This window comes from Ursus arctos, unplaced genomic scaffold (genome assembly GCF_023065955.2).
Source record: "Ursus arctos isolate Adak ecotype North America unplaced genomic scaffold, UrsArc2.0 scaffold_23, whole genome shotgun sequence".
Classification (NCBI taxonomy): Eukaryota; Metazoa; Chordata; class Mammalia; order Carnivora; family Ursidae; genus Ursus; species Ursus arctos.
Genome location: NW_026622908.1, coordinates 39,676,001 through 39,809,374, shown reverse-complemented (window position 1 = coordinate 39,809,374; position 133,374 = coordinate 39,676,001). Strand labels below are relative to the sequence as shown.

Below are 133,374 nucleotides of genomic sequence, written 5' to 3'. Positions count from 1 at the left end.
GGTTCTACCTCGGGTTCCCTGCTCAGGGGGGAGCCTGCTTCCCCCTCTCCTCCTCGCTGTTGCTCTCTCTCGCTATCTCTGTCTCTCAAATAAATAAATAAAATCTTTAAAAAATAATAAATAAAAATAAATATAAAATAAGATATTGCATATCTTGATTACTTTTTTGGCACCCCCTTAAATTTTGCACCTGAGACAAATGCTTCACTCACTTCCCCCTCATTCCAACCCCACCCTGCACGCACACCTTTCTTGGCTGCTCACTGCTCAAAGGACCTTCAGGGACTTTGATCTGGCTCTGCCATGATCTCTTGGCCCCTCTCTCTGTGCCCACTGCCCCAAGCCCCAGACCTCTGTACAATCATCACCTTTATCTTGTAGAAACCTGATGGTGTGTTTATTACTACCTAGGCAAAGGTGACAATAGTGCCAAGTCCTTGAGGCAGGAAAGCATTTGGCATGTTCCAGGAACAGCAAGTGTGGCTGGAGCTGAGTATGGTAGAAAGTGAGGTGGAGCGGGGAGCAGAAGCTGACCAGTGTGGAGGCAGTCATCCAGGTAAGAGATGGCACTGGCCAAGACCACAGTGGCCGCACGCTGGATGTACGTAAGGAAGAGACAACAGGATTGTCTAATCAATTTGGTTTGGGATGTGAGAGAAAGAATGCAATCAAGGACGACTACAAGATTTGGGGCCTGAGCTACTAGAAGGACAGAGTTGCCATCAACTGAGATCAGGTTTGGGGTTTGAGATGAGTCATGTCTGAGATGATTCTAGATTTCCAAATGGAGCTGGCAGGCAGCAGTAATGACAGTGACAACAATAATCATAGCTCCAGCCATCATGTTCAAGCTGAGCCCAGCGCCCAAACTGTCTCCTTGTATTATGATCTCAGTTTACAGTTTTCAGAGTGCTTTCTCTTCATTACTTCATCCTTCTAGAAATTCTTCCTTTCTTTCTTTCTTTCTTTCTTTCTTTCTTTCTTTCTTTCTTTCTTTCTTTCTTTCTTAGAGAGATGGGAGTGGGGAGGGGAGGGGCGGCGAGTAAGGGGGAGAAGCAGACTCCCTGCTGAGCAGGGAGCTGGATGTGGGACTCAATCCCAGGAATCCCGGGCTGAAGGCAGATGCTTCACCGACTGAGCCACCCAGGAGTTCCTAGAAATACTTTCTGGACTTAGTCTCTGGGGACACGCCCTCTTGGTTCTCCTCCTCCCTCCCTGGCTGTTGTTCCTCGGTTCCCACTCTCTAAACTTTGAAGTGTCTGGTTTCAGTCCTTGGACCTTCACACCCACTTCCAGGTGAACGAATGCCACCCACACACTGCTGAGTCCTGAATTTATGTCTCCAGCCCAGCCTCTCTTCTGAACACCCAGTATTTTCTCATCTGTAAAATGGGGATGATAATAGCTCGACCTCATCGGGCTCCCATGCAGATTAAATGAGTTCAGCTCTGTGAACTCTCAGAATCTCAGAAACAGCTTTGGCAAGGGAGGCTGAGAGCCATGGTGGGAAGTGGGACCAGGGCTTGGAGATGGGGTTCAAGGTGCAGGGTCTAGAGCTGGGAGCCAGGATACTTAGGGCCAGAGGCCTCCTAGTAGGCTAGGGAATGAGGTCTCTTGACTGTGGACTGGAGGCTGGGCCAGGGAAGCCTGGAGCTGGGACCTGGGATTGGGAACCAGAAAACCACATCCAGGGCTACAGGTGGCCATCACACTGACCCCCAAAGAGAGCCCAGACGGCACCCTTCAAATCCTCTGGCAACCAGATCTGGGAAGGGGCAGGCAATGGACTGAGTTTGAGCCTTCTAGGGCTGAGTCAGGGAAATTCATGGGAAGCTAGACCCAAAGAAGGAAAGTAAAGCAAGGGGGCCCGGGATGAGAAATGTTCAGAAAAGGTTGGAGCCAGGGAAAGGAGCCCTTGATGGGGACAGGAGTCCAGGCCTGAAGGGTAGAGGGAAGGCCAAGAATTCTCACATGTGGGAGCTGGAGGGTTTCTACATAAGCTAGTGCACTGTAACTCAAGAATATTCCTCAGATGCCAGTCCTAAGAGATGCTCATGGGGGGGAAAAGTCTGTCAGGACACCTGGGTGGCTCAGTTGGTTAAGCGTCCAACGTTTGGTTTCAGCTCTGGTCAGGATCTCACAGTCATGGGATCAAGCCCGCACTCTGCACTCAGTTTGGAGTCCGCTTCAAATCCTTTCTCTTTGCCCCTCCCCACTTGCACACTCGCTCTCTAGCTCTCGCAAATAATAAATAAAACCTTTTTTTAAAATGTAGTGAAATAAGTTTGGGAATCTGTGTGTTTTCTCTGCCTCTCAGAGATTCTTAGTGCAGGGGCACTTGGGTGGCTGTCGGCTAAGCATCTGCCTTCTGCTTACGTCATGATCCCAGGGTCCTGGGATCGAGCTCCACGTCAGGCTCTGTGTTCAGCGGAAGCCTGCTTCTCCCTCTCCCTTCTGCTCTCTGCTTGTACTCTCTCTCTCAAATAAATAAATAAAATCTTTAAAAAAAAAAGATTCTTAGTGCATATTTGTCATTTAAAGATTCCGATAGGTTCCTGCAGTAAAGAAAGCCTAATTAATTCCCCGTTTTCTCGTGAAGGCTTTTTTTCTTATCATTTACACCTACTAATGTCTTGCAAAATAGGCTTTGAGGAATATTAGGCTAGCCTAACCTCCTATTTTAGTTCTGGGAAACCGAAGCTCAGAGAAGGGGAGTGATCTGCCAAAGGGCTCAGGGCCAGGAAAAGTGGAACTGAGTCAAACCCCAGGTGACCCATCTGCAAAGAACATCAGAGCTGGGAGAGTCCTTTGAGACCATCTAGTCCATCTTCACCTTTATCCCCATCCAATTTATACATGGGTAAACTGAGGCTGGGAGAGAGGTCATGACTCCTTCCCTCCCACAAGATTCTAGACTGGGCCTCCAACTGGACTCTAGCGGTCCAGTGCCCTGACATGCGACAGAAGATTTCCAGAACCCGATCATCCTCCCCAGCCTGTCCTACACCGTCCCCAATGCAGCCAGCTCCCACTGACCATCCCTGTATTTTTCTTTACCTTTCTTCCTATTCCCAGGAAGTTCGTGGGCTCTGGTCTGCCCTGGTACCTTCCCCAAGGTTACCTTATCTCCTCAGCCAGCCCATCAACCCCACAGCTACTGGGCTTTGATGACTCCTGTTCCCTTCCTCATGTTTAGCACAGTGCGTGGCATAGACTCCAGACTGTTCCCTTCGGCTGGGGTTGCATTATCAACCTGGAGGAAGTAGGACATACTATAGGCCGCACTATGTCGTTTTTACACAGTGACTACTGGTTTAAAACTCTGGAAACCAGGAACACCTGGGTGGCTTAGTCAGTTAATCACCTGCCTTAGGCTCAGGTCATGATCCCAGATTCCTGGGATGGAGTCCCACATTGGGCTTCCTGAGCAGGGAGCCTGATTCTCCCTCTGTCTGCCCCTCCCTCAGCTTGTGCTCTCTCTCTCTCTCTTTCTCTGATAAATAAATAAATAAATAAATAAATAAATAAATAAATAAATAAATAAAATCTTAAAAAAAAAAAACACCCACAAACTCTGGAAGCCTATCCCTGGAATGTAGGGCAAGGGAGCAAAGGATCCCCATGAGAAGGGCTGCCCGGGGCCTGAGTTTTTATCCCTGTCTTCCCTCACCCCAGGTGGCTTGCAGACTCACCCCCTTGGGTGGTGATGGCAGGAAAGCTAGAGCAGGCTAGATGTATGCTCAAGGAAGAGGACCACAGGCCTAGGAGGAAAACATACCCACCGCAGAACTAAGCAACTTGAGGCCCAGGGAGGGCTGCTTCCCACCTTCCACAACGCGAGCCAGCCTGGCTCCCTCCCTCCCTCCGAGTATTGCCGCCATGTTGCTAGAAAGGTTTTCCTTCCCCTACTAGGCACCCAGCCCCTCCCCTCTGAGCCTCCCGCTCTCTGTGGCTAAGGCAAGGACAATAAAGGCAGTGAAGGTTTGTTCCCAGCCCCTGGGAGCCACATGCTCCCTAGCCCCGCTGGCCGGGCACAGCACCCTCTCGGTCTTCTCGGGGGCTCCAGCTCTACGCACACCCCTGACGCGCCCCAGGGAGAGGCGGCTCTAGCCGGGAGGCCCCTCCCCCTCCCCCAAGCCTCCGCCGTGGAGCTCCGGCCCTAACTCGATTGTGCACTGTTAATCACAGCGTGTGCCGACGGGCGGAGTAAACTGGCGGCCTCCGACGTCGCCCAAAGTCATCAGTCCCTGCCCGGGTCAGGCCTTCAGCGGCTGAGGCTGGCAGGAGGCGCCAAGAGGGCGAGGAAGGGGGGGCCCTAGACCCTGGCAGAAGGACTGATTGCCCAGAGTCAGGGATTGGGTGGGGGGTGGGGGTGGGGGGGAGAAGGGGAAGGCGACGTGGATACATGGATATTGACATTTGGGGGGCCTTTAGGATAGAGGCAAAGGCAATGATCGGGAGTCTACTGGCCGAGCGACCTTAAACAGATTACTGAACCTCTCAGTACCTCAGTTTCCTTATCTACGAAATGGGTAAATCATTCTACCTACTTGGTTGGTTACTAAAACAAATTGGTTAAAACATGTAAAACAGGGGCGCCTGGGTGGCACAGCGGTTAAGCGTCTGCCTTCGGCTCAGGGCGTTATCCCTGCGTTCTGGGATCGAGCCCCACATCAGGCTCCTCTGCTATAAGCCTGCTTCTTCCCCTCCCATTCCCCCTGCTTGTGTTCCCTCTCTCGCTGGCTGTCTCTATCTCTGTCAAATAAATAAATAAAATCTTTAAAAAAAAAAAAAAACATGTAAAACATTGAGGGGGTCCTGGGGACTCAGTCGCTTAAGCGTCTGCTTTCGGCTCAGGTCACGATCTCAGGGTCCTAGGATTGAGCCCCCGCTTATGGCTTCCTGCTCAGCGGGGAGCCCGCTTCTCCCTCTCCCTCTGCCACTCCCGCCTGCTCATGCGCTCTCTCTCTCTCCCAAATAAATAAATAAAACCTAAAAAAAAAAAAAGTAAAACATTGAGAACAAAGTTATGTGTTTGTTAAATAAATGGGGCTGCAGAATGAAGAATTGGGAGAGACACAGGCTTAGCAAATTCCCGGGATACCCCTCCTTATAAACGGCCCAGAGTTCTCAACTAGTAAGAAGCTGGAGCCAAGATCTACAAACTGGGAGGGAGTCCAGAGTGCAGACTAAGTTAACCTAACCTCTCTGAGCCTCAGTTTTCTACCTGTAAAATGGAAATCATCACAGCACCGACACCGTGGGGATGTTATGAGGCTTACATAAGACAAGCGCACGTAAAGCGCTCATGAATGCATTAGCCAGGGTAAGTGCGACGGTGAAGGGTACTTCTGAAAGTCGGATCTTCACCATCCCTTAACCCTCCCCTGCCAAAGAAGGGCCCCCGCTGCAGGGCAAGAAAGAGGCCTCTGTACTCTCATTCCTCCTCCTGCGCAGGCACAACCCCGCCCCGCCCGGCCTCTTGTCCCGCCCCTCCCGGGCCGGGAGCCCGGCCGCTAGAGGGCGCGGCGGGAACCGCAGCTCCGGGGTCACCACGCCGCAGGCCGGGATAGCGGGCAGCGCTCTGCCCACCGACGTACTTGCTGCGCCCGGAGCGAGGGTCTCAGAGAGGTGGGCAGGCGAGGGAGTGGGCTTGGGCCGCACTCGCCCTGCTCGGGCCCACTCTTCCACTCCTCGCCACCTTGGGCTTCGAGCTTGGGTCTCCGTCTGCGTGGGGACTCGAGGACAAGGCATACACGCTCACGGGGGTCGGGGGGAGGGTGCTACGAGGCAACGAAGCCAATTTAGCCCGGCCGGGGACAGGGGGCCACGGCTTCGGTCCTGCCTCTCCCGGGTCACTCGCTGGCCGCGTGGACTCAGCTATGGAGGGCTGGAGAGAAGCCTTGGGGATCCGGCCCGAAGCGCCCGCCCAAAGCTCTCCACCACTTCTCTCCAGCAGTCTCACATCGGGTCAAGTCCAGGGTCAGGGAGCATATACCAGATGGCGGAAAATTTGGGGACCCGGTGTCCACTGACCAAGCGAAGCAAAATCGACGCCTTAGTTAATCAGATTTTTCAAGCCGTTTTTGAGATTTGAGTGGAAAGCACGGGCCTTCCCTCCGTCTGGGCTACACGTCCACAGTGCGTCCCACTCCTAGGCGGCAGCAAGTGACCTGGACACCGAGGTCCTGTCCTTATAGGCGGGACAGAGAGCGCTTAGGGACGCCCAACGGGAAAGCTGCTTCACCCCGGAGCCCCGTGCAACCGAGATTCACAGACTCGCCCAGGATGCGTCGCCTCGGTTCCCAGCATTGAACACCCCGGTGCGACCCCTGACGCTGCATCCGCCAGAAGGACGGGGTGGAGGGGGGCGCTCTGCTCAAGTCCAGGCCGGGCAAGGAACGAGGGTCTGGGCCGCCCGGAACCCATCCATTCTCGGGAAGCCGACCTCGAAGCTTCGGAGCGGGTAGAACTGGGCTGCCCGGGGCCCTGCCCCTGCCCCTGCCCCTGCCCCTGCCCCTGCCCCGAGGGTACCTGCGCCGAGCCCCGGCCCGGAGGTGAAGCGCCGGGTACGTGGAGGGAGATTGTTTCTCCGAGGCCTTAACCGCGGAACGCGATCGGAAAACCTCGATTTCCTGTCCCAAGATGATGCTTTTTGTTGTGGCCACTTTCTCCCCGGCCCCGAGTGTCAGCGACTCTGGAGGCCCGTTACTAGCCCTGATTTATCCTCAGCTCCGCCCTGGATTTTAGTTTCTTCTTTTATCTGGGAATTGGTGTCTCCCGGAGTCCCCATCGTTGGGGAGGTGAGGGAAGGGGTGTAAAGAGGCTGAGGGCCTAAAGCAGCGGTGGGGGTGAGCAAGGAGGGGTGCCGGCAGGACAACCAGCTGCCTTCCCCACCCACCCCCCTGGGCTCGGAATCGAGGTCACCTCCCACAGCGGGCGAGACCTCCAACCTAGGCCCATTCCTCAGGGCACTGAGGCCCAACCCGTTCGACTTCATAGGTCCGGTGGGAATGAAAAGGATCGCCCACTCCGGCCTCTTCCCAGGACAGAGGAAGCAACACTGACAAGTGGTAAATGTATCTGGGTTTGAGCTTCTGACGTGGGTCCAAGCCCGGGGGGGGGGGGGGGTTAAACCGAGGGGCTGCCCGCGCGGAGCACGAGCGCACGCCCAGAGCACGCTCCCTTCCTGTCCCCACCCCCTCGCAGCCCTCAGCCAGGAGCCCCTGCCTTGAAAACATGCGGTCCCACAGCAGGTCCCGGTCACTCCTGGAGCCGCAGCCGGCACGCTCCCACCCCGACCGCAGCCCCACGATGGCCCCGGCCACACTGACCGCACCCTCCGCGGAGCCCTGGGGTTGCGCGCCACTTGTAAACCTACTCGTCTGTAAAATGGGAATAATAATAGAAACTCCCTCAGGGAGCTGTTGTGAGAAACAAACCAGTTCCTGAATGTAGAGCGTTTAGCCGCTCCGGGCACGTAGTGAGTGCTCAGTACGGGTTATAAATAACTACGATGATGGTTTTCACCCGCAGCGAAGGACTGGGCCACGTTTAACCTGCAGCTATGGGTCAAACTGCTCTGTCGGGGAGGTATCTCTAACTCCCACGACGGGGATAAAGAAACAGACCTAGAGAGGGGCACGAACGTGCTCAGAGCCGTTCAGCTGGGAAGCGGCAGAACTGGATTCGCACCCAGGGCAGCTTCTCGCCTCCTCCCCGCGAGGAGGCTGAGAGCGGGGCCCAGCCACGCGCGGACAGCCCCGCGTTCCCTCGGTGGCCCGGAGGAGTGACTCCTCAGCCAAGGGACCAAAAATAGCAACCCGCAGGAGCCGAGACCCAGGTGTCCTGCGCCCGCCGGCGACCCAACCGGCCCGAGAGAAGCGAGAAGTGCCTGAGGGCGGCGGGGGGTCGAGCGGGGGTGGGGCTGGACCCCCACGTGCGCCGCCTGCCGCTGCTTAGCCAAGCCCTTTGTCGCGAGCAGCAGCGTTCGTGCCTCACTCGGCGGCTTAAAATAAAGACAATGTTCCCAGCCTCCCTGCGGCTAAATCCGGCGCGGGTGCGGGGGCGGTGAGAGAGCCGGGTGGGAGAGCTTCTCCTGGCCCTCCCTCCCTTCCTGCCTCAGTTTCCCCATCTGGTAAGGGGACCGAGCCAAGTCCGGGGGGAGAAGAGTCATAGAGGCGGGGGTGGGGGGGCATCCTCCCCCTGCCTCCGCGGCTTCACGGACTTAAGGAGGAAACCGCCTGGGACGGAGAGGGGCACTCAAGAAGAGGCAAGGGATAGCTGGACACCCTCCCCTCCCGCCTACAAAATAAGTGTTTTTATTTCTAAAGGGACGTGTGCAGAGGCGGTGGGAGAAGAGAAAAGGGAGACCAAGGAGATTGGGGGGAGGGGGCAAGGAGAGAGCCTGATTCAGACTCGGAAATGAATGTTGAGCGTGGAGCCCTAACACCCCCACACTCAGCCACGTGTACGCGCACAAGTACACGCAGCCTCCCCCCCTGCGCGCACCAGCCGCAGCCGCAACCCCAGGACCGCCCAGCAGGGGGCAGCCCGAGGCTGCGCCCACGGACACCAACTGGTGGAGCTCTGACCCCACCCCTGACCCGCCGGCCGGCCCTGCGGTGGGAGGGCGTTGCTCGGATTCCTCTCCAAGCTGCGGTGTCTCCTCAACTTCAGAAGGCAGGTGGCCTGGATGCTTGCTCTACCCTCAGCTGGCTTTCAGAAGCAGAGATCCCCCCCGCGTACTTGCCACGTGCGCCCACCACTGGCATCCCGTGGCTGCTGGCCAAGCCCCAGGGACTCCAGTTTCTGTTCCACCTGGCTCCACTGGCAACTGGGCTCCAGCCTGAGGACGCCCTGGATTACCCTCAGGCATCCGGATTGAGAGGGGGAGCATGGCGGGGAAATGGGCAGGGGGAGAGTTGTGGGGCAGGTCCCAACCCCCTGGCTTAGACCCAAGGGACCTGAGTCCCAATACTTGTGCCCCACGTATTAATCACGCCTCTGCTCTTCAGTTTTCCCATCTGCATAATGGGACTACCAGATCATCCCTGTCCTTCCTGTCTCCCACCCCAGAGCTCCAGCATGGCCCAGGGGGGCAGAGGACACAGCAGCTCTGCAGACGTCTCCCCAGCTCCCCTCCGTGGTCAGCTCCCCGGGAGGTCTCTAGGGCCAGGTGAGGGCAATGCAGAACCCAGGTCTCTGTGGCAAAGGGCCCCCAGGGGGTTCTATCTCTGAGGAAACAACACAGAAATCCAAAAGGGGGAGGGGGGTACTGACCAAGCGGCAGGGCTAAGAGAGGCGGGGAGAAAGGGCAAGGTTGTCACTTCCCAGGTACACACCTGTGAGCCCTGAGTGGGAGTCAGGGGAGACAGAGTTTGACAAGCTGGGAGGAGAGCTGTCTGTCTGCCTGTCTGTCTGTCTTCCAAGTGGAAGCTGGGGGTGGAGCAGGCAGGGAGGCAGAGGCTGCCTCACTTGTCGGAATTAGCAAGTTCCACAGTCGGGCAACACTCAGACACACACCGAATACAGATACACGTGTACGCACACGTCCTGTTTCCCGACCAACAGGGTGACACCCGCATTTACACAGGTTGCATGGCATTTAGGGACCTTCACGTTGAGGAGGTGGGCACTCGGCAGCACGTGTCGTTCACACACGCCCCCCCCCCCCGCACTCATCCCTTCCAACCAGACCCCCATATAGCCTCGCACCCGGGCTCTGCAGCCTGGACAGACGCAAGAGCACGCAGCCCCGCACGCGGGCACGTCTGCCCAGCCCCTGGGGCGGGTGCGCCAGCCCTCTGGGTCTGTTCCAAGTTGGAGCCTCTCACGTGAGGCCCAATGTGTCATTTCCAAACAGAAGGAATCGAGCTCCTTCGCAGCAGGGAGGAAGAGCAGGGTGTGGGGCTGGGCGGGTGGGTGGGCGCGTGGGCATGTGCAGGGGGCAGGGCGCGTATGAGGGAAACAGGCATGTGAATGCCAGGGTTTGTGTGTCGGGGCATGGTGCACACGGGTTGGGGGCTCTAAGGTTGGGTGGGGGGAAGGAGCCCCGGGAAGCAGTGTGCCTTTGTGAGGGTGTGTGTGTGTGTGCCGCTGAGTCTGTGTGCCGTGGGTGTGGGTGTTTGTCTCCCTGTATCCGCCTTCTCTCCCGTTCTGGACTTTTAGCCTTCCTGGGCTCGTTTTCCCCATGTCCTACCTCCTCCCTCTCAGGGCTCGAGTTAGGTGCCCTAGTGGAGGAGGGGGGCACGCTCCAGGACCTAGTCCAACCCAAGACGCTGCCTGAGGCTTCCCTCCAGCTCCCCCTCCCTTCCTTTTCTCCCTTTCCTCCCTCCCTCTCTTTCCTCTCCTCCCTCCCCCCCCCCCAGGCTGGCGTGCCAGGGGGTGGGACATGCCAATCACTGGCTGTGCCTCTCCGGCTGCCAGCACAGGGCGCAGCTCCCCCCGGGAGCCAGGTGTTTGGGTCCCTGGAGACGCCGCCGGCCCCCGGGGAGGCAGTGGGGCTGAGGACCCTACAGACCCTTCTCCAGTCCCATGGTGAGTACATTTGGGAGGGTTTGGGAGGGGCTCCACCGAGGTGGGGGCAGGAAAATCAGGGTCCTGGGAGCGAAGCAGAGACCAAGACTAGCAGGAAATGGGGATGAACTCCAGAGAGAGGAGGGGGCCGAGGAGGGGTCCAGAGGCCAAGGGGGCTCTGTAGCATTGGACAGTGGCTGCTCCAAACACCCGGTCTCATGGCTTTGAGCAGACACACCTGATGTTTTTCTGGGGTTCAGCTGGCAGAGGAGATGGAGATCCCCCCTTTAGGAAACTGGACCTGGAGCCCAGAGGGATTAAGCTGCCACGTAGCAGGCAGAGGACCCAGAATCCCAGGGACAGAGTTGAAAGGGCAGGGGGCCAGAGGGCAGCCCTTGCCACCAGCATCCTGTGGGAGGTTGATCCCCCCCCCCCCCGCTGACGTTGGGGTGTCAGTCCCAGAACCTCCTCCTCTTCTCCCTCAGGGAACACTGACTCCCACCACCCCCATCCACCTTCAGCCCCCCCAAGATGGACTGAACCAGGTTGCCGGCCAGACGGACAAGCTGGATGCCAAGGTGGGTGTTAGGCCAGAAGCCAGCAGGAGACCAGGCCAAGAGCCCCAGGGCTCTCCGGGAACAAATGGGCACATGGAAGGCCACACCAGCCAGGGAACATGGCCCTGACGTGTGCAAGGGCCCAGAGGGCCCTCCCTATGTCCACAGTATCTTGGGCTCCCACAGAGCAGGTCTCAGTCCTGTGTTCTGGTAATGCATGGGTACTAATGGGCATCCATCCCAGTACCCCCAGACTCCACAATGTAGGTAGGGTGGGCTGGATTCTTGCAGTCGCCAGCTCCCGGGCTGGCAGCTGGGAAGCGAGCGGGTGGTCAGCTCTCCTTGGGTCATTCAGACAAGTGGTGCTTAGGGGTTATCTGTGCTAGCAAGAGGGGTTCACCTCTTGCCACAAAACATACCTACAGCTCCACCCAGGCTGACCCAACCACCACCACCACCCCACCCCCCCAACTGGCCGGAAGGAGTCAGATTGTCTCCTGCAGCCGGACAGTCTCCTATCCCTGGGTAATCAGCTGCTCACTGAGCTGTCAGATAAGAGTTAGTTCTCTGCCCCCTGACCTCAGCCACTGGGCAAGCCATGATCGCTGCTGTGATACAGACGACAGGGGAGGGGATGGCGAAACGGGGCTGCGGAAGATGTGACTCTTGTCTCCCGGGCGGGGGCCTGGAGGTCTGAGAACTAGATCTCCGAGTGCAAAGAGGAGTCCAGAGTACCAAGAAGGGGTTAGGCACAGGTCACGTCAGCCCTAAAAAGGAACCTCCCCATCAAACAGATGGAGAGACTGAGGCTGAGAAAGGAGAAGGGACGTGCTCATGGTCCCAGAAGGGACACTGAGGGGTCCTCCTGGGCTGGGACCCCATTCCCCTCACCCTCGGGCAGCACTGCACTCCCACCTCCCTGAGCAAGATGACGGGGTAGGGAGGCAGCAAGCGCTGGGAGGCAGGAGCTTGGGCTCTGGAGGGGAGGGCGGGCGGGGAGAGGTGGGTGAATATCTCGCTGGGTTTCTGCTCTGCTGTGATGCCATGGTGATGCCTCGAAGGATGGGGGAGGGAGGGAGAGAGAAGAAAGGAAACGGGGAGGAGAACTCAAGGATGGAAGAACAGGGGCAAGTGGAGATGTGGATGAGGGGCGGAGCACTGCTGATGCCACCTGGCAGAGTGAGGTCTAGGGCCCGGCTTGCTGACTGCCTGGCTCTCGCATGGTTTGGCTGAAGTCGGGCAACTGGTTAAAGTCCATCAGCCGTGAGTGTATTTGGCAGTGGTTCTAGGGCTGACACTCGTCTTCCGGCTCCGCGGCACATTTATGAGCATTTAACTGATGGCTGCTGCTCCCCCCAGGGCTAGTTGGCTGTCCCAGTGGTGACTGTTGAGCCTGAAAATGTGGTAAATTGCATGTGTTTACGCCCTCATTCCCCGGGCCAGGCATCAGAGGTAGGGGTTTTGTGCACCTTTAATGGGTCAGGAGCTACTTTTAGAGAAAAATTAACCCAGGGGGAGAGAGCCCCCTCTGACAGGCTGGCTTCTGGATTAAGGCTCCAGCAGAAGCAACTGGTCAGACGACCTGGCCAGAGGAGCGCCATCCTCTATGCACATGTGAAGTCCCAGGAGCCCAGCCCCACAGACCCTATCTCGTATCTCCCTCTCCAGTCAGGGCTCTGCCAGCTCCCAGGCCCGGAATGGCAAGATGGCTTCGCTCCTCCCTCCTGAATCTCTTCCCCAGCACCCCCTCGTTCTCTGTCTCCCCTTCTCCACAACTTGGCCAGTGGTAGGATTCAGGAAGCCCAAGTGTTCAGGAATCCCTCTCCCCAGCAATCGCTGCCGGCCTCCCCTTTCCTCTTGCCGGCCAGATCCCCAGCCCCTGGGGACTGATCCAGGGCTCTGGCAGTCAACAGTCTGGCCTGCTGTTCTAGAGGCTCTGACCTCATCCCTTAACTCTTTAAGCCCAGGCTGACTTTTTCCTCCCCCAGCACCGACAGGCCCCATCCCACACCCGTGCCTGTCCTGTCACCTCACTCAGTTTCCCCGCAGCAGGTGAGTCAGGGGCTCCCTGGTCCATGTAACAGGTGAGGATGCCCTCGGCCATTTCTCTCCTGTGCCCTCAAGCCAGACAGGGCCTCCCCCAGGGGACGGGGACCTGGCAAGTGAGGGGATGCAGAACCGGAAGGAGCAGGCGTGGGGGCTGGGGGGCATGCTCCGGATCCTGACCCCTGTGGAGTCTTCCTCATGACCCTGAGCCTGAAGTCAAACAGGAGGACCCCACGTACATACGCCCTTATTTATTCCACAGAATTCTTACTGAGCAACTACGTGGGCCAAGCCCTGGGATAAAGCAGCGAATGAGGCACAGCGCCTACCCTGCTTCTCAGAGCTATGGCTAGAGCTCCCCCTCCCACAGCGCTGTCATCATACATCACGCAGATCGACAACAGACACTGTCACACACACACATGCACGCACGCACACGCGCGCGCACACACATACACAGGCCTGTTTCTGAAGGAAGGACTGATTCCTCACTGACTCAGACCTCAAACTATGGGTTGGCCACGTCAGCCAAGGTGGGCGAGGAGGCTGTGGAGCCCACCATTGCCACAAGAGCAGGGTAGAGTAGGCAGGGGTCCCAGAGGTCTAAATGCTGGTTGCAGTAAGGATTTAAGGTCCTCAAGGTCTCAAAACCTCAGTTGCCCCTTTTGCAAATTGAGAATAATAAAACCTGCTTCATAAGGAGCTGTCACAGGTCAATTGAATCATGGAGAGAATGCTTAGAGCCGTGTCTGGTGTATGGGAAGCAGTCAGTAAATGCCAGTTGCTATGATAATATTAGTAATATTATTAAAAGCTCCCAACAACCTTCATCAGGAGGCCGCAGTCCTGAGCAGGAAAGCACCTCCCTGCACCCTCACGCACAATCATCCTACAGAAGGATTACCAGGTTGGGACAGTGACTTGCCCAAGGTCACATGGCAGGGACCAGCACAGGCCCCCAGGAACGTTCTCCTGAGCAAATCACTGTCCAGGAGAGGTTTGGGGGAAGACCCCTGCTTCTGACTGGGGAAGAAAGACAGAGTTCTTGACAACTCTGTTGTTGGGTCGCACCCCAAGAGCTCGGAAGGTCCGGAGGTGGCAAGAATCAGGGTCCAGTTCCCCAGAACCACTGCCCTCCTCTTTCCCCCAGTTGTTCCGGATGGGAGCCCTCAGCCCCTAGAGCTCATAGGTGGGGTATAGAGGAGTCTGCCAAGTGGAAAGCATGCGGCCTCGGAGCGCACAGGCCCCGGGGCAGAATCCCAGCTCCGCCACTTCCTGTGAGACCACCAACAAGATGAACTTCAGTATCTTCATCTGTGAAATAGCGATAGGAACCCCCATGGCGTGCCCTGCGGACTAAAGGAAATGATACAATGATACCGCACATCAAGTGTCTGGCATGCAGGAAGTGATTAATTACGGTGGCTATCAGTGTGGCTATTAAAATGAGTGAGTGGGAGGGATTTCTAGCCATTAAGGAGCGGGACTGTCAGCCTCCTCACCTCCAAGGATCACTTCTCATAGGGTCCCCCATTCTAAAAGCTGGGGCGCCCAGGTGGTTCAATCGGTTAAGCATCTGTATTTGGCTCAGGTCATGATCTCGGGGTCCTGGGATGAGCCCCACATCAGGCTCCTGGCTCAGCGGGGAGTCTGCTTCTCCTTCTTCCTCAGCACCTCCCCCTACTTGTTCTCCCTCTTTCTCTCTCTCAAATAAATAATCTTTAAATATAAATATAAATAAATAAATATATATATATATAATAAAAACACATTTTTAAAAAGAAAAGAAAAAGAAAAAAACAAATGAGGACTCTGGGACCCAGAGAGGGGCTGTGTCAGGGTATGGACAGCAAGAGGGGGCTGGGCTGTGGATGGGACTGAGGAGCCAGAAATAAGTACAGACAGGCACTTGGGATGCCATGAGCCCCATCGGCTGTCGGATACAGGGTGGCCAGGGAAGGACGGGTTAAATGATTGCTGATGACCACACCGCTAGGAAGAGACAGTTTTGAGGGAGGACACACAAAAATTCACTAATCAAGATAAATCATATTGTAATGTAACATTTTAAAAAATCAACTAGCCAAAAAAAAAAAAAAAATTAGCCCACAGGCGGGCCGTCTGTTTTTGTAAATAAAGTTTCATTGGAACCAGGGCCAGGATCAGGGTGAGTCATGGGTGATAGGATTGTTTGTGCAAGTGCAGGGTTGGACCCTGCCTTTGTTTAAAATTTTGTTCATCGTGGATGGCTGTGCATCAATTTCCTCTTTTTTTTTTTTTAAGTCATCTCTACACCCAACGTGGGGCTCGGACTCACAACCCCGAGATCAAGAGTCACGTGCTCTTCGACTGAGCCAGCCGACCGTCCCATCCATTTCCAGTTTTTTAAATATTGCATTAAACTATCCATTTTCTTGAACGCTGAGTTTGGGGGCACCTCAGATTTTACACCCAAGGCAAAACTGTCTCCCTCACCCCCCCCAGGCCAACCCCGGCTGTGATGTGGGACCAGATTCGATAGTGGAGGCCTTGGCGCAGTGTTGACAGCTGCACCGCGCCCAGGCAGCCAGGACGCCCCAGCAGCTGCCGCGGGCGTGGCCTCTGAGGTCAGCAAGCTCCTCTGGTCTGACTCTGACTCTGACTCAGTCTTTTCACAGTCTTGGCCCAGGGAACCACTGGGGCTACAGAGCTGCCCCAAAGCACCAGAGGTCGAGGGGTCGGGAAAGGAAGACAGCACCTGAGCTAGGCTCCAGGAGACTTTGGGGGTACACCATGCCTTCTTCCCTCTTTTCTCTGGGCCTCAGTTGCTCCATCTGTACAATGGGTACTAAACAGCACTGAGTTCAGACCAGAGGGACGGGAGTTGTGCAGGGCAACCCTGTCGCTGTGGTGGCATCCACCCGTGCCTCCCCAGGGAAGGCCCAGCGGACGCAGTCCGATGCCAGCCTCCAGCCCGGCACCTGACCTTGGTTATGGGAAGAGGACACAACAAAACTCAGTAAGCAAGACAAATAATTTTTCAGCATCATATTTTAAAAATTCAGATTGGCGGGGTGCCTGGCTGGCTCCGTCAGAAGAGCACGTGCGACTCTTGATCTCGGGGTCGTGAGTTCAAGCCCCATGTTGGGTGTAGAGATTACTAAAAAAAAATAAATAAGTACGATTAAAAAAAATAAAATTCAAATTGGCTAACTATGGCCTCCAGGCCAGCCATCGGTTTTTATAAATAAAGTTTCATTGGAACAGACTTCTCAGGCTCAGATCTTGGTTCCTACGTTACCTGTGTGATCTTGTGCCAATTCTCTTGCTTTTCTCAGCCTCAGTTTTTCACCTGTGAAATGGAGAGAAGAGCGACCCCTAGGTCACGGGTTTCCCTGTTAAGATTAAATGCGGTAATGCACATAAGGACTTTGAGCAGTGACTGCCACTCAGAGAGCACTGAATGACAATGGTCATTATCATTAGTAGTTGCTATTGTCAGCGTATTCCAAATTTCTTTCAAGGTTATTCATCAGAGTAATCTCTACACCCAACGTGGGGCTTGAACTCGTGACCCCAAGATGAAGAGTCACATGGTCCACCAATTGACTGAACCAGCCAGACACCCCAAGAAATTTCTAATCGAAGGAGCAGACACTTGGGGCACCTGCGTGGCTCAGTCGGTTAAGCGCCTGACTCTTGATTTCAACTCAGGTCGTGATCTCAGGGTCCTGGGATCGAACCCCATGTTGGGCTCTGTGCTCAGCGGGGGGTCTGCTGGGGATTCTCTCTCTTTCCCTCTCCCTCTGCCCTTCCTCCCCCTCCTTCCCTCTCTCTCTCTGTCTCAAATAAATCTTAAAAAAAAAAGAAAAAGAAAAAGGAGCAGACCCTCGTAGGAGAGAGCCCTCACTGGCACATGCTAAGAATCAGTGGGAACCCAGCACTCACTGTGTGGTGTCAGGCCTGTGCCGGGCACTCGACATCCATGGACCCATTTAGGCCTCGCAACAATGCCTTGATTTATTCACCAGGGACTAGTGTCATTCTGGTGTCCAGCTGAGGAAAACGAGGCGCATGGCAATTATGCCACCAGCAGGGATCACATACCCAGTAAATGGTACAGCCCGGATTCAAATGGAGACAGTCTGGCTCAGGCTGTCCTGGCCCTTCCACCGTGATGTTCCCTGTCCCCCTGAGGTGCATAGTGCCCGAGACACACAAGCACACGCTCACAGCCACGGTCCTTCTTGCTCTTTCTGTCACACTCCAGACTGCCCTCCTGAGAGTCCCTCTCACACACTGACACCATGACCAGTGGAGATGACCTCAGCCACACACCCTCGGTCACACGTGTCACAGCCACGCACCCCGAGGCCCCCTGTCATGCAACGACCTCCTCACAGGCACACGGTACGCTAGTCTCTCTGTCACAGACGGGGTCCTGAGGAACACAGAGCTACTGGGCCCTTGTCCGCTGTCTCTCCCTTGGAATTTTTCCAAAGATACGGCCCCTGAAACCGTAGCAGCAGGTGGGAGCAGACCCCAACTCTTCCAGGGACAGATGGATGCCTGAGGCCCAGAACAGGAAGGGACCTGCCGAAACATACAATAGCAAAGCCATGGCTGAGCGGTGGGGTCTCTGCTAACAGACTCGGTTTCTCCCTTTACCCACCTTCAGTGCCTGCACTGGACTCCAGTTTCAAGAAACATGGGGGGATCTTTCCTTTCCCCTTGCTGCCCACCACTCAGCTTGGACCCAGGAACAGAATGGGGAGACAGAAGGGGGATCTCGCACCTCACCTGGGGCCAGACCCCTGCTGGGAGCTGAGGCCCTCAGCCTCCACTGCCAGCTTTCACTCCAGACTTCCTTTCTTTTTTTTTGTTTTTTAAGATTTTATTTATGTATTTGTGAGAGAGAGAGAGAGAGAGAGAGAGAGCACAAGCAGGGGGAGTGGCAGGCAGAGGGAGAAACAGACTCCCTGCTGAGTAGGGAGCCCAACGCGGGACTCGATCCCAGGACCCTGGGATCATGACCTGAGCTGAAGGCGGACACTTAACCGACTGAGCCACCCAGGCGCCCCCCACTCCAGACTTTCTACCACCAAGCAAGCGTTCAGGCCCAGAACAACTTAGCCTCTGCCCTCCTAGAGGGTCTGATCCAGCTCCAAACACTGCCCTCCTCCTCTCTCATTCTCTCTCTCTTTCCATCTCTCTCTCTCTGTGTCACACACAGACACACGCACACACGTGCGCGCACACACACAGGGAAACGTGCAAACACACCAACATATGCCTCCCCCTTATCTTCTCTAGAGCTCTCCCCCGGCCTTCCCATCTCTCCTTATTTGATGGAAGAATCCCGCTCCACAGGCTCAAAGGAAAAGAGAGACATGCGTTCTAATCGTACTCACCTCCTCTGTCCCTGTGGCCGGGTCTTGTGGCTGCTTGGAGCCACGGCTGCCTCAGGGGAATGGGGAGCATAAGAGACCTTCCTCCCAGAGATGTACGACAGTTCAATTAGATAATTCAATTAAGTGCTTAGTGCTGCGTCTGGCTGGCATGTAGTAACTACCTAGTAAATGAGAGCTTTAATAAAATTGAGTGAAGTGCTTTGAAAATTTGGCAGTCCTGTATACAAAGCAAGCCTCCCAACTCCTGCCACATGAGTTAAGCAAGACAGGAATTAGTAGCAATTTCCCAATGAGAAAATTGAGGCTCAGAGTCTGAATGGTGAAGCTGGAAGGAGGACTTCATCTCTGGATTCCAAACCCCCCTCCCCCCGGTGCTGCCGGCACAGCCATTCGTGGCTGGGAAAGTGCCTCCTAAATGACTGTGTGTGGCCCCTGGTGAGAAGGGGTGACGTCTGGCCCAAAGCCCGGAGATGGCAGAGGCCGTGTCCCCAGCCCCTCCCACCGCAAGCTATCAGAGACGACCAGCAGCCCAACCAAAGCCCGCGTCCTCTCTTTTCAGGTGATGCCCTTCCCCTGAGGAAGCCCTGTAGTGCGACTAGAGGAAGGGGCTGCCCCCCCCAATCCCACGCCAGCACCATGAACACCTCAGCCCCACCCGCCGTCAGCCCCAACATCACCGTCCTGGCACCGGGAAAGGGGCCCTGGCAAGTGGCTTTCATTGGGATCACCACGGGCCTCCTGTCCCTGGCCACGGTGACAGGCAACCTGCTGGTCCTCATCTCCTTCAAGGTCAACACTGAGCTCAAGACGGTCAACAACTACTTCCTGCTCAGCCTGGCCTGCGCCGACCTCATCATCGGCACCTTCTCCATGAACCTCTATACCACGTACCTGCTCATGGGCCACTGGGCTCTGGGCACACTGGCCTGCGACCTGTGGCTGGCCCTAGACTACGTGGCGAGCAACGCCTCCGTCATGAATCTGCTGCTCATCAGCTTCGACCGCTACTTCTCGGTGACCCGGCCCCTGAGCTACCGGGCCAAGCGCACGCCGCGCCGGGCCGCCCTGATGATCGGCCTGGCCTGGCTGGTGTCCTTCATCCTGTGGGCGCCCGCCATCCTCTTCTGGCAGTACCTGGTAGGGGAGCGGACGGTGCTGGCCGGGCAGTGCTACATCCAGTTCCTCTCCCAGCCCATCATCACCTTTGGCACGGCCATGGCCGCCTTCTACCTCCCGGTCACGGTCATGTGCACGCTCTACTGGCGCATCTACCGGGAGACGGAGAACCGCGCCCGGGAGCTGGCGGCCCTGCAGGGCTCCGAGACGCCCGGGAAGGGGGGCGGCAGCAGCAGCAGCTCCGAGCGGTCCCAGCGGGGGACTGAGGGCTCCCCGGAGACCCCTCCGGGCCGCTGCTGCCGCTGCTGCCGGGCCCCCAGGCTGCTGCAGGCCTACAGCTGGAAGGAGGAAGAGGAAGAGGACGAAGGCTCCATGGAGTCCCTCACATCCTCGGAGGGTGAGGAGCCTGGCTCCGAGGTGGTGATCAAGATGCCCATGGTGGACCCCGAGGCGCAGGCCCCTGCCAAGCAGCCCCCCCGGAGCTCCCCCAACACGGTCAAGAGGCCAACCCGGAAAGGGCGAGAGCGAGCCGGCAAGGGCCAGAAGCCCCGAGGGAAGGAGCAGCTGGCCAAGCGGAAGACCTTCTCGTTGGTCAAGGAGAAGAAGGCGGCTCGGACCCTGAGTGCCATTCTGCTGGCCTTCATCCTCACCTGGACGCCGTACAACATCATGGTGCTGGTGTCCACTTTCTGCAAGAACTGTGTTCCCGAGACCCTGTGGGAGCTGGGCTACTGGCTGTGCTACGTCAACAGCACCATCAACCCCATGTGCTACGCGCTCTGCAACAAAGCCTTCCGGGACACCTTCCGCCTGCTGCTGCTCTGCCGCTGGGACAAGCGTCGCTGGCGCAAGATCCCCAAGCGCCCCGGCTCTGTGCACCGCACGCCCTCCCGCCAGTGCTGACGGCCCCTCACCTGCATCCCGCCGCCCCAGTCCCCGGGGGAGCCGGGGAGGAAGCGGGCGGGGGCTGTGACCTCAGACCCCGGGCCCTGCTCTGTCCTCACCAGGCTTCCGGGGGGAGAGGGGGAGGACCCTAGGTCACCTTCCTGGACAGCCCAGAGAAGCCCTGCCAGCTTTTCAAACTTTGCTATTCCCGGGCAGGGAATGAACCTGGGGAACTGGTTTTTCTGTTCCCTGCTGGGTGGGAATGGGCTCTTCACCAGGAAGAAGGCTGGGGGAGGAGGATCCAAGCTTTGGATCCCTTGTTTGCCTTCAGGCAGGAAATCTGTGGGGAGCCAGCAGGGCAGGGCCAGGAGAAGGAACGTTAACATCTCAGTCGTCCCTGGCCCAGGGGCTGGCCCCGAGGACTACGGTGGGAGATGGTACCCCCTGGGGCAACAGCAGGGAGCTGACACCAACCACGGAGGGGAAAGCTTGGCTCCAAGGGAGCACCCCCTGGCTGGGCACTCCCTCCCTCCGCAGGCACAGCCCCCACTGCCGGGCCCCAGGCACACTCTCCAGGGTTGTCCAGCCTCCCTACAAATGTCCCCAGAGTGTTCCCAAGGCAAATGTCCAAGCATCAGCAGGACAATGACACCAGAAGAGACCAGCTTGGCTAGTCACACACCAAGTCCCGAGGCAGCAGCAGGGCCAGGCGCCAGGTGTTCTGACTGTCCCACTATGTAGTTTCCCTGGGAATGAGGGGCATGGGTGCCTGCTGTCCGGCCCCACACCTACACCCTCTGCCCCAGAGAAACCCTCAGTCCCTCCCTCCCTCCCTGGCTCACAACCACCACCTGGACAGATCTGCTCTGTGCAGGCCTAGCCAGGCCTCCCGCATGCTGCCTGCCTCCAGCCTGCCCCGCACAGGCCTGGCCCAGCCCGCAGGTCCTCTCCTGTGAGCTCCCAGTCCAACCCATGCATGGCCTCCCAGCCGCCCTTATCTCCAGGCCCAGCCTGGCCCCAAATGTTCCTTCCTTCTATCCTCAGCAAGTGCTGAGTCTGTGAATAAAGCCACGTAACTGGCGGGCACTCTGGGGCCTTCTTCCCTGTGTCGGATCGCGGGCCTGGTCTGAGGCCAGGGCAGAATGGGACAGGGAGGGCCCAGATACTGTGGAAAGTGGGCCACTGCCCCGAGGGTGGTCCCGGGAGGGGCAGCACTGAGTGGCTGGATCTCCCGAATCCTGTGGGCCCCAGCACTCCAGGGTCCCCGGCTCAGGGGAGTAGGGCTCTGATGGGCCGTAGGGAGGCCAGGTGAAGTGAATTGCCCTTGCCCATAGCCCAGCATATTCTCTATCAGCTTTGTCCTATGTGGCCGCTCTGGGGCCCTGTTAGACCCAGGGAGAGCAGAACTGCTCCAAGGCCCCATTTACAGATGGGGAGACAAAGACCCAGTGACCCCAGAGGACAGCCTCCTGACCCCTGGACTACGGAAAGGGGACACCTGGCGTCCAGGCCAAAAGCGCTCCATAAAGGGGACTCTCAGGCCAGGTTCCAAGGCATTTCATCAGTGAGGGGGCACCAAAGCCTACGGCAAAGGAATTTTAGGTTAGTCCCACAGCAGAGTAGTAGCTCTCATTGGGGGTCCTCAAGACCACCCTTAGGTTCAGTGATTCGCTAGAAAGACACACACAACTCAGCAAAGCTGTTACATTCATGGTTAAAATGTATTACAGTAAAAGAATATAAATTGAAATCAGCAAAGGAGGGGCGCCTGGGTGGCTTAGTCATTAAGCACCAACTCTTGATTTCATGATCTCAGGTCATGATCTCAGGGTTGAGGAACTGAGCCCTGTGTCAGGCTCCTCACTGGGTGTGAAGCCTGCTTAGGATTCTCTCTCTCCCTCTGTCCCTCCCGTCCTCCCTCCCTGCGCTCTCTCTCTCCCTCTCTAGGAAAAAAAAAAAAAAATCAGAAGCTAATAGCACAGAGGGCAGAGTCCAGGAGAGACCAGGTGCAAGCTTCCAGTACCCTCTCCCAGTGGAGTCATGGGGACAACATTTAATTTTTCCATGTGTGACCACATACATGAAGGATTGCCAACCACAAAGCTTACCTGAGTCTTGGTGTCCAATGTTCTACTGGAAACTGCTCATGTAAGCCTGGCTGACCCACTTGGCTGGCCTTAGTTACTTAGTCTCCAGCCCCTCCAGAGGCTAACCTGATACCATAGGGCCCAAGGCCCCCAGGTAAGCAAAGACACTCTTGTCAGGCCTGATATTCCAAGGGTTTAGGGGTAATCTCCCAGGAGCCGGGTGAGGACCAAAACTTTCTCTGGAATGTGCCCCGCTTTTGACAACCCAGACCTCCTGAGTTAATCCTTGAAGGCACTGCCATCCTGACCAGTGGCACTAGTATCACCCAGGAACTTGTTAGATCTCTAAGTTCTCAGGGTCACCCCAGAAGGACGGAAGCAGAAACTCTAGGGGTCGAGCTCAGCCATGTGCTTTGACAAGCCGTCCAGGTGTGCTGATGCAGGCTGAAGTTTGAGAAATGCTGGCCAGAGGAGTGAGGTCCTGGGTGGGGCTGAACTTTTACAGAGAGGGCATGGAAGGTCACCCCACATGGCAGTTAGGACTCCAGGAAACCTTCGAAAGGGAAGCTTCCCACACTATGTCAGGTCTAGACCCTGGGAGTGCCCCTTCCTCGCCCCTGCTCCCTCCTAGCCCTGAGCCCCGTTTAGGGGTAAATGCCGGGCCCTGCAAAGGCACTGGAACGGAAGTCTTGGTGGCAGAGAGTCCGAGGAAGCCGAGCAGCCTTGGGAGAGCAGGAGCGCCGGAATCAGATCAGCGGGAGCTCCACCGGAGGCCGGGAGACAGAGGTCAGAGCTGGCGTTCGCATCAGGAAAGGGGCTAGCGGTTCACACTTGTCCCTTGTCGCAGGCGCGGGTCCTACCTGCCCATGGCCCCTCACCACGCAACCCTAGGCAGGTCTCTTATTTTCACTATCCTCAAGGGGAATGAGTTCCTGGCAGAAGAGGGAAGAGACGGGGACAGATGAGAAAGAAAGCCCCTCCGTGGCTCTGCGACCAGTGTTAACCACAGGACAAGGCTGCTCTCAGGTAAAGGCCAGAAACCAGCGTTTGCAGACCCGCACCTTTCCCTACACCCCCAGCAGCGGCTTTACGGAGCCCAGAGTCCCATCCCCCCAGCCCCGCCCGGGGGGAAGAAACGGGGCTCACAAAAGGGAGTATCCGGGGACAAGCCCGGGTGGGGAGGGCGTGCCGTCCACGAAGGCAGCATCCCAGAAATGGGGCCTGTGCCCTGCAAGCCTCTGAAACAAGATTCCTTCAAAGCCAGCTGCCAGAAGGTGGAGGAAATGGCTTGAGGCTGACAGGAGAGGGTGGCTGGATGTGGCATCAGTCCACCCCAAACACCGCGCCCCCTCCCGCCCTGAGGGAGTCCTTCTTGGCCCCAGAAACAAGGGCTGTCTCGAACGTGAACAGGAAGTGGGGGAAAGAATGAGGTGGCTGTGTGAATGCCACCTCCTCCCCCTACCAAGCTGGAACAGGCCTGGAGAAGGGGCGCCCGGTAGGACTCTGGCGTCCGGGCTGCCCGCTCCCCGCCAGCCCGCCGTTCCCACCGCATCACTTGAGCGCCATCTGCGGGCAGCCAAGGGAATTGCCCTGCCAAGACGGCGCTTAGATAAACCTGCTGGGGCTGCTTCCCAGAGAGCAGGACCCCAGGGCAAAAGATGGAGTAGATGGTCTTGGCCACCTCAGCAACTGCCCCCACATCTCAGCAGGAACCCAAGGCCCCGGAAGGACCCGTTCACTTGGCTACTACGTTAAACCCGCCGAGGCAAGCCCGACCTCCCTCCTGTGTGCCAGCTTCACCAGACAAGTAGGAGATGGATGGAGGGGCGGGACACTTGGCCTCCAGGGACAGCCCCTGAGTTCTCCCAGTGCCCCCAGGGCCTCCCCCAGGCTTTTGGAACCCTCAGTTTCATTTCTTGGAGCCTGGCTCTGATTGTACACAATAGAGGCTGAGACAATGGGACGTTCAGACAGGTACCCCGCTTACCTTTAAGCACAAAAGCCTTTGGAATGCCAGGTGTCCCACACCAGCCTCGAGCTCCAAAGACTTTGCAGTGATGTCATTATTCTTAGCATCTTTGTAACACACACAAACTGCGTAAGTCCAGGAATCAGACTATCACATGAACCAGGACTGAAATGACCATCACTCTCCCAGCGGGTCCCTGTACCTCCTCCACCCCCCCAGTTCTACTCCCCCTCCTGGTGTTCCTGGCCTGGCTAGCACTGCCATCCACGCAGCGCTCCATCCAGAAATCTGTGAGTCATCTTGGACTCCTCCTTTTCACTCCCCATACCATTTGGTCAGGCCACCTCCCGAACAGTTCCTAAATTCATCCAGCGCTCTCCATCTGCCCCGTCATCATCCTAGCGCAAGAGTGCCTGAAATGCTAAAATTATCCCTTAATTCAGGGGTTAACAAACCTTTTCTATAAAGGGCCAGATAACTAAATATTTTAGGCTCTGCGGACCAAGAGGCAAAATTAAGGATATTATGTAGGTCCTTATGTATTATAGTCTCTGTCAAAACTGTTCAGTACTGCCATTGTAGGCAAAAGCAGCCATCAACAATACATAAGTGAATGCACATGGCTGTGTTCCAATAAAACTTTATTTAAATTCCACTGAGCTTTGAATTGCATATAATGTTCATGTGCCACAAAACGTTATTTTTCTTTTGAGTTTTTTTCTGGCCATTTAAAAATGCAAAACCCATTCTTAACTTACAATGGGTATAAAAACAGGCCGACCAGCTGTAGTTTGCCAACCCCCGACTTAATTGATCCCATTCCCATTCATTCTCCGTGCTTCAGCCAAAGGGATTTTGCCAAAACAGAGACCCGATGCTGCCAATCGTTTGCTAACAACTAGCCAATAGCTTGAGATAAAAGTACAAGCTCCTCAGCCCCCAACAGCCTTCCGTCCAGGCTCTTCTGTGACCCCTCACCCCATTGACCCTAGACAGCCCCAGAAATTCTCCTGGTCCTTACACAGGCCCCAAGCCCCCTCATTCATGCTTTTCACTCCTTCCAGCTCCTCTGCCTCGAATTTTCTTACCCCATTAAAAATTCTGTTTCCTTTACAGTCTACTCACAAAATTTCTGACCCCAAATAGTGGGTTGTTGTTGTGTTCCCCCCCCACACACACACACACCAGCTAGTTCTCCAACAACAGCCAGGTGATTCTGACACTATCCATCTGGAGTTAACATCAGATCCCACAGGCTAAGGGCTCAGGGCCACAAGACATCCCCCTCTTTCCCACCAATCTCAAGTAGTGGGTCCTGAGGGTACCCGTACTTCTGTCTGATGTGGCTACAAATTGGGAATTCCCACAATGCCCTCCTCAGGTTCAATAATTTGCTCACAGAACTCAGATAAACACATTTACTGGTTAGATGCTAGAGGAGGTGATAAAGGAGAATGGACACATGAACAGCGAGGTCCGGAAGGGTCCCGAGCTCAGGAGCTTCTGTTCCCGCGGACTTGGGGTGCACCACCCTCCCAGCACATGAATGTGCTCCCTGGCTGGGAGGCCCTCTGAACCCCATACTGTAGGGATCTTTATGGAGCCGTCATCATGTAGGTATGATGGATGATCCACTCAATCTCTATCCCCTCTCTCCTGCCTGGCGGACGAAATGGGCACGCCAAGTTCCAAGCTTCTAAGCCCCCACTCGGAAGCTATCCAGGAGCCTAGGAAGAGTCATCATGTTCAAAAAAAGGCACTCCTATCGCCCAGGAAATTCCAAGGGACTTAGCTCTGTGTCAGGAGCCAGGATACTAAGAACGAAAGATGCTCCTAACGTCCCTATCACTCGGGAAACCACAGGGGAAGTTTGGGAGTATGGCCAAGAGTTTGGGAGCCAGAGCTGGTGAACTGGAACAAATTGCTTTGCTATTTCAAGCCTCAGTTTCCTCCTCTGTAAGGAGATGATTGTGCAGGGCCTGTCATGTATCAAGCACTCGGTAAACACGGGTTTCCTTCTCCCCCGCCATGGTCTTCGCTTTCCCTTTCACCGGCTCCTCTGCCTCTTCAAAGCCAAGTCCGGGGGGTGGGAGCGTGAGACCGTGGCCCCTCAGGAGCAGAAAAGTCTGGGACACATGGTGATACAGTGGACAAGAAACGATTGGTATTATATTTTTGCTGCCTTAGACACCGGGAAGCAGGCAGAAAGCCCATGGGCTTCTCTGAGTCCTGTCATCGTTCTCCCTGCTCTGACATGCAGACAGCACTCTCTTTGGGTCCTGAAAAATCCCTCCAGCTGGACGTCATTGTCCCTATCTATAATTTAATAAGAAATAGATATTTGGTCTTTGTCCCCCATTCCCAACACAGAACTTCTAAACGCTTTGGAATTTCTTGAGGGAGAGGTGTGAGAGGAGAACTTTAATGACTCAGAACAAGCCCCTTTCAGGCCACACCTGAGTTTATGGAAATGATGTAACCCTTGGGGTGGAGGGACCCTACATTGCTGGGGAGGGGGGGAGTGCTGGTTGCTGGAGGAACCAACCCCTGAATAGAGGGTTGGAACTTTCAGCCCCACCGCTGACCTCAGGGAAGGGAGAAGAGCTGGACATTTCATTACAATCACTAACGGCCGAGGACTTGATCTGTCATGCCTACATGATGGCACCTCCATAAAAACCCTTCAATGACAGAGAACGGAGAGCTTCCAGGTCCGTGAGCACATCAAGGTGCTGGGAGGGCGGTGCGCCCAGAGGGCATGGACGCTCTGTGGGCACCTTCCCTCCCCCAAACCTTGCCCCATATAGCTCTTCCCTGTAGCCGTTCCTGAGTTGTATCCTTTATAATAAACTGTTAATAGTAAGGAAAACACTTTCCTGAGTTCAGTCAGAAGTTCCAGTGACAACATGACACTTGCAACTGGCATCTCAAATGAGGCCAGTCTTGGGGGAATGAGCCCTTAACCTGTGAGATCTGATATGGACTCTGGTAGACAGTGCCAGCGTTGAATTGAATTGAATTGAACTGAATTGTAGGAGAAGTGGTTGGTGTGAGAAAATACACACATTTGGTGTCATAAGTGTTGTGAATGAAGAGTTCAGATCATCTCCCACATGAGGAAATTGAAACTACTAAGGTTTAGACAGGGGAGACCAAAGCGTCCACCCCCAAGTGATCTCTGAGCCCATGCTCTCCTCCCCTTCACCCTGGCTGCCACCCTGGCTGGGCGACTCATTCAACTGAGCAGTGCCAGTGTCGTGATCTCCTGTGCCCCAGGGACGTCGCCTCTATCCCAGCGGCTTCAACCGCTGCCCCATGAGAGCTTACACTCCCTAGCTGCTCCTTCCTCCTCCCCTGCCACTGACCTTCCTTCCCTGAGAAGCCTGAATCATGCAGTCTTTCACTGACACCACAACTATCCACGGCCCCCTGGCCCCTGGTGTAGACGGCAAATACACCACCCCCATCAACCCCACCATCCAGCTTCCCTGATCTACACGCGGGCGGCCCAGCACGGCTGGGGAGAAGTCCCGCGAATTTGTCGACTGGCACCAGCCCACAGGGCTGCTGACCTTAGCCGGTGGCCACATCGCCTTGCCCTGGTCCCCAGTCAGTTCCCTGGCCTTCTCCCCAAAGGGGTGCTCGACTTTGACCTCTCCTCGTGCCCCCTGCCCTCCACACTCACAGCGCGTGCCCTTGCCGCCTGTGTGTTCATTTGAATGAGACCAGACTCTCAAACTCTTTGTGGAAGAAACCTCGCAGTCACGGGGATTAGTTTACATTCCTGCACGTGGGAGAAGAGGGAGGTGCCAATGCTCCCCTCCGGCTTAACAAAAAAAAACTCACAGGTATTTATACCTTCGAGAAAACAGAGATGTGAATTTAAATACTATTGCCAGGGCAACCCATTATTAAGGAAGACAAGCGATCAGAATCACAAGCTTTGTAAAAGTTAAAGGTTACTTTCGAGGGACAAAGCAACTACCTCTTAAATGTGATTGTCTGACAAGATTCTCTTGCTGGAAATAACGTTTGCAAGGATGGTTTCAGGCTGCAGGAAAGAAGCTGCTTTCATTCCGTGGCTTCAGAGAAAGAGGGAGCATTTTCTCCTTATGCTGAGGTGGGGTGTTTTCATCACCACCAGTTAGAGGGACCTGGAATTTTTTTTTTTTTTAAGATTTTTATTTATTTGTGTGAGAGAGAGCACAAGCAGGGGGAGGGGGAGAGGCTGGGGGAGAAGCAGGCTCCCCGCAGAGCAGGGAGTCCGATGTGGGGCTTGATTCCAGGACCCTGGGATCACGACCTGAGCTGAAGGGAGCCACTTAACCGACGGAGCCCCCCAGGTGCCCGGGACCTGGGACATTTAAGGCCAGGTGCTGACATTCCATTTGTTAGCACTAAGAGGAACAAAGGCGGGTCCAAAGCAGATGGTCTACACTGCCTGGCAGCCCATCTACATTTCCCCCACTGCCTGGTCTCCAGGGCGCCCCCTCCCACCCACCTCACTGCCCGTCACTCCCAGTGTCTGTCGCTGGCTCCTCGTCTCTAACCTGGGAAGGGCCTGCTTCTCTTCTCTGCCCCTCTCTACACTCACCCTGCTGGTCGCCTCCTGCCCTGCTGGTCCCCTCCTGTCATTTTATGACTCTCGTGCCAGCTGCACCCCTGACTCCCAGATTCGAATCTCCAGCCCAGGTCACTGCGCCAACGCTGGACCCTGCTAACTTCCTGACATTCCACCTAGGTGTCTGTCGGATCTCAGAAGCAGCACGGCCCAAATGGAGCTGCTCATTTTCCCTTTCAAGCCTGTTCCTCTGGCAGCCTTCCCCAGCTCGGTAAAGGCATAGCCAGTCTTCCAGTGGCTCCAGCCAAAGCCTTATAATCATCCTGACTCTTCTATATCCAGGGCCCCCCCTAGGCTACTCCGCACCCCGGTATGAACTGGGAAGGGTGCCCCTCAGTGCAGGCACGGGACCTGGGGATCTGAATTTCAGTGTCCCCCACACCCCATCCGCACAGCCGGCGGCTCTGGGTCCAACCGCACACGCATCGGCAGCGTGTCCCCCAGTGGCAGCCTTCCAGGCTGTTCCAGTTAAAAGACAGTTGTCCTTCCTGCTGCTTGGCCCTTGCTTCCTGCCCATTTTCCAAGTCTGGTCTTGCCTCGTCCTGGCAGTTCCTGAGGGCCTTTCAATAAATTCTTTTGCCGCTGAAAAAACAGGAACACCCACTGATACTATCTAGAAACTTGTGCAAAGCCCTCCTACCCTTAGGATTAGAAAACTTCATTTCTCCATCGTCCCCTGGAAGTGCTCTGGAGGAGGCTGCCAGAAGACCAATGACATCACCAAACTGAAGACCACCTGGAACAGCTCTGCTCTAGCTGACACCAGCCTGGTCTCCTCGTCCTGCCTTCCCATCCCCTCCCCCAAGGGCTCTGTTCTCTTCTGGGGGTCCCTCTTCCATGTCTGTCCTGTAACTGGTGCCAGTCCTCAGGGCTCCAACCTCTCCCTTCCGCCCCTTCCACCCCACATGCTCCGCAGGACATCCTTCACACTCACCGTATGCAACCCCACCTCTCCCCCTCTGCTGAGCAGCAGACCCTCCCCTGCTGGAAGCCTCCACCTGCAAGTCCAAGGGCACCTACGCCCAGCACATCTACACAGAGCTGATCCCCTTCCAGCCCACAGCTGCTTCTCCTCCTGCCTTCCCCACCCAGCTTGAGGGCCCCAGCCTGCTCCCCAACCACCTGAGCTAGAAACTCGGGAGTCACCACACAGCTCCCTTCCCCCTTCACAGCAAGTCCATCCCTCCTAGGCACGCATGAAATCCTGGAGCTTCTTCTCTGAAAACATCTCTCCAAACCATCCCCTCCTCTCCAACCCCACAGCCTCCGCCCCCCTCACTTCCGAATCTTCCCTAGCTGTTCCAGCAGCCTCCTATAGGGCTCCCAGCCACCCTCCGCTTCTTCCCCAACAGCAGAGCCAGAGTGAGCTTCCTGGAACTCAAACCTGACCATGTCACCCCCTACCCCATGCTTCCCTACCAGTGAGAGCAGTGTTCCTTTCTCGTTCTTACCGTAGCTTCTTACAAAGATTCTGGTGTCCTCTCCCAGACCTGCTGAAATAGGAGAAAAACCGGGACTTCTTTGCCCTAATCTGTGTCCTCAGATATAATTCGGCCAAGTTCGCAAAGCGTTGATCTATGATTCCCAAACTGCTGTAGGAATCATTTCAGAAAGCTGGTTAAAAATCAACTCCCAGGCTCACCCCCCGGAGATTCCAATTCAGTAGATGTTGAATAGAGATTTTTCCAGAGGATTCTGCATTCTGGCTACCTGCCTGGACGCCTGGACTGTGATAACGGGGGGGTGGGGGGGGATTCCTCCGTCACAAGGTAATCGGGGGCTGAGACAGCCTCTATGTCTACACCTGCCTCTCCGCTTCCTTCCTCCTTTGCCGCGGGCAGTAACGTGAGGCCCTCCGTGGCACAGCTCTCACAGACTCAGAGGCCCTTTTGTTCATCTTCTCATCTGTTCCCCACAGCACAGAGGTCCGGCAGGACCAGGACTTCCCCCGGTATCTTTGGGAGTTTCCATGTCTTCATGTAATTTTTGGTTTCTTCATTTTCTATTTTAAAAATAAATATGGGGGGGGGCACCTGGGTGGTTCAGTCGGTTAAGGGTCTGCCTTCGGCTCAGGTCAGGATCCCAGGGTCCTGGGATCGAGCCCCATATTGGGCTCCCTGCTCAGCAGGCAGCTTGCTTCTCCCTCTCTCTCTCCCTCTCCCCCTGCTTGTGCTTTTGCTCGCTCTCTCTCCCAAATAAATAAAATCTCTAAAAATAAAAAATAAAAATTTAATATGGAGGGACGGTGTTATGTTTAATGGGCACAGTCTCAGTTCGGCACGATGGCTGGAGGTGAACAGTGCCCCGGTCGGACCACAATGGGAATATTCTTAATGCCACTGAACTGCACACCTAAAAACAGTTAACATGGTAAATTTTATGATATTGGTAAAAACTAAACCTGTTCCTCCGGCCGTCCTCCCCACCTCAGCAAACGCACGTCCTGTCTTCCAGTGGCTCCAGCCCAAACCTTACAATCAGCCTGACTCATCTATATCCAGGGCCCCCCTAGGCTACTCAGCCACTTGATGTGAAATGGGAAAGGGCTTTTTAAAAAGTGAGTCTGCAGTAAATTGCAAAGCACAAAATGAGGATGAGTCTCGATCTGTAGTGACACCATGACACCAACCAACCAGGTCGGAGGGGAGGCCGGAGGCAGAGCGAGAGAGAAACGGGGAGGGCTGGAGCCGGCGCCCCGGGAGAGAACCCGAGGGTGCGGAGCAGCAGGAAAAGGAGAGGCGTGGATCTGACAAGGGCCAGAACCCAGAGGCACTAGTAGGAGGGAGAAGGGCCATGGAAGGCAGAGAGTGGAGGCCCACCCGGCTGGCTACCAAGTGTGTCTTCACGGGACCTGCGCCTTGGCGTCAGAGCACATGCCCTCGCAGCCCCTGGAACAGGTGCAGGGCAAGGGAAACCAAAGTGAGCAAACGGGGACTGGGCCTTCATGTGGGGCAGCTAGTCCCTTGACCTGTCCCCTGTTACCAGGACCCCCTTAGAGGCCCAGGCCCCTAGTTCCATCTTGCAGGAATCAAGTGTTCTTTTTCCTAAGAAACCTGGGAGGGCCCGAATTAACCCCAAGGGCTATGAGGCCAACCTGAGGATCAAGATTGCAATAGAAAGATCCAACAGAAAATCCATGGGTCTATCTGCAAAGCCAGCACACGTCCTCCTCCACTGCTGTTATCCCGGTAAGTCTACTGAGCTGTAGCCCTAACAAGCCCCCTAACTGGCCTCCCTGCGGGCGGGACAGCCAGTGAGTCAGCGAAAATCAGAGTCGGACCACCCTCGATGCTCAAAACCCTCCAACTCCCATCCCACTCCCTCAGACCCTGCATGGGGTGAAGTCTACTTTAACCAGCATCTGGCCTTTGCCCTCAGGTCCTGGGAGGTGACCTCTAAGCCCCCGGAATGTCCTGACAGCAGTGTTTGTCTGGGGCCTTCAGACACCCATCAGTGTAACAATGTGATTTACAAGGAGTGCTTTGGGACACACGACCTCTGGGGGAAGTGGAGACTCGAGGTCAGCCATGTGGGCCCCAAGGAGAACCCTGGACACCAAGGCTCAGGTGAGCTTCCCTGCTTGGCCACACTGCGCATTATAAACCAGGAGTAGGTCTCAGGTCCAGGGCTCCACTGGGAGACGACAATCCACTGGGAGCTTCACGCCTGGAGCTCCCCACATTCCACCCTATGCAACCTGTCCTCTGGTGAATGTGTACCCGTCTGCTATTAAAACACCATCATCTCGGGACTTTCCTGAGTTCTGTAAGTCTTTCTGCCAACTTACCCACTGACAATGGTTTGAGCCTGGAACTTGCAGCTGGAATCTGAAAATGAGGGCAGTCTTGTGGGGACCATGCCCTCAAACAGTGCCACTGGCCAAATTCTTTGCACCCTATGTAACCACCTGACTTGGACCTTCCTGATCTGCCCGACCCCTGCCAACCAGACCTCATTCCCCCCCCACCCTTGAGTAAAGCCCGCCCCCGCCCAAGGGCACCAGAGAGCCCCCTTCCCCACGTATCTGGCAAGGGAACCCCCTCCTTCAGGCCTTTCGTTCAGACGTCACCTCCTGGGAGAGGACGCCTCTAGCCCCTCCTCAAACTCCCTCCACCCCAAACCCCTCCCTCTCTTCCCACTTTACTCTTTTCCCTTGGCATACTATCACTATATCCATGGCACTCAAACTGTATTCACCCTCTTTCTTCTCCATCTCCTCACTACACTGTAAGCCCCAAGGAGAGAGGGATTTTGTCCTTTGTTCCCTCCTGTAACCCCAGGACTGAACAATTCCTGGCACGTGCTGAGTACACAGGAGATTCCTGGTGAATGAATGCCCTCTAGTACCCTTTAGAAGCACCTCTTGGGGGGCGCCTGGGTGGCTCAGTCGTTGGGCGTCTGCCTTCGGCTCAGGGCGTGATCCTGGAGTTCTGGGATCGAGCCCCACGTCAGGCTCTTCCACTGGGAGCCTGCTTCTTCCTCTCCCACTCCTCCTGCTTGTGTTCCCTCTCTTACTGGCTGTCTCTCTCTCTGTCAAATGAATAAATAAGATCTTTAAAAAAAGAAGCACCTCTTGGGGCACCTGGGTGGCACAGCGGTTGGGCGTCTGCCTTCAGCTCAGGGCATGATCCCGGCATTCTGGGATCGAGCCCCACATCAGGCTCTTCCACTATGAGCCTGCTTCTTCCTCTCCCACTCCCCCTGCTTGTGTTCCCTCTCTCGCTGGCTGTCTCTATCTCTGTCGAATAAATAAATAAAATCTTTAAAAAAAAAAAAAAAAGAAGCAGCAGCACCTCTTGGGAAACAGGCCACCCGACTCCAACTCTCTCTCCCTGAAATGCCAAGTCTGCAAAAACAGGAAACCTGACCACACTTGGCTGGAGACCATTGCTGAGGAGGATAAGGAAAGAACTGGTTAAGACCCAAAACCTCCAGGACGGGCCCCTGGCCCAGATGCTAGTCCTAGCCCTGACACCACATTGTTGTGAGCTTGAAAGGCCCCTCCACCTCGGGCTAGAGCGGGTGCACGGAACTCTCTGGCCCTGCTCACTGCGATGCAGGTCTCAGGAGAGGGGGGAGGGGTGCCCCTGCCCTGACAGAGAGATGGAGGGAAGACAAGACCTCACCAGGTGGGAGTGACTTTTATTTGAAGCCAGAACACACCTTATCTGGGATTTCATCTGTAATCTGTGACAGTAAAAAAAAAAAAAAAGGAAAAGAAACCAGGACCTAAAGGGCCTGGGGAGGAGAGGGACGGTGGGTCCTGTCAGGCCACATAGGGGTAGCGGAGCAACAGCCCCTCGTAGGGCTCCAGGTTGAGGTGCTCCAGCTCCAGAGAGGCACCCTCCTCACGGTCTAGCCTGGTGCTGAGTAGCACGTCGACGCTGGCTGGCAGGCTGGCGGTGGCCGGCAGACCAGAGGCCCCCAACCTGGCAGGCTGGCCCACCTCCCCGAAGTTGAGCACTACCAGGAAACGCTCGTTCTGGTCCCACTGGCGGATATAGGCAAAGAGGTCCGGCCCCGACGAGAGCACGTGGAAGTCTCCGTGCAGTAGAGAGCGCTCCTTTCCTCGCTGATCACTCAGCCTCCGGAATAGGGAGAGGAGGGAACCAGTGTCTTCATTCTGGCTCTGCAAAGGAGGGAGACAGCAGGAAAAGATAAAGGGCGCGAACTCCTACAAGCCACCTGCCCACCCGCTGAGCGGGCCTGGCCCACCCAAAACCCTTACCTTCACGGTCATGTTGCTACTTCCAGGTCCTGAGGTGTTGGGAAAGCTGGATTCATCCCAGAGCATAAACGGAGCCTTCGCAGGCTGAAAAGCAGAGAAAACAGGACTCGGAAAAGGCCTGGGCCTGCTCTCGCTTCTCCTCCCGTTCCCAGCCCTATCCATGCAGAGCCTCCCCCGACTGTGGCCTAACTGCTACCGGACAGGCAAGGCAGGCTCCTGCCCCGGGGCCCTGCCCACACTGTGCCCTCCGCCCAGGGGGCTCTTCTCCCAGCCAGCCACAAGCCAGCTCCCTCACAGCCCTCCAGCCTCTGCTCAGCTGTCTCACCAGATCTTCTGTGGCCCCTGGATGGAGAACGTCTCCCGTCCCTGTCCTCTAGGCCGCTGGCCCTGCTCTCTTTTGCACAGCACTGAGCAGCACTGGGCACCTTTATTCTATTTTATTATCTAACTTGGCCACCTGCAGCTCTCTTGTGTACTGCTGTATCCTCTGTGCGTGGCATAGAGCAATTACTCCGTGAACGACCAGTTCTAGCAATATCAGCTGGGGTGTCAACCTCCAGCCCTCTGGCTAAACTAAGTGAGAGCCTTCGTGGTCTTACCCGATCACAGAGGGGCTACTGCACATTTCTCGTACTCATCTGGGTCCTCCACTAAACTATGAGTTGCTGGAGGACATAAAAGAGTCCCCCGATCGTACGAATGAATGAATGGACAGGTGAGTGACGGCTCCCATACTGAATACCTGCCAGGGGTCAGCCATCACCTTTTAAAATAGGCTCTCATTGAATCCCTACAAGAAATGCAATATCCCAGAAGAGATGGTCAAGGCCATGGCGGGAAATGACTTGCCGAGGCCACACAGTGACCGATGAGGGGACTGACCAGGAATCAAACGCACTTCCACCCAAGGCTCATGTCTGCCTGTTGCCATGCACACAACCGTCGTGCTAGATGAACACAACCGCCTCCCAGCGCGGGGAGGAGGCAGCAAGCCATACCTGGCCAGGAAGGGCGGCTGCCTCCAGGCCAATCTCGTCTCCATAGCTGAAAACTGGGGTGCCGGGCAGGGTGAAGAGCAGCAGCTGGTAGAGGCGGAGGAGATGAGCCGGCACGAGGGAAGTCAGGAACCCCGCCTGAGACAGCTGCAGGAATGGATGCACGGAGGTGAACCCCAAAGCCCGCCTTTGCCTCCATCTGCCAGCACCCCTTCCTCCGCCAGGCCTCTTCCGGCACCCTCGCCCCCCACGACGGCACTCACACTCCAGCTGCACCAGCGATTGTCAGTGGCGTTCAAAAACTGGGTGACAAGGAATTCGATGCGCTTCCCACTGAAACCAGGGCTTGACAGGTATGAGCTCGTCAACAACAGGTCCTTTGTGGATCCAAGCAGGCTCAGAATCTGCTGAAGGTCAGAGGACTCGGTCCCTGCAATCAAGAGCCTGCACAGAGCAGGGTGGGGAACAAGGTTGGTAAAGAACAACAAAAAAATGAAGATGAAGAATTTGGACTAGGAATTCCCCCATTCCTGGGGCCTAGCGCTCAACTGAGGGGATCCCACAAGGAAGCAGATCTGGCAGGGGAGGCCTAGCACCTACCTATCTTCACTAAAGCTCTTGGTCACGTTCTGCCACTCAGCCAAGAACAAAGACGCATCCTAGAAGAGAAAAAAGCAAAGTCGAGGAGCAGGAACACTACCAAGCCCTGGAGAGTCCCTCTGCTCTCATCCAGGCTCTCTGCCTTCCCCATGGAAAGGGACTTACTGTCAGATGCTCCACATTCCGAACCTGGAACCCATCCACACCAGCCTGCAGCCAAAAACTCAGAGCACCCTACAGGGAAGGGGGCAAAAGAACAGGGGAAAGGTATCAATACTCTGACGCAAAATCCAGCCCATGCCAAACCTTGCCCATGACGCACTTCTCCATGACCCTGGGAGAGTCACTTGTCTTGACCGGCCTCACTTAACCACCTCTATCAGAGAGGGTTAGCCTTTGGTTCCCTCCCCTTCTGAACTATCACTGATTCTTAACTACAGCATTTCACTTCTGTTCCTCCCCAGGGCAAATCACACAGCTTCACCTTTGGACACCGATAGGAAAGGCCCAAGAGAAAAAGTATGTTCGTAAACGTAATTTCTTTTAACCCTTAGCATGTGTGGAATGCTTGTACACTCATGTCAGAAATGAGGAAACACTCTCAAAGAAGCAAGAAGTATGCCCAAGACCACAGTCAGAGAGCAGCAGACAGGGGACCAAAATGCTAGCCAAGATCCCAGGACCAGTATCCTTTACTCCTCTTCCAGTGTCCTGAGGCCTGGGAAGGGTAGGAGGAAGAGGGCAAGTCAGAGCAAGGCCAATGATGAAAGAGTGAAATTCAAAGCACAGCCCCACGGCAGTGTAGACGAAGATTTGAAAAGAGGAGTCAGCTCTGCAGCACAGGCCCAGGCCTGAATTCCAAGAACTGGGTGAACACAGAACACGGGGCCCCACCCCCACAGCCCCACGCCCTGTGCTCTCTACTCCGGTTTCCATTTTCATCTGAAGCTACTAGTCCTCATGCCACACCATCTGAAAACATGCCTTCATCAATACCTATTAAGAGATTTTTTTTTTTTTTAAGTAAGCACTACCGCCAATGTGGGGCTCAAACTCACCACCCTGAGATCAAGAGTCACATGCTCTATGGACTGAGCCAGCCAGGCGCTCCCCTCCCCCAATCAGTAACTCTTAAAGGGTCTTCTGGCAATTAGTAAGGGCGAACTGGATGACCCCAAGGGGCCTATGGAAATGCTGGGAGTAAAGAATTCTACCTCAGAATCACAGGGGCCAGCAAAGGGTCAGGGTGTTCTCCATTTTTATTCTACCCCCTGCTGCTCAGTGCCCAGAACCCAGGCATCAGGAGCTCGGAGGACAGGAGGACAAAGTCCCATTCCCAGCCTGCGGGATATAGTCTTTGCACCTACACCTTCATTCAGGTAAGGCAGATTACAGAAATGAGACTACTTGAGACCTCAAATCCTAAGCACGGCAAAGCCCTTTGAACCTTAGCTTCTTCATTTACAGATGAAAGATGACAGGGACCTTGTGTGGTCATGGAGAAATTCGGAACACATACAAAATACCTGGCATGGTCCCAGACACATAAGACCACAACACTTACAATTTCAGACTGGGCTCCACTCCAAAACACATCAAACAAGAGCTGGGAAACCAGACGGAACAGGAGTCCCACAGAGAAACGGTTTCCTCTCCCAAAAGGAAGAAAAATCAAACCCAGATTGACATCTGAGAAATTCCTTTCCTGGCACTGTTACCATCAGAGTCAAGGAAACAAGAAAAATCACTGGCCAGAAAAGGAACGAGCAAAAAGGGGGAGGGGGTGCACTGTTGGCCTCCCCTCCTGCCCATGGTAGCAGTGCGCCAGTTTGGCTCCAAGGAGCAAGGGGCCCCTCAGCTGGAGCCAGGCTAGGTTTACAGGGCTTGCCAGGAGGATCGACACAGCCCCACATCCAGCTCCCACCTGCCGTCAGCACCAACACACTCACCTGCATCTTGGCGGCCACAGTATTAATCTCCGTGGGGAGGAACCACGAATTCTCGCCCCTGTAGTTGGGAGTGAGGTCCAGAATGACCCGGATGCCTGGAACAATGGAGGAAGAGGTAGTCGTGAGAAAGACTTTGGGGTCAGGGAAAAGGAAGAAATCAACAAATACAAGCCGGTAGACTATTCCCTATGTATTATGTGGCACAAACGCTTAGATTTGAACTCGGTTTAAGATGTTCTAAGGCAGAAGGTACATAGTACAGTAGAGAAGGCTGAGCTATGGGGTCCTGGGCTCCCCACACCCAAAGTGAACCCTGTGATTTTATTTGGATATTTTTCTCAAAAGGATCCGCTCCTTTACAAGTTTAAAAACCACTGAATTAGGGCGCCTGGGTGGCTCAGTCAGTAAAGCATGCTGAGTCTTGGTCTCAGAGTCATGAGTTCAAGTCCCACATTGGGCAGTGGAACCTACTTTAAAAAAAATAAATAAACCACTGAATCAGGAAAAGCCTACATTTTACAAATAAGGGCACTGAAGCCCAGATGTTAAATGGCTGAACACACAGCAAGCAGAAAGTCTCTAAACGACTTGACAAATTCCTTTTAGGCTGAAGCCTAAGAAATCTTCCCTGTACCTGCCTTAGGAAAACTCAGAGCCAGTCAGGAGTAAACCGAACAAAAATCCTATCCTGTCTTTCCTAAGTGGCCAGAAGGCCAAGTCCTTCTCAGCGGCTTCCAAGACAACTCCAGGACACCCACTCTTTTTCTTGGCGGACTGCAAGAGATTGTCAAAGTCTTCCTTGGAGCCAAAAGTGGGGTCGATCTGTTCCAAGTTGGTCCCCGCGAGGTCATCCTTCTGGTTCTTGTGAATTGGGCCCAGCACAAAGCCCTTCACCTTCAGGGTGCTCAAGTAATCGAGATGCTGCTTTAGGCCTGAAACGGGGAAGCAGGGTTAAAGTGAAGTCCCTCTGAGAGGCCCCTGATCTGCCCTAGTCTCCCCTCTCCCCGGAACTAAGTGTGGGGCCGGGGGGTGAGCTTGGATCATGAGACTCAGAGTTGCTGATGTAAGGTGCCCGGCACATTACTTCAGAAACGTCAGCCACCGGATCAGGACCGGCTTCCGGCGCCGGAAGACGCTGAGTCAGCTACCCTCGCACAAGAGGGAGTGGGAGCGGTTTTCTCCAAAGAAAGGAAGGAGAAGCTACGTCCCAGGGTGCGGGGACGATCCGGGGCGGGGTGGGGTGAGGACCGGAGCCCGCGGCCCGTTAAACCGGGGGCGCGCACAGAGCTCACCCGCTAGGTCGCCCCCCTCGGGGCCCTGGAAGGCCTGAAGGTCGCCGATGCGGTAGAGGGCGCCCTTGTGCCACCAACTCTGCGCCGGCAGCTCGCGGCAGCGCGGGGCCCGCACGATGATGACCACGGCGCCCGCTAGCATGCCGAGCCAGCCGAGCCAGAAGAGCACCAGCAGCGCCCAGCGGGTGCGCACCCAGCCGGGACTGCCCGCCACCTTCAGCAGCTCCTCCTTGGACAGGCCGGTGAACTTGGCCGCGGCCGCTGCCTCCGCCTCGTCGTCGGCCACCTTGATCTTCACCAGCCCGTTCTTCTCGGCACCGCCCACCACGACCGCGGCCATGGCCGCCCCGGACGGCGCGTTCATCGGCTGCTTCTCGGGCTCCAGCTCGTTCAGCTCCACCTCCTTCAGGTCCACCTCGGTGTCCTGGCTCATGGTGCCTGCGGAACCGGCGACACGATGCAGCCGGCGGTCAAGTGGTGGCTGGACTCCTGCCCTACCTCCCGGCCTCACCACGGCCTCAGCACCTTCTCCCGAGGTCAGGAAAGCCCGCGCAGCTTCGGCGACTGCGTCTGCGTCTGTGGGGAGGGGGACGGGCGCAGCCTCCGGGTAGAGGCAGGGGAGCCCCGCCCCTGCCCGCCCCTTAAAGAGGAACGGCCCGGATTGCTAATTCTGAGACCGCTCGGGAGGGCGGCGTGCTCTAGCTCCTCCTCTCCAACCTGTTTGCCCCTAACGTTCCTTCCAGTGGGACGCTAAGAGAGCTGAGCCCCGAGCCACCTTTGGGTGGGGGGAGTCTGACTTGTCCCGCCCCCTGAAGGGGACGGGGAGGGGCAGTCCAGCACCGCGGGGGTCCCGGGGGCCCCCTCTTCGCCCACTCCTAAGGCGGGTGACTACCCCGACGCCATCCTCCGTCTGCCCCTGGTCCTGGGCTCAGGGCATCGCGTGGTCCTTCCAACTTCGCACGGCCACTGGCGCTCTCAGAGCCAGCCAAACTCAGTTCCCCCTCTTTCCCCGACCTAGCCTTGCCCCCCAGGCCTCTGGGACTTGGCGCTAGACCTCCCCTTCCCCGCAGGGCTTACTCGTCCTTCAAGACTCATCCTGAGTCCAGTTCAAATAACTCATCATGCAGCATCGAGCACCCACTACAATACTTTGCTTTATTAACTTGACTGAACGAACTCTAACCCGCTCTTCTCCGTGAGGTTTTAAGGTGAATCTGTTTGAACAGGAGAGTTGAAGGTGTCACTCCCCATCTTACCCCACCCCACCCCCAGTTTCTGGCTCCAGGATGTCGGGCAGCGAGGCTTCCGACATCCAGAAGAGCCTTAAGCGCCTGCCGGGCAACCTCAGGCCTGTAGCAAACATTCCAAGGTTGGGCTCAGTTAGAGGCATCCACCATTTTCCTACAACAGACCAGACTTTTCCCCACTTTGGAGGGCCTCCCACAGATCAGCCCAATCTCCCCAGGGTGCCAGGGTTCCTTTACCCACCCACCCCGGCCCCCCATCACTTCACTATGCTAAGCCATGGAGGCCGCTGCAGAGGCTTTAAAGACCACCTAACTTCCCTCCACAGAGATCCTGGGATGGAGGGTAAGTGGGGCAGAGACAAGGTTCATAGCAAGAAAAAACCATCGTCATCATCATAAAGGTTCATAGCAGGGACTGCCGGACATCAACAGCATGGGGTGCAGACACTCAGGAACTTCTTGTTCCTGACTGGTGCCAGCCCGATTATTTTCAGAGAGGAGCTGAAGGAAACAAGTTCTTTCTCCCTCTCCCACCTGGGCTGGAAGCCAAGTATTTGGAAGAAAGCAGAGGCCAAGATCTGAAGAAATAGCAGACAGAAAGGGGGGCCAGAGGAGAGCCAAGGGTGTGAAAAGGCTTGTCTTCTGCCATGTCCTTTCTGCATGCCACAGCCCGCCCCACCGCCACCCGAGGAAAGCCAGAACCAACTCTAGAGGGAGGCAGGCCAGGGGGTAAAGGGTGGAGGTCAGACCAGTGAGCAAAGATGATATAGTAAGTCCAGGTTGCCCTGGGCATGGCAGATAAGTGCCAACCAGAGGCTCTGAACACACTTTATTCCCAGGGTGTAAGCTCAAGGTTGAGAGCGGGGGTCAGAAGCTCTCCAAGATGGTCCAACCTAACACCTCTGGGAACATACTATCTCACTCACAGCCCCCCATGGTTCTAGACAGATGAAGCCACTTCCTTCGGCGTGCAGTAAAGAAGCTAGCAACTGACCTCCCCAAGTTTATCACCTCGGTGCACACACCTTCCACGGGGACTACCCGCCCAGCGACATCAACCTTTGGACACCTGCCAGTCTCAGCACACCCAGCAGGGCTCTGCATCTTTGTACCTGCCATTCTGTGTGCTTCCCTTCCTGTTCTGCCACTCGACCTCAGAAGCTCCTGTTCATTCAAGACCTAGCTCAGAGGATGGTTTTTCTCAACTTCTCCAAAACAATTCTTTGCCATACACCTCTGCTACAACACACACCCTGTTTGTTTATTACATTTCCTTTTCTGAGTGTCTGCACTTCCAGACAAGTGGCAGGGGCCTTGTGCTATTTGTCGAGGGGCCTGCCTACTTACAGAAGTAGCATAAGTAGGCACTTCATGGGTGTTTGGAAAATGAGTGGATGAACTACACCAGTCAAACCCAAATATTTCCCTTCTTAGAAACAACAAAAGTAGCGTACGAAGATAAACAGAGAAAAGTGAAAGGAAACATGAACAGCGCTGTATGATATCATAAATAAACAAAACGGGGTGCCTGGCTGGCTCAGTCCATGGAGCAAGTGACTGTTGATCTCGGGGTTGTGATTTCGAGCCCCAGGTTGGGTGTAGTGATTATTTAAAAATAAAATCTTTTAAAAAAAGAAAAGGAAAACAAACCATGGCTTCTAACTGTTCAACCAAAATGAAAGTAATAAATCTAAGGGAAGGAGGGGAGAGGTGGCTAAGTCAGTTAAGCGTCTGCCTTCAGCTCAGGTCATGATCACAGGGTCCTGGGATAGAGCCTCAGGTCTCCCGGCTCCCTGCTGGGTGGGGAGTCTGAGTCTCTCTCTCCTTCTGCCCCTCCCCTCTGCTCATTTTCTCTCTCTCTCTCAAATAAATAAATAAAATATTTTAAAAAAAGAAGGAGACAGGGAAAGACTGTAGAGAAAGAGGGCAGAAGGTGGCTAGGGATCCTCAGATCCTTCAGTGTCTTTTAATACATATAAAACGCAAAATTTACTGCAGGAATGCAGAGTATATCATTTGTCAAGAATAATTTTTTTAAAGATTTTTATTTATTTATTTCACAGAGAGAGAGAGAGTACAAGTAGGGGAAGCTGCAGAGGGAGAGGGAAAAGCAGGCTGAGGAGGGCAGCCTGATGCGGGGCTCAGTCTCAGGACCCTGGGATCATGACCTGAGCCAAAGGCAGATGCTTAACAGACTGAGTCACCCAGGCGCCCCTTTCAAGAAGAATTAAGCCTTCAAGAGAAGGCTGGGATAAAGCAAAGATAAAAGGCAGTTGGAAGGTCCAGAGACCACAGGAGGCCACATGTCTTCAGTCTTCAGTACTTTACACGCTGGGGGCGGGGGGGGGGACGCCTGAAATACAGAGGGCTAAGTATACAGAGAAAATTCCTTTCTAACCCCCTGTTGCAAAAATTCATGTCACATGCTTCCCAACAAAAGAGATTACAGTTGACTCTTGAACAATGCAGGGATTAGTGGCACAGCCAAAAATCTGTATGTAACTTTTGACTCCCCAGAAACTCAACTACTAATAGCCTACTGTTGCCTGGAGGCCTTACTGATGACATGAACAGCTGATTAACACAGATTTTGTAGGGTGTATGTATTATATCCTGTATTCTTACAATAACACTAGAGAAAAGAAAATGTGATTCAGAAAATTAAAAAAAGGAAACTACATTGACAGTACTGTATTTGTCAAAAGAATTTAAAAATCTGCATATAAGCGGACCTGTGTGGTGCAGGCCCATGTTGTTCGAGGGCCAACTATACTTGATCTTAGCCAAAAGATAGGGAAGTTATTTTCCCCTGTACAAAAAGGATTTCCAAAGACAGACAAAGTTGGGAGGATAGTTCGAAACTCTCCAGGAAACTGTCTGTCCAACAGACTCTACATCTTGGCCAAAGCCCAAGGCATTATTCCGAAGACCCGAAACAAAGCATCCAGGCTCTGCTTCTAAAATTAGGTGCCTGGGTGGCTCAGTAGGTTAAGTGTCTGCCCTTGGCTCAGGTCATGATTCCAGGGTCCTGGGATGGAGTCCCACATCAGGGAGCCTGATTCTCCCTCTCCCCCTCCCACTGCTTGTTCTCTCTTTCTCTCTCTCAAATAAATAAATAAAATATTTTTTAAAAATCAGTTAAATAAAATATCTATCCATTAGCCTTGGGCAGTTCAGACATTTGAAAACTGGGTGATGGCTGAACTGAGCGTTTGGTAAGTCAAGAGCTGTGCAGATGAACACAGAGAAAGAGTGGGGATAAAAGCCGGAAAGAGTAAAGGAAATACAACCAAAGCCATCTCTTAGAAGACAAGTAAGTACACCATCTGAAAAGTACCTGGCACTCAAGTGAATTAGACAAATGAACAACACTGCTGCCAGCCTTTCTTTCTAATGCAACCAAGTATCAAAAGAGAGAAACATCAGAGATCTAGCAGATCAATTTGTGGAAGAGACAAAGAAGCATTTTAAACATATTATTCTTGGATCGATGACATCAGATATTTATCTGATCAGAGACAGAATACTGATCTCATGCCAGAGGCTAAACAGCAATAAGAGATTCAATTACCCTTAAAACGATGACTGAAGTCCTCCAACATCATCTCCTTCTACCATCGTGGTCACACAATACTGGTGGGTAGCATTATTTTCTCAACCTCTGTGACATTCAGAACTTTCTATCATTAGGCACCTGGGTGGCTCAGTAGGTTAAGCGCCTGCCTTTGGCTCAGGTCATGATCTCCAGGTCCTGGGATGGAGCCCCCCATCAGGCTTCCTGCTGAGCAGGGAGTCTGCTTCTGGCTCTCTCTCCCCCTCTGCCCCTCCCCACCACTTGTTCTCTCTCTCTCAAATAAATAAAATCTTAAAAAAAAAAAAAAACACTTTCTATCATATTTTTGGGAAGAAAATTACAAAGTGCAGCCACACTCGAGGTGTGGAGTTAAGCTCTCCCTCTGGGGGGGGGGGGGCGGGGGGGGACTATCTACATGAATTACTCGGGACTTTCTGTGCGGGAGATTTGTCGCTTCTCCCTCATGTATTTATCTATTCATCTATTTATGTCAGTATGGACTCGTGGATATTTATTTTATACTTTGCTTTAGAATTCAACACTATATTATTGGGGTTTTCCCTCAAATTGTTCCAGCTTTGGCCACTGTGAGCTCTTTCAGGTTTGCTCCTTTTTTAAAAAATTAATTAATTTATTTATTTTTAAAGATTTCATGTATTTATTTATTTGAGAGAGAGAGAATGAGCAGGAAGAGGGAGAAACAGACTCCCCGCTGAGCAGGGAGCCTGATGCAGGGCTCCATGCAGGGCTCGATGCAGGGCTCGATGCAGGGCTCGATGCAGGGCTCGATGCAGGGCTCGATCCCAGGACCTTGGGATCATGACCGGAGCCAAAGATAGATGTTTAACCGACTGAGCCACCCAGGCACCCCTCAGGTTGGCTCCTTTAATACCCTTCTCTTTCCCGTCTCCCTGTCTATCCCCCACCACACACACACACACACACACACACACACACACACACACACTTTTTTTGAGTACTTCCTTATGTCCTGGCACTGTGAAATGGTCCAGGCTCATCTTGTTTGCACACTAGAGCCCCAGTCCTAGAATCAGCCACTTCTCCAAGGAGCCCTAGTTCCTTTTATTGGAGAATGGTATGAGAAACCAAGATCTGGGCACTCAGGTACCTTTTGATAAGCAAAAGTTACCCATCAAAAATATTGTCAGTCTTGGTGGGATATCTGGGCTTGGAAAAAATAAAAACATACCGATGTTTTCTTTTATAATCCACGTTTTTATTTTTGGTGACTTATTTAAAAAAATCCTTCTCGGGGGGCCCCTGGCTGGCTTAGTTGGGAGAGCATGTGACTCTTGGTCTTAGGGTTGTGAGTTAGATCCCCAGGCTGGGTGTAGAGATTACTAAAAAATAAACTAAAAATTCTCTTAAAAAATCTTTCTTTACTTTAAGGCCTGGAAGATATTCATCAACATTTTCTGTGCAAAAATGTAAGGCTTTGTATTTGACATTTAAGTCTTTATTTTTTTTTAAAGATTTTATTTATTTATTCGAGGGAGAGAGAAAGCCAAGCAGGGGGAGCAGCAGGCAGAGGGAGAGGGAGAAGCAGGCTCCCCACTGAGCAGGGGGCCCAATGTGATGCGTTGGAGGTAGACGCTTACCAACTGAGCCACCAGGGCGCCCCTTTAATCCATCTAATTGATTTTTATTTATGGTATAAGGTAGAAAGCCAATCTTGTCTTTTTTATAAATGGCTGCGATATGATAAAAGTAGAGAGAAAGAGAGAGAGACAGAGAGCACTCAACAGCCTTTGTGCCTAGTTCCTGACACTGAGCTCCTAAATCCTTTGGAATTCTTAGGTGATAAGAAAGTCCTTTCTTCCAAGGAGGCCTTGGTGGTAGCTTTGGGGTGGGGACTGGCCATCAGAAAAAACAAGGCATGACTAGGGAGTTGTAACTTCCAGTCCCATCCCCCAAATTCCAGCAAAGGGAGAGGAGGTAGAGATTGAGTTAATCGCCAATGGCCAATGATCATGCCTGCATAATGGAACCTCTGTAAAAACCCTCATCAATGGGGTTTGGAGAACTTCCAGGTTAATGAACAAGTACCAGGAAGGTGACACACCTCAAGTCCACAGGGTCAGAAGATCCTGTGCTTGGAACCCTTCCAGACATCGTCCTAGATACCTCTTCATCCGGCTGTTCATTTGTATCCTTTATAACATCCTTTACAATAAACTGGTAATCGTAAATCAAGTATTTCCCTGAGTTCTATGAGCTGTTATAGCAAATTCAGACCTGAGGAGAGGATTTCGAGAACCCCGATTTCTAGCCAACTCAATCGTGGGTAACCTGGGACCCACAACTTGAGATTGGTGTCTGAGGTGGTGGGCAGTCCTGTAGGACTGAGCCCTTAACCTGTGGGGTCTGTGCGAACCCAGGATAGTTAGTGTCAAGTCAAATTAAGTGGTAAGCCTTCCAGTTTGTTGCACGGAATTAGAAATTTGCTTGGTGTGGAAACCCACACCGGTGGTGTCAGTATTCTGAACAGAAAACAGACCATAGTGGTGTCAAGCCAGAAAAGGAGGTGGAACTGGGGTCTCAGAATTGCAACTTGGGGAGCACAGATTCCAGAGTAACCAGAAAAAGGGTCCCACTCGTGGGGAAAGCAAGAGGTTTTAATGAGAAAGTAGAAGGGGGTAATAACATAATTTAGATAAAGAAGAAAAAAAACCTGTTAATTTGGTGTTGACTGGTTGCACCACTTTTAATTACTATCTCACTGATTAATCTATCAGTGCTATCAAATGAAACTATTCCCGGCGTGCAGCAGTTAACTTTTCTCTCTTCATAAAATACCAACAGTTTTATGGTTCGAATATCAGTTGTTCTGTTGGGATTTTACGACCAACTGCTTGCAAAACAGTTACTGCTTCTGGCCCAGTTAAAGAGTGCATTAGTTAGAAAGGAAAACGGAGGGGCGCCTGCGTGGCTCAGATGGTTAAGTGTCTGCCTTTGGCTCAGGTCATGATCCTGGGGTCCTGGGATCCAGTCCCACATCGGGCTCCCTGCTTAGCGGGGAGCCTGCTTCTCCCTCTGTCTGCTGCTGCCCCTGCTTGTGTTCTCTCTCTCTCTGTCAAATAAATAAATAAAATCTTTAAAAAAGAAAAAGGAAAAAGGGGGCACCTGGGTGGCTCAGTCGTTAAGTGTCTGCCTTCAGCTCAGGGTGTGATCCCAGCGTTCTGGAATCGAGCCCCACATCAGGCTCCTCCGCTGGGAGCCTGCTTCTTCCTCTCCCACTCCCCCTGCTCGTGTTCCCTCTCTCGCTGGCTGTCTCTCTCTCTGTGAAATAAATAAATAAAATCTTAAAGAAAAAGAAAAGAAAAGAAAAGAAAATTTCTAAACAGAATATATAAATGACTAAATCTTAAAGAACCAGGACATGAAAGACAAAATACGCATCAAAAATATAGCATGAAAGAAAGAGGGGAAACAGCAGATTCATCTTAATTTTTTTTTTCAAAAACCAAAAGACACAGTGGAATACCAACAGTCTGCATTTTAACTGAGAACTATCCCGAAAGGGAGACCCATACCATTCATGAAGGTACTGTGATACCAGACTGGTCTGTGGAATGGACGGAGCCTGCCTCTATTCAACCTCCCTGTTCCAAAAATCCACTTCATAAAGTATCCTCAGGTGGAGGAATTACGAAACATTAAATGACAAGAACACATACTATTCATGATCTTGGACCAAAAATCAAAAAACAACCTACAATTAAGTTTCCCATCAGAACTTGCTTCCCAAACTTTGACTCAAGGCTATAACAACAGGCTTAAAGCTGTCCCTTATAAAATTCCACATCTCAGCTCTTCCAAAACCCAGTCTAATCCTTCCCTGGGAGAACTTCCCAATGGCATATTCCTCCACATTTCAGGAAATAAGGAAATCCTGATCTCGAGTTGAATCTTGCCCAGAGGTGAGTGCCCTCCTCCCAGCTCCCAGCAGAGAACTGTGCCTTTGCTATCCCTTCTCCTCCACTAATGGATGCAGTGCCTCTTGATGCCAGGAGGGGGCAGACGCTGCTTCCATCCTCCAAGAGCTTCCCTTGGCGAGGAAGCTGTCTACAGTTCCAAGTATTTCTCCTAACAACCTCTCCAGGAGCTTACTTTATAGCACAGGGCAGGCAATCAATGCATTACAGTGTCATGCCTTGTTCTACACGATGGGGATAAAATAAATTATACAGACACGATTTCTGCCCTTGGGGAGTTTGTATGGGTAAGGGGGTCAAGTAGCCCAAGGGAAGGAACGCAGCAGTGACACTAAAACTAAAAAAACGGAAGTGGGCCTTATTGACTCTGTCGGTAGGTACAGACTTGAACCTAAGAGCAAAGGAGGAACACTGAGATTTTGAGTTGGGATCTAATCTTTCTTTCTTTCCTTCTTTCTTTCTTTCTTTCTTTCTTTCTTTCTTTCTTTCTCTTTTTAAGATTTTATTTATTTATTTGACAGAGAGAGAGGCAGCGAGAGAGAGAACACAAGCAGGGGGAGTGGGAGAGGGAGAAGCAGGCTTCCCACTGAGCAGGGAGCCTGATGTGGGGCTCTATTCCAGGACCCAAGCCGAAGGCAGATGCTTACAACTGAGCCACCCAGGCGCCCCTGAGATCAGATTTTTCATTTAGAAAGATCACTCTGGGTACTTGGGTGGCTCAGTGGGTTGAGTGTCTGCTTTCAACTGAGGTCGTGATCCCGGGATCCTGGGATGGAGCCCTGGGTGAGGATCCTCGCTCAGCGGGAAGTCTGCTTCTCCCTCTCCCCCTGCCCCTCTCCCCTGCTCATGCTCCCTCTCTCTCTCTCTCTCTCAAACAAATAAATAACATAAGAAAGAAAGAAAGAAAGAAAGAAAGAAAGAAAGAAAGAAAGAAAGAAAGAAAGAAAGAAAGAGAAAGAAAGAAAGAAAAAGAAAGAGAGAAAGAGAGAGAGAAAGGAAGGTAGGTAGGTCACTCTGGGGCACCTGGGTGGGTGGCTCAGTCAGTTAAGCGTTTGCCTCTGGCTCTGGTCATGATCTCTAGGTCCTGGGATCGAGCCCCAGGTCAGACTCCCAGCTCAGTGGGAAGTCTGCTTCTCCCTCTCCCTCTGCCTCTCCCCCTGCTTGTGCTCTGTCTCTCTCTGTCTCAAAGGAATAAATAAAATATTTTTTAAAATAAATACTTAAAAAAAATCCAGGGGAGAATGGCTTAAGCTCAAGAAGGAGAAAAGCAGCTGCTGATATCTAGAAGCTGGCCTAGCACTTCCACCGAGGCCTTGGTATTCTCCTGCTCAACATAATTTCAGAACATCAACATAAGACAAGGCCACTCTGTGATCATGATGGGTCAAGTCAAAACAAGCCCATTCTATAATCATGTCTGAACACAGAAAAAAACATGAACATTGTCCAAATCACAGAAGTCCAAACAGCTCCCTACCCTGCCTCATATGAGTGACTGTTGCTTCTTTACCAATCATAGGTTAGCCTCATTCGACTATAGTCTTCCCTCCTTCTAGATAAGATAGTATTAAGATACCCAATAATAAAACGACGCCACTTCCTGAAAACATCAAATCCAGAGTAAAGCCTCACTTGTTTAAACCCTCCCCAGAATCACCTAACACAAGCCCAGATCCTATAATAAGTTCTTCCTAACACCCTCTTACTGAGACACCCTGTGGTTTCCCAAGGTGTGTGTTCTTCGCTGTAACAAGTAATAAACTTAAGTTGCTCCAATACAAATATGTTCCCAGCAGTCTTTGGCTGGAGAGCATTTACAGTGCATCAGCACTGGAGAAAAGGACCACACTCTGGCTCAGACAATGGAGCAAGAGAGGGCACATTGGAGAAGGAACAGATTGTAGGAAAAGTCAATGAATTCAGTTTGGGACAAGTTGAGCTGTTTATGGGCCATCGCAGTGAAGAAGTCTGGCAGACAGTTAGATACAACAGTGTGCCGTTCCGGAGATCCTGGGTTGAGATGATGCTGGGGACAGGGCAGCATATATATGGTAAATGAGGCCAAGGTGATGGGTAAGTTGGTCTAGGCAGAGCATAGTGAGTGAGAGAACAAGTGGACCTGGGGCAGAACCCTGAAGAATGTGTAGGGACAGATAGTGAAAATGGTCAAGAAGCAAGAGGAGACCCAGGAGAGTGCAGGGTCCCAGAAAGCAAGGGTCAAGAACACTTCAGAAAGAAGGGTAGGTCAACAGTGTCAAAATGCTATTGAGAGGTCAAGAAAGATGGAAATATTGGGGCACCTGGCTGCTTCAGTGGTGGACCATGCAACTCTTGATCTTGGGGTCAGGAGTTCCAGCCCCACGTTGGGTGTGGAGATTACTTTAAAAGGGGGTGTGTGTGGCTCAGTCAGCTAAGTGTCTTGCCTTGGGCTCAGGTCATGATCCCAGGGTCCTGGGATTGAGCTCCCCAGCAGGAAGTCTGCTTCTCCCTCTCTCTCTGCCCCTCCCCTCTGCTCATGCTCTCTCATTTTCTCTGTCAAATAAATCAATAAAATCTTTTTAAAAAATGGAAGTGACTTCTGGGATTAAGTGAATGAGGTCAGTAGTGGCCTCGGTGCAGGGGTGGGTACGGGAGCTGGAGTGCAATGGTTAAGGAGAGAATGGGAAGAAAGGACATCCCTGGAATGGGGACACGGCAGTTTCAGAGACTTCTACTTTGTCCTTCCCACTGTGATAGCTCTTTTTCCCAGGCCAAAGACCTGATGTGGGATTACTCCAATTCCAAGTGTATCAACCCTGTTCAACACCCAGGGACCAGGGAAACAATGCATGGAGTACACAAAGCAAGCTTCTATTCCAGCTCCCACTCCAAAAATTGATGGAATACATTGTCCTCGGATAGAGGACGTATCCGATGTTAAACTGATAAGAACAGATACCGAGAATCAATACTACCTGTATCAACTCCCCATCATCCCTCCTGTCCCAAACCTTCCTCCCTCAGGTCTACAAATACAGCACATAAATCCATCCCTATACTCGTCAACATCCTCATCTCCCCTGAGACCAGGCTAATCCTTCCCAATGTCACGCTTCACCACAATCCAGATAATTCTGTTATCAAATTGGGACTGTTTCTCCACTGAGGTTACTGGCCAGTCTCCCTTTCCGGGCAAAGCGGTAATTTGCATATCCTCCTCCTCCCTAAAGGGAGGCAGTGCCTCTTGCAGCCACGTGGGGGCAGGGTTGCTCCCTGATCAAACTCGCTAGACCTCTAAGCCAGGAGCTCCTTTGGTATGTAGGGCAATGAATTGGGGCTGGAAAAAGGTCATTCGAAATTTACGGAGATAAACTAATATATATTGAGTCCTTCTTAGTGTCTTGCATTCTGTCAGGCAACAAGGATACAATGATGATTTACTCAGGCATGATCTTGAACCTAAAAGAGTTACAGTGGGAGGCAGGGTGGATCAGGCATGGGGAGGGAGCAGTGGTCAAAAAAAAAAAAAAAAAAGTGGCAAGGAAAGCAGGGGTCTTAACGGCTATACTGATGGTCTGGTCTTTAGCCTAAAGACTATGGAAGGGCACTTAAGGATTATGAACATATGACCACAAATGTTTTATTTGGAAAGATCTCTCTGCTGCAAAGTGGAGAATGGTTTGATTAGAAGGGAGGAAAACATAGCCAGGGACCCGGAGTAAATGTGTTTGTAAAAACCACAGGAGGGGCAGCTGGGTGGCTCAGTCATTAAGTGTCTGCTTTCAGCTCAGGTCATGATCTCAGGGTCCTGGGACTGAGCCCTTGGTCAGGCTCCCTGCTCAGCTGGGAGTCTGTTCCTCCCTCTCCCTCTGCCCCTCTCCTCCACTCCCACTCGTGCTCTCCCTCTAATAAATAAACTCCAAAAAAACACACAAAAAAACACACAAGATGAATGGCCTGAATTAGGGTAGTGGAAGTTGGGGGCCTGGACAACTGGGTGGAATGAAGAGTGGGTTGAATTCCAATTTGGAAAACTTGATAAGTTTGTGGACCAACCAAGTGATAACACTCATCTAGAAAGCAACTGGATGTACAGCCATGAAGCTCAGGAAAAAGATCCTGGGCTGGAGTTATAGGCACAATGGTGGTCATTAAAATCATGGGAGGGGGATGGTTGGGTGGCTCAGTCCGTTATGAGTCTCCTTTTGGGCTCAGGTCATGATCCCGGGGTCCTGGGATCAAGTCCCACATTGGGCTCCCTGTTTAGCAGAGAGCTTGCTTCTCCCTCTCCCTCTGCTGCTCCCCTTGCATGTGCTCACTCGCTTGCTCTCTCTGTCAAATGAACGAATAAAACCCTAAAAAAACCCACAAATATTTTATGCAACCTACTAATGAGAGAACAAATAAAATTTAAGCCTGGTTCAAAAGAGAAATCTAGGAAAGGAATATTTTAGAGTCCATCAGTCAAGTACACTGATACGAATTTGTTCATGGGTAGATATAAAACTGGCTAATGTCACACAAGGCAATCACAGAATTATAAAATAGCCAAATCAAGAGCAAATAGGATGTCCAACAAAAGCGCACACCCCCTAGAAAATCAGAAAAACCCCAGGCTGTGTTGGCCCACTTTACAACATCAAAAGGACACCAAGCAATCACTTTTGCCTCTTTCCAGCTTTCGGAAAGAGGCAATTTTTTTTTTTTTATAGGGTCAAAAGTAGAGACCAGGTTTGAATCACAGATCTCCCATAGTACCTAAGTGTCCCTGGGTGAGTAACTTGATCTAATACTCAGTTTTCTTATCTGTAAACTGGAAATGGGACTTTTGTGGTTTTCAAGTAGCTTCCACACCCAACGTGGGGCTTGAACTCACGACCCCAAGTCACACCTCTATTGACTGAACCAGCCAAGCACCCAAAAACTATTTTCCAACTGCGGTAATACTTTATATAAAACACTTAGTATATTACCGTCCCAGGTGCCATGGGACGCAGTTAATGGGTATTAATATTTTTTTAAGGTTTATTTATTTATTTATTTGAGAGAGAGAATGAGCACACAGTGAGGAGGGATAGGAGAGAGAGAATCGGAGAATCTCAAGCAGACACCCAGCTGAGCAGGGAGCTGGATTCGGGACTCCGTCTCCTGACCCTGAGATCATGACTGGAGCCGAAGAGTCCGAGGCTTAACCAACTGAGCCACCCACACGCCCTGGATGTTAGTATATTAACATTAAACAACATCCACTAATTGTTCCATCTCGTCGTTCTCATTTCTCATTACTTGACAGACACCCCAGCCTTTTTGTCCTGGTCAAGCAAATGTTTTACACGTGCGTGCGCACACACACACACACACACACGTTTCATTTAATTTGACTACTATATTCTTCACTCGCGGAACAATCCCCTTTCTTATTCAAAGGAAAAAATGTTCAATGTTCATTTATTCCACAGATAATGAAACTTGCGTTATTTCCACCAAACTTCAGTCTACCTTTGACATACACAAAATCCCCCCGGTTCTGTTTTAAAAATCGTACTCACAACCTGTCATGTTACCTACAACTCAATGAGCACAGCCCAGCGCTCCCATGCTTCTACCCGCAACACTCTACCCCAGGTGCCTCTGCCCTCCATTTCCTTCAGAGTGCTGCACAAATGTCACCCTCATCAGGACATCAGGAAGGCCCTCTTCGAGTGACATGACAATCTCTCCCTTTGACCCCAGCACTCCCTCTCTCCTTCCCTGCTTAACGTTTACCATAGCATTTAACTCTACTTGAGGTATTGTTTCTCTGTGTCTATCCCCAGAATATAAGCTCCAAGGGAGCATAAGGGGACTGTCTGCTTTGTTCCTTGCTGTATTTTCTGTGCTAGCAGGTGCTCAACAAATAAATATTAGTAGAATAAATATTAACTGAATATCACCTATGATCTTCAACGGCCAAGAACACTGCCTTGTTTGGTGCTTATTCCCCTGAACCCCTTTGGAGCTTCCAAAAAGAGAATCCCCAGCCTTCTAGTCACTACACAAGAGGTTGCAAACTCACGCTTTGACCCACAGACATACTTCGATCAGCTTCTTCGACTGAGTCAGTCAGGTACCCTCACATCTTCTATATATTTTGTTACAACTTTTCAATCATGTATTTGAACAAGCAATTAATATTTGCTGAATAAATTTATTCCAGTCCCTAAATGTATTCAAACTGGAATTCTCTCAGTTGTGCATACTTATTATGTTACCCTGGGACACACACAGGGAAAACGTTGTCCCGGAAGGAGCAACAATTGGTTTGGCAGGGGAAGGGGCAGAAAAATCTCAAGATATTAAAGAGGTTTCTGGCCCTCCAAAGGGCCATTGTACATAAGCAAATACACAGTATATCAGTGGTATTAAAATGTCATGAGTGGGATTGGAGGGAGAAATGTCTTTTTAAGGCTCCTGGGGAGGGGGAGACGATAATGACAAAAAGACTGAGAAACAGTACCCAGGGGTCATTCCATTTGTTTCCTGTGCATTTTTGCCTGCTCCCTGATTACCTCGAGCAGGAACTGTGAGATGAGACCAGTAGCGCCGTGGTCAGAAGTGCGGGCATAGAATCAAACTGCCTGGATTTGCAGACTGCTTAAATGTTTAACACCCAGAAAGTTACTTAACCTCCTTAGACCTCACGTTCCTCATTTGTAACATCACCTTAATACCTTCCTCCCCGGGTTGTAATATTAGGTGAGGTCATACGTAGGAGCACATAGTCAGAGCTTAGTCAGTGTTTCCAAAACCTGCAAGTACACTAGGTGCTTACCACAAATTACCGATGAACCACGCTAGGGGGGAGTGCAAGCATCTCCGTAAAAAGTCTTCACACCTAGGGTTCCTTCTCTATAAAATGGGGCTAGTTATGGGCTATCTTGGGATTGGGAGAACTAAAGTAATCAATTCGTGTAGTGTACTTAAACCAGTGCTTCCAATGATAGCGAATATTAGCCCAACTACAAGCCAAGCTCCTAGCGACAGTGGACCAGACAGCAGATCATAGGTGGGCGCCCAGGAAAAATCAGACCCTGTCGGAAGACTCAAGCAAAGCACTTACGGCCTGATTCACTCTCTCGAAATGGCTTCATGCAAAGGACCTCCCCCCAGTCGCCCGCTACTAAGGGACCCTGCGCACCAGTCCTGGAAGGCGCGCTGGGCGGCAGGCGTGCGACCGAGACGACAGCGGTCGAGGCTTCAGGAGGTTCGGGATCCGTGGAGGCGGAACCTGCACACCGCTTTAGGGTGTGTGTGGGTAAGGGGGGTGCTCAGGGAAGGGGGGGGTAGACAGCCATGACTGAGGCATAGCATCGCCCACCACAGGTGTGCGAAGCCGAGGCGTCGGCGTTCGCGTCCCAGAGACAGCCGGCGGTACAGACCCCCAGCAGACAGGACCGCCCGCGCGCTTCCCTAAAGCGCATGCGCGTCTTTTTCGCGCCCCCCCCCCCCCCCCCCAGCTCCTGAGGGTGCGCATCGCACTCCCGCCTTCCCTACTATTCTCTACCCACAACTCTCCGTGCTCGCGCGCCCTCTCCTCATGCGCCTGCGCCCGCCATAGTCCCGCCCCCAAGTCCCGTGGGCCTCTGCGAGGTGGTATTTAAGCATCTCGCGGCGGCCTTTCGGTCTCATTTTTCTATGGCGTTTGGTAAGTAGCTTATCCCCCCTTCCCTTTTTCTTTATTTTCTTAAATCAAATGAACGTAGCACGCCTGAGCGATTTAGGTTGCGTTTATTGGTTGGCGGGACAGGGGTAAGATCTCGGCCATGGGCCTGAATCCGCAAAGCAGCAGTGGGGTTTTGTGAAGGACAAAATGGCGATGGCGGGCCGCGGCGACGGCGGCGGCCCTCTTTGTGATGAGAACCTTTTCACAGACCTGTACTGAGCTCCGTGAGGATAAGACTCTCTGAAGAGACGGGCCTTGCACAGCCGAAGTCCAACACAGTCGTAGCCCCGGAAAACAAAGCGATTGTGAAATCACGGGTGTTGATTTAATGTCCTCTTGTCTGTAGGGTTCGGGCGCACATTCGAACGCTAAAGAATGGAAAAGAGCCTGCTTCTTAGGGTAAGTGTTTATGGCCATCCTTTACCACTCTTTCTCCATTGTGGAGTTTACGCAAGTCCCGTGGGATGTGCTACGGGGATGATACTTAAATTGAACTCTCTCTTTCTGATGGATCAGTGGAGAAAACATAAAAATTCTGAGTAGCACCATCCCGCTGCAGACGTTTGGGTTTTTAGCGCGGAGGTGTTAGAGCACGAACGTGAGACAGACTGCAAGGTATGGAACTAAGGGGTGCTCCTCCTTTTTTTTAGATGTGGTTCAGCTCAAAAGACCTTACAGGTTGGAGGATGGGACAAGACCTATCACTGCAAGCTAGGCATTACAGTGATGCTCCAGGTGGGTATGTAGTGATTTCCGAAGGGGTGGGCGGGCATGGTGTCTAGGTGGGGTTTGTTCTTGTTCAAAGTGTGCTGACCACTCAGTGATGAACATAAAAAAAGACAAGCATATGGCTGAACTTGGTGATGTCATCTTCCTACTGAGAAGTGGGCCAGGAGTACTCAAGGGTCTATGAGTGACTGTTCTTAGGTACATATAATGCCTGCCTTTTCTGTTTTAGCATCTCATCACCAGGCTTGGAATCCAACAGCCTCCCAAAGTGAATACAGGTAATTAATTGTTCAAATGGGGGATTGGAGTGTTCTCTCCAGTTTTGCCTACACCCAGGAGGACAGATGGCCAGTGGAGCAGTGTTGCCTTTTTGCTCCTTCCAGCTTGTTCCTCTTGGAATGACTTCGCTGTGAAGGGGGAGAGCAGCCCAACAGTACAGTTCTTGTGAGGGTGTGCTCTCCCTCACCCATATGTCACTGTCAGATGATTTGAATAGATATGCTGATCCTCTGTGAGGTGCAACAATTAATAGCATGTTAGAGTTCTGATGGCAGTTTCTGTTAACAAAGAAACTTTTTTCCATTTTCTATTTTTAGATAACCATCTGTTCCCCCTTTTGCAGGTTGTCCTGATGGTGATACATGCATCTATCTTACAGTAAGTAGCTTCTTCCAGTACTGTGATTAATATATATGTGAATTCATCGTCCAAAGGACGATTTTATCATTGTGGGTGTTTTTGTTGTGACCGGAGACTTGATTGACCCCGTATAGATTTCTGGTTCTTTACTTGTAGTGATGTCTCTTGATCTGTTTCTTCTGAGCAATTTTATTTTTTTTATTTTATGTAGGCTCAATGCCTAACATGGGGCTCAAACACATGACCTCGAGCTCAAGAGTCAATTGCTCCACGGACTGAGCCAGCCAGGCATCATCCCTTGATCTATTCTTCTAGATGTTCATTGATGATTCTGCCCAGGGTTGAACTCTTGGAAAGCGTTAAGAATGGTGAGTAGTTGTAACCTTAGTGGTTGTGACTTGCCAAAGTATGTGCCAGTGAGGAGAGCATCCTGTCTTACCCCTGTTCTAGCCCTAGAGCCAGTAATGGTGAACCCACTGGGGCTAACTGGGAGAGAGGATGAGAATTTGTTCCATAAGGAACTGTCTGAGGTACAGCATATGCCTTTCAATAGCATTTGCTTGGCTTTTTTAGTTTAAGTCCATTAACCATAGCTAGAATGGATTTGGCTGTTTGGGAACCTTCACTAATTATGTAATCTTCTCATTCAGGAGTATCTTGTTCCTGTGTGCTACCCAAAAGCCTCCGGAGTTAACAGGTGAGTTGATTAATGTCTGTGGCTCATGCCACCAAACAGGCAGTTTCCATGATGAATCAAACTAGCTCACTATGACTTACACAATGAAAATAAGTGAACACCTGAGAAACTGGAGAAGGCAGGAGTGGAGGGATGCTATGTGGAAGGGCTTTTTTATCCACCTGCATTTTTTTCTTTCTCTAGGTGCTGTTACCAATAACCTGCTTGATTGCTCAAAGGTGAGTCGTTTCCATATGTGGTACGTGGAGCATATTGGGTAGAAAAAATACCCTTTTGAGGACCTAAATGCATGATGACTTACATGGAATCTCGTTCGGCTGATGACTTGCTGTTGAGACTCGGAAATCTGATTTTCCTAGGAATGGTAGTTTTAAGTGGAATAACTTTTATTGTTAGAGGTAAGCTTTACCGACTCTGTTCTTAACTGTTTCAGGTGCAGTACCTTGTGTGGAGCCCAAGAATGATTTGAGGTAAATAAATGCCTTTGTACCACTTCATTTAGCTGCTATATAAAATTTGCCATGTGTTTTGGGGGGGTGTTGGGGGTGGCAGTTTGGTCTGGGTAGCTATAAGAAGACCTTACTGGCTTACTCCAGAGTCTTGTTTGTGGCCTTTCTAAACCACCTGCGACAAGCCCCCCCACCAGTGATGAATTCAATACCGCCCCAGTCTGATCATTGTGACTGAAAGGTATTTTCTGAGCTGTGAGCTTGTCCTGGAATGAAGTGACCACAGTGGTAAGTTTTTATCAAGTAGGCTTTAAGCCAATAGGAAGTTCTGTAGACTACCTGGTGGTTACTGTAAAGTGTGTGTGCTGAAACCTTACAGATGTGCCTTTGCTCTAAGCAATAGGGACCCCTGGGGATGATTGAGAGGCTTACTTCTCAATCATTTTTTTGCAGGAACCCTCAGCTACTTTTCTGCTCGGCTCCAGTCTAAAGTCAAAGGTGAGTAAGTCTAGATGCAGAGTGGACCAAACTAGAATTTCCCAGTGAAGAAACAGTCACATGTCTTACCTCCTGTCCTAGTCCCAGAGCCTGTAAAGGTGAACCCACTGGGGCTGGCTGGGGGAAAAGAGGATGCTTGTTCCGGAAGGAACTGTCTGAGGGATCGTAAGGGATTTCTAAATATGGGAAAGGGGGAAATAAATCACTTGCTAAAGTCGATTGTATTTGTTTTCCAGGCCTGAAGAAAGAACAAGGCATAGGTATGTATCTGTTCAAATGTTGGTGTTTAGTATTTGACTAAGATAAACAGAAAAGTATACCTGGAAGCAGGCTTTTTAACATGAACTATTTTAAAGGGTAGCCCTGTATAAATCCGACATAATGCTTTCGTTCTTCTTACCTAATAAGAAAACTCACTTTTTTTTCTCTTTTTTTTCCTGTATAGGAATCCAGTTCTTCAGGAATATCAAAAGGAAATTTTCAGGTCATTTTTTGTACGACCTAGTATGGAAAGTAGCTTATATTTGTTTCAGCCTTTCTAAATAAAAAGTTTAACCTTCATTGTGGTTCATGTGTTTGAGTGTGTAGCTGGGCAGAAGGAAATAATCCTGGGGAATTTGCCCTTGTCAGCACTGTTCTGTTTAGTGTGGCAAGTTGCCGACTGCTGTCCAGCTCAGGAAAGCATTGTTCAAGGAGCCTCAGTAGATCTTCTAAGGTTTCCCACCACCGCCTGCCATGTGCCTTACTGTATGAAATGTCTGCTGGGTTTGGGTGATAACTTCAGCAGGCTTGGCTGAAGGCACTAGGAGCCAATGGGTCATGATCCTCAAGGATCCCTTAAAAAGGTGGCTGCCAGGTTTTGGTGTTTGACCTTTTCTGCACGTGAAACTTCAATGTGGTTTCTGTGGAGTCTGCTTTTTCTGTAGGATTGGGCCTACAGCCTTTGAATTTCTGTTCCTGTAGGGAGCCTCTGGGTCTCTACATTCTTCCCTTTTTCTGGAATTCTCTGGGTTCTTTCATGGAGATGAATCATTCAGGGGCTCACTGCTCAAAAGTCACTGCTGGGGGGTAGGGGCGCCTGGGTGGCGCAGTCGTTAAGCGTCTGCCTTCAGCCCAGGGCGTGATCCCGGCGTTCTGGGATCAAGCCTCACATCAGGCTCCTCTCCTATGAGCCTGCTTCTTCCTCTCCCACTCCCCCTGCTTGTGTTCCCTCTTGCTGGCTGTCTCTCTTTCTGTCAAATAAAATCTTTAAAAAAAAGTCACTGCTGGGGGCACCTGGGTGGTTCAGTTGGTTACACATCTGACTTGATGTCTCAGGGTCATGAGTTCAAGTCCTGCATTGGGCTTCACACTGGGCATGGAGCCTACTTAAAAGTCAACTGCTAAAAAGCCTATTTTGGGGGCGCCTGGGTGGCACAGCGGTTAAGCGTCTGCCTCCGGCTCAGGGCGTGATCCCGGCGTTATGGGATCGAGCCCCACATCAGGCTCCTCTGCTATGAGCCTGCTTCTTCCTCTCCCACTCCCCCTGCTTATGTTCCCTCTCTCGCTGGCTGTCTCTATCTCTGTCAAATAAATAAATAAAATCTTTAAAAAAAAAATAAAAAGCCTATCTTGGCCAATAATTGTCAATTTATGCTGTTGGTGTAAATAAACTTTGGAATAATCCTGCTTGTGTTTGTCTCCTTCCATTTGTTCTTCCAATGGGAAAGCAAAACTTGTATTCACTTAGGACATCTGGTAGGGGTGCTCAGTGAACACCCACATAAATGTGGTTTGCACTGAACCTCTTTCTGTCTAAATGTGCCATTATATTGGCATAAATTTAGGAAGTGAATGGGTACTTGAGAATTTACAATCATTCAGATGGGTTCCCTGTCCCCACACATACCTGATCATTTCAAAGTTTTTGCTTTTTATTTTTTAGAGATCTGTTTTAGTGGGGGGGGGGGAGTCCTCAAGTAGACTCCCCGCTGGGCACAGAGCCCAACAGAAGCTGGATCCCAGGACCCCAAGACCTGTCACCCCGGTGCCCCCAAATCTTGCTGTTTAATTGTCCGTGGGGAAGCTGGCTTTGGGGATGAAGGGCAGTAGAGGAAATTGTCAAAACAGAAGCACTGTTGGGGGGGGGTGATGTGTGTGCTTAGGTCAATGCTTCATCTTTAGAGCAGTTACGTAGTTTCCTACACCTGGAGGCTCAAATCTGCATACAGGTACACAGCCTCCATCACTGTCCCACCAGGCAATTCTCATAGTGAATATCTTTCGTTGCTCAGGGTGAGAGCGGATACCAAACGAAATCAGGGATTCCCATCCATATGTAAATGTTAAAGAATGCATACTGTGTCAGAACTATAGTTGTCCATAGAGTAACGGGGGTGCCTGGGTGGCTCAGTCAGTTGAGTGTCCTGCTCTTGGTTTTGGCTCAGGTCCTGGTCTTCAGATCCTGGGACTGGCCCTGCTTGGGATGGTCTGTGTGTTTGGCGTGGAGTTGGCTTGAGACTCTCCCTCACCCTGTTACCAACAACCCCCTCCCCTCAGCCTCAAATAAATAAAATCTTTAAAAAAAATCATTTAAAAAAACTATAAGTCAACTTAATTAAAAGAATACACATTTGGAGCACCTGGGTGGCTCAGTCGGTTAAGTGTCTGCCTTCAGCTCAGGTCATGATCCCAGAGTCCTGGGATTGAGCCCCACATTGTAGGGCTCCCTGCTCAGCGGGGAGCCTATTTCTCCTTCTCCCTCTGCCCCTCCCCCTGCTTGTGGTCTCTCTCCCTCTCTCTCAAAATCTTTTAAAAAATGAATGTGGAGGGGGTGCCTGGGTAGCTCAGTCGTTTGGGCATCTGCCTTTGGCTCAGGTCATGATCCCGGTGTCCTGGGATCAAGCCCCATATCGGGCTCCTCCGCTGGGACCCTGCTTCTTCCTCTCCCACTCCCCCTGCTTGTGTTCCCTCTCTTGCTGGCTCTCTCTCTCTCTCTCTGTCAAATAAATAAATAAAATCTTTTAAAAAAATGTGGATTTTTTGCTCTTTAAATGGTAACCATAAAGATCTCAGCTCTGTGGGGAGCCTGCTTCTCCCCCTCTGTCTGCTGCTCCCCCGGCTCTTGCTCTCTCTGATAAGTAAAATCTTCTTTAAAAATCTAAAATTGAGTTAAAGGGGGGATGTAAAATGGGAGGAGGAATGTCATAAGCCTTTGAATATTATGTGACAATTTTTACACTGTATCAGTTTCATGAAAATAAAACATCAAATAAATTTAAAATGTATGCACATGGAAAGAATATTCTTCCCTTGGCTTTACTTTGCCTGTCATCAAAGCCAGTAATTCTCTGTGAACTCCCCCACTTCCCTCCACCTCTGCCATCAGAGCCACCCCTGCCCAAGTCCCCTCCAGCTCTTGCCTGGAGGATCACAGAATTCTTCTCCCTGTTTTCCCCAGTAGACTATGAACATCAGGAAGGCAAGGGCCACGTCTGATTTTATCATTGTAGAGTGTGTGCTCAATAAGCACAAACAAACGAACAGCCTCCCAGGAGCAAATGTAATTCTAAGTTCTTAAGGCACCTGCACAATCAGCCATCTGAACTTGGATAGGAAGAGGCAGAGGTAACAGCAGACAGAGGGTGAAGGAGCCACTCCCCACTTGCCTTGGTTTCAGAGGAGGAACAGGGGTGCTGCTTCAGCCCTGCCTGGGGAACCGCACCCCCCCCCCCAAGGCTGCGCTTGGCTGTAGCCTGGGCAGAAAGTGAAGGCTGCTCAGCTAGGGGGCTGTAGCCTGCCCGAGGTTGGGCAGAATTTGAAGGTTGAGATTGAAAGGAACAGATTTTTGCTTTTGCCCCTGTTTTTACTGCTGTTTTAACAAATTACCACAAACTCAGTGGCTTAAAGCAAAACAACTTATTTTACAGTCCTGGAGGTCAGATGTCTGAAACGGGTCTCCCTGGGCTAAAATCAAGCTGTGTTGGCAGGGCTGCATTCCGTTCTGGAGGCTGTAAGGAGAACCTGTTTCCTTGCCTCTTCCGGCTTCTAGAAGGCCGCCCACATCCCTCTGATGACCCCCTTCCATCTTCAAAGCAGCAATGGCTCATCCACCTTTTGCATCACTCTGACGCTGGCTCCTGCCTCCCTCTAGCCCTGATAAGGACCTCTGTGATCACAGGCGCCTACCAGATAATCCAGAATAATGTCTCCCTCCCCAAACCCTAATTTAACCATATCTGCAAAGTACTTTTGCCATGCAAGGTAACACATTGCGAGGTTGTGGGAATTAGGACCCGGGCATCTTGGTTGGGGGCAGGGTTCTGCTGGCTGCGCCCTCTTCATTCAGCCCCTCCCTGGAGGCTCTGGGTTTACTTATGGGGACCTGTAGAACTGCCTCTGTTTATTAACATCAGGGACACACTGCTGAGAATCCTGTTCTCTAAAATCATCTATCACAGACATCTTGCTAATTAAGAGCAATCAGTGAGAACGGAAGTTCCCGCCCGGTTACTTTGACACAGAGACTCGGCCTCTATTTCCAGCCCGCGTGTAGAGCTTGTTAAGGGAGGTTTCGGACAGAACGTTCCACATTTATATTAACATAGTTCCCAAGGAAACGGGACCCCAAGTCCCTTCTCAGGCTCGGCTTGATCTCCATCCCTTTCATACAGCCAGACTTTGCTTTGAGCCTACACAAAAACTGCTTCATTGAAGTTTTATCTTTGCTGGCCTCACCCCCTCTCTCCCACCGGGGTTTAAGAATCGGGAACGTCCGAAAGGCCTTTCTCGGGGCCGCTTTTCCCCTCTCCGAAAGGCCCACCGGTGGGTGACGGATGGCGCAGACCGCAAGATATAAGCGGGTTGGGAGTGGATGTTACAATCGCGGGGGCGGCGAGGGGAACTCAGCCATAAAGGCCAGCCTGCACGGTCAGCTCCAGGCCGCGCGCAGTGTGCCGGTGCTCACGAGCGCCGCACAAGCGCGTGGTACTAGCCCCATTCAACAGAGAAGGACACAGGCGTCCAAGCAACCGGCCTCACGTCAAGTCACGAACTAGCGAGCAGCGATCCCAACCCGGTTCTTCGAACTCCAAAGCCTGTGCTTGGGAGCCGTAGCCTCACCAAATAAAGGCCCGGGAAAGGGGCGCCGGCATCCGCCACACCGTCCTCCACACTACACACTAAGGCAGAACGCCACCCCACACCCCGGGGAAACCGCCTGAAACCCCTCAGGCTCGGAGACTGGCGCGACAGTAGGGAGAAAAAAGAGGGCACGCCCACATTGCAATACCGACTTGTATGTAGACCAATCGCAAGAAAGTAAAAACAGTGGTGGGGCGGGCTTATGTAAAACACACCGAGGACGTACCGGCAGGCAAAGCAGTAAAGAACAGTATTCAAGGTTGTTTTTTTTTTAAATCTAGCTATTATTTGAAATAAGAATAATGGGAAAATAAATTTTAGACGTACTGCACATTGTAAAGTAATCTAATCATTATACCATCAAAATCACCACAATCATAAAAGCTATACTAAGGGTAAGGCTCGCTGGGGCTGAAACAACACGGTATCGCTTCTCGGCCTTTTGGCTAAGATCAAGTGTAGTATCTGTTCTTATCAGTTTAATATCTGATACGTCCTCTATCCGAGGACAATATATTAAATGGATTTTTGGAATTAGGAGATGGAATAGGAGCTTGCTCCGTCCACTCCACGCATCGACCTGGTATTGCAGTACTTCCAGGAACGGTGCACCCCCCTCGGGGGGAAATGAATGGTGTACTAAAATTAGAAATCAAGATCTTATTTCTTGTTGTGTTTTATGTATATCTACAGGTCTCAAAACGGTGTCGTTTTTGCTTAACTTTCTTTTTTTTTCCCGGAGTTTGTTATTAAATATTTCTTCTAAGCGTTTACTACTGCGGTTCTTTTTTCTGAACAAGTTTAAAATTACTCTGTGACACTAGGATCTAAAATTGATAAATACTGCATAGAAATAAGCTAAAGCAAGCTATATTACAGGAAGACGACTTGTAGTTATTATTACCCACCTTTTTAGTATTTTTTAGTCATGTTTGATGCGTTTTCACCGCAGGACGGTTATTACAAAGGAGACATCCCCAATCCGAACTGAAGTAGTTTTTTCTCACCCTTTAATACCAGCATTAGTCTACCTTTTGAAAATTAGGAATCACAAATTATTTGCTAGCGTTGGGGAGCGTGCTTCGTTTGCCTTTCCCTAGCTTTCCTTTTTACCCTGTAAGGGAAGACCACTGGGTCGCTATGTCTAGCCTAAGATAGATAAATGGGGAATGTGACGCTCATAACTCTCCCCAGCAGCTCTGCAGCTGAGCTGCAAACCAAGGCTGCTTTTCTGTGGAGACCTGTGCAGGTAAGAGTGGGATGTTTTTATTCTTACTGATAAAATTTCAAAGTTTCTGGTTTTCTAATTTCAGAGAAAACTTCTCTGTAAAGAAACAGTAGTCACTCAAAGAAGGGGCTCTTACGACATTTTAAAGTAGCAGTTTGTCCCTGGGAGAATACTGTTTTAATTTTGCAGATTTTTACTCAGTTGGAGCTGATTTTTACCATCACCAAACCTCAAAATGAGGAAAGAAAAACGACGCCCCTACCTTCAACTTTCCAGATTTCTGTTTTAAGATCGTCGGTTTCAATTTCCCCATCTTTCTTCCTTTTCTTTTATACTCGAGGTTGAAGCCATGAGCCTCATTAGTGATTTGAATTGTTTCTGAAGTGCGCTCTTCTTTCTTGTACAGAAAACAAGAGTACATGATGCTTTGGAGCAGGGAGACGGACAAGGCCTGGCTCCACCAGGCGTGGTCCGGTTAGGATGTCTTCTACTCCAAGTGCAAAACTGTCAAGATACTCTTCAGATCACAAACAAGTATCTCCAGATTTTGTCTTCGTAAAGTAAAACGCAGTTAGGGGATCTTTATTCTTCCGGTCTTGTTGTTGTTGTTGTTTAGTTTTTATTTGAGTGATCTCTACACCCAAGGTAAGGGCTTAAACTCACGACCCCGAAACCAAAGGTCGCAAACTCTTCCCACGGAACCAGTCAGGTTCCCTCCTTCCGGCTCCTTAAAACTCCCGGAGAAGGCGTTCTTCCCGATGGGACTCGGCGCGCGCTGGTGACGCGCACACTGCGCCGGAAGTACGAGCCGTGGGCTGCCGGGCTCCGTTATGGCGGCTGTAGGGGCACGCTGGAACCATGTGTGGGTGGGCACCGAGACCGGGATCCTGAAAGGTGGGTGGCTGAGCCCGGCGTCGGGAACTGGGGGGTATCCTCCGCTCGCGACCGCGGCGCGACTGACACTCGCCCCCCGCAGGGGTAAACCTTCAGCGCAAACAGGCGACGAACTTCACGGCGGCGGGACAGCCGCGACGCGAGGAGGCGGTGAGCGCCCTGTGCTGGGGCGCGGGCGGCGAGACTCAGGTAAGCGGTAGCTGTTCGGTCCCGAGCTGGGGGCCAAGGGACGGCAGCCTCGTTTTGATCGCCATCCTGCTCTCCTTTGCCCGCAGATCTTGGTGGGTTGCGCCGACAGAACCGTGAGGTACTTCAGCACGGAGGAGGGCCGATTCCAGGGCCAGCAGCACTGCCCTGGCGGGGAGGGCACGTTCCGAGGCCTCGCCCAGGTTCACGGGTAAGACTGAGCCCCTCGCTGAACGCTCAGGTCGCAGGGAAGAGCATGGAGGCTCCCGCAGGAAGGCTGAAAGACGATGAACCCATAGTGACACGGCCCGGGGCTGGGTGACAGGTATCTGTATCCTGCCTATAACAAGCATTTACTGAACACCTGCTGGGTAACAGGCATTGGGCGAAATGCAGGGGCTGCAGGTAAACCAGATACATGAAGTACCTACTTTCATGGAGTTTGCATCTGCAAGAGTTTTGGTTTCTGGCTCCATAACCTTTTGGGTGACCCTGAGCAAGTCATTTAATAGTCTAGAGTATGTTTGAAAACGGAGACTAACAACCACCAACAATATGGTGAAGTTCCCAAAGGAAAGAATAGGAAAGTGCTAGTGGTTAGGTAACTGCCCTAGCTTTCTTCCAAAGACGGAGAAGGCTGTGAATGGTCTGTGTAGGTTTGGTGGTGTTCTGACAAGTGAGATCTAGAAGTGCCTGTGGGTGAGACTTTTGCACTGGGCCATGAAGGATGGGCAGGATTTTGACAGGAGGAGAAAAGGGTAAGTGCATTCTAGAAAGAGGCTACTGCCTGGGCAGAGGCCAAGACTGGTGTCAGGCTACACTGTATTTTGGGAAAGATAAACAGCATTTGGAGGTTGAAACCAAGGATACATTTTAATACAAGATGGGCAAGGTAGGTAGGGATTATATGTAAAGGGCTTTCAGAGCCAGGCTGAGAGATTTGCATTTATGATTTGCAGGTGGTGGAGGGTATTGGGTTTTGAGCAAGGAGGGGTGTGGAGAATGGATTGGAAAGAGCCATTGGGAGGCTGTTACCACAGCCCAGGCAAACGACACAGCCTGAACCGAGGTGCAGAAGGTGGGCAGATGTGAGAAAGAACATAGGCTCGGGCTCCACAGATCCTGGGAGAGACTTGCTTGGGCTTCGTGGGAGGGGTGTGTACTTTGAGGGAGAGATCAGCATGTATTGTCTGGAAGGCTGAACTGGGAACTGGAGAGAAGAAGCTGGTGTTTGACTTTGGCCAGACCATAAATTTATACCAGTCCCACTTCAGTCCTTTCAGAGCTACTGATCCTGACTCCTGGTGACCCACTCAAGACAGAAAGACCAGCAGGGCCGGGTGCCCCCAGATGTAGCTGTGGAATGGCAAAGGCACTCTGCTTTGGAGTGTCACGGACTGGATTTCCAGCTCTGGTTCTGATGTTTAGTTGTGTGGGCAAATCTTGTCATTTCTTAGAGCTTCATTCTCCTTACTTCCGAAACTGGTAACCCCTCCCCGCATTGAGGATATTAAATAATTGACCTGAAAGGAGAAAGCCTTGTTAATGTGAATCTGGGGGTGGGTCGACTGGGGCCCGGAGAAGACTTTCACGCTTTTTTTTTTTTTTTTTTTTCAACCTAACTCTATCTTCTGCCTCTGCCTGCAGCACCCTTATCACATGTGTGGAATCTGGGATTGTCCAAGTCTGGAACGACAATGACAAGGAGGCATCCTCTGACCCAGTAAGGCTCCCCTGCCTTGCTCGTGATGGTTGGGGAAGATGGGGGCCAGGGTAGGAACCAAGTGAGGGCTTTGGGGGAAGAGGATTAAAGACTCTGGAACTGCTTCTCATCTCCGCTCTCATCTCCTGTTCTTCTCAGCTCCTGGAACTGAGTGTGGGTCCTGGGGTGTGTAGGATGCGCCAAGACCCAGCACACCCCCACATGGTTGCCACGGGTGGGAAAGAGAATGCTTTGAAGGTGTGGGACCTACAGGGGTCTAAGGAGCCTGTGTTCAGGGCCAAGAATGTAAGTGACGGGGGTGGGAGGGGCTGGGGCTGAGGTCCAGGGAGGCTGAGGCCCCTGACTGAGTCAGAGACCAGATGGGCTTTAGGGGATGATGCTGAAGGGCTGAAGGAAAGGGCCTATGAGCTTCCCACAACCTGTCCCCCATCTACGCACTCCCCCACCAGGTACGGAACGACTGGCTTGACCTGCGGGTTCCCATCTGGGATCAGGACATACAGTTCCTCCCTGAGTCTCAGAAGCTTGTCACCTGCACAGGGTACCACCAGGTGAGGCACCATCTCACCCCTGCTCCCTCCTGGGCTTCAGCGGCCTCCTGGAGAAACAGCCTCCCTGCACAGGTTCAGTCTTCATCATTTGGTACAGCTGCCCACACCATGCTCTGTCCCTGTGTTCTCAGAGGGAGCATTTCCTCTATCCGACCCAGCCCTGTGGCTGAGCCAGTGACCTTCTAGTGCACTCTGGGATGAGGGTTCTGGACTGTGAGGCTGCCTTTGCTTCCCACCTGGAAGGGAGGAGAGAAGAAGAGTGCCCCTTTCACAGGAGGAACACAGGGTACAGGTGTGATGAGAGGACACTGGGTGTGAAGAGAACTGGGTTCTGGTCTTGATTCAGCCTCTGATTTGCTTTGGGACCCAGGCCTGACCCTTTCCTCTCCAGCCTCAGCTCCTCAGCTTTATAGAAGGGAGGAAGGGAGCGAGGGTCCAACTGGGGATCTTTACACCTGGCCTCACTTGAAGTCCTAAGACCCAGGCAGGACGGGGTCACTGTATTTGCCCCATTTCCTTTACTCCTGCATAATGAAATCTGATCTTGGTGATGATATGTCTCTGTTCAGAACACACCCTGAGGGCTTCCTCTCTCCTCTGTTGTTCAGGCTAAATTTCTCTGAAATTCAGTGGTCTCCGACAGTTGGACTAGTTTGGTTTTTCATCCCAAGATGGGAGTCTGGAGGGATGGAATGCTCACACATGTGGACCATGGGAATGCTGCCACTCCCCCCCCCAACCTGGGGGACCTCTTCCCTCAGCCCTGTCCATTCATGCTCCTAAGCAGGTCTCCTCTGCCCACTTCTCCCTGACACTCAAAGAGAGGGTACATTTCAAATGAGAAAGTTTCTCTAAAAGTAGGTCATAAACAAGAAAGCAGTGTGTGAAGGAGGGCGTAAAGATGTGGAGAAGCCGGTGGGGGGGCGCTCTTGGGATGCCTTGGTGTTTTCCAGGTCCGTGTCTATGATCCAGCCTCCCCCCAGCGCCGACCAGTTCTAGAGGCCACCTATGGAGAGTACCCACTTACAGCCATGACCCTCACTCCCGGGGCCAAGTAAGTGTTGAAAGGACAAGAGGGGGACTCAGAGAGGACTCCAGGAGGCTCCCGCTGACCCCACCTGCCTCTGGTCTCCTCCTTAGTTCAGTGATCGTGGGGAACACTCATGGGCAGCTGGCAGAAATTGACCTTCGGCAAGGTAAGTGGACCAGGGAGCCTTGCAGGAGGGCAAGGGGTGGGAGGAAGGGCAGGATTCTGTCTGAGGGTGTGCAGTGGAGTGGTTGAGTCCTCATTCAGGTGCCTATTGGCTGGGTTCAAATCCTGGTTTCACCAGAAGCTATAGGATCTTGGACAAGTTACTTCAACTCCTTATGACTTCTAGCTCCTTTACATGTAAAATGGAGATACCAATGATAACTCCTGTCCCAGCGTTATTTGAGGAATAAATATTGAAACATAAAGTGATTGAGACAGTAAACAATTGGGGTGCCTGGGTGGCTTGGTTGGTTAAGCATCCAACTCTTGATTTCAGCTCAGGTCCTGATCTCAAGGTTGTGAGATTGAGCCCCAGGTTGGGCTCCACACTGGACATGGAACCTGTCTAAGATTCTCTCTTTCTCTCTGCCCCTCCTGCACATGAGCACTCACTCTCTCTCTCTCTTTCTCTCTCTCTCTAAAAAAAAAGAAAGAAACATTTAATGGTTGTTGGCTGGCCATCTCGTGCTGATGCCTCCCCCCTTCCCCAGGGCGCCTACTGGGCTGTCTGAAGGGGCTGGCGGGCAGTGTCCGAGGATTACAGTGCCACCCTTCAAAGCCCCTACTAGCCTCCTGTGGCTTGGACAGAGTCTTGAGGGTACACAGGATCCGGAATCCACGGGGCCTGGAGCATAAGGTGAGAGCTGGCTGCCTCGTGCATCCGCATCCCTGTTTCTGTTTCAGTGTGTCTGGCTCCTTAAGGCCCCTGATCTTTTGCAGGTTTATCTCAAGTCTCAACTGAACTGCCTTCTTCTGTCAGGCAGGGATAACTGGGAGGTAAGTAGTTGGGTCTGGGAATGTGGGAGCAAGGCACAGATGTGAGCATTTCCCTGGGGAGAGAAAAAAAAGCAGCAGTTGGAACACAGCCTTGGAACTGTCTGCTTGTCTGCCAAGTTACTTAACTTCTCTGAGGGGTGTTAATAGTTGTAATCCTGACAGGGTTACTGCCAAGTGTTGACATAGGAGCATGGATGGGAATAGTGTCCGGGAGCAGGAGATAAAAGCGATTATTTCCCACCTAGCTCCTCCTTCCCTGTGCATCTGTTCCTGTGCCCCTGATTCCTCTAAGTTTTCTCCCTCTCACCAGGATGAGCCCCAAGAGCCCAAAAAGGCACCCCCAGAAGACACAGAGACAGATGAACTTTGGGCTTCCTTGGAGGCAGCTGCCAAGCGGAAGCTCCCTGATTTGGAGCAGACCCAAGGGCCTCTCCAAACCAGGCGGAGAAAAAAGCAGCGGCCTGGGTCCACCAGCTCCTGAAGAGCCTCTGCTCACTTTGTAAATAAACAGCTCAACACCCACAGTGACCCTGAGCCTTTTGTGATGGGAGAAAGGAAAATGGGGTGGCTGCTCCCAGCGCTGGTGCAGTGGGATGTCTGACGTCATAAAAGCCAGGCCCGGAGCCTGGCGGGCTGGCGTGGGTGGCACGGAGTTCGGGGCCGCTCGGGGCCATGGGCTGCTGCCAAGACAAGGACTTTCAGACCTCCGATGAGCCGGCCAAGGAGGCCGAGTTGGAGGAAGGCGAAGGTGGGATCCAAGACACACCAAGGGGGCCCAGGGAGCGGGGGAAGGGGCAGCCCCGACGGGGACCGCCCAGGAGGTTGGACCGGGGAGGGTAGAGCAGAGCTCAGTGGCCTCGTCATCCCCGCAGGCTTCGAAGGGGTCGATGAGGACCCGCAGGACCGCCGGAATCAAAGGTCGAATGAAAGCCTTTTGATCACCGTGCTGTTTCGGCGGCTGTCCCTGTTGAGCCGTCGGGGGTCAAACAAGAGGCAATCAGCCCAGAGTCAAAAGCAGGGGTTACAGGAAAGCAACCGGGAGGGGATCCTGGAGGAGCCGGAGAAGGGGTGACCCCAGCCCTGCTCTCAGTCTGCCCCAGCCTCCAGAGAATAAAGTTTCTAACATGTACCTGCCCGAGTGCAAGCGCCTCCGCTGCCGGTTCTGGGCACACCAGGCGCCTGCACCGCAGGGGCTGCGGGCTCTTTAAGGCTCCTCCCCTGGGGCTGGTCCAAGCCCCTGGGCCCCAGCTCTAGTTCCTCGGGGGCGGGGTCACGGGCGGCCTAGCCAATGGGAAGACGGAATCGCTCTGGCGTTTGGGTGGGGGGGCGTGTCTCTTGGGTCGCTGTGCTCTAAAAGGCGTGGCACCGCCCTCTCGTCACCGGGGGTGGGGTTACGTGTGGGTGACGTGGCGGCTTCTAGTCTTTGGTCGGATTTCGGCGGCTACAGCGCTCGGGGAGGAGGAGGTGACCACCCGGGAGACTGTGGCAGTGGTGGCGGCGACAGGCGGCAGAGAGGAGGTAGGACTCGTTCTAGGAGGGGTCTGGCCACCGCGTCCACTCCGGGCAGCGGCTTTCCGGGGGCGGCGACGGGAAGGGGGAAGGGAACCTGGGGCGAGCGGGCAAGTCCTGCCGGCCCGGCTCGGGGTGAGAGAATACTTCGCCGTCCAATCAGGAAAGCCCCTGTTGAGAAAGACGTCGGTTTTAGCTAATCAGTGGTTGCAGTCCTCCAGAAGGCGGGACTTGGGTGGGGTGGGACTTCCTGTTTCAAATAAACACCCAGAGATTTTTTTCCCCCCCCTCCGCCCACCGAAGTGTGTCCCCCTCAGGAGGTCCGTCACCGTTTTTCCCTCAGGAGTCGAAGGGATCCGCGGATACGAGAGGGACCGGTTAGGGCCTGAGGCAGTTGCACAGGCCGGGCTGGCGCCTCGGGGCCACGGGACCTGCCTCTGGCCCTGTCCCTGCTTCAGGGCCCCCGGCCCGCGCTCTGGCCGCCGGAGCCAAGTTGCTAGAGTCTGAGGAGCGGGACCGATTGGGCCGGAGAGCGGGGCCCTCCCCGCGGTGGGCCGGCCCCAAGACCTGCGTGTGGTTTTGGGCGCGAAAGTCCGTGCCAAGTGCAGAGGGGGCCCGAGGATTCACTGGTGTGTGTTTGGGGCGGGGGGTGCATTTGTGGGGAAGGAGGCTGCTTGGGGAATGACACTCTCCCCTCCACAACAGTCCGAGGTTATGCGTCTCAATGATCCCGCGGAAACGCTACGGATCTAAGAACACGGATCAGGGTGTCTACCTGGGTCTCTCAAAGACACAGGTCCTCTCCCCTGCAACTGCTGGCAGTAGCAGCAGCGACATCGCCCCTCTGCCCCCCCCAGTGGCCCTGGTCCCTCCCCCTCCCAACACCATGTCCTGCCGGGATCGGACCCAGGAGTTCCTGTCTGCCTGCAAGTCCCTGCAGAGCCGTCAGGTAAGGACCAGGAGTGGGAAAGGCAGGAGTGAGCTTTACCGAAGTCTGGGAGAGGATGTGCTCCAGTACTGTTGATTGACATAATTTGAAGGGTGACCTGATGGAGAACTGATCTGGCTTGGACGGGGCTGTAGGTTCTACTAAGCAACAGAAAAGGGGTGGGTGGGTCAGCTACCTAGAGGCAAGGACCTAGACTGTTTTGTGAGAAATTCCCCCCAGAGGGTAGGGTTGCTACTTTTCGAAGGGATATCTCAGGATGAATGGTGGCTGCAGTATATTTGGTTCGGATAAGGAACAGGTTCTAGAAAGAGCCTTTAGCTGAGAGACAGGCACTTTGAATTCTAGTTCCGGAATAGTCCTTCCAAAGTTTGCTCTGTGGCTACAGGGAAGTTAGTCTAGTTGGGCTTACGGTTTTTCTTGGGAGGTGTGGGGGCATTTTTGTTTTTTTTTAAAGTAGGCTCCATGTCCAGTGTGGGCCCCAGTGCGGGGCTTGAACTCATGACCCTGAGATCAAGACCTGAACTGAGATCAAGAGTCAGAGGCTTAACCAACTGAGCCACCCAGGTGCCCCCCGGGTCTCAGTTTTTATATCTATAAAATGAAAGCAGTTTTTTTGATAAGTAGTTTTTATCAAAATTACTTTGGAGTGCTTTTTTACAAATTAGATTCCCTTGTTTCAGTCCAGACATTCTGAATCAAAGTGAGACCTGAGTGACTGTAATTTTAAATATTTTTACTGCTCAGCTCTTAACATCTGCTTTTTTGTATGGTCTCCAAGAGCTTTCCAGTTATCCTCTTTTATTTCCAGATTGGAGGAATAAAATGGTAATAGTGTCTATCATTTATTTAGTGCTTACAGTGTTTGAGGCATCTAACTAAAATACTTTATGGCTCTTATGTTGTTTAATTTTAGCAACAACAATAGGAGGTGTGTGGATTGTCTTCTTTTTATGCAAGAAGAAACAGAGAGTCAGAATGGTTTAAGTCACTTGCCCCAAACCTCCCAGCTAATAAGTGATGGAGTCAAGATTTGAACCCCGGCTACCCGTGTTCAAATCTGAGCTCTAAATGACAACTACTGATAAAATTAGACCATCTGGTGGAGGTACTAGGGAGAATTTAGTGGATATCTGAGGAGCAGTGAGAGCTGGAAATGGGGAGGGGAAACTAAAGTGTCACCTCTTGATGTTGCATTTCAGAATGGAATCCAGACCAACAAGCCGGCTCTGCGTGCTGTCCGGCAGCGTAGTGAATTTACTCTCATGGCCAAGTAAGTTGAGAGAAGTTAGTAGTGGGGTGCCGCAGTGTCTGGGGAGCAGTAGGCTTGCCTCGGGTGGCCTTGGCTGTGAGGGAGGGCCGCATCGGTTGTGCTGGAGCTAAAGTGGGACTAGGCCCTGTCCTGCCCCTTCCCCGTGGTGCCCTCACTAATGCTCGTTTCCAGGCGCATTGGGAAAGACCTCAGCAACACATTTGCCAAGCTGGAGAAGCTGACAATCTGTGAGTGTTCTTGGGGTCTTTCAGAGATGGGGCAGTGCACCAGAGAGGGCTGAGGAACCGTACTCCCTGAGCCTTGTCTTTGACCTCCCCCGTCGTGGCCTCATTTGTCTCTGCAGTGGCAAAGCGCAAGTCCCTCTTCGATGATAAAGCAGTGGAAATCGAAGAGCTCACTTACATCATCAAACAGGTGAGCTGCTAGCATTCCTGTCAGATCGCTTTGATGAGTTCCCATTGCCATGGAAGTCCAGAGCAAGTTTCTAGACCCAGCCCCAGACGTCTTGCTCATCCGTTGAGTCAGTGGACACATATCAGTCATCAACTGTGTTCAAAGTATTGCAGGGCACTTGCCTCGCAAACTTGAGGCAGGGTTTCCCGCCTTTGGGGCTTACTGTCTACAAGAGGTGTCCGGTCCCACAAACTCATACTCACAGTGAGGAGAAGGCAGGTTGTCTCGACCTTACAAAAAGATGAATGAGACTGTTTGAGGACACTGGGGCAGATTTTATAGGGGGAGTGAAATCTGAACTGGTTTCAAGGCTTGCATAGACGCAGTGGAAGAACATTCCAGACAGAAGAAACAGTGTGTGCAGTGGCCCTGCTTATAAAAGAGAAAGCTGAAGTCTTTGTTCAGATGTTATTTGCTCAGGGAGGCCCACCCTGAACGTACTCTTTAGAACTTTAGTACTTCAGTGCTTGGAACTGTGATCTCCCTTTACCTTGCTCTATTTTCTTGTTACACACTTGATACTTTTTAACATTCTCTGTCATTGACTTACTTATGTTTATTGGTTTTGTTACGTCCCATCTACCTCATGCCCCCACCCCCAAACAAAGAAAAAAAATGTGAGTGCCACAAGAGCAGAGATTTTTTTTTTCTTTCTGGTTGTTCACCGATATATCCCAAATGTCTGTAATAATGTCTGGTGTAGGGGAGCTACTCACTATTTGTTGATTGGATGACTGGACGGCAGGAGATGAGGCTGGGAAGATAGATTGGTGGCTGGTTGTAAAGATCATTGTGGGCCTGGGTAAGGAGCATGGAATCACTGAATGCCATAGGCTGCAAGGATGATAAGAATCTGGATTCTAAGTCTGTCTGAAAGACACCCCCCACCCCCGTATAGCACAATCTGTACAGTTGTGATTCTTTCCTTTCCCAGCACAATGTCATGAGAATAAAACATGAAATTGAATGACCCATAGGGGGAAAAACCAGCCTGGAGCATGGATGGGCAGAGAGGCTAGGGAGGAGGCTCTGCTGCTGTCCAGCATGAAGGTGACTGTGGCAGAGGCCAGGGCAGACATGTTCAGGAGGTGCCGTGCGGGGTGGAAGAGAGAGGATACCATGAACTGCTGGACGCTGTTGTGTAGGCTTTGAAGAACCACTGCCTGGATTCAGACAGACGAGTTCAAATCCCAAGTCCACCGACTGTGGTGTAACATTGGGTAAGCCGCCTAACTACTCTTGAGCTTCAGAGTCACATTATCGAGTGACTTACAGCTGCCTGGTTCTGGGGGATCCAGCACTGAACAAGACAGATGTGGTACCTGCCCTGGTTAATTTCCTTTCTTTCTTTCTTCTTCTTTTTTTTAATTGTTATTTATTTACTTTTTTTTTTTTTTTTTTAAGAGCAAGAGGGAGCGGAGGGGCAGAGAGAGAGAGGGAAAGAGAGAATCTCAAGCAGGCTGCATGCTCATCGTGGAGCCTGATGCAGGACTCAGTCCCGACCCTGAGATCATGACCTGAGCCAAAATCAAGAGTCGGTCGCTCAACCGACTGAGCCACCCAGCCACCCCGGGAATTTCCTATCTGAATGGGTGAACAGACACTAGACAAGTAGATAGAAAAAACAATCTCAGGGTGGTAAATCTATTAAACAAGGGAAGTGAGTTCCTCAGGGTAGGGACTTACTGTAGATGGGGGTGATCTAGGATAGCCTGTGAGACCTGAATGGTGAAGAAAAAGCCAGTCATCCAAAGATCTGGTGGGAGGGCTTTCCAGCAAGTGGGAATAACAAATGGAAAGCCTCTGAAGGGTGGGCCACCTGAGTGCATTTGATAAACACGAAGGAGGACAGTGTGGTTGCGGCATAGCAAGTGAGGAGACCGGGAGGGGACGGGGTCAGGAAAGGGGCAGGGCCAGACCCTAGGGAGTCTGCGTGAGCCAGGTAAGGAATCTGGCTCGTGTTCTAAATACAGTGGAAAGCTCCTGGAAGATTTTAAGCAGACGTGCTCCGTTTCCGGTTCAAAAGCTTGCTCTGTGGTTGCTGTGCCGAGAGCAGATTGTCGCGGGCAGGCTGTAAGAGGAAGGTCCTTTAGAAGGCTCCTGGCGAATGTTGAGAGAAGGTGACAATACGGTCTAGGGTAGTTTGAGTAGAGAAGGAGGTGAGCAGCCTAGTTCAGAGCATTTGTTGGAATCGGCTGGGTTCTCTGTGGACTCCTACTAGTCTCCATGTGGATTAAGGGGAAAGAGAGGAATTGAGGGTGGCTTTCCGGTGTCGGGTCTGAGCAGCTGGTGACTGGTGGTGGCACTTACCAAACTGGAAAAGGAGGGAGAAGGGGCATCAGCTTTTGGCGGGGTATTAGGAGTTGTCTTCTGTGTTAAGTGTAAGGACAAAGAAAGTTGTAAGCTGCTTGGCGTGCCGTGTGGCACACAGTAGACAAATCCATGGCGCTCGGTGCGTGGTAAGCGATCCGTAGAGTGCGGTTGTGTTGTGGCACAGAGGTGGTTTAGGAGGTATGAGTGTGTGACTTAGAAGCTTCTAGCTTGGGCGCCTCGGTGGGAAGTGGTACCGTTTTCTAAGCTAGAGCTCTGGGGGAGATTTTATGGGGAGAAACCGTGGAATGCAGTTTTGGACATGGGGCTCTAAAGAGGCTGCGTCCGCTCCAAAGGGACAGACCAGTCAGCGGTGGGTATCGTCCATGGGTCTCCAGTGGTTGTGGCTGAAATGCTAACTGGGGGGACTATTGGAATTCTAAAAGTTGCCTGATCGAGTTTGTCTTCAGCCTGTTCCTTGAACGTACTTTTCCGGACCTCTTCTCCCCATCCCCTGGGCAAACGTTCTCTGCCATTCCCTGGCCACCTTCTTTGTGTCTCTTGTCTTCCGGGGCCCATGGCAAGCCAGATCGGGAAGCAGGGGACGCCTTGGTCTGGTGTAGAAAGCCTGGCTGTGCTACTTTACCTCATCCTGTGTGCCCTTGGACAAGTCACAACTTTTATTCTTTTGCAATAATGATTTTTGAAGGGAGTTCTGTGTAAGAGGCACTTTGTTGATGCTTCTGGGAAACCACGGAGACTTTGACTCTTCCCTTCTCCTGACTGCTGTACAGGTGCTTTGCTGGTCAGCATGCTCTGGGTGTGAGATTTTGGCCTTCCAAGTAGTTCTGTGGCCATGTGCCTGGCCTCACAGGGTGCAGTTGAGTTGTAGAGTGAGGGAGGTAAACAAGTCTCTTACTTAGAAATGGATGAGACCAGATTTCGCCTCTTCTGGCTCTACTCCCCACGGACTGAGCCAGGGCAAAGTCCAGAGCTTGGAACATTCCAGCAGGCCCTTCTGGTCTGACTTTGAAATACCCTCACCCCTGCTCATAACTTCCACCCTGTCCTCCCTGCCAGAGCTGTCCATGTGGGAGAGACATCAGCCGAGGACCCCCTCGTTAATAGTTTTTCTGTTGGCTCTCCCTAGGACATCAATAGCCTCAACAAACAAATTGCCCAGCTTCAGGATTTCGTGAGGGCCAAGGGCAGCCAGAGCGGCCGGCACCTGCAAACCCATTCCAACACCATTGTGGTCTCCCTGCAGGTGGGACCTGGGGTCAGTGAGGGGGAGGCAGAAGGGAGAAACGTATTGTCTTTAGCCAACTCTCTCTCCTTTTCTTCTAGTCGAAATTGGCCTCGATGTCCAATGACTTCAAATCAGTTTTAGAAGTGAGGACAGAGGTAAGAAGAATCACTCTAGGAGGGTTAGGAATTGGGATAAGGGCCCAAGGGGGAAATGGGGAGGGAACAAGGGTAAGAGCATCATAGGCCGACAGGAGGGTCTGTCTCTCTAACATGTCTGCTTCCCAGAGGCCTCAGGACCTTTGCATTTCTTCCCCAACCCCAGAACCTGAAGCAGCAGAGGAACCGGCGGGACCAGTTCTCCCGGGCCCCTGTGTCAGCCCTGCCCCTGGCCCCCAACCACCTGGGTAAGTCCCCAGCAATGTGGGGAGCCCTGAGGGGTAAGACTCGGTTACTCTGGCTGTGGTGGCATCCTCTAACCCTGTGAGGGCAGGGCTTATGTAGGAGAATGGACAGGCAAGGGAGATGCCAGGATTTCTCTCTCAGAGGTAAGACCGCATTGCTGGCATTTATGATCCACACTTACTCTCTTCCACATTCTCACTGTCGGGGCTGAATTCGGTCATGTGCAGTAGAATGACTGTTTCTAATATTTTTATTATTGGTTCACATTCTCTCATTTAATTTTCACCACCAGCCTCTGAGAAAGCCAGTATTATTATGCTCTATTTAAAGGGGAGGAAACTGAGGCCCAGAGAGGTTAAATGACTTGTCCAGGATCACAAGGCTAGTAAGTGCCAGAGCTGGGATTCAAACCCAGAGCATGTGGGCTTTGAACCTGCTTTCAAGCACTAAGAAGTGCCTTTTCTTTCTTTCCCCAGGGGGCAGTGCTGTGGTTTTGGGGGCAGAATCTCGTGCCTCTGGGGATGTGGCCATTGACATGATGGATTCTCGGACCAGCCAGCAGCTGCAGCTCATTAACGAGCAGGTACCTGGGCTCTGAACTGGGGAAGAGATGCTCCTCTGTCCCCCACCCCGGTGGGGTGCTAGCAAGAGTTCGAAATGTGCCTTGAGTAGAGTGACAAGCTGGGAGGGTCCTAAAGAGGCAGGCCCTCCCTTGAGGAAGCTCCTAGTGTTCACAGGCTCGCTCTCTCCTCTGAAGGATTCCTACATCCAGAGCCGGGCAGACACTATGCAGAACATCGAGTCCACAATTGTCGAGCTGGGCTCCATCTTTCAGCAGTTGGCACACATGGTTAAGGAGCAGGAAGAAACCATTCAGAGGTGAGATTCTCTTTTACCCCAGACAGAAGAGCCTCCTCTTCCCTGTCGGGTGGCATCCTAAAGGTCCCTGGGGGCAGCATGCTGCCCTTTGGAAGAGTAGAGTGAATCCGGCCTACCCACAGGATCCATTCAACAAGTGTTTCTGGAGCACCTGTTCCTTCTCAGGCGCTGTTCTGGGTGCTGGGGATACAGCAAGGAGTAGAACAGTGAAGTCTCTCCAGTGTAGTTGTGGAATTCAGGGGGGTGGGTGAGCACAGCTGTACAAAAGGGTTGGCAAGAAATTTTTAGGTAGTGATAAGGTCTGCGGAAAATTACGGTGGGATGACATGTTAAGAGAGAGGGACTGAGTAGTTCCTGTCCATGGACTCCTACGCTTCTTCCATATTTTGGCTATTGTAGATAATGCTGCAGTGAACCTAGGGGTGCAGATACCTTTCTGAGTTAGTGCTTTCCTTTTCTTTGGATAAATGCCCAGCGGTGGAATTACCGGATCATGTGGTAGTTCTATTTTTAATTGTTTGAGGGACCTCCATACTGTGTCCCAGAGTCACTGTATCAATTTGCATTCCCACTAACAGTACATGGAGGTTCCTTTTCTCCACATCCTCACCAGCACCTGTTTGTCTGTCTTTCTTTTTTTTTCTTTTTTTTTTTTTTAAATTTTATTTATTTATTCAACAGAGATAGAGACAGCCAGCGAGAGAGGGAACACAAGCAGGGGGAGTGGGAGAGGAAGAAGCAGGCTCATAGCGGAAGAGCCTGATGTGGGGCTCGATCCCATAACTCCAGGATCACGCCCTGAGCCGAAGGCAGGCGCTTAACCGCTGTGCCACCCAGGCGCCCCTGTCTTTCTTTCTTTCTTTCTTTCTTTCTTTCTGATGCTCACCATTCTGACAGGTATGAGGTGATATTTCATTGTAGTTTTTTTTTAATAAGTAAGTCAACTTTTTTTTTTTTTTGAGATTTTATTTATTTATTTGACAGAGAGAGAGCACAAGCAGGGGGAGCAGCAGAGGCAGAGGGAGAAGCAGGCTCCCCACTGAGCAGGGAGCCTGACACGGGGCTCGATCCCAGGACCCCGAGACCATGACCTAAGCCAAAAGCAGACGCTTAACCATCTGAGCCAGCCAGGTGTCCCTCATTGTAGTTTCGACTTGTATTTCCCTGATAAGGAGTGGTGTTGAGTATCTTTTCGTGTGCTCCTTGGCCATGTGGATGTCTTCTTTGGAAAGATGGTCTATTCAGACCTTCTGCCCATTTTTTAATTGGAGTGTCTATTTGTTTATTTATCTGCTGTTGGGTTCTATGAGGTTTTGGTATGTTTTGGATATTCGCCCCTTATCAGGTAAATGATGTGCAAACTTTTCTCCTTTTCAGTAGGAGAGAACGTTGGTGGTAGTTTTCTTCTCTGTGCAAAAGCTTTGTAGTTTGATGTACCTGCCGTTTGTTACTTTTGCTTTTGTTGCCCTTGCCTGTGGAGGCAGGTCCAAAAAATATTGCTAAGTGATGTCAAGGAGCTTGCCATCTGTGTTCTCTTCTAGAATTTTTATGGTTTCAGGTCTTACATCAAGTCTTTCATCCATTGTGAGTTAATTTTTGTGTGTGGTGAAAGAAAGCAGCCCAGTTTCATTCCCTACATGTAGTCGTCAGGTTTTCCCAACACCGTTGGTTGACAAGACTGTCTTCCCCATTTATATTCTTTTTTTTTTTTTTTTTAAGATTTTATTTATTTATTCTACAGCAATAGAGACAGCCAGCGAGAGGGGAACACAAGCAGGGGGAGTGGGAGAGGAAGAAGCAGGCTCATAGCGGAGGAGCCTGATGTGGGGCTCGATCCCATAACGCTGGGATCACGCCCTGAGCCGAAGGCAGACGCTTAACCGCTGTGCCATCCAGGCACCCCCCCATTTATATTCTTGCCTCCTTTGTTGTAGATTAATTGATCATATATGCATGGATTTATGTCTAGGCTCTCTCTCCTGTTCCATTGATGTATATGTCTGTATTTGTGCCAGCATCATGCTGTTTTGAAGACTATAGTTTTGTAGTGTAGTTTGAAATCGGAGTGTGATGCCTCCAGCTTTGTCCTTTCTCAAGATTGCTCTGGCTCTTCAGGGTCTTCTGTGAGTCCATAAAATTAGTGTACTTTTTGATAAGGTTGGATTTAGGCTTACCATTTTACTATTTGCTTTCTCTTTTTCCTTTTTTTGTTTCTTTGTTCCTCTTCCGTATCTTCTTTTGAACAACTGAAATTTTTTTCAAAATTCCATCAAAAAATTTTTTGTTGGTATTTTAGCTATGTGTCATTGCCTTTTTTTTTTTTAATGGCTGTTCTAGGGATTACAACATGCATCATTGGCTCCCACAGCTTTCTTCATATAAAATGCAAGAACTTTAGGGGTGCCTGGGTGGCTCAGTCAGTTGGGTGTCTGACTCTTGATTTCAGTTCAGGTCATGATGTCAGGGTCATGAGATCGAGCCCTGTGTCAGGCTCCGCGCTGAGCGTGGAGCCTGCTTGAGATTCTCTGTCTCCCCCTCTTTCTGCCCCCCCCTTGCGTGCACGCACTCTTTTTCTCTCAAAAAATAATAAAATGTAAGAACTGTGCAACTCTGTCATCCAGCCTTTATGCTCTCGTTGTCCTATCTCTTGCCACCTACATACCTTTAAAATCCCATAATCCAGTATTATAGTTCTTGTTTTATAGAAATTAAGAGGAAAAATTATTTTTCATGTTTACTTCTATGTTTACCATTTCCCTTTTTTTCCTTCCAAATTTTTATTTAAAACATATTGATAGTTAACATATAGTGCAATGTTTGTTTCAGGAGTAGAATTCAGTGATTCATCACTTACACCCAGTGCTCATCACAAGTGCCCTCCTTAATACCCATCATCCAGCCCATCCCATGCCCACCTCCCCTCCAGCAATCCTCAGTTTGTCCTCTATGGTTAAGAGGTTAAGAGTCTCTGTGTTTACCATCTCCGGGGCGCTCCGTTCTGTCCTGGATAGCCAGTTTCCATCTGGTATCCCTTCTGTCTTTAACCTGAAGAACTTTCTGTAGCATTTTTTGTAGTGCAGATCTGCTCTTTGTTTGTTTTTTAAGATTTTCTTATTTCCGCCAGTGGGGGGGTGCTCCAGAGCCGGTGTGGGGGCAGAGGGAAAGGAAAGAAGCAGACTCCCTACTGAGTGCAGAACCTGACATGGGACTCGATCCCATGACCCCGGAGAGCATGGCCTGAGCCAAAATTAGGAGTCAGCCGTTTATCCAACTGAGCCGGCCAGGTGCCCCGGATCTGCTGTTTTACTTTCTTTTCTCTGAACTTTTCTTTATTTCACTTTCATTCTCTCTTTCTCTTTTTTGTTCTCTGTGTGTGTGTGTGTGTGTGTGTGTGTGTGTGTGTTTAAAATTTTATTTACTTGAGAGAGAGAGAGAGAGCACAAGTGGTGGAGGGGGGCAGAGGGAGAGGGAAAGCAGACTCCCTGCTAAGCTGGGAGCCTAACACGGGGCTCAGTCCCAGGACCCTGAGATCATGACCTGAGCCGAAGGCAGACGCTGAACCAACTGAGCCACCCAGCTGCATCCCCACCCTTATTTTTTTAAGTAGGCTCTACACCCAACATGGGGCCTGAACTCAAAACCCCTTGATCAAGAGTTGCACATTCTACCAACTGAGCCAGGCAGGCACCCCCACCTTCATTCTTTTTTTTTTTTTTTTTTTAAGATTTTATTTATTTATTTGACAGAGAGAGAGAGACAGCCAGCGAGAGAGGGAACACAGCAGGGGGAGTGGGAGAGGAAGAAGCAGGCTCATAGTGGAGGAGCCTGATGTGGGGCTCGATCCCAGAACGCTGGGATCACGCCCTGAGCCGAAGGCAGACGCTTAACAACTGAGCCACCCAGGCGCCTCCCCACCTTCATTCTTGAAGGATGTTTTCCCTGGATATAGAATTCTGGGTTTACAGTTTTACTCTTTAGACACTTTAAATTTATCACTCTACTGTCTTTTGATCTCTTTCATTCTTAATGAGAAGGCGGTGGTAACTTTAACTGTGTATGTGATGTGTTTTTCTCTGGCTGCTTTTCAGTTGTTGTTGTTTTTGTTTTTTGGGGGGGGGGGTTGTTTGTTTTTTGTCTTTGGTCTTCAGCAGTTTAATTATTATGTTTCCAGATGTCATTTTCTTTGAACTTCTCTTTCTTGGGGTTCTCTAAGCTTTCTTGAATCTGTACATTTATGTCTTTCATAAAGTTGAGGAAACATTTGGCCATTTTACTCAGACTGTGCCTAATTCCTCAGCCTGTTTAAGTGTTCTCAGTTCGGTAAGAGGGAGGGCCAGTAGCGGGACGGCGGGGGGGCGGGGAGAAGATGTGGGAGGGGGAGGAATCCACAGGGCTGCATGTTCCTGCCCACTTGCTCTTAGGCCTTTGAGCAAGGTCTGATCTTGGTTGATCTTTATGTCCCACAGTGCCTAGCAGAGTGCTTTCACCCTAGGTATTGATCATGTGAGACTGGGTGAACACCTGCGTTTGCATAAAGCAGGTTTCCCAGTACCAGCCCATTAAGCAGCCTCACCTACTTAATTGGGCAAGGTAAAGAAAATAGGCCCGTGGCCTCACACTTGGGAGATTCTGATTCCACAGATGTGAGTGGACTGGACCTCCAGGAAATTTCCATTTTGTATAAGCTCATTGTGGGCTCTCATAAGCATCCAAGTTGGAGAACCACTAGTTAACAGGATGTTTGTTTGTTTATTTATTCATCGACGATGGAACCAGCCATTTATAAGGTGCTATGAGTCTAGCCATCTTGGTCCTGGAATCAAGACACTTCAAAAGACTAATTCTTGGGGCGCCTGGGTGGCACAGCGGTTAAGCGTCTGCCTTCGGCTCAGGGCATGATCCCGGCGTTATGGGATCGAGCCCCCCATCAGGCTCCTCCGCTATGAGCCTGCTTCTTCCTCTCCCACTCCCCCTGCTTGTGTTCCCTCTCTCACTGGCTGTGTCTATCTCTGTCAAATAAATAAATAAAATCTTTAAAAAAAAAAAAGATTAATTCTTACCTGGCTCAACTGAGACCTAGGGAATTCCTTACTGGGTTGTTCCATAAACAGTGTAGCTCCTCAGGCTGTGATGTGTTTTCGATGTTAGAATATTATTACAGATTCGGGAAACAGAATTACAAAAGGTAAACAGGGATAATTTTTAACATAATTTTAATAAAAAACAAGTTGCAGAAAGAGATGCAGAATATGGTAAGATTCGTGCAGATATTAAGACATAGCGATGGTGTATACAGTTTATGAATACACATATGTAGTGAATGTGCAAAACTACGTGTGGGAATGATGCGCCCTTCGGATGGGGAGGGAGTGAGTGGACAAAGGTTCTGGTTGGGGGGGCGCCTGGGTGGCACAGCGGTTAAGCGTCTGCCTTCGGCTCAGGGCGTGATCCCGGCGTTCTGGGATCGAGCCCCACATCAGGCTCTTCCGCTATGAGCCTGCTTCTTCCTCTCCCACTCCCCCTGCTTGTGTTCCCTCTCTCGCTGGCTGTCTCTATCTCTGTCGAATAAATAAAATCTTTAAAAAAAAAAAAAAAAAGGTTCTGGTTAGGGCTCTGGCTGTCTGTGAATCCTTTTCTTCTTATTCTGTTAGAAAGGTGAAGTCTTAAGCTAGTATGACAAAATGTTAACATCTGTTTTAGTGCTGAGTCCATGAGAAATCTGGTACATTATTTTCTATCTTTGTAAGTATGTTGCATAATATAACATTTTAAAAATGAAAAAAAGATATTTAGGTTCTTTCTCTATTGCATATGTGTTCTAAATAGTTAACATTAGGGGCGCCTGGGCGGCTCAGTTGGTGAAGCGTCTGCCTTCAGTTCGGGTCATGATCTCAGGGTCCTGGGATCGAGCCCCGTATCAAGCTCCCTGCTCAGCAGTGAGTCTGCTTCTCCCTCTTCCTCTCCCTCTGGGATCTCTCTCGCTCTTGCTCGCTCTCAAATAAACAAAATCTTAAGAAAAAAATAGTTAACATTATATGCATTTGCATGCAACTTTACATTCTAGTCTTCCTTGAAAGAGTGTCTGAAGTATCTTTCAGTGTTAGTATTCATTTGTTCATTGGTTTAGCAAACACTTGTTGCTGCTGTGAGGTATCCTGCTGGATCTGGTTATAGGAAGGTGAAAGACCATTCCGGTCCTTGTGGAGCTCATGTCTAGTAGGAGAGACATACACTGACGCTTACAGTTCAGTATGGTAAGGGCAGGAAGAGAAGGAGGTAAGGGAACTCAGACTCGGTACCTCTCCTGGAAATAAAAGATACCAACCTAAGTCCTGAGGAGGACTGCCAGCCAAAGAAAGGGAAAGGAAAGGCCATTCCACGTGGCGGGGAGAAACAGCTCAGAAATGAAAAAGGGCTTGGGTGGTTTCCAGGAATGCAGAATTATTGCATGTGGCAGGGGGAGTGGTGAGGGAGGAAGCTGGAGAGGCAGGGCCAGATCACAAAGGACCTGTGTGCCGCAGCAAGCCACTCGTTCTCAGGGAGAGAACACAGGGAGAAGTACATGGATGCTGGGTGAGGGGAGTGAGCTTTGTGCTGGACATGCCGACTGCCAGACTCAGTGGGACCTCCAAGTGGCATTTGATGTGTGATCTCAGGCTCAGCAGAGAGGCTAGAGATATCTCAGCTGGGCGAGAGATAAGGACTTGAGGGAGTCAGCGGCCTCCTGGTGAAACCGTGGACCTAGACGAGACCACCCCAAGACAGTTGGTAAAGTGAGAGAAAGGACAGGACAGATCCCCACGGATCCAGGAATAGGGGGAGAACGGAGGATGTCCAGGAGGCTGAGGAGGACGGCTAAGGAAGACGAGAAAAGAAAGCAGTTAGAAATGTGTCCTTAGAAGCTGAGGCAATGGGGATTTTAGGAAGAAAGGAGTGGTGGTTTCTTAGTGCCCCTGAAAAAGGAAGTGTGAGGTAAGGCTCCAGGGTGTTCAGGGGGTGGCAGGGCTGGGATTAACTGGACCAGTGCAGCACCTGCAGTTGAATGGCTCAGAAGCAATTTTATAGGGGATTGAAACACAAAAGGGAAATAACAAAAGAGAGAAAAATTATGGGCAACTATATGTACAAGAAGTTGAGATTTTGAAAGGATGAGATTATTTATTTATTTATTGTATTTATTTATTTTTTAAAGATTTTATTTATTTGAGGGGCGCCTGGGTGGCTCAGTCGTTAAGCGTCTGCCTTCGGCTCAGGGCATGATCCCAGAGTCCTGGGATCGAGCCCCACATCAGGCTCCTCCGCTGGGAGCCTGCTTCTTCCTCTCCCACTCCCCCTGCTTATGTTCCCTCTCTCGCTGGCTGTCTCTCTCTCTCTGTCAAATAAATAAATAAAATCTTAAAAAAAAAAAAAAGAAACCACTAATTTAGTCCAAAGTTCTTCAGTATGTAAATTCCTGGGCCCCATCCTAGACTTTCTGAATATGAGACATGAGAATTTGCATTTTGGGGATGCTCAACAGGTGATTCTTATTTTTTCTAAGATATGAAAACTGCTGATCTGTTACTCCATCATTTCCCTTTGCACTCCAATTTGTAAATTATAAAATTTCTAACTAGAAAAGTTGGGAGGATCGTACAAATGAACACCTATGTTCCTTTCACCCACATTCACCCCCTTAATATTTTCTCACATTTGCTTTCCCTCTTTTTTTTTTTTCTCTGAATCATTTGAAAATGCAAAGATCATGACATTTTTAGACTTCAGCACACACCTGCCCAGAATTGGTATTCTCCTGAACAGCCACGATGCCATTATCATACCTAAGAAAATGCACAGTTCTCTGTCACTACCCCGTGCTTAGTCCATATTGATATTTCCCCAGCTGTTCTACAAAAAAATTGCTTTTAGCTTTTTTTTCTTGAATTTAAGACCCAGGCAGTAGTCGCACGTGGCATTTGATATGTCTCTTTAGTCTGCCTTCTGTTTTGCTTCTCATGACATTGACTGTTCTTCGAAGAGGCCAGTGCCTCTTGTAGAAAGTCCTGCATGTGTGTTTGTCCAGTGTTTCCTCATGATCAGATCTAGGTTATAGATTCTTGGCTAGCTGCAAAGGTGATTGTTATCAGTAGGCGCTTGATGAGGTGATCCCTTTATTGGCGATGCCAGGTTTGGTCACTTGTTTAAGTCATCTGTGGAGTGACGCTTTGAGTCCATGTGAACGTCCAGCTCCTTGGACCCGTGATGGTCCTTGCCTGATTCACTCTTGACTTTGTGTGTGGCCAAGTGGTCGTTTTCTGATTCATCCCTTCAGTAGCTGGCATCCTTCTGTAAAGCAGGAGCCTTCTCTCTTTAAACGTTACTAGGAATAATAGATTTCTTTTTTGTATCCGGTGTACTGTAATCCATTACCATCATTGTGTTTCATTACAGTCAGGTTTCCTAAACCCGGCCATGTGGAGCTCCTTTGTTTTTTTTAAGATTTTATTTGTTTATTTGAGAGAGAAAGAGAGATACCGAGCACAAGCAGAGGGAGCTGAGGCAGAGGGAGAAGCAGGCTTTCTGGAGAAGGAGCCCGATGCGAGACTCATCCCAGGACCTTGGGATCATGCCCTGAGCCGAAAGCAGACGCTTCACTGATGGAGCCACCCAGGTGTCCGAACGTGGAGCTCCTTAAAAGCAGCTTCCGTATCTTCTGAACATGACCCAACTCCTGTCAGTCATCATGAAGCTTTGGGGAAACTTATACTCCAAAAGCTAAAATCCCAGATCGCCTAATCATGGCCAGATAGTCTTTCTAGTCCATGGGCTTACTGTTATCTTCCATTCAACTTACACTCACCTTCTCATGCTCTGGGTTTTCATGCCTCTCCATCAGTCTGGTCATGTAGCCTTGCTGTTCGCTCAAACTCCAGCTCCTTTTTTTTTTTTTAAGATTTATTTATTTGAGAGAGAGAGCTCACACACACGCTTGCAGGGGAGCGGGGGAAGGGCTGAGAAGGGAGGAGAGGGACAAGCAGACTCCAAGCTGAGTGGGGAGCTCGATTCAGGGCTCAGTGTCAGGACCCTGAGATCATGACCTGAGCAGAAGTCAGGAGTTGGGGGCGCCTGGGTGGCACAGCGGTTAAGCGTCTGCCTTCGGCTCAGGGCGTGATCCTGGCATTATGGGATCGAGCCCCACATCAGGCTCCTCTGCTATGAGCCTGCTTCTTCCTCTCCCACTCCCCCTGCTTATGTTCCCTCTCTCACTGGCTGTCTCTGTCTCTGTCAAATAAATAAATAAAATCTTTAAAAAAAAAAAAAAAAGTCAGGAGTTGGACACTTAACCGACTGTGCCACTAGGCACCCTGAGACTCCTGCTTTTTTTTTTTTAAGATTTTATTTATTTTAGTTTTTATATATTTTTTAAATTTATTTATTTGAGAGAGAGAGCGAGCACGAGCAGGGGAGAGGCTGAGGGAGAGAGAAAGGGAGAAGCAGACTCTCCACTGAGCAGGGAGCCCGATTCGTGGGCTCGATCCCAGGACCCTGAAATCATGACCTGAGCCAAAGGCAGATGCTTAACCAGCTGAGCCACCCAGGCGCCCCGAGCCTCCAGCTTCTTAATGCTTGACTCCTTCCCTCTGTAGTTTTGCTCTCTCTCCATAAGACATTCCTTCATCCTCCTCACCATGCTTTTTCCCTGTTTTCTTCAGCATTCTCCTTTCCAAACCACATTTTCTGCCCCCTCCCATTTCTGTCTTCTGCTCCCCCTACTGTCTCTGAGTGTCCCATGGATCCCTAACCCCCCCCCCCCGAGTTCCCTCTCGTTAGTTCTCATTCATGGACTCTCATTTAAAATCTTTTCTGTGCCAGACTGCATTTACTGTGTATCCGTGTTTGTTAAGCAAAGCCATTCATGATTGCCTAGATGAGCTTTCTTGGATATGAAATGACAGGTGCACCCACACTGAGAAATGAGCTTACAGCCCAAAGGTAGGAAACCTGATAGTTTAGTTAGCCACTCTGACACAAAGAGGGAATCACGTACAGTCCAGGCTCCTGTATTTGAAATCTTTTTTAAGTTTATTTACTTATTTAAGTAATCTCTATACCTAACGTGGGGCTTGAACTCATGACCCCGAGATCAAGAGTCACATGCTTTTCCTTTTTTTTTTTTTAAGATTTTATTTATTTATTTGACAGAGATAGAGACAGCCAGCGAGAGAGGGAACACAAGCAGGGGGAGTGGGAGAGGAAGAAGCAGACTCATAGCGGAGGAGCCTGATGTGGGCCTCGATCCCAGAGCGCCGGGATCACGCCCTGAGCCGAAGGCAGACGCCTAACGACTGCGCCCCCCAGGTGCCCCCCTTTTTTTTTTTTAAGATTTATTTATTTGGCGCACCTGGGTGGCTCAGTTGGTTAAGCGTCGGACTTTTGGTTTCAGCTCAGGTCATGGTCTCATGTTATAAGATCAAACCCTGCGTTGGGCTCTACACTCGGCGGGCAGTCTGCTTCAGATTCTCTCTCTCCCTTCCCCCACCTCCGCCCCTGCCATCTCTCTAAAATAAATAAATAAAATCTTTAAAAATTTTTATTTATTCATGAGAAAGAGTCTCAGCAGACACCCCACCGAGTGTGGAACATGACCCAGGGCTTGACCCCAGGTCCTAGAGATCATGACCTGAACCATATGCTCTTCTGACTGAGCTAGACAGGCACCCCTGGGCTCCTGTATTTGGACAGAGAGTAGTTCACAGGCCTCATGACTACCTTCTGAGGACTTGGGGCTTGCAGCCACTGGCCCAGGCTTTCCTTTCCTGTTCCAGCTGAATTACCAGGCTCCAGCTTTTCTGTCCTCAACAGCTCGTCGTGGTCTCTGCTCCCAGGGCCTCCTTTTGCAAAGGCCATGGTTTGTATTGGGTTTTCAGGATTGCGTATGCAGGGTGGCCAGGAAATGTTTTATTTTCCTCACAAGTTTGTCAAGAAATGGCTCTTCCTCTGAGGACTTCTCTGTAGCCTGGAGAGACTTTCTCCTAATTGTAGGGCTTTTCTTTTCTTTTTAAAGATTTTATTTATTTGACAGAGAGAGACAGCCAGCAAAAGAGGGAACACAAGCAGGGGGAGTGGGAGAGGAAGAAGCAGGCTCCTAGCGGAGGAGCCTGATGCGGGGCTCGATCCCAGAACGCCAGGATCACGCCCTGAGCCGAAGGCAGATGCTTAACAACTGAGCCACCCATGCTCCCCTGTAGGGCTTTTCTTATCTCCTGACTTCCTGTCCACATCATTAAGTTTTTCTTCCCGTCTCACTCAGAATCAGGATTTCCTGACTATAACGGTCTGTGAGCATTTTCTCCCATATTATAAATGCAATATTATTTATTAGACAAAAATCAATAAATACGAGCAAAACTTTATAATAGCTAACATTTTGGGCACTCGTTTGAGGTCGACAGCAACCGGAGATGCAGGGTTGGGGTTCTGCTCATTTTCCCTCCTTTGCAGTTGAAGAAAATGAGTCTGGAGGTTAAATGACTGGCTCAGAATCACAAGCTAATAAGTTGCAGAGCTGATCTTCAAACCAGAGCCAAGACTTATTTGTTACCCTTCCAGACCTTTTTCTATACACAAGCATATATACACAAAAATGGGATCATATTGTATGTAAATACTTTTTACTCCTGCGTGTCGTGACCGTCTTTCCATGTTGGTAAATCTACTTCAACAGCATTCTTTTTAATCCAGTGTCCTCCTGTCTCCTCTCCTTTCGGCCCTATCCCCAGGATCGACGAGAACGTGCTGGGAGCCCAGCTGGATGTTGATGCCGCCCATTCAGAGATCCTCAAGTACTTCCAGTCGGTCACTTCGAACCGGTGGCTCATGGTCAAAATCTTCCTCATCCTCATTGTCTTCTTCATCATCTTTGTGGTCTTCCTTGCCTGAACCCTCTCCACTCTGAGGCACTCCGTGGGGGTTTGGAACCCCTTTGGGAGGGCAGGTGGCCAGTGCTGTCACTGAGCCTAGGCAGGGTGCTTGGGAGAAAGGCCCTGTTTCCCTGGAACTGCTGAGAATGGCCACTGCCCCTGACCCCTGACCCTTTGCCTCTGGCCACCCTGTCCTCCCCTCACCACCCTGAGGCCCTCGAAACACACACGGTTCTGGATTTGTACTCTGCTGTGAAGTGGCTGGACAGGAGCAGAGGCCAACTGGGGGGCCGGTGGGGGAGGTTGTCTCTACTAGGTAGGAGATTTTTAGAAACTCCCCAGCCTCTTCCAAAGGAAACTCTGGCAGCAAGGGGAGATGAAGCCCTTCCCCACCTTCCTGAGAGTGAGGAGAGGAAGTGAAACTGCCCCCTGGGACCAACTTTCCCATCTGGGTTAGAATTTGACCTCTTTCTTCTTCCTCTCTCCACTGTGTGAGGCAGGGGGCTGTGAGCCCCTCGGCTGCCTGCACAACCCCAACTTTGGCTGCCGGTGACTCTCAGTCTGCCAAATGCGCTGCAGCCTATTTTCTCCCAATTACAGCAAGACTGTCAGCCTCACTAGCCATGTCGTCATTTCTGGGTGGGAGCGTCGAAGGGCCTTCACAGCCAGTGGAGTGAGCACACTGCCCAGTACCAGAACTGAAAGGCTGGGCTGATGGCTCTCAGGGCCGAGCTCTGGGCCCTGTGCACACAGCTACCTCTGGGCAGGGAACACCCAGGTGCAGCAGCACTTCATTAGCCTGGAAACTTCACTGCAAATGGGGTTAGCACGACCCCAGGATGGGTCCCTAATTGGTGGCAACTTCCAGGATCATCAGCAGTATTTGTACCTGTTTCAGCTGCATGCTCCAACCAGCTGGTCCCCACTTTTCCTTGAGTTGGATGACACAGGAGCTCTGCCTGCTGCCAGGAGTGAAAGGTGAAGAACTTGTTCCCAGCTCCAGCTGAGGCTCTGGGTCCCCTCCAAGCCCCTCACCAAATCCAAGCCAGTCACAGGAGGAGGAGAAACCTGCCTGAACACCCACCCTCCAGGGAGGTTAATACACTTCTGGCTGCAACCACATCATTCTGAGGTTACTGGGGTCCCCCACATCTCACACCCCCAAAGGAAGTTCAAGCTACAGAGAGAACAATCACCATACTCTGAGAGCTGACCCTAAAACTTTGGGCGGGGGGGAAGCGGAGGTGGGGGAGAGAGTCTAGGAGAACTTTAGTCTTTTCTAGCCCGGGGAATTTGACTGTTTCCTCTCTCCCTGGCCTCTGCTCAGCAGGTGGTCTTGCTTGCGTCTTCTCCGCCCAACCGACACGAGCTGTAGTTCTAGCACAGGACCTCAGCGGTGGGTGGGGAGGTTGTGAAGACAATTGTTTGCCAAAGCTGGGAAAATGGTCTGTCATTTGACTTGGGAACACTTGGGAGGATGCATAGATCGGAAATTCATTTATTTCACAAGTGTTTGTTGAGTTATTGGTATACGCCAGGCAGGGTACCAAACCAGGAGCTGGAGAAGAAAAGTCACGAATCAGTCAAGGTCCCTACTCTCCGGGTTTACGTTCTAGGTCTCTGTTGCCCGATAATCCATCTTACAGACGAGGAAAGCTTGGAATATATCGGCTTCTGGCAAAGGGCTGGGCTGAGACTTCAATACTGGCTGAATACCGCTAGGGGTCTCAGAACCATCACTCCCGCTCCAAGGCCCAGGTCTCCCCTTCCTCGGAAGCCCTTCGTGCGACCCCCTTCCCTGTTCCTCTCGGAGACCTGGGCTGCAGCAGCTTGCTCTTTGCTCCAGCGCTAGCCCCGGAGGTGCCGGCGTAGCGACGGACCAAAGAAAGAAGGCGGCGGGGCGGGCCTGCTACAACCGTGGGGCGGCTGGGCGAACGCAGCTCTCTGGCGGGACTCGCAGCAGCTGCGCCCCGCCCCCAGCCGAGTGCGCACGCGCAGCGGGCCTCGCTCCTCCGGCGGCACCGCCCACCACCGAGGGACGTCGGCGGCGCGCGACGTAGTTCGCAGGATAAATGCGGTGGCGCCGGGCGTAGGAGCGCTTCGGCCGAGGCGCTTTGGGGCTTTCGGACGTTTGGCGGCGTTGCGGCCCGCGTCTGAGCCGGCCCTGCTTCGCGCTGTGCCATGGCGGACGAGGGGAAGTCCTACAACGGTCAGTGCTGCCTCTCAGGGCGGGGAGCGAGGTGATCTGGGGCCCGGTGGGCGGCGCCGGCCTAGGCCGCAGCCCCGGGGCGGGAGGCCGCGAGAGGCCGAGCGTCCGCGGGGGGCGACGGCGGCGCGGGCAGGGGTCGAGGCCCCCCGCGGGCCCGGCCGCCCTCGAGGCTGGGAGCCCGATGTGTTGACGCGGGAATCCTGGCGTTGCGAGGAGCTTCGGCTCGGAGAGGGCGGACTGGCGGTGGCGTGGCGAGATTCCTTTGAACTTTGCGGGTGGTTGATGCCTGTCAGTTCAGTTTGGCGGCCAGACTCTTGCTTTAATGTGAGTCAGTGCCCTGCTCATCGGCTACCTGTGTCCTATTTTCCACCGCGTCCAGTCTCTTGCCCCGCCTCCCCTGCGGCCTTCTCTTTGGCTTTAAATTTTAAACCTCCACACCAACTCGCTGTGCTAGTCCGAACACTACGCAGGTTTTAGTGTAGAGGAGTGGGTAGGTGCACATGACAGCTGAGGTTTGAATCCTGAGTTGTCTTCACCAGGCTTGAGTGAATTCCACTGCCAGGCCTCTTTTTTCTGTCTCCCTAAGAAGGTAGCGACTGTACTTACTTCCTAAGTTTGCCCTTGTGTGTGTTAAACGAGATCATTCCTATCAAGTGCCTGGAGCATAGTGCCTGGCCCTGGAGAAAGTTCTCAGTGAATATTAGATGTGCCTGCTATTCAGTTGTGGGTTTTGTTGGTTTTTTTTTCCCCCCCCTCTGGTCGTTTCTTAAGGTTCATTGTTTGGAGAGTGGTAGGCATGAGGCAGAGCTTCTGGGGAGTCATGGACCTTTTTTTAAGAAGCCATTCCGACACACCAGGATTGAGAGGCTTCTGTCCCTGGAGAGCAGTCAAGGACCCTTGGCTAAGCTCCCTAGTTGCCACTAGAACCTGAATCTTAGGAGTTGTCTCCTGAGTTAAAAGGCATCTCTGGGGGCGCCTGTGGGGCTCAGTTGGTTAAGCATCTGCCTTTGGCTCGGGTCATGATCCCAGGATCCTGGGATAGAGCCCCATGTGGAGCTCTCTGCTCAGTGGGGAGCCTGCTTCTCCCTCTCCCCACTGCTCCACCTACTTGTGCGCTCTCTCTTTCTCTCTCTCTCTAATAAAAAAAAATAAAATCTTTTTTTTAAAAGACATTTTTGGCCAAGGAAATAAAGAGCTCACTCCCAAAACTTCAGCGTGGCGGTTTGAAAACAAGAATTCTAAAGAAGCAAAAAAAAAAAAAAAAGTTTTAAAGAAGTCCTTTAATTGATTAAATTTATAACTGTGTGGCATTTGTACTCTGTAGGCAAAAGAAGCATTGTTTACTGAAAGCTGGTGTAATCATTGTGATTGGTTGATTTTAAGAGACGTGAGAGAGGTCACCATCCAGATTTTGAGAGGGTTAAATAGATTTGGGAGGCCAAGAGCAAGCCGATTTCAGGTGCCTTTTTAGTTCCATACTGAGTCCATGTTCTGCTCACACTTCCACATTGTGCTTCTCCTCTCTGTAAGTTCCAGTTTCTGACTCATTTGTCTAAAGCCCTGTGCTGTCTTCCAGTAATGTTTCCCTCAGCTGCCACTCCACAGAGAGGGTTCTCTGTCTCAACAGACAGAACTTTGCGTGGAAGTGGGCTTCGTAGTTGGTGTGTTTGTCATTCGATAGCGCAGGCTGCTAGATGCCGTCATTGCCACAGCAGCGTAGCTGGACTAGCAACTTGTTTTTTAATTGATGTGGTTTTTAACCCCAGAGCACGATGACCGCGTTAGTTTCCCTCAAAGAAGAAAGAAAGGCCGGGGTCCTTTCCGGTGGAAGTATGGTGAGGGGAACCGTAGGTCTGGAAGAGGAGGTTCTGGCATTCGGTCTTCCCGCTTGGAGGAAGATGACAGAGATGTGGCAATGAGTGATGCCCAGGATGTTCCCCGAATACGACAGTAAGTGACCACTTGATCTGGTTTGATTTTAGCAGCCCATTTATTTATATAGCTCTCTACTGCCCACACCATTTCTCTTCCCACCTGTAAAAGTGAGAGATGCCAGGGCCAGCTTAATGGTTGAACAGTCTTAGCTGCAATCCTGACAACAGTGTGGGAAGCCTTTGAGAAAACATTCCTAGTGTTTGTGGACATTTTATTCTCTGCTTCCTCACAGTAACCCCTATCCTTCCCGACCCAACCGTCGAGGTGACAGTTGGCACGATCGAGATCGCATTCATGTTACTGTGCGGAGAGACAGAACTCTTCCAGACAGAGGAGGGGCTGGCACCAGCCAGGATGGGACCTCCAGGAACTGGTTTAAGATTACAGTGAGTGTCTGGGGTGCACGGGTGGCTCAGTTGGTTAAGCATCTGTCTGACTCTTGATTTCCACTCAGGTCATGATCTCAAGGTCACGAGATTGAGTCCTGTGTCATCTCCATGCTGGGCATGAAGCCAGCTTGAGAGAGAGACACTCTCTCTCTCCCTCTCTCTCTCTCTCTCTCTCCCCCCCCTCCCCCACTCCATCTGCCCCCCCCCCCAAAATAAAAGTTTACAGTGAGTGTCTGGGGAAGAAGATGCTGCAAGGGAGAGAGAGGGCTGGGCTCAGAGTGAAGGTCTTTACTTTTCACATGACAGAATCAATCTTCTCCGCTGTGTTCTCCACAGTCAGGTGTCTATCCTTTCTCCTAGAATACCTAAGAGCCGGTTCAGGAAAGGAGTAGAAGAGGGCAAGCAGGACGGGGGGAGGTGGGGACACCATCTAAAGGAAAACGTGATTAACTGGTTGGGAGGTGGAGGAACTCCTCTGAATGTCTCCATGTGGCTCAAGCCGAGTGTGGGGCTTGGGGTCTCTTAAGTCCTCTGAGGGGCAGGCCAGGTCTAAGTCATATCCTGAAACTTTCAGAACCAAAGAATTTTATTTTCTTGTGGAATACTAAGTTTAAATGGACAGAAAGGAGGGTAAGGAATCTGTGTCTGACTTGAGTAGAAAACTTTTTAACTGGCCCTTTCCTCAAGAAATCTTGTGGAAGTTGGCAGAGGTGTGAAAGGAGTCCTGGGTTGGGTCTGCGGGTCAGCCTTCCTTACGTATTGTTATCCTGGCTCTCTCTGTCATCTAGATTCCCTATGGCAGAAAATATGACAAGTCATGGCTCCTGAGTGTGATTCAGAGCAAGTGCAACGTCCCTTTCACCCCCATTGAGGTGAGATAAGGCCCGTGTGGCTGGGGAAGGCGAGGGGCCGGCTGGACCCGGGGCCCCGGGCTCCCAGTCTCATGCTCTTGTTTCCTCTTTGTGCAGTTTCACTATGAAAACACACGGGCCCAGTTTTTTGTTGAGGATGCCAGTACCGCGTCTGCGTTGAAGGCCGTCAACTATAAGATTTTGGATCAGGAAAACCGAAGGGTGTGTATAAAGAGCTGGCTTGGCTGGGGGTGGGGCTTGGTCCCGGGGCTTGGGCTGCTTAGGCTTCCCTGGAATTCACCCTGCCCTCCGTGCTTCCCTCAGATATCGATCATCATCAACTCCTCTGCCCCACCGCATTCGGTACAGAACGAACTGAAGCCTGAGCAAGTAGAGCAGCTAAAGGTGAGGCAGACTCCTGTCACGTGTTTCCACCCCAGTCCCCCCACTTCTCACATCCACAACCCAAGTGACCCCCTGACCCCTTTTCCTTCCCCTGTAGCTGATCATGAGCAAACGATATGATGGCTCCCAACAAGCGCTTGACCTCAAGGGCCTCCGTTCAGACCCAGGTAGGGCCGGTAGCAGTCATTCTCAGGGAGGCGGAGGCAGAGGGGGGGTCTGTCGGGCGGGGAGAGTTTGAGAATGGTTTGGTACGCGCTCTGACCTGGGAAAGCTGTCTCAGACTTGCCTTTCCTTCCTTTGTGCGTCCTGAAGACTTGGTGGCCCAGAACATCGACGTCGTCCTGAATCGCAGGAGCTGTATGGCGGCTACCCTGCGAATCATTGAGGAGAACATCCCTGAGGTGAGGCCTTTGTCCCGTTTGGAGACGGGAGGAAGCAAGGTGGGGTAGGGAGGGTGGGGTCGGGAGGCAGGTGTATCTCTGAATCCTTTGTTGGTGGTGCTTCCTCTAAACTTTCCTCTGCCCGCAGCTTTTGTCCTTAAACTTGAGCAACAACAGGCTATACAGGCTGGATGACATGTCCAGCCTTGTGCAGAAAGCACCCAACCTGAAGATCCTCAACCTCTCTGGAAATGAGGTGCGACCTGAGGGCCTGGTTGTGTTGTGGGCGGGGCGAGCAGAGGGCGCAGAGGGCTTACCTGCTGACGGCGGGAGGCTCGGGGAGGGAGTTTCAGGGATGGGGGTCTCACTGGCTCTCCTTACCAGGGTCTCCTGCCCGCTTTTTCTCTGCCCCCCCCCACTCTGCAGTTAAAGTCTGAGAGGGAATTGGACAAGGTAAAAGGGCTGAAGCTGGAAGAGTTGTGGCTCGACGGAAACCCGCTGTGCGACACCTTCCGAGACCAGTCCACCTACATCAGGTCAGTTGTAGCCTCTGTCTCCCCTCCTGGGGACCTTCACCCCCCGGGAGGCTGAGCTAATGCACCCTGACCAGTGCCCGTCTGCAGGAGATGTGCAGCCCTGAGCTGGAACCACCTGTCCTTGGGGAGGATCACGTGCTCCTCCCTTCGTCTGTCCGTGTGTCCCAGCTTGGCCCCGAGGTCTCCTTGCCTTTCTTCTCCCCTGACTATCTGTTTGCTGTTCTGTGGTCTTTCCTCTTCCCAAACACAGCCTTTTCTAGGGTCTCCCTACCCTGCTGTTCCAGGAAGGGCATCTCCCGCTTTCTACCACGACCAGGGGGTGTCCTGCATATATGCCCCGTACGTGGAGCTGCCTTGTGCCAAGAGCCTGGTATCCCTGGGCCGAGAAAGGCCTCCCTCCCCGGGACTTCCTGTTGATGGGCCTTCCCTTCTTTGTTCGGTGCTGGCCCCTCTTGCCATTTGGCCAAGAGGGACTCTTCTGATGGTCCACGTGCCTGAGGCCGTTGCCTGGGCTTTCCCCCTCGTGCTGCGGTTCAGGCCTCCTTGGAGCTGGTGCCATGCATTCTGTCTCTCTTGCCCGGAGCTGTGAGCTGGGCCCTCCCTGGAGAAGAAACCTGGGTTCCCCAAGCCATATGACCAGAGCCGGGGCCCCGCCAGCAGGCGAGGGAAGCCCGAGGCAGGTGCTGGGCGTGGAGGCCACGGGGGCATAGGCTACCGCGGAGACAGAGAACTGACCCTCTCGGGGGGCACTGCCCCGCCCTCACTCGCACACCTCACATCACCCTGCTTGGCCCCGGAGGATGGCTGGTTAGCCAGAGACGGGTAAGATTCCTCAGGGAAGGAACAACCTAAGACAGGCACAGTCGCAGAGGGGCCATCAGGAGAGAACTTGGGGGCCAACAGAGGTGGGGCACAGACCCTCACCCCCCCAACTTTGCAGGGGCCTGAACCCTCAGCCCTTCTGAGGGAGGTCTCCTGCCCCCATGGCTGCTTCACTTCCCACGCCCAGCTCAGATCGGGACCCAGGTAGCAGACAGAGACCTGGCCAACAGCAGCTGCCCTCTGACTGTAGCAAGAATTTGTTTTCCGTCTGTACCTTGGACCACAGGGAAAGGGGCAGCCGAAGGAAAAGGCGGTGTTGGGCGTCTTCTTCCCTTTTTTTCTTCCTTGTCTTCCTGAGTGCCTCCTTGCCTTAGAGTTCTTTCGCTTTTTCTTTGCTTTCTCTTCCTTTTTCCTCTCTACTTCCCTCTGTCTCCCCATCTCTTCCTTGCCCTGGCCCCATCCTACCTTCTCTCTCCTTCTCTTCTTTTCCTTCCCTGTCTTCTTCCTTCCCCTCCCCTCCTCCTGAACCCCCCGCCTTGCTCATCTCCCTGCCCCAACATCCTGTGCCATCCCTGTGGTGTGTTCTGGTCTTGGCCACGGCCAGACCGGGCAGAACTGATGGATACCTGTTGAGGCAGCGGAGCCCCTGGGCTCCCACCCCATTCCCTCCTCCCGGGGCTGCACAGGTGAGTAGGTGGAAGGTAAGGGGGGCAGGGAGGGGACGGAGGTCCTGGCTTAAAGCCTGGGCTGGGAGTGCTGCTCCTGTGGCGCTCGGGTCAGGCAGCAAGAAGAGAGTCAGCCTTCAAGGCAATCGTTTCTGGGCGCCCCGGGTGAGGTGGGGAGTGGGGCCGCTTCCCCCAGAGTGCAGAGGCTGGGGCGGAGTGAGAGGACAAGCAGGATGGGGCGGGCGGTCCCTGGGGCAGTGGAGTATCTGCTCCTAGAGCAGCTCAGGAGGCACGGTGGCTCTGAAGCATCACTCACTTCTGTCCCGTTTTTGACAGCGCCGTTCGAGAACGATTTCCCAAATTGTTACGCCTGGTAAGTCCGTAGTTCTGTAAATCCTTTTCTCACGAGCATAGGCCCTCCCACCCAAAAGGTCTTGCCTCACGTGTATTTGTATGATCGTTAATTTGGAGACATGGAGCCCTCAGAGAATCTGGCAAAGGCTATAATTCTTGTCAGGAAGAGGCCCATAGACAATAGTTGCCTCTATCGGGATTCCTGGACCTTTTCCATGTGTTCTTGACACTTGATCTCTCACCCCCACATTCCTAGTTTGCCCATCTCATTACTCATCCAGCCTTTTCTCTCTGGTTACACTGTCGACTTCCGCTTCCTTCCCACAGGACGGCCACGAGTTACCCCCGCCGATTGCCTTTGATGTTGAAGCCCCCACGATGTTACCGCCCTGCAAGGTAAGAGGGGGGCAGGGTTAGAACTCGTGTGGGGAGGAGAGGATTACTTACGGGGGTCCTGACACCCGTGTGATTCCAGGGAAGCTATTTTGGAACAGAGACCCTGAAGAATCTGGTCCTGCACTTCCTGCAGCAGTGAGTATCGCGGGGCCCCGGAGCCTGGGGAGAGATCACTCGGGAGCTGTCGGGTCGCCCTGCAGATCCAGACTGGGGAGCTCAGCCTTTCCCTCTTGTGTTCTCCACAGGTACTATGCGGTGTATGACTCTGGAGACCGGCAGCGGCTCCTGGACGCCTACCACGACGGGGCCTGCTGCTCCCTCAGCATTCCTTTCACCCCTCAGAACCCTGCCCGGTGAGCGTCCCTGCCCACAGCCCGCCCGGGTCCCGCAGGCCAGCACCTGCTAGCGCGCAGACTGCTCTGACCCCTGCCTCCTTTTCCGCCTCTTCCTCTAGAAGCAACCTGGCCGAGTACTTCAAAGATAGCAGGAATGTGAAGAAGCTCAAAGACCCGAGTAAGTGTGTGATGTGAGCAGAGCAGCGTGGGAAAGGGGGTGGGCGGGGCTGGGTCACAGGGCTCGGGAGCGTGTGGCAGCCCCTAACCTGGGGTTCTCCTCTCCCACAGCCCTGCGGTTCCGGCTGCTGAAGCACACGCGTCTCAATGTCGTGGCCTTCCTCAATGAGCTACCCAAAACCCAGCACGACATCAATTCCTTTGTGGTGGACATAAGCGCCCAGACAGTAAGCACCTGTTTCTTCCCCACAAAAGCTGGAACTGAGGGAAGGGGTGGTTACAAGGCCCGGGGGACTCGGGCCTTGGACGGAAGCCTGCACGGTGACTGACGCCTCTTCTCTTTTAGAGTACATTGCTGTGTTTTTCTGTCAACGGGGTCTTCAAAGAAGGTAAGAGTCTTTGGAGTCCCGAGTTTGCAGAGTGGGCCCTCCCGCAGCTGAATTTTTTTTCTCTGCCCTCTCAGCTACCTTCCCTCTCCATCCTTGACCTCCTCCTATTCTGCCCCCAAGCCACTTTCATGAGGCCGACCCTCTCCACCTGTCTTTCCTGTCTGGGAAATGGGACAAGCCTGAAGATTAGGAGGACCCAGACTCTGGGGTCAGGCAGATTGGGGCTTCCGTTCCAGCCTTGGTCTCATGTGTCTGTGAGGAGCTTACATTATCTCTGTGCTTCAAATTCTTTATTTGTAAAAGGGGGTTAGTAACAGCCATCTCACGGTGGCGCCGTGGGAGTCAGTGAAGCGCTTGACACAGGAGCTGGCACACGAGTCCTCTGGGTGGGCTAACACTGGTGGTCGTCAGCACTGGCCCCTGACCCTGGTCTTCCCCTCTGCTCCCCTGTACCCGTGTAATCATCTGTCTGGTCTGCTTTGGTTTCATTGTATCAAGTAAGCCCGTGGTTGGAGAAGGTTTCTGTAAACCGAAGGTGTAGCTGATTCTAAGGGATCATTGCTGTTGTTAACATTCTAGTGGACGGAAAGTCTCGGGATTCTTTGCGAGCCTTCACCCGGACATTTGTCGCAGTTCCTGCCAGCAATTCAGGGTAAGTGTTTGGCTTACCACATGGGGTCCCAGTCCCAATCCATGGCCAGCATGTGGGAATTGGTGGGGGAAGTGTACAGGGAGCTGGTTCTCAGGATATTTCCAAAATTTCAGAAAGGCAGGGGGGCATCAGGAGGAGGCTCTCACGGTGGTGGTGAGCTCGGCTCTGGAGCCAGACTTTCTGGGTTTTTCATCCTGGCTTCACCACTTCTAGCTAAGAGCAAGTTTCCTCATCGGGAAGCTAGCATAAGCTGCTTACTTCTGTGGTCTGTTGTGAAGATCAACGGGCGTAAGAACTGCCTTGAATTAGGGGAGAATGGCTAATTCTAATGTGTTTGGCATCTGCCCCCCCAAACACTGGTTCAATGGGAAGGGGCATAAATGATCAAAGGTAATGACTAAGAGTGGGGAGGGGGATTTTGTGGGTATTGAGTCTGTCAAGTGTGAAGGTGTTAAGTGTGGCAACAGGAGTACTGTTGGGAGGTTGACATTGGCTGTTCGTCCAGCTAAAGTGCTTTTTGTTCTAAAGGCTGTGCATCGTAAACGACGAGCTGTTTGTGCGGAACGCCAGCCCTGACGAGATCCAGAGAGCCTTCGCCATGCCTGCACCCACGCCTTCCTCCAGCCCAGTGCCCACCCTGTCCCCAGAGCAGCAGGAAATGCTGCAGGCGTTCTCTACCCAGTCTGGCATGAACCTTGAGTGGTCCCAGAAGTGAGTGCTGGACATGTGTAGGAATGAGGGTACACGGAGGTAGGGCTGGGAGTGAATAATGAGTGCTCCTGATATTTTAAAAGCCAAAATTTATAAATGTGGCCCGTAAAAAAAACTTGGCCTATGCCTAAACCAGCATGGCAAAATGTTTATATACTGTTCTGCAACTTACTATTTTTCTTTATCCCATCAATGTCTTTCCCTATCACTATAAAAATTACCTTAGTCTTCTTGAGAGCTATTTAATACTCCTTTGTATCCAGTAGACCAGTGGTAGACATTTGGATTTTTACTGATTTTTCATTTGTAATACATAGTGCAAGAATGTGTGTATTGTTGGCACACATGAGTGTTTCCCTAGGAAGGATTTTGAAGTGGCATTTAGCGAGCGGGGTGCGTGTATTTGGTTCTGATGGAGGTGCCTGTCTTTCCCCCCACCCCAGGTGCCTTCAGGACAACAACTGGGACTACACCAGATCTGCCCAGGCCTTTACTCATCTCAAGGTAAGTTTCAGGAATTCAGTAGCAGAAGGACCAGGGGTCTCTGGGCCTTGAGAGGGTCAAGCTGGCGGGAGAAAGGGGGGTGCTGACTCTACTGGACTTTTTCTTTTCCCCCCTAAGGCCAAGGGCGAGATCCCAGAAGTGGCATTTATGAAGTGATCTGTAGCCCTGCCCGAGAAGAAGCCTCCTGTACAATAGCCCTTGGATGTTGATGTCTCTTTGTTGTGGCTGTGTCTCCTCCTCTCTGGCCCCGAGGCCACCCCGTGACTGTGACCGAAGAGGAAGGGCTGCTGGGTCCCTCTCCTCACCTGCCTTCTGGAAGACTTCTGGAAGATTTCCAGAAGATTGAGCCTCACTGGTGCCAGGAAGCCAAAGCTTACTTTGTAGAACTGACACTAAACTCCCTGAAGGACTTAGGTGCTTTGTGTACTTAACCCCAGAACCCGCCCTACTTTTTAAGAGAAAGAGTGATATTGTATTTTGTGTCACGCGTGCTACATTGTTTTCTGCCTTGCCCCTGCCTGGCGGGTGGGGGCTGTCCCAGTCCTCCCGGGGCGGGGCGGGGCGGGGGGGGCGGACCCCGGCTGTTGGCGGAGAAGCTCGGGGGCGGGGCCGCCGGCCGGAAGTCCCGCCCTGGAAGCGACGGCGCGCGGGGTGATGGCGGCGCTCAGGCGGCCCTGGTCTGCGCGGCTGCTGGTTGCATTGCGGCCACTGCCCGCACGCCGGCCCTTGTACGACGCGGCTCCGTCACGGGACGTGCTGCTCTTCGAGCACGAACGGGGCCGCTTCTTCGCCGTCCTCGGGCTCTTCTGCGCGGGCCAGGGCGTCTTCTGGGCCTCCCTGGCCGTGGCAGCCTTGGCCCGGCCCCCGGCCCGGGCGCTGCGTCCAGACGCGGAGCCCGCAGACCGCGGCCGCTTGGACCTGCGCTCCGAGCTCTGGCGCTACGGCCTGGCCATCGGCTGCGGCGCCATCGGTAAGGCGTGGGCTGGCTTCCCACCAGGGGATGTGGGGCGGCTGGACACGACCCACCCTGCCCCGGCAAGGACAGACGGTGCGGGGCTCCCGACCCTCCGGGCCCGGCCACGCTGGAGTTGGAGGCCCCCGAGCCAAGCCTTCGGACAGGCCCAGGATGAGGTTTGCGCTGAGCAGTTGCACTGCTCCGGACCGTCTCCTTGTCCTTAAAACGGGGGTGTGTATGAAGGTTGTTAGGAAGGATGAACACAAGAGTCGGGTATAAGAGGAGCTCGGTCAATGTTACTGTCATCACAATTTTTTTAATTCGGGGGCACTGGAAAGGTTGCTGCTTAGCTCTTCAGCAAAAACCCCTCACCCCAAACTTTGGTATTCCCGCAGGTACTCTGGTACTTGGTGCTGGTCTTCTCTTCTCCCTCCGTTCTGTGCGCTCAGTGATGCTGCGGGCTGGAGGGAAACAGGTGACCCTCACCACTCATGCCCCCTTTGGCTTGGGTGCTCATTTCACCGTCCCTTTGAACCAGGTGTCTTGCATGGCCCACCGTGGTGAAGTCCCCGCCATGTTGCCTCTGAAGATCAAAGGCCGGCGCTTCTACTTCCTCTTGGACAAAGCTGGACACTTCCCCAACACAAACCTCTTTGACAACACTGTGGGTGCCTACCGCAGCTTGTGAAGAAACCACGTTGGGTTGCTCACCTCTCCCAGAAGGGAAAAAAACTGAACCTTACTGAGGGGGTGACATCCAAGGTCACAACACAAGGGGCCCAAGGGTCATGAACAGCAAATAAAAGAGCAGTCACCCCAAGAGCAGCTGACAGAACCTCTGCCTTTTGTTCCATGTCTGCTTCACTCTGCCCTCCCATCCACCTGCCTACAGTGCTTGACCACCAAGAACTCAGTACCAAGATGAAGGAAGAAAGTAATATAATATTCTGGTACAAAAACAGCTGTAGAAGAGAAGTGGAGGGGCCTATCTTCATGTTTCCCTCGTGGAGGGAAAACAGGCTCCCAGCATAAACAGGGCCCTGAGGGGGCAACAGGATTGTAGGCACTTGGGCAGGGAGTCTTTGGCTGCAGGAAGCATCCTTTGGTTACTCTTCAGGAGTGGGAAAGGCGTGGCCCAACGAGAGCATCTGTCTCAGAGCTCCATTCAGGGTCGCCCCGCTCCAGAGGCCGGTATGGGGTGGCTTCGGACTTCCACTGCACCACCTGAAGCACCAAGACCACACACCACAATACCAGATTCACCCAAGAAGAGGTCTGTGGGAGACAGGAACAGGAGTGTGAGGAGTGGGGCCATCTCAAATCCAGTTCCACCCATGTACCACTATTCTATGTTCCCTGTCAGGCTGAAAGCCCTTTGGCCCCTTGCAGCCTCTCACTGGAGGGCACCCTTAAAACTACAGATGCATAGGAATCTGTGGATCCCTGGGTTTCCACCCTGTCTTTCATATCCCCGGACCTCACTTCAGCATTGTGTAGGTTGGAGTAAAACTGCAGGGCGGTTCCAGGGGGCGTCCATGGAATTTTCTGGGCTTCAGAGCAGCTGTGAGGTCAAAGAGATAATGGTGAGAAAGGGGATATACCCCGAACACACCTGTGCCCAGGTGCCCTTCAAGATATGAGCAATTGACAGGGACAAAAAGGGGGTTACAGGCTCCCCTCTGCGGAGGGAAGGCAGTCAGCCCCGGCCAGGGTTCCCTCCCTCTCCCATTACCTAATTGTAATGTTCAGGGAGATGATGGACTTGCAGAGAGAATGGGTGCCAAATCGAAGGACACAGGCAGCCACTAAGACCAGGAAGATGGCAACAGCCGAGATGACCAGTGCAATGCGGAGCCCTATGGGGCCTCTATGAGGAGGGAGAGAATAAGCCTTGTGGTTAAGATGGAACTCCTCCCAGCTCAGCCCCCAGCCCTCAGGGTAGGGCAGTCACCTGTGAGAGTCCTCGATGCAGCTGCTGTAGACCCAGAAGAGCAGAAGCAGGAGGCAGTAGAGGGCCAGGAGGCCAGAGACCCCAGCCACAAAGTAGCAGAGGGATGGGGCAGAGGGTTGGGCTAAGGCCGGGAAGGAGCCATTCAGGGCGGCCACACCATACAGGGGACAGCGGCCACTGAAGGAGCCCTGTGAAGAGAAGCTGCTGAGTCCTACCTAGTTTCCGGTTAGAGCCCTGGCGCAGGCTGATGGCAGGTGTGAGGGATAACCTAGGAGAGGGCCACCCTAGGAAGTTCTATATGCACTGTCAGTTCCTGTTTCTGGGCCAGTAGACTGATGGAGAGGGCCTGCTGGGGAAGTCAAACCTGCGGTGGCCAGAAGGATCAGGAAATAGGCGGTGGTTATAAAGAACAGTGAGCTTCGGAGATGCCTCACAAGTTCTGGTCTCCCCTCTGCAGAAATCCTAGAGTAAAACCAGAACCTGTGTAACCTTCAGCATCTCCGATGTTTTCTCATCCGTTAAAACAAACAAACAAACAAAAAAAACACCTTAATCGTGGTTGCTTTTTAGGGTTACGTGAGCCTGTGTTTACGAACACGACTGCCTGGCTGGGGAAACCCTTGGGCTTTCCGTGGGCGTTTCCTACATGGCTGTGCTGTCATTCACACACACTGGGCTGCAATCCTGCGGTAGCTTGGTCATCTCCGCTACACTACGCTTTATTTCCTGGCGGAGCTCGGCACAACAGTGTTTGATTTAAAGGATGAAGGCAGGGCCTGGCCCGAATTCTGTTGCAGAACCAGGGTAAGGTTATGCAGCCGGAGTCACCACCAGGCCGGGCTGTGGCTGGTGCTTTAAGTCACTCCTGAGGACTCGTCCTTTCGGCGAGGGAACGGCTGTGAAACAGAACACCGGCGGGCGGAGCCACAGAGCGCGATCCGCGCCGAAGCGTCCCGGCGGCAGACCGGCGCCCGCCGGACCTCACCCGGCCCACCGGCTCCGAGGAGCAGCGCAACGGGACCAGGCCGGCCCAGACAGCAGTGCCAGCACCTCCGCCCCGCCCCCCCGCCCCCAAGGCCGGCCCCGCCCCGCACCTGGGTCCGGGTCAGCGTCGCGGCCGCCACGGCCCCACACAGGAAGGCGGCCGTGAAAAGCAAGAGCTCGAAGCGCTGCAGCCAGGGCAGCGCCATGGCGCCCCCGCCACCAGGAAGCGCCGCCGCGGGAGCCAACCGCCCAAGCCCCGCCTCATCCGGCGCGACCCACGAGCGCGGAGACGTCACTTCCGACACTGGGCTTTATTTACACAGGCGGGAGGGGGGGCGGGGCGCCACGCTTCACAGCGGCAGGTACAGCGAGTAGTCCGAGAGCGCCCAGCGGCGGGCAGGGCGGCCGGTGCGGCCGATCATGGGCAGCTTCTGCACGTAGCGGGAGGCCGGGCTGGGCCCGTACGGCGCGGGGAAGGCGGTCTGGAAGAGGCGCCCGCGGCACCGCCTCCCGGCCTGCCGCCCGGCAATAATGAAGCGGAAGTGGGGCGCGCCGCGCGGGGCGAAGCGGCTCTTCTGGAAGACGTCGCGGGTACCGGCGCCGGGCCCCTGCTGCCGGGGCGCCCCCCGCGCTCGGTGCACGCGCGGCAGCGGCCGGCTTTCGGAGGCGGAGGGCGCAGAGGCCGACGCAGGGCCGCCGCCGCGGGGGCTCTCGTCGCCCTGCGGGCTGACCATGGCGTTGGCCGTCAGCTGCGGCATCTTCCGCACCGAGTCTGGGGCGGCCGCCGGCTCCTTCTTGTCCCCGGGCGGCCGCGGAGTGGTGGGCGCGGGCTGACCCGTGCCAAAGCGGGTGGCCAAGCTGTCCCCGAAGAAGGCGTACAGCTCCCGGTAGATGTCCGCTAGGGTCACCGATGGCGAAGGGTCCTCCGGCCCCGCGCCTCCTGGCGGCAGCGGGAGGACCGACCCAAAGCCTGGCTCCGCGCTGCCCCCCGAGGGAGACTCCTGCAGAAGAAGGCTGTCCCAGGGCAGGTCGTCCGAGCGCCGGCACCCCCTGCCGCTTGGGCCCCCCTTGTTGGGCTCTGCCGCCTGGGCCTTCATCTTCAGCAGTCGCTCTACGGCCACCTGCAAGAGCAGAGGGACCAGGATAGGCAAGGCTAGGAGGGACCCGGGCCCATCAAGTTTTCCAAAGTAAGGCAGGTGAGCTGCTGAAGGAAGAAGGGAGGCTGGAAGGGGCAGGCACTCACCAGAATGGCTCCATAAACCTTGTGCCCATCTGCTTTAACCTGGGCGTTAGAGACGGAATAATCATCCAGCACAGCCTGCAGATTTGTCCAGTAAGTGGACAGGTGTGGGTACAGGACTCGTTCCACTGCCTGGAAGGGAAAGAAGGAACGCAGTAAACACCTCTTTGTTGCTTACTGCCTCACAAGTACCTTTTCCCATGGAAGATGTACTTTTATCTTCGATATGAAATTCTCAGCTTGGCATATTCAACCAACATTAACTTGGAACCCACTGTATGCCCAAGCCTTTGCTAAGCACTGGGAATAAAGGTCAGGTTCAAAGACACGCAATATAAAGTGACCCAACTATCACTGACCTATATGACAGGGGCTAAGAGAGTATAAGTAATGCCCATTGCTAACGACAGACAAATTTAATCTGCCAAATGTTACCCTATACAGTCAGTACACAAGAACTATTCTTGCTGAGATGTAAACTGAGACTCAGTTCAAACCACCTGCACAAAAACAACTGATCTCTGATTATGTATCAAAGTTGAAATCCTGTGGTTAATTTTCGGGAAAGCACTTAGGACTTCACAGAGGAGGTGAGCTCTGTTAGGTGCTTTGCTGGGTGAGAGTTCTCAGTTCTCCGGCTGCTCTTCCACAGCCTGAAGATTTGAAAATGTTAACAAATGGGCAAGTTCCTAGAGAAATATAACTTACTGCTGACTCAGCTATAAAAACTTAAATAATTCTCTAACCATAGTAGGTAACCTCAAATAAAACACATTGCTAAAATTTACAAAGACAGCCTACAGATATTCAAGGAAAAGAGCATCCCAATCTTAAAGAAAACAAAGAAATGCTCCCACCCTACCTCAGTCTATGAAGCCAAGATAACCCTGATACTAAAACTCTATAAGGACAGTACATGAGAAGAAACATGATTGATTTCACTCGTGAAAACAGAAAAATCTTTTAAAATTTAGTAAACCCAATAGTATACAAAAAATGCCTTATATTCCAAAAAAAATTTGCAGATTTTTTAAAAGTCTATCCTATAGCCTATTTGAGTCTATACACAGAAATGTAATGATGGTTTACTATTAAAAATCCATAAATGGGGCGCCTAGGTGGCTTGGTTGGTTGGGCTCTTGGTTTCCACTTGGAGTCATGCAGCGCAGAGTCTGCTTGAGTCTACTTGTCCCTCTCCCATCCCCTCCCCCATCCTGCTCTTGAGTTGCAAGTGTTCTCTCTAAATAAAATCTTTTTTTTAAATCCATAAATATAATTAATCACATTAACAGATAAAAGCAGAAAAACCTTAGGATCAATTCAAAAGATACAGAAAAAGCATTTGATAAAAGTTCAACATAAATAATAAAACCAAAAATATAAAGCAATATGAAGTAATTTTCTAAATCTGAGAAACGTTATCAATAAACACAAGGTAAACATCAGCCTGAGAGGGAAGATTATTCGCACTTCTCCTGAAATTGGAAATGACACAAGGATGCCCCCCATCATCATCTATAAAATGATATTAGCAGTCCTAGCAATAAAAAGAAACGAAAGGCGTTAGGTTTAGAAAAGATGAAATAAAGCGTCATTATTTGTACCATATGATCGACATTAAAAACCCAAAAGAATGAGGTGCCTGACTAGCTCAGCGGGTAGAGTGTGCAAACTCTTGATCTTGGGGTCATGAGTTCGAGCCCCATGGTGGGCACAGAGATGACTAAAAATAGACACATAAATACTGTTTTTCTAATTACAAATACGAGCTCTTACGGCTCTGTCTGTGGGAAAGGCCAGGGTCCTCACCTTCCAGCCAAGGGCATGCAGCCCCACCACAGCCCCGTAGTGAGAGCACAGAGGCCGCACGGGGTCGGCCAAGACCTTCTGCAGGGAGAGCAGGATCTGCTGATAAAGGCCGCTCACGAGGTCCCCGTGGGTCCTACGGGAGCAGCATTCAGTCAGAGAGGAGAATGAGGCACGGGGCTGCCCAGCTGGCTCAAGTCAGAGCACACGGAGAAAATGGCGGTCGTCCGGCACACTGGGGTAAGGGAACAAGGTGGCGCCGGGTGACTGAAGACGACACGAAGGGCTGAAGGACCAAACCCTTGGCATAGTCGCCATCCATTTATAAAATCCCAGGGTGCCAGAGCGCACCGACCGGAAAGCTCCAATGGAAAGAGGTTCCCTGACCTCACCACATAGGGCCTTGAAGCCACACGCCCCCCGCCCCTCCCCCACAACTCCCGCAGCACTGTGGCACCCCCACCCTTTGTGGGGATAGGCCCAGTGGCTACCAGAAGATGTGGCTGAGCAGGAGGGCAGCGCCATCCCGAAGAGTCCAGTGGTCGTTCAGAGGGTTGATGGAGGCAGCCAGGGGCTCCAGAACGCAGTAGAGGACGCTGCCCACCAGGGAGCGAACATAGGGCCCCAGACACAGGTGTGGGTTCCGAACCAGGCTCCGGGCCACTTGCAAGAGCCGATGCAGCTGCTCCAGGTCGTGGCTGACAGACTTCACCTGTTTGCAGAAGACGGTGGCTGAGGGGCACGCGAGGGGGCAGGGCGGAGCCTGCCGCTCTGCTGGCACCTGCCACGAGCCCTACCTGGGGCTGGGTCATCTCCCTGCCAAATCGTCTCCCTGCCCCAGCCTGGTCACTCACCCCGCTGACCACGTAGACAAAGTAAGGCAGGAGCGCTGCGATCTTGGAGTTAGTCTGCAGGTCCTGGAGAGCAATCTGAAAAGGAAGGAGCCAGACTGCACCGGACCCACCAGCCCCAAGGAGGAACGGGCGTTTTGTAAAAGACGGTGGAGTACTTCTGTAGTAAAACTGTAAACGTTCACACTCTCCGGTTCAGCAACTGGACTTCTACAAATTTAACCCACTGGAAGAAATACCCACTCACACGAACACAGCCACTCCTAGCCCTGTCTGCGATGACACGAAATTGAATACCACCTAAATGTCCAGCAAGTTTTTAAATGAGAAAAGCAGCTGTTCTAAAACCAGGTGTTTCGTATACTACCACTCTGGCTGACACTAGAGTAATCATAGTCAAAACATAAGTGTTTCCACTGGAGACTCTCACTTTCCAGTTTGTATGTTTTTATTTTACAATACTTCCGTAATGAACGTGCTGGTATTACTTATATAAGCAGAAAAAAAGAGAGTTAAGTGAATGAGAAAAACCGTCTTAGCCCTGCATCTCCACTACCCGTGACCGCCAAACTCCTCCGGACAAAGCTTCTCTGAGCACGTGCTGCGAAGGCAGACAACAGGCCAGCGAGGAAGGAGCGCAGCTCCCAGGCCCTCCGTCCAGCCATCTGCCCCGTGCCTGGGGACCCAGAGCCACACTCCTAAGGCAGGAACGTACGGGAGCGACAGTCCCAGTTTTGCAGGGGAAGTGGCAGCGACAGCCAGAGACGTGGAGAAGTGGGGGGTGTAAGCCGTCAAGGAGAGGCCACCTGGTTGAGCAGACCAGCAAGCTGGCATTGCCCTGATTCTGGACAGGAGAGGACGGGCCACGGGTCGGGTCCAGCAGGCCTGCGGAGTCCTAGAGACTCAAGCGGCAGGGTCTCAGAGCCAGCCCGGCCGGGCCCCCTGACCTTGCTGCCTCTACTTCCCTTCTCTCCCTCTCACGTCCAGACAAATGAAAGCCGCTATGTGGCTGCCCCCTGTGGCTGCAGGTCAACAGACACCCTAAAGAGTAGGCTCTGGAATTAAAGTATAGGGGTACTGACCACCTGAGCCCCCCAAATGGCCCTGCTGAGTTGCCCGTTCCCTGAGGAACAAGGGTTCCTGCTCGAGTGGGAAGAGGAATCAGCCCCGGAGGAGGGCCAGCCTCAGAGCACGACACCCCCACCGGCAGCAGCTTCCAGCCACATCAGCCAGCTGGTGTGGAGGAGACAGGAAGCACGCATCTGAAAGAATTTCGGGGAACTTGGAAGCTGGGCTTTGTACCCCAATTCCGGCCCACTCGCTCACCTTCATCAGCTGTGGATCGTCCCCCAGCACAGCCCGGGTCACCTGCTGGTAGTACTTGAGCAGGTCATCAGTCAGCGAAGACACAGCGCTGGGCACTGTGGGGGGATGGGCAGGAGGTGGGCAGGGTGGACAGCCCAGCCCTCTCCCGGCCTCCCCTGCCTGCTCTCCCTCATCCTCCCTGCCAGAAGCCTGTTCAGACAGGACTCCCAGAGCACACAGCCACCAGCTCCTCGGAGCAGCGTGCTCAGCCCTGACCTCGCAGGCTTTCCACACCTCGGTGCTCTGTACTCTGCCTCCCCCCCCTCCTCCGCCCTCAATTCCTCCTGGACCCCTGCCCTCAGGGACCCCAGCTGCCCAGGCTTCTGTGCCAGCATCCGACATCCCGCATCATGACCGGTTCCAGGTCTGGGCTCCTATCTCCAAATCCGAGCCCTCTGGGCGGGGACTGTGCCCACTCAGAACAGGACATCAGTAAACACATGTCAGATGAAGAATCAAAGGTACAGGGGCCCCCCCTCCGCTCCTAAGAGAGGAAAGTTCAGAGCCCGTTCCCCTTACTACCCCTTACCTGATCCTTGTGGGGCCAGGTTCCCTTTGCCATCTAAGTAGGACACATGAACTAGAACCAGAGCAGAGAGATCACTCAGCCTGGGGTTTTGCCGTGTTTTGCCACCACCCACCCCTGAGTCCTTCTCCACCCACCAGCCAGCCTGTCACCCCTCTTCTGACAACCCCGTTTCTGTCCCCACCCCAGGGAGGGCCTGGGCAGTCACCTCTCACAGCTGTCTCAGCACAGCCTTTAGGGATGTTGGTGGCCAGGGCCAGCTCCACCAGGTTCACCTCTCGGTCCTCAGGAAAGTAAAGCTCACCCTCTCTGGCAGGGCGCAGGGGAAGCGCCTCCTGGGATCCATAACCACACACAGCCTGAGCAAAGAAAGTGTCAGAGGGCAGGCTGAATCCAGGGAGGGAGAGGCGCTCTACCGACTAGGGCAGAGAGTCTACGCGAGGCAAGTCCAAAAGGCCCGAGAAAGGAGAGATGCCTGAGGCTTCGAGCCTATTGCTGGGAATCTGGCTGGAGAACCCAGGGCTCACTGGACCAGGGACTAGAGCGTGGTCCCTCCACCCTGATTCGTACGGGCTCTGAGCCCCACACCCCTCTGCTGCCGGTCCTCCTCCTCACCCAATTCTGAAAACGCAACTTTTTTCTTTTTTTTCAGTAGGCTCCATGCCCGACATGGGCCTCAAACTCACAGCCCTGAGAGTAGGAGTCACATGTTCTACTGAGTGACCAGCCAGGCGCCCCAACACTACTCTCTTCTAAACACGACCTTTTTCCCTCAAGTCCCTGCCCCACAACAGCTATGCAGGACATTTTAAAACCCACATTTGTGCCCAGGCACCTTAACCCAGATCGTCCCCCCTCTTCCCGTCTTGGCTTAGTCCAATGCAAGACTCCCTCCAAAGCCCGCCTCAATTCCCAGCTCTTCCAAGAAGGCTTCCCTAACCTCTGGGCCCCCAGCACCTATCCTGTGGTGGCCATGAGCTTCCCTTGTGTGCGCCTTTGGTCTTCATGTCTCTCTCTGTGGTGCCAGTCCCAAGCCGGGCACGGAGGTGGACCGTGCCGGCTGAGGCCTGGGCAGCCTGTACTCGACTCACCTCCACGCTGCTCCATCGGAGAGCCCTGTTGAAATCCTCGACGGTCAGCTTCCGCCGTTTGGTGTGTTTCATGAATTGAGAGCTATTCTGGGAGGGGAGGAACAAAGTCAGGGGACAGGGAGAAGGGGGTATGGAGTCCCCCCGGGGAAGAAAGACAGCCAGGAGGCAAAATGGACACCGGAAGCAAGACCAGAAAGCCTGGAATCCAGCGCTGGTCTTGTGCAAACAGCCCTCAATGTAATGTTCCCTCTCCGTGACCCAGTTTCTCACATGCAGAATGTGAATATGAACTTGCCCGGCCTCCCCGCCAGGGCTATCGAGAAGATGGGCACGTGAGCCGATGCCCAGCCAGCACTCTGTTTGCCCAGGAGCCCCGCTGGCTCAAAGGGGAACTCTGGAGAGGGCAGGGACTGCCTCCAATGCGTTCCCTCAAAGCACAGAGTAGGGGCCAGACACATGCCTGTTTAATGCTTCCCTGCGGGAGGGGGTAGTCACCAGGAGGGACAAGGAGAGGTGGGAGTGAAGGGGAGCGGACCTGGGTGGCCTCTCTGAGCCGGTAGCACACATCCTCCGCGAGCAGGGCCGCCACCTCATCGCTCAGCTCCAGGCCGGTGCTCTCTGCCATGAGCCGGACGGACTCCCGAGGGATCTCCACAAACCGCCGTTCTTCCCGCTCGGACATGGCCCCGACGGAGCTGGGAGCCAGGAGAGAAGGTTGGAAAAGCCACCCAGGCGCCCTCCGAGCCCAGGAGCCTGACTCAAGGCCTTCTGAGCCAGGCTCGCTGCTCTCGCTCCAGAATCCCTGAACAAGGAGCCATGGAGACTCTGAGTGAGGCGAAGCACAAGAAACAGATAAGCTGGGTCAGACAGGAGTGCTGAGAGGGGGCCTGGCCTTGGCGAGTTCACAGAACTGGGCCCCAGCCGTGCCTTACCACTTCCTGAGTGAATGTGGCCGACATCCTCGTCAGCCTGAGCCCTGCTGTCCCAACCTGTGAAACACAGGCATTGTCCCCACCCTCCCTAACCCACGGGGTTGCTGTGAGGACAAAATGAGCTGGTGTAGGAGAAAGCCAGGGACTAGAACGCTACCCAAATGGAGGACAGAAGATGTAACCATGGTCAGTTACAAGTAAAAACTTCATGTCTTCTTCCTCCTGATTCTTCCTACAACCGCTACCTACTAAATCTTGATGAAAACAGTACTTCTCCCTTGCTCAAAAACCTTCAGTCCTTCCCCACCGGTCCTAAAAGAAACTCTAACCCCCCTGCCCGAGCTTGACATTCTGTGTTTGGTCCCAAATCCCCAGAGCTGTTCAAGCCAGTCCCTCCTCCCAGTAAGACCAGCCTAGTGTCTTCCCGCCTGCCTTGTGCTCTACCACCAGTGCTCAGGCTGGTCTGCCTCCCTCTTTACTTCAAGCCCCCACCCCCTCCTCTCTGCTAAGGCCAATCCAGTCTACCCTGTAAGGTCTTCCTGCCAATATGCCACTGGGGACTGTCAGGCTTTTAGTAGCTGGGCTTTTTGCCCATGTGTCTGGTCTTCCCCAGTTTGGCTGCGAGGCCTAAAAGCAGGAACCTGCTCTTCCGTTCACAGGATACGGCAGAAGAATCCAACAAAAGCAGCGGCTGATGAGTGACTCCAAAGACTTAACACCACAATTAGAAGGCAGGCCCACAGGGGCCAAAGTGAGGCACCAGCACCACGGGCAAGGCCCAGTTCCAGGGTGACCCACCCAGGTGCTGCCCCACTACTCCTCTCCGGCAGGGCTCAATGGGTCACCACTGATCTCTAGGACCCTACATCCAATGGGCATCCTAACCTGGCCTCCTGCCTTCCAGTGGCTCCACACTGGCTCTTAAATAAAGAACAAACCTGGTTCCCAGGTCCTGCACGTCCACTGACTGCTGCAACCCCTCTTTTCCTCTTGTGTTCTGCTTTCCCACCATGGCCTCTTTCCATTTCCCCCAAAACACCTGCTATCAGGACGTTCACACAGTTTGCTCTACCTGAAATACTTTCCTCCTCCTCCACCCCCAAGCTCTGTCTAGTGGACTCCTAGTGGCTCCTTCAGATCTCAGTTGTCACTTGCTCAGGGAAGTCTTCTCAGACCTCCACAGTGTCCCGGTACTTTGCCTTCAAAGCAATCATCACAGTTTGTAATTACATATTTATGTAACTTTGTGATTAACACCTACCTCCCCACTAGACTGTAAGCTCCACACCAGCTAGGATCATGCCTGTTTGCTCACCTTTGCATCCCCAGCGTCGGGCACAGTGTCAGCACATAATACGCCCTCAATAAACGCTTGCTGCAAAAACGAATAAAGAATAGCTAGTTTTTCTAAGCACATGCAATGCCTGAGGCACAGAGCTAAGTGCTTTATATGGCTTATACGTCATTTTATCCTCATTAACAATGCAATAGGTATTATGTAAGTACTACGTCTATTTCACAGCTAAGGAAATCAAAGCTCAGAGGGGTTACATGTTCAATGACTTGTCCAAGATCACCCAGCGAGCACTAAGTAGGGAGTAGGGACTTAATTAACTCTTGTTCCTAATCATCAGGAGTGGCGGGCCGTGTGGGGAACAAGGCCTGGATTTCCAGCCCGAAGACTTGGCGTTGGAGATCTGCCAATGGATAATTCTGAAGTTTCTGTTTCCCTATCTGTAAAATGGGAGCATGAAGTCCTGCCCACGCTGAAAGCACGGAGGGAGTTCCCTTACTGTGTGCCCACATTAAGACCTACAAAGTCCGGGCTGTGACCAAGGTCTCCCCCTCCTCAACCTCCTCTCTGCATCCTCGGCCACTAGCCACACTGGTAAAGAGCATGGGAACTGACCGCCACCGGCCTCGGGGGTGCGCATCCTCCCACCAAGCCTCGCTTCATCCCAGATCCAGAAGTGGCGGGGTGGGGTGGAGCAGGTCAGAGGTTACCGAACTTGGGTCACGTGGTCGGCGAAGGGGGCGGGCCCCCAGCGGAGCCGGCCCTGAGTGAGTACGCGGCCCACGGCGGGACGGAGAGTCCTCGGGCCTGCGAGGGCCTGCTCACCTGAGGGCTCCCGCGCAGCGAAGGCGGCTACCGAGGCGGCGGTGGAGGCGGAGGCGGCGGCAGCAGCTCCCACTCACCCTGCTCACCCTAATTCCCTCTCTCTGAGCCCAGGCCCCACCCTCCAGGAGCACAGCCAATCGGCGAGCGGTTTGCGAAGTTCCCACCCTCCCGGGGGCTTCCAGCCAAGCGATTGGCCTGTGCGAAGGGCTGTAAAAGCGTCTGGGCGAAAGGGGGGTCACATGATGCCGAGGAGTCGCGCTTCTTAAAGCAACAGCTCTTGGGAGTTTTGCGAGTAGGTACCTATGGTTTGGTGTCTGAAAAGCGTATTGTCAAGGAAAGCCTCCCTATTCCCTTGTTCTTGTCTGCTCCTGAGTTTCCAAGCATTTGCAGTTACGAGACTGCGGCAAAGCTTTAAACTTTGATATCTAATCAGTTTTCTTTGCCCGCTTGGTGGGGCTCAGCTTACCTCTCCAACATCACCTGCACTTCCCTTTCCCGCCCGACGGATGGAGCTCCCAGTGGGTATTCTCTTCGGACAGAAGGGTCTTCCCACTGGCCCAAACTCACGTGCAAGCTGCAGTCTCTAGAGCTGTGCTCATTCTGACATCCTACCTCCTGTCTTTCCCATTCCTGTTCAGTAAGCCAAATATAACCCCTCACCTGCCTGCAGACTTCCTTGACCATTTTACGCGCACACACTTGCCCGAACCTGGGCAGTTCTCAATTCAGAACCAAGTGGGTTTAGTGAGTTAAGGATAGTATCTGGAGTCAGACCAAACTGGGTTCAAATTCTGCAACCGGTTTGGGGCAAATTACCTAACCGCATTTCGCGCAACTACAAAATGGGGTAATAATACCCACCTCACGGGGTTACTGTAGATTAAATGAGATGATGTCTGTGAAAGCACTTGGCAGAGTTGTGGTTGAACCTTCTTTCACACAACAGGAGGCAGTGAATTAATTCCTTTATGTTCAGTCAAGATGAGGTAGTTTGCAATGGGCTGCTCATTATAGAAAGGAGTATTCTGCGGGGGGGGGGGGGGGCGTGAATGTACACATCCTTGCCCTTCCTCCCTCTCAGGGTTAGATGCTGCTGCATCTAGAAAAGGAGATCCTCGCAGGCCAGAGCTGGGAAAGCCAGATGGATATGGCTGGGGTTGCCATGGCAACACCACCTAAGAAGACTGTGACCCTGCTGAGTCTCTTCCAGTTATATTCAGAATGTCATTCCAAGTAGTTTTCAGTACTGTGCTTAAACACTGGAGTGTCTGCCCACCTCTGCATAAAGGGAAGGGGTGGGAGCTCCTCCAACATCCTGAGTCTGAGATCAACTTAGCAAGATCTGGGCTGCTGGCAGATCTCCCTGCTGAGGTGTGATTAGTCTGGACAGCCATTGGCAACCTTAGAGGCAGGAGACAATAGCAGAAGGCCCCGGGGCCTGTGGGATATAGTGAAACTGTATCCAAATTATCTGGGGCCCATCTGCTCCCAACCTCAGATGGAGGCAGGGGCCAAGGGAAGCAGCAGTGAGACCCTCGTGGCTACAGATAAGAGAAAGGTTGGTCCCACTCACTCCCCCGCCACCTAGTGCCTGGCAAAAAGAGCTAGGATGGCTTTGGAGCCAGACTGACAGTTTAAAATCAAAACAGAAGCTCCACCACTCACTAGCTGTGTGACCTTAGGCATTCTAGTTCAGATGTCTAACCTGTTTTATCAACTGTCAAGTGGGATAACGGAACCTACTCCATGGAACTGTTGTGAACAATCCAGTAATGTGCGTAAAAGACTTAGCATTAGCAGGCACATGCTCTGGTTCCCTGTGGCCTTTGTAAGAGGCCGTAACTTTCAGTTACAAAACCTTCTGCACTCGATCCCCCCCCCACAGCACGTGCCCTCTTAGTGGGTACCACACCCCACATCCTCACCACCACCCACATGCTCATGTTCCACAAGCTGCCTCCATCCGTCGCTTCCTTTCTGGGCCTGGTGTTACTTCCAGGTTATCCCCAACACAATTCACAGATGGGTGGTTCCATCTGAGACTTTGGGGGGGAATTTTGCTCTCAGTGACACACATGGTGTTTACAGCTTAGGGGAAGTCCCTACAACCTGGGTGATTGACTCAGGGTACAATGAAGTGGTAGCACAACTATAATGTGGCTTCCGTGGGAAAATTCACTGCACATCCAGCCCAGAAACTGTCCCAGACTCAACAAACTTGGAAAACCTGGCCCAGGGCCAAGCATTAGAGGCACAAAAATGAAAGGGATGCACGTGAATCTGCAATAATCGCAATAAAATCACAAATTTTACATAATAAAAAATGAGGGGCGCCAGGCTGGCTCAGTCAGTTAAATAGTCCTACTCTTGGTGTTGGCTCAGGTTGTGATCTCAGGGTCATGAGATGGGTCCCCGCGTCAGACTCTGCGCTCACTGAACTGTCTGCTGACATTCTCTCTCCTTCTCTCCCTCCCACTCAGGCTCTGTCTCTAAAATAAATAAATTTTTTTTTTTTTTTTTTTAAAGAGAGAGACACGGCAACTGGGTGGCTCAGCTGAGCATTTGCCTTCGGCTCAGGTCATGATCCCAGGGTCCTGGGATCGAGCCCCACATCGGGCTCCCTGCTCAGCAGGAGGCCTGCTCCCTCTCCCTCTGCTGCTTCTACCCCTTTGTGCTCTCTCTCCCTCTGTCAAATAAATAAATAAAAATCTTTAAAAAAAAGAGAGCGAGAGAAAGAAAGAAAAAAAGGTTAAAAAAAGAAATGGGAGATAGTAACAAAACGACGTTTTGTGACACACTGTAGACGTATGAATGGACAAGCCTTGATCTCTCTGTCCAGGAGTGGTGAAGGCGAGGAAACCACATTCAAGTGCCATTTTCTTACCATGTTCCAGCCACTGTTCTGGATGCTTCCTATCAGGGTCTCTGGACCTTGGCATGATTGACATTTGGGACCAGGTAATTCTCTGGGGGGGGGGGGGGGTGCTGTCCTATACATTGTAGGTTTAGCCGCATCCCTGGCCTCTATCCACTAGAAGGCAGTACCATCCGCAGTTGTCACAAACCAAAACCGTCATTGCCAAATGTCCCCTGGGGGCAAAAATCACCCCAGTTAATAATCACTGCTTTATATGCATTATATCGCAATAATCACAAAGAACCGTTGAGGGCCTATCATGGGCCAGACTCTCTGCTCACTTGCAGCTGTGAGCTCACACTAGCAGCAACCATCCTAACAGGCTTGGAGGCCCTTTTCATAACGAAAAAACACAAGGTCACCCAGCTAGGACTGAAAGCCAGTTCTGCATCAACCCAACTACCATGCTTTCTACAACACAGCTCTGCTTCCCAAGGAAGTAACAGAAAGCTGAGAGAGGAGGAGAATTATTGACTGAGATTGGCTATATTAGCAGGCAGCAAGCAGACAGGCTGGGAGAGGGCATTCCAAGGCAGACGAATTATATTACAAAAGCAGGGTGTGAGGGAGGGGAGCATGTTTGTTTCATGGATTTGGGCTGGTGTCACCCTAAGGACAATATGAGCCTGCTCACATTTTCAGTTCAGCTTAGTGACTGATTAGCATATAAAGGCTTCTGTTGTTTGTGGAGCCATCCTAAGGGCTGCATTGGGAGGCCATAATCTGGGTCATTACTATCCTCGTTTCCCTCTCCTTACCCAACCATCCTGTCTCCCCTCATGCCCAGCTGTACCCCTGGTTATGTTTAAGGGTGAGGGAAGGGCGAATACTCTGAGACTAGATTGGGACTCAGAATGGCTCTAACGACAGTATCATTTGCTGGAAGCCAAAGACCTAACATTAGTACCTTCCCTTCCATGAGGTCAACTTTAGCCCTCTGCAAAAGGGTAAGTCAGATCCCCTAGGTCGCTGAGGCTACTTGAGGCATCAGGCCACCAAGAGAGAAGCTAGCAAGCAACTGGCCTCCAGCCTTTTCTAAGAAAGATTTGTTCTTACCAAAGAAAGGAGGTAACACTTCCATGAGAACAAGGACCTTTTATGGTTAGAACGCACAGTCGAAAATCTGGGGAGAGGCTGCCAAGCAGCAAGAAGAGCCAGATGTTTTCTGGGGACAAGGAACCTTCTTTGCCTCCCCACAGCAGCCAGACTGGGCCTTTGGACAACATGAGGAGCGTGACCGTCACATCGCCTAGTTAGGACCAAACAGAGCAGGGGGCCCCGGTGCTCAGCTCACAAGCCCTGCAGAGAACAGGAAAAGCACATCAGTTAGGCTCAGAGCTCAGGGGCAGCCATTACCAGGCACCCCCCAAACCCCGCCCATCCCACGAGGCACATGTCCTGGATCTTCCAAGCGGACAGTCATGAGAGTTTTCTTCATCTGTGACTCGGGCATTAAGTCCCACATCCGCCCCCTGCCTCCACACCCCCTTCTCCAGGCGACAGCCCTGGATGCATGATCTGGCACTCACCCAAGTAATCGTCCATCAGAGAGCCAATAGCAAACTGCAGGGGGGAAGGCAGAAAGGAAATAAAGCCTGAGCAAGCACAGAACTAGCCTCTAACCTCCAGCCCCAGGCCTTCTGCCCACCCATCCCCTCTTCCTGGCAGAAAAGTACTAAATCCCCATGAACCCTGGGTAGTAAGAAATCAACAGCTCCCAACTCTGCCTGGTACAGGCAGGAAGGCCGGCCAAGAGACTCACGATGTCATTCTTGTCCACACGGGTCCCCACAATCTTCAAGCGGATCTCATCATCCTGCTGAATCACAATGTCCTGGGGAAGAGGGAACAGATTACTCAGATACCTCCCAAGCCAAAATCCCTTGGAGGGCTCATTCTTCCTCCCTCTCACGGACTTCTCCACTCACCTCGTCCATTGTCTTGTAACACGGTGGGTTGGAGTTGGGATCAAACTCCATCTCTGACGGGATGGACTGAAAGGAAAGCAAGACTGGGTCAGTGCTTTACGCGGATGCTTCCAGAGATGGTCATGACTGGCGTCTCTCCTCCTTAGCGCCCCCAGCATGCCCAGACTTACGTGTCGAGAGATGAAGCAAGACATAGGTCCAATTTCTGTGAACAGCCCAACCTAAGAGGACAAGGAGTGACTTTGCTTTTTCTTTTATTCCTCAACTCTTCTAAGCTTCCCAACTTTATCTGATTCCTAATAATATTCTTCATGTTTTGAAACCACTCTGAATTGTATCATTTGCTTTTGTGTCTCTCTTCTGCCAAGATTTCATTTTAAGTGAAGCAAATACAGTGCAATCAAGGGCCAAGGCCTGGGACTTGTCCGTCCACAGTTTGAATACTTGTTGATCACATGACCTTGGCCAGCAGACTTAACTTCTCCGAATGTAAGCTTCTGTAAAAGGGGATAAAAGCACCCACCTCTGTCGTCATGAGGTTTTGCACTGTACCCGGCCCACAGTAAGTACTCAACGAGTGGAGGCTGCTGCTGCTGACTACTCACACTGACTTACGTGACCCCGAGTGAGGCAGCATGAGGTTACTGTGCCATTTGACAGGTGAGGAGACTAAAGCACAAAGTGACTTAGCCAAGGGCACAGAGTTAGCAAGAGCAGTCAGGACCCATCCCCCATCTTCTGAGCAGCCACCCAATTACCTCCACTATGTATGGTCTCACCTTGTTCACTTGAGTGACGACAGCATCCACGACCTCCCCTTTAAAGGGCCGGAAGACAATGGCCTTGTACTTAACCGGATAAAGGACAAAGCCTCGGCCTGGCTGGATCACACCAGCACCAATATTGTCAATGGTGGTGACAGCAATTACAAAGCCATACCTGTAAGGAGGATGGGGAAAAAGAAAGGCACTCTGTGCCGAGAGCCTCTAAAACCATCTGCAACAAGAAGTAAGTGTGGGGGTTAGGGGACTGCACAAGGGGAAGGAGATGGCACCCCTGTCCCAAGAACTTAATGCCTGAGAGGAGACAGGATACCCATCAGTATCTATAATGCCAAATGCTGCTCTCATAATTTCACAATAAATGTCCAAGGAGGCTGCAGTCCTTGAGCCAAGAGACCTCAATCTAGGGGATGCCTCAGAATCACCTAAGAGGAACTTATTAAAACACACATTCCCAGGCCTGTCCCCAGTCTTGATTCTGTCCCGAGGAGATGAGGCTCAGGAACTTCCATGTGTGTTGTTGTTGTTGTTGTTGTTGTTGTTTTTACTTTAGAGAAAGAGAGAGCATGAGCAGGGGTAGGAGGAGAGGAAGAAGCAGACTCCCCATTGAGCATGGAGCCCCACATGCAGCTCGATCCCAGGACACTGGGATCAGGACACTGAGCCACCCAGGCCCCCTTCATGTGCTTATTTCGCCGTGGGAGGTCCAAGTACTCCATAGCCCCGGGCTCATCCCAGCTCATTCACGTCACCGTCACCGTGTGAGAGGGCCCTTCTGTGCAGAGCCCAGAGATGTGCCATGCCAGGTCCCTTGGTCGTGTGGGATAGAAAAACACAGAAGAATCACAGAGGGACAAATGACACAGGAACAATGATTAGGCTGTGAGCCCCGCGAGAGCTGGCCTCATTCTATCTCGTTCCCTCCATTGTTCCCAGGGGGCAACACAGAACCTGGCACACGGCAGGCGCTTTAGAAATGTTTGCGGAGTAAATGAATGACCACTCTCTAGTAAGTAAGGCAGTCTTGTGATCCAGCTTTGCAGAGGGCGCCGCGGGAACCCAAAGCAGTTAGCAAGTGACTGCGTGCGGTGCCTGAGAGGATATAAAGTTTCCCCCGGGTAGGTGGCAGGTCCTTGCGGGATGAGTAGGAGTTGGGGAGAGGCTGCAAGCATCGGGCGCCTCGCGCGCCTCAGATCAGGCGGCACAAAGGGCGCGGCACTCACTTGCCGGTGCAGGTCCCCTCCACCTCGGTGAAGAGCTTCTGCTTTACCGTGTTGAGCAGGTTGGGGCCGAAGTAGCGCGGGTGCAACAGGATCTCGTGCTCCAGGGAGATCTGCGGGGAAAGTGGGATGGAGACCAAGCAAGGCGCGGTAGGGCCATGGGGCCAGGAGCAACTCCTCGTCCCGGCGCCTCGCTTCGCTTCTGCTCTCGACCCTGCCCTCGCCGCCACCCCGTGCTCCGCTTACGTGATAGAACATCTTTCCAGCGGGGACCGGTCAGCAGCTGAATCCAAACCGGCCTCGGAAGCCGCGCCTCCTGCGCAACCGGAAATACACGCAGCGGCCCCAACCCTGCTTCCGGGTCTGCCCCAGCGGAGCGGGCGGGACTCTGCCCCCTCCGTGGACTCAATTGGGCATCGCTGTCGTGGGCGGGAAATCCGTGAAGTCCCGCCCCTTCCGCCACGCCCACCAGCGGACCCACTCCGGACTCCTAAATAACAGTGCCTGGCCTAGAATGGATGCTCAATAAATAAGTATTTTTTTAATTTATTTTTTTTTATTTTTAAAAGATTTTATTTATTTATTTGACAGAGAGAGAGAGCGCACAATCAAGGGGAACAGCAGAGAGAGAGGCAGAAGCAGTATCCTCGCTCAGAAGAGAGCCCCTGGTGGGGCTCGATCCCACGACCTGAGGGGAAGGCAGCAGCTTGACCGACTGAGTCAACCAGGTGCCCCTTTATATTTTTTGTAATTTTATTTATTTGTGAGAGAGAGAGCACAAGCAGGGGGGAGCGGAAGGCAGAGGGAGAAGCAGGCTCCGGGCTGAGCAAGGACCCCGATGTGGGACTTCATCCCAGACCCTGGGATCATGACCTGAGCCGAAGGCAGGAGCTTAACTGACTGAGCCATCCAGGCATCCCAAATAAGTACTTTTAAATGGAATTAATTAGCTAATAAAAGACTACATGAAAAAAGTGCTTTAGCAGAGCACATTCGTATAGCAAATATTTGAATACTGCTTTCACATAGTAAGCATAATAAGGAGCTGTCTTTTTCCAGCAACCCCACCAGGCAAGCTTTACCAATGAGGGCCCCGGCTCAGAGGATTGAGGTCACTTGAGAATCACTCAGGGGCCGGATTCAAATTCACGATGTCTTGACCCCAAGACTCTTGCATATTTGGGCATTCCAGATTTTTATGCAGGCATTCGTTCAACAAACGTGGAGCACCCACTCCTTGTCCGCAGGTCATTAGGAGATGAAGCAGCCAAAATCGGAGCCCAGAAGTTGGTGTTCCCTCCCAGTGTGAGAAACCAGGTCACTGCACTCCTCCTTCCCGGTGCCCCTTTCCCCCCGCCCCAACACACACACACACACACCAGGGGCTTAGAGAATTGATGAGCCTTTGTCTGTTCCTTCAACTCTGCCCACTTTTTTGTAGACAGTCCCTTTATTAAACTCACCTTACTTAACCAGAGTGAGCATGCAGTCTGTTCCCTGCTGAGACCCTGACTGATAAAAGGGCGGTGCAGAAAGAGGCAGAAACCAAGAGACCCAGGCCCGTGAGAAAGGCTTAGCAAGGGCAGCGGGTTCTAGAGCCAGGACAATCCTTGTGGCCTTGAGCAAACTCCCAGTTGCCTAAGTTTTTTGATGTTGTAAGTAAAAGAGCCTGACCCACCGTCCAAGAACAGAGACCACTGCTTCCTCAGAACTGCCACACACCAGTTCCCATTGACACTGCCCATTTCCTAAAATGGTTGAGCCCACCAGTCTGCCACTCATACTCCATGGGGATCCCTTTTGGAGGATCAGGCAAGGAAGCAGATGAATGGGTCTCAGCAGTACTAACTTCTCTTATTTTCCAGCCAGCCTCCCCTCAAAGGCAACTTTTGTTGTGTTTTTTATTTAAATTCAATTAATTAACATATAGTGTATAACTGGTTTCAGAGGTAGAGGTCAGTGATTCATCAGTCTTATATAACACCCAGTGCTCATTACATCACGTGCCTGCCTTAATGTCCATCACCCAGCTACCCCATCCCCCCACCCACCTCCCCTTCAGCACCCCTCAATTTGTTTCCTAGAGTTAAGAGTCTCTTTTGGTTTGTCTCCCTTTCTGATTTTTTTTTCCCTCTCTTTCCCTATGATCCTTTGTTTTATTTCTTAAATTCCACATATAAGTGAGATCATATGATAATTGTCTTTCTCTGAGTAACTTACTTCGCTTAGCATAATACCTTCTAATTCCATCTACATTGTTGCAAATGACAAGATTTCATTTTTTGATGGCTGAGTAGTAGTCCATTGTGTGTGTATATATATACCACATCTTCTTTATCCATTCATATGCCCATGGACGTCTGGGCTCTTTCCATAGTTTGGCTATTGTGGACCCCTCAAAGGTAACCTTAAGGACAGTGGAGTGCTGGAACAAGCTACAGGAGCCTTTTTTTTTTTTTTTTTTTGGTTGGGCAGCAAAGCAAGGTTTATTGAGCGATAGCAAAGTGATAGTACAAAGTTTCCAAGGAGGGAGGGGACCCAAAGGGGTTGCCACTGGAGTTTCTAAGTCTAGGGCTTTTTATGGGAGGGGCTTGTCCCTGCCTGCCTTTCTTCCAATTATCCTTCATCATTCCCCTTTCTGAGGAGGTAACCCTAACTGCTGTTATTGAAAAAGGGCTGATCGTAGCTACTTTTTGCCGGTCAGGGGCGTGAATGGGGCGGCAGTCAGGTTCCTCTGGTCCAGATCTATCAAGGGGTCCCCTGCTGGTGTCTAGTTTGACCTCCATGTGACTCTCCGTGTGAACCACCACCATTTGGAGTTTGATGACCTTTATTCTGGAAGATATAAAGTGGGTTAAGGCATTTAGGAGGCAAGGCCCAATGCACAGTGAAAGACAGTACAGCCAGGGGTCCTGCGGGAGATGGAGGATGTTTTAGTGAACTCCCGACATGCTGTGAGGAGAGGGCAGGCAAAAGGAAAAAGACTTACCTGTGTCTTGTTGCTTCAAGACTAGTTTGAGGTCCTCTCTGGCTTCGGAGAGGGATTTCGGTTCCTTGTTGTTAGGCCAGGGTTTGACCAGGGTTTGACTCTGGAGTGGTGGGTTCAGGCTTCACTTTGACTGCTGGTGGAGTTCCTAAAATCGCTGTATGTGGGCCTTTCCAGACTGGCTCTCATAAGCATTTGGTCCCCAGGGTGAAATGGGAGAGGTGGTTATTTTGGGGCTGGGAGTTAGAAAGTAAGCTCCTTGCAGGACGGATGAAATGATTAAAGCCCAAAACCTTGGGTACGCCCTCTGTTATCACTCTGAAGTTACTGGGGGAGTCCAAACTGAGGGGTTTGCCAGTGCCTTTATCACTTCTGAGCCTTTTTTTTTTTTAAGAGAGGGAGAGTGCACATGTTTGATAAGGGGTGTGGGGGCGTAGGGGGGAATGGAACACACAGAGGGAGAGGGAGAGGGAGAGAGAGTCCTAAGCCGGTTCCACTCCCAGAGCAGAGCCCGAGGTGAGGCTTAATCCCACAACCCCGAGATCACAACTGGAGCTGAAATCAAGAGTCAGATGCTTATGGGGCGCCTGGGTGGCTCAGATGGTTAAGCATCTGCCTTCAGTTCATGGTCTCCAGATCCTGGAATCGAGCCCCACGTTGGGCTGGCAGCTCAGCGAGGAGCCTGCTTCTCCCTCTCCCTCTGCTGCTCTCCCTACTTGGGATCTCTCTGCCTCTCTCTCTGATGAATAAAGAAAATCTTAAAAAAAAAAAAAAGTTGGCTTAACCGACTGGGCCATCCAGGTGCCCCTTAATTTTCTTTTCTTTCTTTCTTTCTTTAAGATTTTTATTTATTTATTTGACACAGAGAGAGAGCGAGCGAACACAAGCAGGAGGAGCAGCCGGCAGAGGGAGAGGGAGAAACAGGCTTCCCGCTGACTGGGGGAACTCGATGTGGGGCTCGATCCCAGAACCTGGGATTATGATCTGAGCCGAAGGCAGACGCTTAATGACTGAGCCACCCGGACGTCCCTAATTTTATATTTTTTAAGTAATCTGTACACTCGCGTGAGGCTAGCCAGATGTTATTTCAGAAATTAGAAATTTTGCAAGCCAGCTCTTAAATACAGTCTTTATTAAATGTTTAAAATAAAAAAAAATCTTTAAAAAAAAAAAAAGGGGGCGCCTGGGTAGCGCAGTCGTTAAAGCGTCTGCCTTCGGCTCAGGGCATGATCCCGGCGTTCCGGGATCGAGTCCCACATCGGGCTCCTCTGCTGGGAGCCTGCTTCTTCCTCTCCCATTCCCCCTGCTTGTGTTCCCTCTCTCGCTGGCTGTCTCTGTCAAATAAATAAATTTAAAAAAATCTTTAAAAAAAAAATGTTTAATGCTGTTTATTATTATAACTTACAATTAAATTAATTACACTAAAAAAAACAAAGGCAGGGGTGCCTGGGTGGTGCAGTTGGTTAAGGATCCAACTCTTGGTTTCGGCTCAGGTCCATCTTGGGGTTGTGAGATGGAGCCCCCGGTCAGGCTCCCCGGTCAGGCTCCCCGCTCAGCATGGAGTCTACTTGAGATTCTCTCTCCCTCTCCCTCTGTCCCTCTTGCTCATGCTCGCTTGCTCTCTCATAAATAAATATTTTTAAAAATATATAAATAAAAAAAAAACAAAGGCAGAGGTGATGTAGTTTTTTTGTCTTTGGTGGGTTTTTTTTTTTTTTTTTTGGAATGTTGGTGAGATTGGTGGGGTCCAGAGCTGACCGCCAAGAAAGAATTCTTGAGACGTCTTTGGAGCAAAAAAAGGTGGTTTTATTAAAGCACAGGGACAGGACCCCTGGGCAGAAAGGGCAGCTGCCAACAAAGCCCTACTGCTCCCTGCTGCTCCCTGCTACCCTGAGATTGTGTGGAACAACTGATTATATACCTTGGGGTTGGGGGGAAGTAAAGATAAGGGAAATTCTAAAAGGATTTTCATATGCTAAAGAAGACTCAGGCTCGTGGAGGGCTGTCACAATCTGCCTATTTCGAGTATTTGTCAATGGGCTGCAAGTTATAAAGACATTTAATTTTATCTACATTTCCTTCTGCCTTTGTTTCCCACATCACAGGTATAGATGAAACAAGTTTGGCGATACACTGATAATTGTTGAAGCCGGATGATGGGTAATAATGGTTTCTTACATGTTTCCTTCTACTTTTGTGTGTTTGACATTGTTCGTAATAAAAAGTTAGAAAAAAAAACAAAACAAAGGTAATTGTGATATTGTGATTTATAATAAGAAATACATATTTGATCTTCTGTGCTCCTGGCACAGAGCTCCTAAAACCCCTAGAATTTCCTAAGTCATAATAGTGTTAAAGGTGTCTTGATATTCATAACAAACCCCTTTCAAACCTGAGTTTATGTTAATGAGGTGACATTTGAAAGTCACCTAATAAAAGGGACTGGTTGCTGGGGGAACCAACCCTGTGATTGGAGGGTTGGAACTTTTTGTCTCAACCCCCTGACCTCCAGGGAAGGGAGAGGGGGTGGAGGTTGAATCCTTGACCTTTGGCCAACAGTTTCATCAATTGTGTGTGTGTAATGAAGCCTCCATAAAAAGCTAAAAGGAAGAGATTCAGGGCGCTTCTGTGTCGGTGAATACCTGGAGATAATGGGCGAGTAGCACTCTAAGAGCATAGAATTTCCATACCCCTTTCCCATACATTGCCCTATGCATCTCTTCTACCTAGCTATTCCTGAGTTATATATTCTTTTATAATAAACCAGTCATCTAGTAAGTGAAATGTGTCTTCATGTTCCGTGAACCACTCTAGCAAATTAAACCCAAGAAGGAGTCTTTGGAACCTCCAATCTATAGCCAGTAGGTGAGAAGCACAGATGACAACCTGGACTTTTAATTGACATCTAAAGTGGGGGAAGGGGGACAGGGAGCATTCTTACAGGACTGAGCCCTTAACCTGTGGAACCCCATAGTATCTCCAGGTAGATGGTTTCAGAATTGAATTGAATTGTAGGACACTCAGCTGGTATCTGAGAATTACTTGATGTGTGTGTGGGGGGGGCAGACATTGTAATTAGAGTCAGAATTATTAATAGATACTTATTACTGATGGCTTCCTGGGGTGCCTGGCTGGTTCCATTGGTAGAGCATATGATTCTTGATCTTGGGGTGGTGAGTATAAGCCCCATATTGGGTAGAGAGATTTCTTAAAAAGAGTAAAATAAAATCTTAAAAAAAAAAACAAAAAACCCTCATCTCTTCCTAGTTATTTTACCACAGTTGACTATTATCAATGCTCTTGGGTTTATTTACATCTATTGTGCCTGTGTGGTATGGTAAAATATTATAATTGCATACCCAGGTATAAGAATTCCAGTTGCTCTAATAGCCTCACCTGCACCTGGTATTGTTAGCAGGGTTTGTTTATTTAGCTATTCTAGTAAATGTGTAGTAGTAGCTCATTGTGGTTTTAATTTTCACTTCCCTAATGACTAATGACGTTGAACATCTTTTATGTGCTTATTTGCCAAGAGCGTTGTATTCAAAACTCAAGTCTAATTATGTCTCTCCCCTTTGTGGAACCCAATGGCTTCCCAGGGTAGAAGAGGGCTTTGGCTGCCTCCATATTGACCTCAAACTTTCTCATTGGGTTCTTCATTCCAGCTTGTCTCTTGGCTCATGCAGAAGACCCAGAGCGCAAAGCATCCCTTAATGGAAACCAAAACTACCCCCTCAAGCCGTAACGACTGTCCTCAGCCAGCAAAACCCCACCCATGATTGCCTACAAGACAGTGATCCATTTGACCTTCTCTGCCTACCTGCACGTACCCATCCCCCTTTGCCCTCCATTTTCCTTATATAAACGTGGGAGTATTTTCAGCACTTTGGAGATGGTCTTTGAGATGCTAATCCACTGTCTTCCCTGGTATTGGCCTCCCTGAAAGAAACTCCTTCCCTGTTTCATCACTGATGTGGTTTTGGAATATAGGTGAGGTTCAGAGGGGTGGAGTCTGGAGCCAACGACCAAGAAAGAATTCTTGAGGCATCTTTGGTGCAAAACAGTAGTTTATTAAAGCACAGGGACAGAACCCGTGGGCAGAAAGAGCTGCTACCCCGGGTTGTGAGGGGTGGCTGATTATATACTATGGGGTTGGGGGAGGTAAGGAAAAAGGGAGGTTTCAAGAAAGTACTTTCATATGTTAAAGAAGACTCACAGGGGGGCGCCTGGGTGGCACAGCAGTAAGCATCTGCCTTCAGCTCAGGGCGTGATCCCGGCGTTATGGGATCCGTTATGGGATCGAGCCCCACATCAGGCTCCTCTGCTAGGAGCCTGCTTCTTCCTCTCCCACTCCCCCTGCTTGTGTTCCCTCTCTCGCTGGCTGTCTCTATCTCTGTCAAATAAATAAATAAAATCTTAAAAAAAAAAAAAAGAAGAAGACTCACAGGATACCAAAGGCCTTACTATTGTCAAGTGAAGGTTGTTTACCCCTCTACTAAGGCATTAACATGAAGATAGTTGGGAACTTCCCGGAGGAACATTACACTCTGCCCGCTTCAGGTATCTATGGGCTGCAGATTATAAGGACATTTAATTGTATCTACATACCCTTCTGGAAGCTAGGTTATTGATAGAAGTGCTTCGTTCTTGTAGACTGCTAAGACATTTGTAAACTGAGGGAGACTCAAGTCTTGTAGGATTGTGGTGTCTATAGGTTAACCTTTTTTTTTTTAAATCTAGGTCCAGTAGGCATGGCAATCCCAGAGTGTGGCATGCACTCAGTCTTTGTGCCCAAACTCTGACTCACCTTCATTGTGATCTCTTCTGAATCTGTAGAAACAGGATTACTTCACCTTCCTAAACAGCCTATGTTCTGTACTGCTTACCAACTCTAGCAGCCCTCTACCATACAGGGGGTAATCCCTCTAGTCCCTTGGTTTCAAATATACCATCTATTGATGACATGTATCTCCAAACCCAGCATTCCCCCTGATCTTCAGGCTCACAAGTCTAACTGGCTAATAGGAAGCTCTACCTAAAGGGTCAGAAGCAAAACTCTCGATTTCCCATTGTTTCCCTCTGGGAAGATGGTTCTGTCAGTCACACCACTGCTCATGCCAAAATTCTGGCCATCTTTGACTCCTTTTTTCTCTTGTCCCTAATTTCCTACCCTCATTTTAGCAAATTCTGTTGACCCAGCATTTCTCTCCAGCTACACCCACCACTACCTTTGTCAAGGCACCATCATCCCCTATGGGACCATTCCCACACCTTCCTCCCCGCTCCCACTTTAGTCCCTTATAATCCCTCCTCCACTGAGTAGCCAGCATAAGCCTCTAAAAACTAGAATCCTATCAGAACATTCCTCTGCTTAAAACCCATCAATGGCTTCCCATTACACTCAGAATAAAATACAAAGTCCTCACCATAGCCAATGAAATTCCATGCACTCATACCTGTGTGAGGCATTTTCTTCACATAATCAAGACAATATCTCATAATATCTTGAAAGCATAAGCAGATGTGAGAATCCATCTGTCTTCTGTTAAGTCAAACATTAAAGAAATCTGGGAAAATATAAAACAATGCCACTATTGTCACTACATATCTTTTTGTTTTTTCAAAAAATGAAGTGTTGCTTACATTAATTTTAATTCCTATGCAATATTGTGTGGCATGGAAGGGATCTTGAAAAGATGGGATCTCAAGCTGAGGTCAGTATGGCCCACATGGCTCAAATACAAGGATGAAAGTTTGATGAATGTCCCGGATTCTGGTTAGGTCTCATTGGAGGGCTTGGCTGCAGAAAAAAGTGAAGATACTTAGTGTGGTGGGTGAAGGGGCGAGTAGGGGTGCAGGGCTCTGAGTTACCCCTATGGTAACCCTGTCAACACATTGCCCTGGTCAGAGAAGAGGCAGGTATCACTGACTCCCAACTCTGAGTCCTTCCTCTGCTGGTTGCCTAGGTACCCTCAAAAGATTTATTCAGAAGTAATCACACTCAAAACAAAAACAAAAAAACATGCTACCATGCTACCATGCTCTTGGGGCTCAGTCGGTGGAGCATATGACTCCTGATCTCAGGGTGGTGAGTTCAGGCCCCATGTTGGGCATCGAGTCTACTTAAAAAAAAGTG

General features: G+C 51.8%; 10 protein-coding genes, 1 long non-coding RNA gene, 10 other non-coding genes and 1 pseudogene across 30 annotated transcripts; 16 read left to right on the top strand and 6 right to left on the bottom strand.

Moving 5' to 3' along the window:
• The first annotated feature begins 10,096 nt into the window (after nucleotides 1-10,096).
• Nucleotides 10,097-21,629, top strand: CHRM1 (cholinergic receptor muscarinic 1). Its single transcript, XM_026487658.4, has 3 exons — nucleotides 10,097-10,539; nucleotides 11,004-11,096; nucleotides 19,071-21,629. The coding sequence occupies exon 3, from the start codon at nucleotides 19,148-19,150 to the stop codon at nucleotides 20,528-20,530; it is 1,383 nt and encodes a 460-aa protein (XP_026343443.1). The 5' UTR covers nucleotides 10,097-10,539; nucleotides 11,004-11,096; nucleotides 19,071-19,147; the 3' UTR covers nucleotides 20,531-21,629.
• Nucleotides 21,630-34,314: 12,685 nt separating this feature from the next.
• On the bottom strand, nucleotides 34,315-42,644 carry SLC3A2 (solute carrier family 3 member 2). The gene is made up of 9 exons (XM_026487706.4): nucleotides 39,754-42,644; nucleotides 39,220-39,393; nucleotides 38,462-38,556; nucleotides 36,678-36,746; nucleotides 36,513-36,571; nucleotides 36,176-36,356; nucleotides 35,916-36,059; nucleotides 34,918-35,001; nucleotides 34,315-34,818 (listed from the first exon to the last, which is right to left on the bottom strand). The coding sequence occupies exons 1-9, from the start codon at nucleotides 40,184-40,186 to the stop codon at nucleotides 34,456-34,458; spliced, it is 1,602 nt and encodes a 533-aa protein (XP_026343491.1). The 5' UTR covers nucleotides 40,187-42,644; the 3' UTR covers nucleotides 34,315-34,455.
• Nucleotides 42,645-48,117: 5,473 nt separating this feature from the next.
• LOC113247017 (U2 spliceosomal RNA) lies at nucleotides 48,118-48,307 on the bottom strand. The gene has a single exon (XR_003313130.1). It is a non-coding gene; the product is annotated as a U2 spliceosomal RNA (small nuclear RNA).
• Nucleotides 48,308-51,315: 3,008 nt separating this feature from the next.
• LOC113247018 (U2 spliceosomal RNA) lies at nucleotides 51,316-51,479 on the bottom strand (annotated as a pseudogene).
• Nucleotides 51,480-56,201: 4,722 nt separating this feature from the next.
• Nucleotides 56,202-59,783, top strand: LOC113246947 (uncharacterized). Of its 3 annotated transcripts, none has more exons than XR_007188416.2 (12): nucleotides 56,202-56,610; nucleotides 56,862-56,950; nucleotides 57,170-57,218; nucleotides 57,563-57,597; nucleotides 57,791-57,947; nucleotides 58,030-58,109; nucleotides 58,230-58,276; nucleotides 58,460-58,494; nucleotides 58,710-58,746; nucleotides 59,179-59,223; nucleotides 59,460-59,483; nucleotides 59,669-59,783. It is a non-coding gene; the product is annotated as an uncharacterized LOC113246947 (long non-coding RNA). The 3 variants fall into 3 exon arrangements; XR_006408387.3 differs by having other exon boundaries at nucleotides 56,206-56,610; nucleotides 56,862-56,946; XR_007188413.2 differs by lacking the exon at nucleotides 58,030-58,109 and having other exon boundaries at nucleotides 56,207-56,610; nucleotides 56,862-56,946.
• LOC113247010 (small nucleolar RNA SNORD26) lies at nucleotides 56,681-56,755 on the top strand. The gene has a single exon (XR_003313123.1). It is a non-coding gene; the product is annotated as a small nucleolar RNA SNORD26 (small nucleolar RNA).
• On the top strand, nucleotides 57,027-57,097 carry LOC113247009 (small nucleolar RNA SNORD27). The gene has a single exon (XR_003313122.1). It is a non-coding gene; the product is annotated as a small nucleolar RNA SNORD27 (small nucleolar RNA).
• On the top strand, nucleotides 57,419-57,493 carry LOC113247008 (small nucleolar RNA SNORD28). Its single transcript, XR_003313121.1, has one exon. It is a non-coding gene; the product is annotated as a small nucleolar RNA SNORD28 (small nucleolar RNA).
• LOC113247014 (small nucleolar RNA SNORD22) lies at nucleotides 57,991-58,113 on the top strand. The gene has a single exon (XR_003313127.1). It is a non-coding gene; the product is annotated as a small nucleolar RNA SNORD22 (small nucleolar RNA).
• On the top strand, nucleotides 58,320-58,386 carry LOC113247007 (small nucleolar RNA SNORD29). Its single transcript, XR_003313120.1, has one exon. It is a non-coding gene; the product is annotated as a small nucleolar RNA SNORD29 (small nucleolar RNA).
• LOC113247011 (small nucleolar RNA SNORD30) lies at nucleotides 58,562-58,631 on the top strand. The gene has a single exon (XR_003313124.1). It is a non-coding gene; the product is annotated as a small nucleolar RNA SNORD30 (small nucleolar RNA).
• On the top strand, nucleotides 58,915-58,983 carry LOC113247012 (small nucleolar RNA SNORD31). The gene has a single exon (XR_003313125.1). It is a non-coding gene; the product is annotated as a small nucleolar RNA SNORD31 (small nucleolar RNA).
• Nucleotides 59,263-59,387, top strand: LOC113247013 (small nucleolar RNA SNORD22). The gene has a single exon (XR_003313126.1). It is a non-coding gene; the product is annotated as a small nucleolar RNA SNORD22 (small nucleolar RNA).
• A 4,987-nt stretch (nucleotides 59,784-64,770) lies between the features above and the next one.
• LOC113247016 (U2 spliceosomal RNA) lies at nucleotides 64,771-64,961 on the top strand. Its single transcript, XR_003313129.1, has one exon. It is a non-coding gene; the product is annotated as a U2 spliceosomal RNA (small nuclear RNA).
• Nucleotides 64,962-66,358: 1,397 nt separating this feature from the next.
• WDR74 (WD repeat domain 74) lies at nucleotides 66,359-71,477 on the top strand. The gene is made up of 11 exons (XM_026487707.4): nucleotides 66,359-66,466; nucleotides 66,549-66,655; nucleotides 66,742-66,863; nucleotides 68,300-68,375; nucleotides 68,514-68,660; nucleotides 68,825-68,926; nucleotides 69,880-69,980; nucleotides 70,067-70,122; nucleotides 70,670-70,815; nucleotides 70,899-70,955; nucleotides 71,266-71,477. Exons 1-11 carry the CDS (start codon nucleotides 66,403-66,405, stop codon nucleotides 71,434-71,436), a joined length of 1,149 nt encoding a protein of 382 aa, XP_026343492.1. The 5' UTR covers nucleotides 66,359-66,402; the 3' UTR covers nucleotides 71,437-71,477.
• Nucleotides 71,478-71,591: 114 nt separating this feature from the next.
• On the top strand, nucleotides 71,592-72,084 carry TEX54 (testis expressed 54). The gene is made up of 2 exons (XM_044379905.2): nucleotides 71,592-71,755; nucleotides 71,787-72,084. The coding sequence occupies exons 1-2, from the start codon at nucleotides 71,628-71,630 to the stop codon at nucleotides 72,025-72,027; spliced, it is 369 nt and encodes a 122-aa protein (XP_044235840.1). The 5' UTR covers nucleotides 71,592-71,627; the 3' UTR covers nucleotides 72,028-72,084.
• Nucleotides 72,085-72,325: 241 nt separating this feature from the next.
• STX5 (syntaxin 5) lies at nucleotides 72,326-92,492 on the top strand. 2 transcript variants are annotated; one of them, XM_026487693.4, is made up of 11 exons: nucleotides 72,326-72,473; nucleotides 73,170-73,413; nucleotides 74,613-74,683; nucleotides 74,855-74,910; nucleotides 75,027-75,097; nucleotides 78,597-78,713; nucleotides 78,794-78,850; nucleotides 79,017-79,098; nucleotides 79,573-79,679; nucleotides 79,854-79,975; nucleotides 91,735-92,492. In XM_026487693.4, the coding sequence occupies exons 2-11, from the start codon at nucleotides 73,189-73,191 to the stop codon at nucleotides 91,892-91,894; spliced, it is 1,068 nt and encodes a 355-aa protein (XP_026343478.1). In that variant the 5' UTR covers nucleotides 72,326-72,473; nucleotides 73,170-73,188; the 3' UTR covers nucleotides 91,895-92,492. The 2 variants fall into 2 exon arrangements, with proteins under 2 accessions (XP_026343478.1, XP_026343479.1); XM_026487694.4 differs by having other exon boundaries at nucleotides 72,336-72,473; nucleotides 73,322-73,413.
• A 1,394-nt stretch (nucleotides 92,493-93,886) lies between these two features.
• Nucleotides 93,887-104,060, top strand: NXF1 (nuclear RNA export factor 1). The gene is made up of 21 exons (XM_026487691.4): nucleotides 93,887-94,084; nucleotides 95,851-96,034; nucleotides 96,252-96,405; nucleotides 97,197-97,280; nucleotides 97,377-97,481; nucleotides 97,584-97,664; nucleotides 97,762-97,831; nucleotides 97,977-98,065; nucleotides 98,193-98,300; nucleotides 98,471-98,580; nucleotides 100,404-100,440; nucleotides 100,749-100,817; nucleotides 100,897-100,952; nucleotides 101,063-101,170; nucleotides 101,272-101,330; nucleotides 101,441-101,556; nucleotides 101,676-101,718; nucleotides 102,298-102,370; nucleotides 102,899-103,081; nucleotides 103,525-103,585; nucleotides 103,703-104,060. The coding sequence occupies exons 1-21, from the start codon at nucleotides 94,057-94,059 to the stop codon at nucleotides 103,739-103,741; spliced, it is 1,857 nt and encodes a 618-aa protein (XP_026343476.1). The 5' UTR covers nucleotides 93,887-94,056; the 3' UTR covers nucleotides 103,742-104,060.
• A 151-nt stretch (nucleotides 104,061-104,211) lies between these two features.
• TMEM223 (transmembrane protein 223) lies at nucleotides 104,212-106,988 on the top strand. Its single transcript, XM_026487697.4, has 2 exons — nucleotides 104,212-104,555; nucleotides 104,936-106,988. Exons 1-2 carry the CDS (start codon nucleotides 104,240-104,242, stop codon nucleotides 105,226-105,228), a joined length of 609 nt encoding a protein of 202 aa, XP_026343482.1. The 5' UTR covers nucleotides 104,212-104,239; the 3' UTR covers nucleotides 105,229-106,988.
• Nucleotides 104,837-107,731, bottom strand: TMEM179B (transmembrane protein 179B). The gene is made up of 5 exons (XM_026487695.4): nucleotides 107,586-107,731; nucleotides 106,492-106,679; nucleotides 106,273-106,407; nucleotides 106,023-106,101; nucleotides 104,837-105,815 (listed from the first exon to the last, which is right to left on the bottom strand). The coding sequence occupies exons 1-5, from the start codon at nucleotides 107,679-107,681 to the stop codon at nucleotides 105,654-105,656; spliced, it is 660 nt and encodes a 219-aa protein (XP_026343480.2). The 5' UTR covers nucleotides 107,682-107,731; the 3' UTR covers nucleotides 104,837-105,653.
• Nucleotides 107,732-107,771: 40 nt separating this feature from the next.
• On the bottom strand, nucleotides 107,772-117,531 carry TAF6L (TATA-box binding protein associated factor 6 like). 6 transcript variants are annotated; one of them, XM_057317196.1, is made up of 13 exons: nucleotides 117,406-117,531; nucleotides 116,602-116,661; nucleotides 116,359-116,485; nucleotides 114,890-115,049; nucleotides 114,355-114,441; nucleotides 113,472-113,622; nucleotides 113,267-113,317; nucleotides 112,699-112,793; nucleotides 111,376-111,450; nucleotides 111,013-111,233; nucleotides 110,525-110,657; nucleotides 108,719-108,847; nucleotides 107,772-108,596 (listed from the first exon to the last, which is right to left on the bottom strand). In XM_057317196.1, exons 4-13 carry the CDS (start codon nucleotides 115,034-115,036, stop codon nucleotides 107,826-107,828), a joined length of 1,860 nt encoding a protein of 619 aa, XP_057173179.1. In that variant the 5' UTR covers nucleotides 115,037-115,049; nucleotides 116,359-116,485; nucleotides 116,602-116,661; nucleotides 117,406-117,531; the 3' UTR covers nucleotides 107,772-107,825. The 6 variants fall into 6 exon arrangements, with proteins under 6 accessions (XP_057173179.1, XP_057173180.1, XP_026343475.1 ...); XM_057317197.1 differs by lacking the exon at nucleotides 117,406-117,531 and adding an exon at nucleotides 117,196-117,389; XM_026487690.4 differs by lacking the exon at nucleotides 116,359-116,485 and having other exon boundaries at nucleotides 116,548-116,661.
• Nucleotides 117,532-121,402: 3,871 nt separating this feature from the next.
• POLR2G (RNA polymerase II subunit G) lies at nucleotides 121,403-124,616 on the bottom strand. Of its 2 annotated transcripts, XM_026487806.4 has the most exons (8): nucleotides 124,499-124,616; nucleotides 124,256-124,365; nucleotides 123,030-123,189; nucleotides 122,421-122,471; nucleotides 122,251-122,316; nucleotides 122,085-122,156; nucleotides 121,852-121,885; nucleotides 121,403-121,621 (listed from the first exon to the last, which is right to left on the bottom strand). In XM_026487806.4, the coding sequence occupies exons 1-8, from the start codon at nucleotides 124,508-124,510 to the stop codon at nucleotides 121,608-121,610; spliced, it is 519 nt and encodes a 172-aa protein (XP_026343591.1). In that variant the 5' UTR covers nucleotides 124,511-124,616; the 3' UTR covers nucleotides 121,403-121,607. The 2 variants fall into 2 exon arrangements, with proteins under 2 accessions (XP_026343591.1, XP_057173177.1); XM_057317194.1 differs by having other exon boundaries at nucleotides 121,403-121,885; nucleotides 124,499-124,607.
• Between the last annotated feature and the right edge of the window lie 8,758 nt (nucleotides 124,617-133,374).

What these genes read in the sequence shown, in the direction of transcription:
- CHRM1 (XM_026487658.4), top strand. Translation starts at nt 19,148, where the DNA reads ATGAACACCTCAGCCCCACCCGCCGTCAGCCCCAACATCACCGTCCTG.
- SLC3A2 (XM_026487706.4), bottom strand. Translation starts at nt 40,186, where the DNA reads ATGAGCCAGGACACCGAGGTGGACCTGAAGGAGGTGGAGCTGAACGAG. An exon ending in GCAGTCCGCCAAGAAAAAGA is followed by an intron (nt 38,557 to 39,219) that starts GTGGGTGTCCTG and finishes CCATTGTTCCAG; the next exon opens with GCATCCGGGTCATTCTGGAC. An exon ending in ATCGCTGGTGCAGCTGGAGT is followed by an intron (nt 36,060 to 36,175) that starts GTGAGTGCCGTC and finishes CCATTCCTGCAG; the next exon opens with CTGTCTCAGGCGGGGTTCCT.
- WDR74 (XM_026487707.4), top strand. Translation starts at nt 66,403, where the DNA reads ATGGCGGCTGTAGGGGCACGCTGGAACCATGTGTGGGTGGGCACCGAG. An exon ending in AGGAGGCATCCTCTGACCCA is followed by an intron (nt 68,376 to 68,513) that starts GTAAGGCTCCCC and finishes TGTTCTTCTCAG; the next exon opens with CTCCTGGAACTGAGTGTGGG. An exon ending in CAGGCAGGGATAACTGGGAG is followed by an intron (nt 70,956 to 71,265) that starts GTAAGTAGTTGG and finishes CCCTCTCACCAG; the next exon opens with GATGAGCCCCAAGAGCCCAA.
- TEX54 (XM_044379905.2), top strand. Translation starts at nt 71,628, where the DNA reads ATGGGCTGCTGCCAAGACAAGGACTTTCAGACCTCCGATGAGCCGGCC. An exon ending in GAGCGGGGGAAGGGGCAGCC is followed by an intron (nt 71,756 to 71,786) that starts CCGACGGGGACC and finishes AGGTTGGACCGG; the next exon opens with GGAGGGTAGAGCAGAGCTCA.
- STX5 (XM_026487693.4), top strand. Translation starts at nt 73,189, where the DNA reads ATGATCCCGCGGAAACGCTACGGATCTAAGAACACGGATCAGGGTGTC. An exon ending in GCTGGAGAAGCTGACAATCT is followed by an intron (nt 74,911 to 75,026) that starts GTGAGTGTTCTT and finishes TTGTCTCTGCAG; the next exon opens with TGGCAAAGCGCAAGTCCCTC. An exon ending in TCACTTACATCATCAAACAG is followed by an intron (nt 75,098 to 78,596) that starts GTGAGCTGCTAG and finishes GGCTCTCCCTAG; the next exon opens with GACATCAATAGCCTCAACAA.
- NXF1 (XM_026487691.4), top strand. Translation starts at nt 94,057, where the DNA reads ATGGCGGACGAGGGGAAGTCCTACAACG. An exon ending in GATGTTCCCCGAATACGACA is followed by an intron (nt 96,035 to 96,251) that starts GTAAGTGACCAC and finishes GCTTCCTCACAG; the next exon opens with TAACCCCTATCCTTCCCGAC. An exon ending in AGGCCTTTACTCATCTCAAG is followed by an intron (nt 103,586 to 103,702) that starts GTAAGTTTCAGG and finishes TTCCCCCCTAAG; the next exon opens with GCCAAGGGCGAGATCCCAGA.
- TMEM223 (XM_026487697.4), top strand. Translation starts at nt 104,240, where the DNA reads ATGGCGGCGCTCAGGCGGCCCTGGTCTGCGCGGCTGCTGGTTGCATTG. An exon ending in CATCGGCTGCGGCGCCATCG is followed by an intron (nt 104,556 to 104,935) that starts GTAAGGCGTGGG and finishes GTATTCCCGCAG; the next exon opens with GTACTCTGGTACTTGGTGCT.
- TMEM179B (XM_026487695.4), bottom strand. Translation starts at nt 107,681, where the DNA reads ATGGCGCTGCCCTGGCTGCAGCGCTTCGAGCTCTTGCTTTTCACGGCC. An exon ending in CGACGCTGACCCGGACCCAG is followed by an intron (nt 106,680 to 107,585) that starts GTGCGGGGCGGG and finishes TTCTCTTCACAG; the next exon opens with GGCTCCTTCAGTGGCCGCTG. An exon ending in TGCATCGAGGACTCTCACAG is followed by an intron (nt 106,408 to 106,491) that starts GTGACTGCCCTA and finishes CCCTCCTCATAG; the next exon opens with AGGCCCCATAGGGCTCCGCA.
- TAF6L (XM_026487688.4), bottom strand. An exon ending in CTGCTCAGCCACATCTTCTG is followed by an intron (nt 110,658 to 111,012) that starts GTAGCCACTGGG and finishes CTGCTCCCGTAG; the next exon opens with GACCCACGGGGACCTCGTGA. An exon ending in AGGTTTATGGAGCCATTCTG is followed by an intron (nt 108,597 to 108,718) that starts GTGAGTGCCTGC and finishes CTGCTCTTGCAG; the next exon opens with GTGGCCGTAGAGCGACTGCT.
- POLR2G (XM_057317194.1), bottom strand. An exon ending in TCGTCACTCAAGTGAACAAG is followed by an intron (nt 122,472 to 123,029) that starts GTGAGACCATAC and finishes TTGTCCTCTTAG; the next exon opens with GTTGGGCTGTTCACAGAAAT. An exon ending in GTGTGGACAAGAATGACATC is followed by an intron (nt 121,886 to 122,084) that starts GTGAGTCTCTTG and finishes TCCCCCCTGCAG; the next exon opens with TTTGCTATTGGCTCTCTGAT.